Genomic DNA, 144,179 nt, shown 5'->3' on the forward strand with positions numbered 1-144,179 from the left:
GAATGTGGACCGATAAATACGAAAGAATTTCGTGAAATCTCCAACCACCACGCACCCCCTCCCCCTTCACCAACCTCCATAGAGCCCCAATCACACACGTTTGTAGGAGAACCAATGCCTTTAAGCCGTTTTGGGATTTTCGAACTTAAGCCACCATATAAATGCCAACAAGAGCTGCTGAATGCCGAAGGGCGATAAAGGGTTGAAAAGAGAAATGGAAGCGATAAAAAACATCTCTACCAATGGCAGCTGGATGAGACGTCGAGGTGCAAGATGTCAGAGTGAAGACAAGGGAAAACTGAAAGGAATTTCACAGCATGATGAGGTGAAAGGAGATTCCAAAACTAATCCGCCATTTACCTTCGACATATACACGGTTCCTTTAAAATTCTTTCTCTACAGACTACATTCTTTCCTTCTTTTCTTACATTCTACTCGCATTACATTTATTCGGAGCTTTTCTTATCACCGATACTGGCCCAGAACATCTGAGGGGCCTCTCAAGTAGTCATTATCCCGACAACAGAGGATCCCAAGGCGCCTCTCTACAAATCACCCCAAAAATGAAGCTCTATATTTCTGAATAGTGACATGCAAAAAACTGATTATACCGACTATATTGTTAGCAATATCACGCGTCAATTACCAGTTTAAAATAAAATCTTTACGTTCACATTAAATAGAAAATAAATAGGTATAAGCAGTGTCCTCCCTTTGCTTTCATCATAACATCTTTCTTGTTCATAATGAGTATTTATGAACCATCCAACCAAGACTCAATAGATATATCCAATATGTAAATTACCCGATTCGTCTTACTCAATGGGTAAGTGTAAGCTTTGTTGTCAATGTGAACGCTGTGACTTAATTAATATGTCATCTACTTTAATTTTTTTTACTTCGCGTATCTTCAGGGCTATATTATAAAACTGACTGACTACGGGCAAAACAAAATAATTTTTACACACTTTCAACCTAATTTTTCATGTATTTTTAGGATTAACCTTTTGATTTTTATGTACCACGATTAATTAGCCTTTCAGAAGAAAGCGTACTTCCGTTTAAACAGTCACCATATCTCTAAAGATAATTAACCTTTTAGTTCATTTTATGATAGCCAGTCTTCTCGTTTTATCATATTTTTCTCGAGATATAACAAAAAACCCTACGCATCCTACTACAACTCCTAGAAATGACATCGCTGCAGCAAACACATCAGCTGAAGAAAATCTAATTACCACCTTTACACATGGAACGTTAACTTAATTACATCACAAACTCTTCCTTTTCATTACCTCTAACGTATCAGATAGATACTACCCACGCAAAATTAATATAATATATATATATATATATATATATATATATAGATAATAATATATTGCGTGTGTGTGTGTGTGTGTGTGCGCGCGCGCGCTTGTATTTATGTATAGTTGTATATTTATAATTATATGCAAATAAAGGATTACCGTATCAAATGAAATAAAACTAAATTCCAGGAAAAAAGAAGTAGAGGAAAAAAAGACATGAAGACCTTCACACTCATCAAAGCCCAAGAACACGAACAATGGCTAAAGAAAGAACAAAGACGTATAAAAAGGAAGCTGGGTGTCGTTGCATTTTAGCCTAATGTAGTCAGGGAGATGCTCAGGCAACAACAATAAAAGTCTCCTGCAAATGGACACTTCCCTCTATTACCCTAAAATTTCTAAATCCTGCACCCACACATTTCTTCGTGTCTCTCTCTCTTATTCACAATGTAGGTGTCTCATAATTTCGTAATGATCTCCCCCTCTTTCTTCATACTTGGATGTATCTTGAAGTTTCCTAGACCTCTCTCTTTCTCTTTCTCTTCCCTCACTTTAGATTTCTCTACGTTTCGTTTAGATTTCTCTTCTCTCTCCTTCTATTCATACTATAGATATCTTCCATATTCACTTACAGATCTCTCTCTCTCTCTCTCTCTCTCTCTCTCTCTCTCTCTCTCTCTCTCTCTCTCTCAATTCACTTCTGCAGCAAGCATATCACCGAGCCAAAATAAAAGGTTAATATAACAAAAATTCTCAAAAATACTAATTTCCACTAAACAGTCGCCTGCCTACAGCAGAGACGCTAAATTACACATACATGAAAATAAGCAAGTTCCAATATACATACATATCTATATCCCTGGCAGTACATCTTACTATAACTGTTACTTGAATGGTGACAATACACAGCGGGTTTGCCTTTCACGTCTGGCTTCAGTTCTATTACCCCTCCCCACTCTCAAAACAGGAATAGCCCGCATGCCTCACAATGTTATCAAGAGTGACAAAAGTTGCAACAACAAGTGTTCTATGCAATTTACTAAATTAGAAAGGTCAAGGGATAGTCATTTCCTCCACTATAAGTTACGCCTCCCTCCCTCTATACACACTAAAATATATATGAATGTATGTATATAAATATATATATATATATATATATATATATATATATATATATAGATATATATATACATAGATTATGTATATAATATATAATGTAGACAGATACAGATATTACTACAATCCTGTAGTTTTCAATATCTATATCAAACTTATTTCTCTCTCTCTCTCTCTCTCTCTCTCTCATGACAGCCTGAAACCGCAACCCCACCGACGTCGGCTGCTGCCCAACTACGGCATGCCTTGGCGCCATTCCATAAATTGGATCAACACCGATGAAAAGACAGAGATAAACATTCTAACTTATCTAAAGCAATATCATTGTCAAAACAATGATATTAAAAAAAAATCTAAATCTTAAATTCAAGAGTATAGGACAGCGAGAATACCTTTAAAAAAACAAATATATATAGAATATATAATATATATATAGATATAATGTTTTCAAAAACCATTAAATACCGAAAAACCAAAACTGGAGAGAGAGAGAGAGAGGATTTTGAGACCAGAAAGACCGACGACGAGAGGGGGGGGGAGAGAGAGAGAGACGAGAGAGAGAGAGAGAGAGAGAGACTTTGTAAAGTATAAGCAATGCTTCTCATTAACAGTTACCGGATGCGGTACATAAATATACCATTAGCATATCGCCCTAAGGTGAAAAGCGAGGCAAGTTTAAGAGATTCTGAAAATGCCAGGTTTCTCGGAATTGTGTGTTTACCATGGCCACCGCCCCTCTCTCTTTCTCACTTCCTTTTCCGCCCTCTAAATGCTGCATTATATACGTATACTTGAACCCACTAAACAGGGCTTACGGCAATACATACTAATATGTATATAAGAAAATCCACATCAACATATATGATTAAACATTGTATTTAGAGACAATACAAATCTGCAGTAAAACACGGAAGCTTTCGACCTTATGCCCTATTAATGGTAATGCTAAAAAATATAAGAACATTTTTTTAAGGAAACAAAATGTGATAGGGATTTTGTAAGAAGTCTAATGGTAGTGTCAAAACGGTTATCGGTTATGAAGTGGTGCTAATTTTTAAAATAACAAGCAAAATCGTCTACCTCGTTACTAAGTGACAAATGTCACTGAAATAACGAGCACAAAGGCTGAGGGTCATTAACCATATTCAAATCACCGGATCGCCAAAAACGACCAACAAATAAATGAAGACAGCAATTAAGATCTCAACGTTTGGCCAGCAGATACTAAGGAACAACCATAACATGACAACCAGTTCTTAATTGATCATTGTTTTTGTAACATCACCTGACTTTGTAAAAATCTCTATCCCTTTTTATTTTCGTTTTTAAAAACCGTTCTCTTATTCTTTCATCAGCTCGCTGAAGCTGCCTACGGTCGAAAATTTCTGATTTTACTTTAGACATGTTTCCAAATAGAGTATTTAATCGAGCATTATTGCGGATTTGCTTGTAAACTCTCCAATCACAGTTGAGTTGTGTTTGTGAATAAATATATATTTTTCTAAAAAAATATAACTTGTGTAATTAAATTTTTGAAACGAAATCACTGCACGGGATAAATTAGAGAGAGAGAGAGAGAGAGAGAGAGAGAGAGAGAGAGAGAGAGAGAGACATTCTGCAAACTGTACCAAGTTTTTCATTAGCGAATAATGCTCTAAATGACAAGCAGCTATAGGATGTGAGGTCATCATACATTACTAAATGACGTCATAGGAGTGTCAAGTATACCTCATTTCCAACTAGGAGTGTATCAGGCCTTGATCTGAATCATTAATCTTCACTACAAGAATCCATATCTTTACGCATAAATTCTATAAATATATATATGACCAAAACGTCTAAGACAAACAACCGTCATGTGGCATTACAAATTCCTGGTCTTGAATTGTATCCAAGTTCCTCCTGAAATTTCCATGTACGGCATCAACTGAAAAGTCAGCCCTGCCAGTAGGATTAGCGAGATAAATGATCATGAAATCACCGAAACACTGCTTTGCAATGAGCAAAACCAGAGCCTGTGATGAACTACTGTCCCTGACGAATGGTCATCCTGAGGGTGATGTGGGGTGCCTACAAATAAATTTATGGGAGGTAACCCTCATGAACATGTTTTGTAAAGTTACCCTAAAACAGCGAGCTGAAAAGTGAAAGCATAAGCGATTTTCAGACAAGGAAGAAAATCACTGAACCAGTCGCCACAATGAAGTTTTTCTGTGCGTAATGATCACCTTCTGATCACTTCACGGTAAAGTAAGTTCAAAACCAACAGAGGTCTCAGAGAAATCCGGCTGTGGTTTAATAACCAATCCCATTCTCAGCATCTGGCACTAGTGATCACCTAAATTCAAAGTAGGGGAACCAGAATGTTGTGTAACTGGTTTTGTCTGACCAATCCAAGTATACATTAATCAATCAGTACTGAGCTAACTCACGAGCACGGCATAAACGAAAATTCAAAGCAGAGTACGCCACATTCAACTTAAACGTAGTGAGCTTACATGCACTAATAAAACAAACTAAAGCATAAAAAAGCAAGATGCAAAATAAAAGCCATTAACCACCTTTAACAGAGCCAGGCTAGGCTTCCATCGCTGGCGTTCCACAAAATATATTACGACCGGTGAAAGAAAAGTTACTTGAACTACGATTCATATGAGATGTTTGTCATTCCTTATGAGGAGAATTTCTTCACACATCATCCAGAATCGGTTAAAAATGTATTCGTTCTTGCTTCCTTTTGTTTTGCATGTTAGTCAGTAGGACGGTATCAACACTAAAATACTTAGCTTCAAAATTAATATTTGGCGAACTGTTAAGGATTTAGTTGAACTACGGTTAAATCAACTGAAGTTCGGATTGCGTTACCTCAATTTAAAAGGAGGGGGGAAATGACTAGTAGACAACCAGTAGTGGTAATTAATACCTAAAAAATATTCTAATTTGATCATAAACAATTTAAATGGAGCAAACAGGAGCTAAGATATCTTTGCAGATAAAAGAACCAATCCACGACCATTTGGTCTATATTACTTCAATAAAATGAGGCAGAAAGATAGAGACAGGCAAGGGGGAAGCTTAAACCAAAACACTTTACTGCTGCTGTTATCAGAAATGCGCAAAATTAGTACATTAGTTCAGATGCAGGATGAACCAGCAAATCAGAAAAGACGTTTCGGTTACTGATATTAAATAATAATAATAATAATAATAATAATAATAATAATAATAATAATAATAATAATAATAATAATAATAATAAAATAAAATAAATAAAAACTCCCTTAAGAAGAGGCCGAATATGGGAAAATGAAAGGAACTTTATTTTCGGTTAAATAAACAGGAAAAGGAAGATAGAAATGAGGAGAGGAAAATTGAAACCTTCGAAAGAGCCACGAGAATAAGTAATATCGCTGCAAAGGGAGGAGGAGGTGGAGGAGGAGGAGGAGGTGGTGGTGGTGGTGAAATGAGGGAGGAGGAGTGGAATACGAAAGACGTGTTTGGCAGATGAAGATAGGAAAGGGAAAGGAAATTGTGGAGTGGTAAAGGTACATCGGCCTGCTCCACCCTACACTTGGCACCCTCTCTACACCGCACTATGGCACTGGCCCTCTTTTTTTTTTCCACCCTTTGACTAGACTTGGTTTGTCAACCCCATCCCCCACCACCCCTCTTTTGGCTGTGGGAAAGTCGACCATGTGAAGCCGGGTTCAACGCAATCTTGCTTAACAGTCCCCCGGGAGACACTGAGGACTTCTTATAAATTATGACACATCCTACAGGGCTATTGATTGGTAATAAAAAAAACCCTTAATGCTCAACAAATGACAATTAAACCGTATATCTGCAAAATTAAAAAATCCTTCTCTTGGGTATTAAATCCTAATATTCTAGAAATATGCTTAAAACTCCTTAAGCTTTACGAGGAGATCTTTACCTTTAAAGTAAGTCGGTTCTCTGTAGTCTTAAATAATAATAATAATAATAATAATAATAATAAAATAATAATAATAATAATAATAATAATAATAATAATAATAATAATAATAATAATAATAATAATAATAATAATAATAATAATAATAATAATTTAGTTCAAGCAATTTACAAAATAAATAATAAACAAATGATAATTATAGTACTTAAACTTCAAGATAAATGACATACTCATAATACTTACGATAAATGACATACTGATTTACTTAAAATAAATGACATTCTCATAATACTTAACACTACAACAAACAAACTACAAAAAGATGTACCTCGAGAACTGGGTATGAAAACAAACAAGAATTGGTCAATACAACCGAAGCGATATTGTATTAAGAGACATTAAAAACACCATGCAAAAGTGCACTACTGAAAAAATACTCTCATGGGTTCCCTCTAATTCCTTATGAGTTCTGAATTACTAGAGCTTTTTGTTTCCTTCAATCCAACATTCTCTCTTTCAAGAGGCAGCCAAGTCAACTGCCGAACCGTCAGCCTTTCTACACCTAAAAATCTTTTAGTATTCATTCCCGCTGTAACCTGTAGTAATCGATACTAAGTAGGATTAACCTGCTGCAGAAAAACGTAAACAGAAGGCTTAGCCAAGAAGGATGCGACAGACCTTTCTGTCTCTTATAGAAAGAAAGGCTGTGAGTCTAGAAAAACAATCGATTGTAATTCATTCCAAAACTTGGCACCAGAAGTAAGGAAGCAGCCACTAAACCAAGTGATTTCCAAGAATATAAACATCATTCGGAAACTGCTCTACTTAAACCAAATTCAGTGTAAAGCTTTGGAACTGACCCTGGTTCATTTTCCCCAATTCTCATAACTTTCCATTCTTACACTAGATGCAGGTCCATAACTTTTGTTCGTTGCTATCCCCTACTTCTTGGACCCTTCCTCCTCGCATTCTTTGAGCCTGGGCTAAATAATGGCAGTGGATTGCCGGTCCAGTCGGCCTCCACTCTAGAAAAATACGTTACCTACAAATTCCGCATTAACACTAGGATTTCATACTTATTCAACTATCCACAAAACGAAAGTCTGTCCCGACTAAATAACGTATAATATCTTTTACCATATGCAAAAGCAATAAACATAATGTATAAGCCTCAATGAATTCAACGTTTTCTATGCAAAATTATTTAGCTCAGAGAAATGAAAAAAATATCAGTGTTTTCATTTCCATTACTTTACAGCTCACTAAAAACTTTATCTGTACTATTGAGCTCCCGCAAAATATCTACAATAATAATAATAATAATAATAATAATAATAATAATAATAATAATAATAATAATAATAATAACGTCCAAAGAAGCCAAAATTTATAGAAGATGTAATATATACGGATGATACATACGATGTAATGAGTCGTCTAAAACAATCACTTTGTACTGATCCCAGAATTGATTTCTAAATCTGCGGTTATTCTTTAAAATAAATAAAATATTATACATAAGGCAATTTTTGAAAACTGTTCCATCATTTACAACCATTTCTCAAACTTACACAAACTATGGTTATCGAAATTAGACCAAAACAAGAAAACAACCTAAAACTACTAACTTTAAATAATACAATGTTTCTTAACTCCACAGTTTGCCATCAAGGCAAGAAAGTAGTTCTAGCAATAAAAGCAAACTGATGAACAACAGACCTCCTAAATAAGCACCATGAATAAGGAAATATAATTTTGACTACTTTATAAAATACAAAAGTAACTTCAGCGCAATCGAGTTTTCTACACAGCGTATAATGCTGTACGAAACTACCAGCCGCCCTTGGTGGTCTGTGCTGTTGCGGTGCCTGACGCACGATCATGGATAACCTGAACCTTAAATAAACTAAAATAAAATAAAAACTACTGAGGGTAGAGGCCTGCAATTTGGTATGTTTGATGACTGGGGGATGAATAATCAACATACCAATTTGCAGCCCTCTAGCCTCAGTAGTTTTTAAGATCTGAGGGCGGACAGACAAAGCTATCTCAATATTTTTTTTTACAGAAAACTAATCAACATAATGGTTACGAATATCACTACTAAGTCATTCCCCCTTTTCTACAGTAATAATTCTGACGATTAAAAATACGAGTCAATGTAAAGGTCTAAACTGGACAAACAAATAAACAAATCTGAGAAGACTGAGTACACAGAATCGAGAGTCAGTTGGTTTTCCTGATCTCTTTCTTCACAGTTAATTGAATAGGCCCAAACAAACCACTGGATTATCTCAGGCCTACAATGGCCTGCCTGTTCACTCAGCCTTACATGGAAATAAAACAAAGCTAATATAATAATAATAATAATAATAATATAATAATAATAATAATAATAATAATAATAATAATAATAATAATAATAATAGAAGAAGAAGAAGACGAAGAAGAAGAAGACGAAAAAGAAGAAGAAGAAGAAGAATTAAATGTTATCATATTCGTTACTGTTCCAATAACGTCAAAATTGACGGTAATATAAGAGATGGTCCAAACGTCAATCCCTGACTTTAAGAGACGTTTTGCATCGACCAGCATCTCAGACCAAAGTCCTTTCATTCTACATATTTATATGAGGGCTAGTGGTGAGGCTGGCTGGCTCTGGGCTGGAAGACGATGCGTATCAACTAGTTCAATACCCGTGGAATATAGTTATCATGGACAGTAAAAATAAATGCATATATACAAATTGCGTTATTATTATTAGTAGTAGTAGTGGCATTAGTAAAAACCATGAAATTTTTATCAAGAATCATACTACTGTATAGTACTGATCTTCATGCCTAATTAATATCCTAAATAAACAACACACACAAAACAAACCTAAATTGTCTTTAATAAAACAATGCCTCAATGTGAAAAATCTTAAAGTATACAAAAGAGAATAACTATAGACAAAATCGAATAACTGAACATGAATAAGCAGTAAATATATGAATATATGCCCTTACTGAAAAAAAAAAAAAAAAAAAAACACTTCAACCTCCCCCGCTACCCTCAGGGTTCACTGAAGAAACACTCCAACCAAACGGCAGGTTAAGGGTCAAAGGTCATTATAAAGAGCATCCCATGCAAACCACAACAGGTCACATGAGACCCTTAACCACAACTACCGGTACTTCTGCTATTACTCCTATTACTACCCAGCTAGGACTACTACTACTATTGATATACACTAGACCTGCAAGTAAGTCCTTCGTTCAGCCATACACAAGTTAGCAGATGATCAAAAACATTGTAAAAACAACTTTCATTAAAAATAGAAAAACAAAAAGTTTCGCTGGAAAACGACACCATATCATGTAAAACTTTAGTTTCAGCACTACTATTATTACTACTCTACCTTCTACCATTGGTCTCAGAGTTAAATGAAATTTCAAAGATTTCTTTATTCATGTGGTTAAGTGAGACCTCCAAAGAAATTATTACCATCAGCACTTCTATTGATACTACTACTAATATTATTACTACTACTACTACTGCTGCTGCTGCTGCACCTCCTCCATCGACGACTTACTACCACCACTATCACCACCAACCGTGCTGGGGGAGGGGGGGAGGGCGTCTTTCCGTCCGTCCTTCCGCATTCTCGCTGCCAACTCGAGACGAGACGGCCGGTTGGTTGGTTGGCTGGTTCGTCTCGGGACGGGACGGGACGATGGGAATTCCCAGCAAAACTCGCAAATCCCATTTTGAGCTCCACGCTTTCGGAAGGGGTTTGCGAAGAGATACGACCAACTTCTCTTCGCATCGTTCGCTCCGAAAAGTGAATGAAGATAAAACTAGTTCGGTTCTATCTTCGGAAGTCTCTCTCTCTCTTCTCTCTCTCCTTACCTTTCATGAAGACTGAACAAGTTTACTATATTAAATTAAGTGATTTTTACTACAGATACAGCAGGATCCCATAAGGAAAGTCTCTCTCATTATCCATTATTCTCGAGAAGATAAAAGGGATGAAGGGAGAACTTTCCATCTCTTCATTAAAAATGTTAGGAGGTTCTTCTGAATACAATATTATACTCTTCGACTTAAGCGATATTGTTTTACTTCAGGAGAGCATGTTAAAATAAATCAGAGAGAAGCACCTGGCTCTCAAGTGCCCATAAAGGATGATTCACCAACCCATCAATTGGAAATTTTATAAAAAATAACGCAAGTCTAAAACTGACTGCAGACACACACACACACACACACACACACACACACACATATATATATATATATATATATATATTATATATATATATATATATATATATATATATATATATATATATAGTATACTACTACTGACAGAGTTTCATACTAATCGTGGAATCCATGCTTACATCCTATATCAATACGAGTAGTTCTCGGTAGCATCAACCAAAAACTGAATTTCACCAATACTACACTTAAAATACATCCGAAATTGACACACGACCATTGCAGAAAAACATTAATTCTAATAAATAATCCATTTACGACACGCCCTACAGCACCTTTTGCAACTAACCTTTTATAAATTTGACAAATTTGTGTCTTTCTCACTTTTATTACAAGTGAAAACACTGGTCGAGAATTAATCTCATAAAGTATACTATGTAATGAAATGTCAAGTATGCATTCACCTGCTGAGAATGGAAAGCCATTAACTCTTTTCTGGTATATAAGGTATTACTTTCACTTCTCAACGGGATAATTAGTAGCTGTGCATAAAAAAGCTTTACTTTTGGAAAACAAGTTATCACAAAAAGATGATGAAACAGAATAAAACTCTTGCTGTAGGAGATTTTTTTTCAAATTTTACTCATAGATAATGTTGCTGCTTCTGCACTGAAGAAAACTATTTATTTCGAAAGAACCCGTGAATTCTTAATTCCCGTTCCGCAAGCCTGGGTAACCTTTCAGCTACGTCAGTTAGAGAGGAAGAGACAGAGTCATTGACAGACAGCTTGACGCCATCTACATAAAAGTAACTCAATATAGGAGTCCATGTTTTCAAATTTCTACTTATGGCATGACTGAGTTCAGCACAGTGATTTCATTTTCAACTAAGTTATTCAATATTTCAGATTTAACTGCATCATGTTCCTGAACGACAAATATAAACATGTTCATAGTTCTCACAAGATATATTCAAATATAAATAATACCATCTATTAACAGTTCACTAAACAGCCTTTGAAATTAACGCCGTTCAGGAGTGGCCATCCTCTAAAGGTCCATGAACATGTAGTGAGAGAATCTACATAGTACATGAGTAAGTTCACAAGTTAAACAAGTCAAAATAAACAACTCGCATAAAAAGACAAGGAATGTTATACTTTGCAATTATGTGGAGAGCATAAAACAGCTGCTGGGAGCACAAGAGCCTCTGACAGCACATGTACTTACCAAACACTCGTAGCTGGTGCTATGTATATGGACCCAAATTCCTTACAATGCAAACTAATCCTACCATACGAGAGAGAGAGAGAGAGAGAGAGAGAGAGAGACGAGAGGGGGACAAGGAGGAGAGAGAGAGAGAGAGAAGGGGGGGAGAGGTTGACAATAAAGTTGCTCTGGTAACACTTTAATTAACAGTTGTTAATTAATAGCCCAGCAACATGGTAAACGGCTCAGCACTTACACATTCCTTTCGAGGCGGCTTTTGGAGCCAATTCAACAAAGAAGCGTAACTTGAGAGATGTTGTCTGTGTAAACATATCAAGATACGACATCTCAAAATTCCACTACTGATCCAGGTGCTAGAGAACAAGTCAAGTTAAATAAATATACACGATATTTCTTATCAGTGCAATAAGCTTCCTGAATCGACAGTCTATAGTAACAGAAAAACATTGGGATCAAGACTTTAAGTTAGAAGGAATATTTAAAAAAAAACGATTGTAGTAAAATAACTTGAAAAGAAAACCAAGTATGAAATTTATTTTAAAACATACTTCAATTCCATTCATGTAAAATATAATCTGGTCATCGCCTTCACAGGCCATTTTACACACACACACACACAAACACCTATATTCATATATCTATCTATCTATCTATCTATATATATTATATTATATATTATATATAATATTTTAATTATTAAATATATATATATATATAGATATATATATATATAATATATATATATAATATATATATATATATATATATATAGGCTATATGTGTGTTTGTGCGACAGTAGGAAGAAGTTAGCTATAACTCTGGTTGTTCGATCTGCGAAATGCAAGTTGGACCTGGTCAGTACCTGGATGGGTGACTACCAAGGAAAGCCAACAGCCGACAAGTTACATGCCCCTTGACCATTACTTGGACAACCCATCCTATAAATATTTCTGAGAACAAGAAGAGTGACACGTCTTCTGGAGCCACTTCCTCTAAGGGGTAAACGGCATATGGCGAGAAAAATAAATCACATAAATCACAAGCACTAGACAGCAAGAGAAAACCCAAACTGTCAACCCATACTATGGGCGAACATTCACAATTTTATATTTGGCTTGACAACCGATGACAAGTCTAATTTTTCTAAAGAGAGGGCATCCTAAAATCGAAGTCTAACTGACCCATTTCCAAGGCTAGTTTAGTAGCAAATCCTGTAGATGTGCTACATGTCGCAAGTTCAGCCAAGTCAAGCATCGAAGGGTCTAATTAGTTTAACTTATAAACGTCAGACGGCGTCAGCGCATACGCCTTTTGAACACAACTGAGACAGGGTGGCGGGATACCAATATCACCCCAAGAGACTAGCTGAAAACCGGGAAATTAACACCTCATGGAACCATTACCTCTCAGTAGAAGAAGCGTATATATATATATTATTATTATTAATAGGTGTTAGTTTTTCCAGACCTCTGAGTCTCAAGTAGACTCTTCTCGGGCTGGTTCTCAGGGATCAATCCTGAGAAAAAAAAAAAAAAAAAAATTAGACTTTATTTGAGAAACCGTCTTGATTTAAAAAACCTTTATGATTTTATTAATTGAAAAATCCCTGCTTTCCGCAAGAATATTTTTCATTTCCGAACTCCGCAGATAAATAGATCTTTGCTGGGTCCAATTTGGGCACTCAACAAGCAAATGCTGTACTGTCATGGGTGTTTGACATCTGTTACATTTCACTGGGTCAGCATGTGGTGTTGACATCAAGTGACCATGTGAGAATCTTGTGTGTCCTATACGTAGCCTTGCTAGGATCACCTCTTTTGCTCTTTCCTCCTGTGAGGATGTCCTCCATGCATAGACTTCAGTTTTTATATTTTTAAGTTTATTTGTTGTTGGCACCGAGGCCCATTCTTCTTTCCAATCCTGGTAAATTAATGTTTTAACTGATTTTACCCAGTCTGACACTGGGGCATATGAAATTGTCGGAGGGATAGTGCAGGCTAATTTGGCAGCAGAGTCTGCATATTCATTTCCTTTTATTCCCACGTGTGCTGGGATCCAACATATTTCCATTGATATTCCTGATTGGAGGAGTGTTGATGAATTTTTATTTGAATTTCCTGTACTATTTGGTTTCCTGGTTTATACTGTCTTATTGCATCTATAGCGCTACGTGAGTCACTGAAAATAACAAAGACACTTGCTTTTGCCTCAGATATCATATCTAGAGCCATCTGTATGGCTGTGACTTCAGCAGTAAATACTGATGATATTGAAGGTAGGCTTTTTTTACTTAACATATTTTTCGAATATGCAGATGCTCCTACTCCAACATTATTTTTGGAGCCGTCTGTATATATCATAAATTTGTCGCCTTTTCTTCTAATGTGCTCCAAAGCATGTTGGCGGTACATTTCCGTACTTGTCATTTGTTTTTTGAGTAGGTAAGACAGGGAGGTACATATCTTTACTCTATTTAAAATCCATGGTGGTGGCAATTCCATTGGTGGGTGAAAAATTGGATTCATATTATGTATGTTCATTATGTATCTAGCTCTTTTTGGGAAAGAGCTAGTACTATTAACTGCTGTTACTTGATTACAGTTTTGGAAGCAGTAAGTTGCAGGAGACGATCCTGCTTGCATTGAAAGACCTCTTTGTATTGTTATTAAATTACGGTGATGTTTAAGCAAAACACCTGCCTCCACCAAAAGTGAGTTTGTTGGGGACGACCGGAAAGCTCCTGTGCACAATCGCACGCCTTCATGGTGCACTGCATCGAGAGATTTTAATGCAGATTCTGAGGCGGATGAATATATTGGACAGCAGTAATCTATTATGGATAAGACTGTTGCCTTATATATCATTAATAAAATGTCTCGCTTTGCTCCCCAATTAGTGTGTGATAACTTTTTTAATATGGCAAGGGCTTTGATGCCCTTGGCTTTAATGTATTTGATGTGCTCTTTCCATTTAAATGTTGATCAAATATTACTCCTAGATACTTGATTTTTGTACAAAATTGTATTTCAGTGCTATAAAGATGCAGTTTGATTGTTTGGTTCTTCATCCACCTTTTGTCTTTGTAGAAGACGATTGCTTTTGTTTTATCAGTTGAAAATTTAAATCCAACTGAATTTGCCCAACTACATATATTTGAAATGGCAGTACTGAGAACTCTCTGAGCATGTCTCAGATTACTACTCGTATAGTAAATGACAAAGTCATCAACATATAAACTGTTTTTTACACCACTTGGTAAATTTATAGTAATGTCATTGATTGCTAAAGCAAACAATGTACAGCTCAAGACACTACCTTGAGGGATTCCTTCTTTCCAGTTTATAGGTTATGAGTAGGAATTTTCTACTCTTACTGAAAAGTTCTGTTTGTTAAGAAGTTCTTAATAAATATTGGTAAGTGGCCTCTTAGTCCCTTGGAGAGGAGTTTTTGCATGATGTTATGTTTCCATGTTGTATCGTATGCTTTTTCTATATAAAAAAAATATAGCTACTGTTAATTTCTTTTGTTCAAAGCCTTTTTTGATATGATCTTCTAAATGTGTTAAGGGATCTAGGGTTGATCTGCCAGCTATTGAACCAGATTGTGTTGGTGTTAAAATGGATTCTTTGGTTATTACATACGTTAATCGTGCATTAACCATTTTTTCTAAGATTTTGCATAGGCAACTTGTTAGAGATATCGGTCTATAATTGGATGGGATTACTTGCATTCTTTCCTGGTTTGTTTATTGGAATAATTATGGCATGTTTCCATTTATCAGGAAAGACACGTTTTAGCCAGATACTATTGTAAAATTTTAATAAATATGATTTAGCTATAGGAGCTAATTTTTCTATCATTTCAAATGATATTTTATCATATCCTGGTGCAGAGGGATGACAAGAGTTGATGGCATTATCTAGTTCATCCATGTTAAAAATATAGTTATATTCCAGGTCTTCAAGAGTTTCAAAATTGAGTATTATATTTTCTTTTGTTTTCTGATACTTTGAAAATGTGTATCTAGGCTGGAGTAAGCACTGATGTTTTCAAAATGTTTCCCAATTATGTTTGATATTTCATAAGTATCATGGTATATTTTTCCATTTAAATGTATTGCACTTCTTGGAGGTCTTATATGTTTTCCATTGATTTTCCTTATCTTTTGCCAGACATCCCTTGTGGATGTGTTTGAAGATATGTTTGAGACATATTCCTTCCATGATGCGATTTTTTCAGCTATTACCGTTTTTCTAAATTTGGCTGTATATTTGTATATAGTGGTTTAATGTGGTTAATTGTTATGTTTGTTATATAAACTATTTTGTTTAATATGTTTATACTATAGGGCATTTTGTTGAGTGATTAAGGCGAGTTTTGAGTCTGTTTAGATTGCGACTCAATATATGTTTTATTTTACTTAATGTTGTTAATGTTGGATTCCACCATGGGACAGGGGATTTTGTGGAATGTGTTTTGGTTTTTGGAATACTTTTATCTGCAGCATTTATTATGAAGTTTGAGAAGGATTCACATGTAGTATTGTGATCTTCATTATGTGGGAATGGTGGTATGTTTCGTGTGTATAGGAAATATTTATCCCAGTTAGCTTTTTGGATATTATATCTTGTAGGTGGCAATATTTTGACATTACTTAAGTAGTTCAGAATGATTGGGAAATGGTCACTTGTGTATGAATCGTCTAGGACGTTCCATTCAAATTTCTCCGCTACATCATTTGAACATAATGAAATGTCAATTGAAGAAAAGGTTAGGTGTGTATTTGAAAAATATGTTGGAACTTCACTTTCATTGAGACAATACAGATTGTGTTTCATTATAGTATTCTCTATGTTGATTCCGGATGTGTCAGTGGGGTTATTAATATCCCATAATGGATTATGTGCATTAAAATCTCCTACTATAAGTAGTGGTTCCTGTATACTTTTGCTAATAAGTTCAGAAAAAATCACTGAAATTTGCATTGAAATTTGGTTGGTTATATAAATTACAATAGTAATTTTACTTTTATCAGGCATATACAGTTTAATTGATGTTATTTGATATGGCATAGATGGTATGTCAACAGGTTCATATGTAATGCTATTATGAACGTATATGGCTGTGCCTAATTTTCCACCGTCAGTTGGTGAATAACAGGCAATTTTATAGTGTTGATATTTGTAGGGTTACTTCCTATATGTTGTAGACATATGCACATTGGGCTGTGGTCTCGTATGATTCTTTGTAATTCACCCAGACGTAGTCGGGTTAAGAGACCATTTATATTCCATTGAATGATTTTATATTCCATTATTGGGAGGAATTGGTGTTAAATTCTGTAAATTGATTGCTGATTTTACTTTATCTCGTAGTTTATATGCATTTGAATTTATTTGTGGTTTTTTAATCGTTGTATTTGTATGTTGATTATTAGATTCTGCAGTTGTTTGTTTTTCATAGTTGAATATTAATAAGTCTATTTTTGATTTTTATAATTTCCTTTTTGTATTTTAAGGATTCAGAACATAATTCGTTCTCATGTTGGTGTGTTAAAGGGCACCTCCTTAATTTGGTAAAATTGTCAATACAATTTCGTACTGTGTCCTCTGTCTTGGTAGTTAGTTGGTTATATGTACTTACAAAGCATTCATTACAACCACAAGATGAAGCATGTTTGGTAATGTTAATTATTGGTTCAGAAGTTTTTGGTCTAGCTTTAGAAATGTCTGGTTTTGTAATTCTATTGTTCCTTTTCTGTAGTGATAAGGACTGTTGGTTTGAGGGGTTATTTGTTTTGTTGTTGTTAATGGGATATTTCGGTCTTGTGGATGGTTGGGGGTGATAGTTATATTTTGGTTTGGTTTAATGGTATGATTTCATTAGTATTATTTGATGGAAATTGTAAAGAGTGATCTTTACTGTCCAGATGTTGGCTGTTTGATTGAGATTGAGGGTAATTGTGTATTTCCACTTGTGATGAGGTTAGTTTAATATCTTTTTTAAAATGTTCTCCTGGTGTAGTTGGAGTCTCTCTGGATTGATTGTAATTTTCAATATTTACTTTTTTTCCCTTAGGTGGGGTTCTTTCTAGAATTATTTTCTTTTTGCCAGTTCGATTATCATCATTATTTAATTCTTCTTCTATTGGAAGTTCTTTTCCATGGATAAACTGAATCATCTATGTTGGTGGTGGTATTGGTTGTTGTAATATCACTTTTATTTTGGGTTTCAGTATTATTGGTATGAAATCCAGTTTCCATGTTTATACTATCTTGTTTGTCATTGTGCTGTTTGATGTCTTGATTTTTAGTCACATTTGAAAAGGTGGGGGTTTGGATGGATTGTTAACGCCTCTTACTTTTAGCTCAAGTCTGGCTTCCATGACTGACATTCCTGTCCTATTTATTAACAACAACTGAAGTTCTGTGTTATATGGTAAAATGAACACTCCTTAGATTTTGCGTGATGGGCTAGTCCACAATTAATACATTTTGATTGTTTACAGTTCCAATTAGTGGTATGGTCATCTGATGCACAGACTGCACATATAGCTTTATTACGGCATCTTTTGTATGTGTGTCCATACCTTGAGCACTGTGTACATTGTAATGGTTTAGGAACAAAAGGACGAACTTCTCTATTTTGTCCAAGAATTTTTATTTTAAATGGTAAGTCTTGGCCTGTAAATTTTATTTTGGCAATGTTGATATTTTTACTTTTATCTTTCCTACTTGAAATAGAGTATATTTCTAAATCGTGGATATTGTTATATCTCAATTTTAGGGAGTCTAGCAATAGTTGTTTTGAAGGAAGCTCCTGCTCGCTATTGGGTAGGATGACTGTACCCTGTACATAATTCAATGTTTCATGGCTTGTAATTATTACCTTTATTATTTATTTCTGTTATACTTAAAAAGGCAGTGGACTGCTTTTTATTGGTTACTTGGATAAGCCATTCATTGTCCTTGATGTGTCTGCATTCCATGTCTTGTGTTGGATATATGTTAAGTAATTTGTTTTCTAGCATCGCTGCTGAGATTTTGTTGTCAGCTTTGAGGACTAGAAATCTTGACCAATTATCTGGTCCAAAGAGGTCATCAAAATGTACCAATGTGGGATTAAGTCGGTAATTTTTGTTTCTTTTTGGTCCTTGTTTTATGTATGTTGCTTGTCTATTATGATTTTTATATTTTTCTGTATTGCTGAGAGGATTATTTGTCTCTAATTCAGAATTATTGTTCATCATATATGGTTCCATTGTTACGATATTGGAGTTTACCAATTTATTTTTGTTTGTTTCTTTTGTATTTATGCACTCTATTTGGTTTTCTGGCTCTGCTGCTTTTACTTGGAACAGGGTGTTCCTTTGTATCTTTTATAGTACTTTCACTACTTGTGGCAGTACCTAGGAAATTCGGGAGTGACGTGCCAATGGTCATCAACTGTGCCGTAGTTTTTCCATCATGGGGCCCAGGGGTACTCAAATCATTTATTTCACAGTTCATAAATTTTGAGTTTAAAAAAAAAAAAAAAAAAAAAAAAAAAAAAAAAAAAAAAAAAAAATTCTTGAAAAGATATCATGGCCCCTTCGCGAAGTTAAATTTTCTGCCAAAGGCACAAGTGAGAAAGGACTCCCAAAATATCCCGCATCCCTACCCTACCCCAAAAGGGGATGGCATAACATGATTAGTATGGCCCAAGTGTAAGCAGAACCCGCTTGCTAGGACTAAGAGTATTATGTTAATACAATTATCCCCATCCTAATCACATTATGGGCAAACTGGATAGAATGCCGAGAGTTCTATTCCTAGAACCAGGCCCCCCCCTGGAATCCGTGGTCCAGCTCCACAGAATAGTTCCGCCTGAAAAACAGGTCCGAACATTGTCGGGTAGATGATGGATCTACCACAGTTCTCACTATTTAGCTTCGGATTTAACTCCACGTTAAGCCATGATATGTTTTCTCATTTATTTGCTTTCAAAAATTTTGGCAAAAAATGGAAAGGTCCACATAAGTTTACTCGAAAATATATAATGTCATATGGGACTCTTGGGTTCGAACCTGGGAAGAGATTCCTGAGGTTCGAGAGCCCCCTCACCACGTCAAGGTGGTCCCAAAATGAGGGGGCGTATATATATAAACTATATACAGATATAGATGGATAGATAGTTGCTAAACGTTATTCAACTTGGAGGTGATGGTTTCAAGAGGTGTACAACGTATGTAGGCTATGCATGTATATAGAATCTACTGACCACTTTTTACCACATGGTATATATTTGTAAAAACCTGTGTGTGTATGCAATCCTGATACACACTTGCTGTAATTTAGCTCTAGCATTTACGGCAATAACAGCCCAAGAAGTGTAACACAGATATAAAATTCAATCGGAAAGATGACAAGCCTCGTGACAAAGCAATACAGTCTAAAGTACTCATAGTAAGCTCCAAGGCGTTAAATATTAAAACTATAAACATTAAATCTGTAGTTGAAAAAAGATCAAAGATGTACTTTGACCTAAATTTTCTACTTCTTTATTCTTGCAACGGAAAAAAAAAGATTGAATAAAGACGCTATGAAATTTAAAGCTAAATTTTCATTTATTACGACTTCACCGTGATATTGATATTCGATACGTCATATTTTATTATGGCCCCTCTCCCTTCTCTATCTATTGTCTGCCATATTTCTGACATACACGGAGGGGGCAAGGGGGGTTAACCTTTCTCCTGAATTAATACAGTATAGAGAGAGAGAGAGAGAGAGAGAGAGAGAGAGAGAGAGAGAGAACGTACACATGTTAATAACAAAATCAGGAGAATTTTTCAGGATATTTGCCAAAAAAATGCGAGGAAATAATCTGCTATGATTACTAATGTTGTTTATATACTGCTCGACGAAGCAAAGGATTTTCTTGAAACAAGAACCAAGAACGTGCGAGCGTATCGTAAGTATTCAACATCAAAGCCCACACTGCGGCATACACGGACATATAACTAGTTTGGTATTTGCTTGTTTTTAATCAATACGATGCCGGCATAATATCTGCTTAATTCTTAGAGTGCGAGCTATGCAGGATAAAAAAAAAACTAATGAGGCAGCAGAAAATCACTAGCATGAAAGAGAGAGAGAGAGAGAGAGAGAGAGAGAGAGAGAGAGAGAGAGAGAGAGGGGCACGCCATCTCATTTGAACTTCCAATTAGAAATACTTGTGCTTTTTCATTTTATAAAAAGACAAACGTATACTGTGTGGGAGAAATCTTTTCGTATGCCCTCGAATTTAAAGACATGTCTCACTGACCTTTTGTCCTTGAATTATGAGACCATCTCTCCTTGTCTCTCTGTCTTCTGGTATTTTGCTTTTAGTTTGTTCCCATACACGCTCTCTCTCTCTCTCTCTCTCTCTCTCTCTCTCTCTCTCTCTCTCTCTCTCTCTCATGAAGAACCTGTTTAGTCCTTCTGTATGCCGAAAGAGATGAAGATTCCTGAAGAATTAAAATATTTCTCGTGATAAGAACTTAATCTCACTTAGTCACGCCCTAGGATTGTAGACCCGGGACTAAATATTTAAACAATTACTCTCAAAGTTTCATACATTTTCGAGATTTCCAGCACTAATACGCTGACTTAGAGGAATACAAAGCTTCAACCAAAATTACATTGACAATAATACCACGGGTGTCTAAAATGATCTCGAAATTAAATGTGGATAAGAACAATTCACAAAGCTTAGTTCGAGAGATGAATTTCACCTCCATTAGGACAACATGCTTTCAGCAATCCTCATTTTCAGTTGTTATAACGTTTTGTACATTGTGACATCAATTCTAACAGAGCAATGATTATATAATGATCTTATTACAGCAGAAATTAATTTACGTAATACAAACATGAAATCTATGAAGATTATTTTTGAAAAATGGCTCATTCCTTCCAGAAACATTGAGCTCACGCGTAAGTCAGGCTTAATATGAACGTACTACGTACATACAACCGAGATGCCGTATAATGGAAACACAAACAACGATATTCGTAGATAACAATAGATAAATATCACCGTGACTTTCGATTAAAAACAACACCCAAAGACCTCAAACGAAAGCTGTTTGCATTCTATCCAAATTAGCATAAGATGAGATGACTCCCTTAATAACACAAAAGCCTCTGAGACTTGCCATCTGCCTCCGAAGAAGTCCCCTCCCCCACTAGTAAGTGAACTCAACCTGCCTAATCCTCCCCCTAACCCCATCCTTCAGCAAAATACAACGACCGACTACACCATCCCCCGTCGCGTAGGGTCCTTGCAACACACGGGAACACGGAAACGTATGCAAGATGCAATTTAAGGGAAGAGGGGGAGGGGAAGAAGAGAGGGAGGGGGAAACTGGATGAGAGATAGAGAGCGAAGTGAGGGGAAGGTACATGATGGCTGAGGGGAATGCGTCGGTAAAGGGGGAAAGAGTTCCGGTTTAGAAGGATGATGGATTGATGATGGTAGCAGTGGCTCCTCCTGGCCTAAAGGGAGAACGCTCTTAAAAACACGACACTTATGCGAACAAGTTCAAAATCTATTTCTCTCTGTCTTTGTCTTTCTCTAGACGAGGTTCTCTTATAAGAATTCACAAATTAATTAATTAATTTACACGCATGCATATATATATATATATATATATATATATATATATATATATATATATATATATATACTGTTCACCACATATGATTTCATCCCACAGATGCACATTTTGAAGTCCATGCAAATGTCACAAAGATATATATCAAACGTCATACACTAAGCGAATAAGCCTATTTCCCTATCGGGCCGCTGCCATCGCCACGGCGCCGCCACCTCCCCCCCCAAAAAAAAAAAATAATAATAATAAAATAAAATAAAATTCACACAATGTACCGAAATACCTTTCAACGCATTTCAAGTCCAAACTTAAAATGCAAGTGATTTAACCTAGCAGTATTCAACAAAGCAATTTAATTACAATCTTTTTACAAAAGTTCCCATGGCTATCAACGGAAGTTCAAGAAGAATTAAGACTCTGTATAATCAACCATTATCATATTAATCCTCAACAGTTATTATTAAAAGAAGAAAAATAATGAAAAGAGCCAACCGGAGTGTTTACATTTCAAGAGGCAGCACAAACGCTTCTTAAATACCCTAACTCAACCTAAAAACCTAAACATTCCTAATGAAAAACGAAAGAAATAAGACAAAAACTTAGTCTATAAATGATTGCAAGAGGCGATGAAACAGGCAACCCAGTAACCTCATATCGAGCAATCCACGTGAGTTTAACAACTAGGTCTACCCTTCTTTTAGTCCCCGAAGGTGAGTAGTGCGTCACTGCACCTCACTCGGTAGGCCGTTAGCTGCAACCCCTTCCATTCTTTTTACGGTACCTCCATTCATATTTTCTTTCTTCCATCTTACTTTCCACCCTCTGCTAACAATTGTTTCTAGTACAACTACGAAGCTTTCCTCCTATAACCTTCAATGGTCTTTTACTCTCAATTCCTCTTTCAGCGCCTAAGTTTTATATTCCGTTCCTACTCTTACCTTAAATAGGAAGTCATCTTTAAGCCTATAATTGTTTTTCGTAAGAAAGGCATACAAGACTCATGCTACTATACCTCTGTATTTCCTGAGCATAAGAAAATAGCATTACTTTATTCCTGCCCAAAAGAATATTCACAGAATACATGGTATCAAATGTTCATTCATCATCACCCGTGAATGTTTGGAGTTGGTCTATGCATTTCCCGGTCTGTACAGCATAAAAAACGGCAAAATCTGCCAAATTACAATTGTGCAAAGATTTTCAAGACGACGAAGTTTCTAATAAGTGTAAAAAAGGGGGCGGGGTAATGCGCCCAAATAATGCAGCTTCTCCTTTTTTTCAAATTTCACGACGGTGAAAGACGGAATTAATTTTCACCAGAATTATAAATCAGCGCATGGAATCAGAACGACACTTACTTTAATGTAAGTCAGCATTCATTCTGCAATAATAACGTTACACTACAGTATATGTATACTATTATATATATATATATATATATATATATATATATATATATATATATATATATATACATGGTCTACTGAGAATTATTGACCACTGCGAGTCTCAACTGCACAAATAAATACACCTGAATCTAACCATAAGGCAATTCATACATATACATATATGTATATACATGTATGTACCAATATATATATATTAATATAATAATATATATATATATATATATATATATATGAGATTTATTTTACATTAAAAAAATCCCGCATGCATAAACAAAATGACTTAACTAACACCGATTGCACAATATAAACCGCACAATCTTCCTATGTGCCACTCTCAACCTTCTCCGTTTCTCTAAGGAACTAGTTTCTTTGCATCAGGTTAAGAGTTGATATGACCATACTTATAATGTAATTATTTGATAATAATCCACTCAGTAACGTTCTTCCATAATCAATCCATTACATTCAAGGCATCAAAACTGCATCACTTGCTTTTTGTAAGTATTTGATTAAATATACACACACCTTCATTTTACTAATGTACACGTTATCTGATACAAGCTCACAACAAAATTCTAAACAGTTCATATAACATTTTTATTGTTAGTAATACTTGTAATTATTTAAAACTAGAAAATGCAACTTCCCGTACTCGTTTCTACCAATGACACCGGCCACCCCTCTCAGAAATCCTAAAACGTTATCATCTTTTCCAGAATTTGTGGTCCGTGTAATCCAACTCTCTCTCTCTCTATACACATAAAATCTATTGGTCTACGTTTCCCCTTACTTCATTATCCATTCAGAGAGAGAGAGAGAGAGAGAGAGAGAGAGAGAGAGAGAGAGAGAGAGAGAGAGAACCGCTTCCTCACGTGACTACCCTACCAACACCTCATATTTATTGGCTTCTTTCCATTCTCATGAAACCATGGTGAACGGCACGATACAATCAGACCAACATAGCATACCACCACATAAGCTGTTTTGCTGTACTTTTCTTTCTTATCGTCTACATTTTTCCTCTGCTGCAACACTAATGTTGACTGATAAGCCTAAGATAAGAAGGCCTACTTACAGTAAAATCTTAAAATTTCAGTTACTTATGACTTCCTCCATAATAATGTTTGTTGAATATCAATAAAGCAGGCATAGGCCTACAACCTTGTTTGCTTGATAAACACTATGAATAGTAAAACTTAGGCCTAATGGTTCAAAGAACTTTGAGTGTGATATAAGCGGCGATTACAGATCGTTCTGCAAAAATACATATCCCAAACTTCGTCAGCGTGATTGTTCAATACGACATAATTGTAACACCAAAAAATATTGCCATTAAATTAACGAACTTGATTTTATTAAAAGTAAATAGGGCAACTTAACTTTTTATCAAGTATGCTAGCTTTATGACTTCTGAAGTTCAGCCTAGGCCTACATGTTCAATAAAAGGACAACTTGATAAGAACTTGGGATACAACCGTACGCCTGTTGATTGCATGCAAGGTCACAGGCCTTGCAAAACAACAGGGTAATCACAGTTGAAGTTTTCCCTAAGAGTTCATCAAATTAACAATGACAATTCGTCTGGCGCAATCCTACGAAAACCACCCTAAACCTTATTAGTACTATACGCCTGTAGAAATGTTTCCATTCATATTTCCCTCGTTGAATTAAAGAGAATAGGTGTAGCTATGTTTTAAGTGGGCGTGCAATTCTACTCCTTAGACTTATGCTCATAAACGAGAACTACAGGGTTCATAACTGCCACAAACAGCTAAGGTTTTGATGTCATTTCCAGCGTTGCTGTTCAATGACCGAACACGATTGCAGACGGAGTGCCAATGAAACATAACGAAACGCTGTGTGAACTCACCACAAATATGAAGCCATCCCTCCACACGACAAGGATATTCCACTCTTCGACGGAACATACTCAGCTCCCGAAATGCCACAGATCACGTCATAAAACAATCACATCATCACTGCAATAAGTATGCGCGAAAAGCACTTTTGGAAACACAAGCCAACGCCACCGACAATTCACAATCCCGAGACTCGCGTATTCTCTTTCCACTACGATGTCTAGACGACAACTGGCGAGTCAATGCTGGACGCGCCTTGGAAATGTTTTGGTCTCTCACATGGGTGACGCCGTGTTCCGATTGGCTAATGGCCCAAGTACGCCCGATCCTGATTGGCTCATGCAAACGTTTAGCGATGCGCGCGAGTTTAGCATCGACCTTGTGTCCTTTGCGAAAAGTTATAGGCCAGTATGATTTATTATAATATTCATTAGATTAAGCACCTCTATATCGCTACATGATGAATATTTAAGGCAGACACTGCCGGGATACGCTGCCTTTGTACAAAAATTAACCGCACGTTGCATTTATCAACCGGCAAAACGTGTTCACCTGTTAGAATTTAAAGTAACTTACCGGTATGCTCTCTTAGCGCACCTGGTCACAGGAATTTCAAACGTTCAGGTATTCACGACTGCCGTTCTGTAGTGCATGTGTTAAGAAATTTCAGTATTACTGAGAAAGACTAAGTCTTCAAGCTATTAAATGACATAAGGATGTCTGGAGGTTAATTATATCATCAGAAATTAATGTTTCTGCTTGAAGACCAAACCATGAAATCTTTCCAGACTTTCGTTAAGAGTAAGAGCCCGTATGTGTTGCCATACGAGCAGCTCAGCAACAACAGTCTTGCAACTTGATTATATCAAAGCCAGAAACATAAGTAACTTTTATTATTTCTAAGGATTAGCTTTTCAGCCCAATCCGCTCCGATCTTTGAATGATCAAATTGCTAGATCGCACGGTTGGAATAACAATTACATCTCGATGGAACGTTATGTTCAAGGTCTTGGGAAGTAAAATCAGCGATCCATAAAATTACAGCGGGATTCACCTTAACAATCGACCACCGATTCACTTGCTCTCAGTCGTTGTTTCTTAAGCCTGTCTTCTATCCTATAGATTAATTAGTCTTAAAAAGCTAGCAAATGAAGAATATTAATTTGTGGGTATTTTCTATGCATTGCCATTTTGGTTTCTTCTGTATGGATGGTTATACATATCGAATAATAATAATAATAATAATAATAATAATAATATAATAATAATAATAATAATAATAATAATAATAATAATAATAATAATAATAACAATTTCTTTTGGTAACGTAAGTCTCGGACAATTTATATTTTCCCAATTCTCCTCATACCATTTACTCCAACAGTCTCCGTGATTGGCTCGAACTTTCCTCTTGATCTATTATACACCTGTTACCTGATTAAGACTACTTCAAATATTTAGCCTCAAAAACCCCAAACAAAGAGAGCCTTTGCACCGAGGATCGAGATTTTAATGTTACACAGATGGTAAAGGGGAATTACATAAATCTAAGGGCTTTCTTTGCTCAGTTTCAACTACCGACTACAACCACTTGTTGACGGGAATAAATTATGAATCGTAAAACGCAACACTAATAAAAATAAAGGTAAATTACAGTTAAGAAGATATAACACAATGAAGTTATGTGTTAAGAGGGAAACAGGCTACATATATTCATACCTGGTATACAATCTATGACCGTAAAAAACCCCACTGTATATACGTACATCTGTCGACCTAAGCAGGAAATTATGTACCTTTTATTTTGACGAATATGGCTAATATTCTTTAAACCTTGGATAAAATCCAAAGCTACAGAGAACAAAAGACTTGCTAATTACAGGAGGGATAAGACCTGCTAGCGCTGTCCCCCTTTAAAGGGAAAAGTATGATACATATGCACACGTGTATATACGTATATATGTGTGTGTTAGCTTGGCATATTTTTCCTATTATCTCATTTTAATTAAAGCCACTGGCATTATTTTATTTAGACTGTGAATCACTTTGTACTTCTTTTTCTCTTCAGGCAAGCTCAAGAACAAGGAAAAATTATTCATGTTTCTTACGAAACTTAGCCACGGTCCGGTAGTAGCCTATGTTACTGGTACCTATAGTGCTGCAAGAAGTACGATTATGGCTAACTTGAACCTTGAATTAAATAAAAACCACTGAGGCCAGAGGGTTGCAATCTAGTATGTCTGATGATTAGAGGGTGGATGATCAACATACCAATTTGCAGCCCTTTAGCCTCAGTAAATTTTAAAGTCCGAGGGTAGACGAAGAAACAAAGCCGGCACAATAGTTTTCCTTTACAGAAAACTAAAGCTTTCTGTCGATTTATAATCCAGTCCTGATAAAGCCGCCGAAAGAGGTGGGGAAACGGCCCGTCGACCAGAAAAAGAAAAAGTAAATGGCAAGAATCCTGAATTAATTTTCTTTGTTCCTGAGAAGCTTGCCAGAAGAGAAAAATAATTATAGGCTGATTCGAAGTCTTGATATGAAGATAGTTTCTGCGAACAATGCCATTGACTACAATAGAAATTGCATAAGAGAAAAAGTATGCCCAAATGTCATATACATGAAATCTGTAAAGATCAAAAAGAGATGAACAGGATTTATTAAAGGAAAAACCACGAGGAAATAACAGTCAGGAGATCCGTATAAAGAACGTTAGCATATATAGTATATATATATATAGATATATATATAATATATATATATATATATATATATTTATATACATATATATATGTGTGTGTGTGTACAATATCAAGTATAATATGTGTACAGTGCATCTTAGCATACATAAAAGTATGCAGTTTTTAATAATTATTCAATTAGGCCTAAAAGTTCGAGTCATCAAAGAAGCATGTAAATGGAATTAGTTCTTTTCCTCTTTTTACAAATATGCACATGAGCATCAGATATTTCTGCTGGTAATACGACAAAATATCTCGAGAGGTCGGTTTTTGAGAGAGAGAGAGAGAGAGAGAGAGAGAGAGAGAGAGAGAGAGAGAGAGAGAGAGAGAGAGAGAGAGAGAGCGTGCCTGTTTATCTGTAACGTGTCTTAGAGAAATAACTGGCCAAACTTGATCGTTCTTAGAGTGAATAATAAAAATTCATCTTCATTAGTTTGGCTCTTTTTTATATTTCTATATTGAATGCAATATATCCTGTCGATTAAAGCATATCAATTGTAAATAAAAACAATAATCACCCAACTCTAGACACTGAAAAATAATATAAAACAACCCTCAAGTGATTTTATAGACCAGCGGATTGTATTTATTTAAATTTATTTTCTTAATAATTTTTTTTCGTGTGTGTGTGTGTTAATTTCGAAATTATCTTAATTTCGAAATTATCTCTTCGCAGCTGCCCAGATCATTCAAGATCAAAATTCTGTGATATGAGTGTGTGATTACATTATTACTAGAGACGTTAAACAGTAAAACATTAAACTAAAACTGATTCTGAACCAGTGCGTAAAAGCAAACGCCTGAGACAGATGTACAGCATAAGGAAATGGAACATTAAAATTCTTTTGGCATCACGCACGCTGGATGAGGTCAGATTTTTGGTGCGATATTCCCGAAGTGTGACGTGAGAGGAAAGATAACGTGGCCCAGCCTTGAGAACGTTATATCTCCATATGTATGAAATGGATGTATCTCCCAAGACACCTAATACCAGTTATTCTAAGACTGGAGAAATTATTGCTGATTTCAGCAGTAGAAGTCACAGCTTTATAGTCGGAGACAGCCATTTTGGGGAGGTTATTCATTTCTCTATATCTATTTATTTCTTTGCCTGTTTGTATTCATTTTTATTTTAACTATACTCCTCTCCCCTTCGTTTATATACGGGTTTGGTTGCTTACCAAACAAGTTCATTGAACTTTTGGATTCTGGTATTTGAATCTAAATATACCTTGAATTATAATAATTGGTATCAAAAGTCTAGTTTTATATATTAATAGATCGCGATCCCCCAGACACGGGAAACGCGAGATTTCATGCTCACGCAGAGCAAGGTTCTTATGAAAAAAAAAAATCACAAATAATTCGCCCACAAACGAATAAATGCATCAACAGGGAACTTTCGACTTCCTAACGTACTACAGTATTACCGATATTTGTGGAAAATAAATGTAGTATCAAAACACAAGCATAAAAGATATTTTATGTTTTCCCACAGGAAACAGCTCGGAAAATTCATTGTTGCTAGGATGGTCCTGCTTCTACTCTCTCCTCAAATTTTAGTTTGGATGAATAAATTTGCTTCTGAATTGGGAAGCTTATTCAAAAGGAGTCTTATTCAACAGAATAAAAAACATGTTTTATGGTGCAGGGGGTTGGCCCACCTGCGAACATCCTCTAAAGAGACTTCCCAGCTGAAGATCCTTAAAACACTGGTTTCAAAGAAGGACAAAATAGGTCGGAATCCGACTCCATTTAGGCTAATTCTAGTGAAGTATAAAAAAAAGACCTCCGTAAGACAGCCATTGTAAAAGAATGGATGGCGGTCACACTCCAAATAAAAGTTTGTATGGCGAAATCCAAAGGGCGAAGGGAAAAATGGAAGGCTTCGTGAAGTACGATCTGAGCCAATGCAAAACAAACAAAAAGGAAAAAACTACCCAAAAACGTTAGTCTCTGGCACGATCTAGAAAGATCATTTCAATCTTGACTTTTGTTTTTTTTCCGTGGTCTCTGGATACAGAAGGTAAGAGATGGTCCTCTGTGGCGCTGGTTTTTTATTTTAAAGTATTACGTAGCCGTAGCCCTGAATGCACTGATGATGAAATAGATATGATTAGGAACAACGCAAGAAACTGAAATATCCTGAATCTGTATTAGACAATGCATTAAAGGTGGCAAAAAGGCATTTTACGATAATTAACAAGAAACTCATAAAAAAACCCTGCTTGCACTACCTTATTATGATAATTTCAAAGATATTCCCTATCTATTTAAGACTTTTGGAGTCAATGTAGCATTTAAGAACAATAAAACAATGAAACGCGCACTTATAAAGAACTCCCCTAATAAGGCTAAAGGATGTTAGTGAAAACAATCTTACAATCAACTGGGCAAAGGAAAAAAGGATAGTTTATTCTAATAATGCACTGAATAGAAACATCACTGAGTCAAGTTTTATAATAGAAAGTTTTAGCAAGAACATGAACATCAGTCAGGGCATGTATAAATTTGATTTATTCATTCCGAAAGAAATATGCAAGTAGTATATATTTTAAGGAAGGCAGTTGATGGATGAAGAAAATGGAAGCAAAGCGCCCGCACGATAATCAGATTAGCAAAAGTTGACCTGACGCTAATGAGGGTAGGAGTCCACAGACGAGTACCTGTCAGGTGGCTATTTGGTTTCCATCATTTTGTATGTTCATATGTACTGTCTTGCTGGTATACTATATACTGTGAATTTCTACCACTTTGTATCAGTCCTCTGAAGAAAGGTCAGGATTTGCAACCTTATTTAGTTTCCCTGTAAGAGAGAGAGAGAGAGAGAGAGAGAGAGAGAGAGGAGAGAGAGAGAGAGAGAGAGAGAGAGAGAGAGAGAGAGTTTCCTAGTGAAGGTACAACTTGGCTGAAACATTATTATGATAAAATATGCGATTGTATTTCCTATGAATTGTCTTAGTTTTCGGACTTCTCTTGCAACCGTTGTACGTTTTCCGAGTTACATCTCTCTTATATTTTGCTTCTCCTGCCTCTCTCTCTCTCTCTCTCTATACACCATTCTTGTGTCACATGAGTGTGTGCTTATTCAGAATAGCAATAAGTAATAGTTATAAGACTGACACTGATTACACAGATGACACTAACAGGTCTTGAACAGCAATCCGCAATGCCAAAAGTTCAGGCAATGCTTTAATGTCTCGATTTTATGAGCTGAAAGTGGATTTTATTACAAGCACATGGCTGAGGTGCTCTATTTCGTTTACTGATAACCAGCCATATGCAGCTCCTGGTGGTTCGAACAAGGACTAATATGATTTTTACTTATGATACAAGTCTTGAGAGGCGATTCGACCATACCAAATCGCCTAGGGGTTTAGGTAGCGTTACCAGTTCGTCGTCATCTGGCCATAAAATAAAAATAGTTTCTCCCATGATAATATCTAATTCAGTTACTACATGTACCTGTCAGATGGCTAATATGTTTGGCAAGGTTACAAAAAGCATTTTTGGACTTACCGGAAAACAAATACATACATAATTTGACTTGACTGTTAGAAAATTATCATTATTTGACAATTACACCTGTAAACTTTCACTGTAGCGAGAAGTTGTCGAAATAAAACAAACGCTTCGACAAATCCTTTACGCTACGAATCATTCTTTATAAAAGAAAATATTTCAAGAATAAATCACTATAATTCTGAACAAAATTGCTCCGTTTATCATGTTATTTTCAGCAGGCATACTCGCGCCAATAAGTTTAGTACCATGTCTGTTTTCGCGATATTACAGTTAAGGCACCATTGCCCAAGACACTATTCCTTATACCTTATCATTACTTAAAAATTACACTATCAATACTAAAGAAAATAGCAGTTCATAGGATACGTTTCCAGACCGGTTTTCTAAATTATTATGTTGTGTTACATATTTTATGCACAATATAGTTACAAAACACGCTCGTTTATATTTCGAAGTTAATATGAAAGAATATCAGACTTCTCTAAAATACTTCAAATGAACACTAACAAAATGACAGCAATTTGTTAAGACAACACAACTGACTACTAAAATAATAAAACTAACATAAACAATAAGTTGTAAGTGGTCTTTTTGTCACTTAGTTCTCACACGGAAAATCATTATACGTACTAAATAACAGTCAGAAACATCTTTATTCTTCCACTGTGTAAAATGAGTCCACTGACTACAACTAACACGATACGGACCAAGGAAATAATGTAACTTTATAAATCTTTAAAAGGTACATTTCACATTTTAGCGACACCACCAGAGATTCATCACTCATTTCACTAATCATTTCCGTCTTTAAATAAGAGAATAATTATCGAATTGAATTAAATATAGAATTTAGGCCAAAGGCCAAGCACTGGGACCCTTGAGGTCATCCAGCGCTGAAACGGAAATTGAGAGAAAAAGGTTTGAAACGTGTAACACGTAAGATGGAAGGAAGAGAATATGAAAGGAGGTCCAGTAAAAAGAAGGACATGGGCTGCTGCTAGGGGCCGAAGGCACCGTATGAGCTGCGCTGACCCATCTGCATCAGCCACTGCCAGAACTGGTGGTTTGGCTGACTAACTCCTGCATATGAGAGAGAGAGAGAGAGAGAGAGAGAGAGAGAGAGAGAGAGAGAGAGAAACCCAGTGCTACCATATATAGCTGCAAAGGTGAGGAACAACGCCAGTGAAGGAAGCTAGCAGAAATGGACAGGAAAGGTGGAAAAGGAGCGTAGGAAGGAAAAAAAGTTAAGACTGAAAGTATCTTTTGGTTTTCCGCCCTACAGTCATGGGGCCCTACGAAAAAAAGTTGCCTAAACTATTCAATTGTGGAAGACCTTGAAATAATCTATTAATGAGAAAATAATAAGTGCAAGTTGCTTCTTTCTAATGAACACCATATTCTTTGGAAGTTTGAATTTCAAGTCAATAGCCCCTGTGAGCTTTTTCCACATGAATAGGGTTCATCTGAATAAAACTAAGTGGACCATAAATGCCAAGAGGCATACGAGGCCGATGAAGTTATTAAGTATGTTACCTTAAAGCTCCGGACTTAACCAAAACATCTGAAATTACGGTGGATGCCGGTGATCTGGGGACTGGAGCCACGTGACTGCAAAAAGGCAATTATGAGACTCAGCAACGCGTAACTTACTTCCCGAAGAAGTTAAATAAGCATCAGCATAATTACCCCACGGCAGAGAATTACTGACCTTAATTTTTGCTATGAAGCATTTTCCCCTTTAAATTAAGGCAGTAAGTCCTTGATAAGGTCTATGCAGATCATATAAAATATCTTGAGTTCCAGTCAGAGCGTGCGATTAATTCGAGTGGTAATATTAATAGATGTTGCACCTTAAAATAAATGACGTTACCTCTATTTTTATTATCAACTGGCTTCTGTCATATATAACTATAATATAGTTAAAATCTAGAATATAGTTAAAATACAGGTTTTGGATTAATGAAGTCAATACAAGACTGGCTACATATGGTTCTAAGTTAACTGACTCAAGATTAACCTCTAATGTTGGTTTTAGAGCCTTTAAATTTGCAGTAACGAGATTATACAATAAGCTCCCACTTGATATGAGGAGGACTGAAAATGTCAAAGTATGCGGCATGACTCTTGACTCCGAATGTCGCTGCACTATTCCGCGGAGTGGGATTGGAAAAGGTGCCAATTATAAAGGCAACAGGTTTCAAAATTGCAACATCGTCAAAATGAAGACTGATAGACCTGTACATGCAATATTTGGTGAACAAAATATGTGCCATTTGCAAGTATCTGAGAAAACTACCATTGCACTCGTATGGAAAAACCTTGCAACTCAGCAAATAAATGAAACAGTCACTAAAAGAATTTATGATAGCAAAATTATTATATAAGTAAAGACACGCCATTCTTACCTTGATATCAGCGTCTGGAGGAAGTCTTCCTTTCAAGGGCTTTTGTCAGAGTTTGATTCCAAATAGTAAATTCAGCAGTCTTTGCAACTCTGCTGCTCGTTTTCAGTTGCAAACTCTCCTCTTCCCGAATTCTGTTTACCTGAAATCAAAACTTTTCGTTGGGAGACCTTCATGATTATAACTACAACACTATCATTATTTTGTTTTGAAAACGTACACTCAAATGGGACTCTTCGTACTCATATTTTATTTGTGTAGTCTAGAAATTAATTTGAAATATGGCCAGGCATGGGGTCTTAAAATTTGTCACAAACGAAATCACCTAAAAAATTACACGTATGACTTTAACTCAAAGAATGAATGAACACAAAAATTTAGTCCTGTGTATCTTTACGTGTAAAAGATGAGTGAACGCCTACAAAACGACTAATTAACACTACTACTAATTTGCAAAGGCCTTAGTCCCTAAAAGATTAGGGAAGGTTTGGTTTTTATAATTGGCATTACATGCGCATTCATAATACATCGACATATAAAAGCAAAATTGGTTAAACTCAATTGATAGTCAAATAAAAGAAGCCCATTTTTTTAGATTTCTTAAAAAACGGATCAGACTTCAGAAAACTTTATGCAGCCTGTGTTTGTGCTTCAGTGACCGCAAAGACCCTCAAGACGACAATTTCTCGCAAAGTTTTTCTAACAATTGGCTCTTATGCGAGTATAAACCATTTGGAAAATTATTCCATTTTTACCTCATTCACCCTGAGTACATTCGATCTGACATACCATGGTTACATACCACTTATTACCCCTTATCTCATCGCGTGGTACTCTAAACTTAGAACAAAATTGTTGTCCAAACATAATGTACTAATTGCTATACCCTTACATAAAGAATATAAATATTCATTGCTAAATATATTTAAGCCTAGGTCTGTAAAACTTTTCCATGCAAGAATATTTTTGTCCTTGACTTCCTTACATGTACACAGCTTACCGTCTGTCTTACACCACCACCTAACTAAACGTCTAATTCTATAATCCCATCACACTGATTTCACTCCTTCTTCTTAAGCACCTTTGCCAGCAGGCACTTCCTCCTAAGTCGAGAAGCACCATTCTTGAATTTTCATATATGTTTTGTCATAAGAAGATTTTTTTTTACAATATTTGAGAAATTCGGAGGCAACAATACGTAAAATTTCAAAAAAATCTTTTTAATGACTACTGACCATTTCAAGGCCTGCGGTACATAGGTTTCCTTAAATATCTTTTTAAATATCAACTGTATCTTCCTGAAATTTTGGCCAAACATGTTTAATAATGGCACTTTACTCTTGAACATTTCCAATTTTCTTTGCGATTATGACGTATAGTGTTTTACATTTTTAAATTACTTTATGGATTATTGTTTTATGTATCCAAATTAATTTATGCAATAAAGTTTGTTTCATTATTTTGGGAGATTATTATGACCTCTTGGTTTATTTAGAGTATATATATATATACTGGAAAATATACCCGCTGATAATTAGATGGGGGGTAGTTACAAGCTGTTCAGGTGTGTTTATACTGTCGTCCGGCTTCCACCCGCCCATCCTGAACTCAATGCCATCGAGCAGGTATGGGCGCATATGAAGCTATATGTACGTTCATCGTTACGGCATTTCACCAGGGCAGACCTAAAGGCCAGATTGGAGGAAGCGAGGCTTGCTGTCACTAAACAGGTGTGGGAAGGAGCTGTCCAACGAAGTCAAGCTTTCGAGAACGAATACTGGCTTACTGACAACGTTCGGGATTGCATAGATCCAATCGTTGTCAACGTCGCCAGTAATGACGAGGACGATCTGTTTTTAGGCAGTGATGGGGAGTGAGCTGAAATATCCTTATACGTGTGTATATATAGTCCTGTAATTGATATATTTATCCATCAGTTTTTTTTATTTTGTTTGTTTATGCTGTTTTCATGGTTACAGCAAACATTTACTTCAAAATCTGTAAAATTTCTGTATATATTGTACATACTTTATTGGATATATATAATAAAATAATGTATATAGTGATCTTACTTTTAAATAAACTATGATCTGTTTTTTTCCTTCCATATTTATATCTCCAATAATAATCTAAAGTTGCCACTACCACACCATTCTCATGGAAATAGATAAGAAAGGTACATGATAAATAAAAATATACAAATGGCTTTATGAAAAGTCATCAGTAATAAATGGTGGTTCGTAACAAAAAAAAAAAAAAAAAAAAAAATAACATGGTAGTAGTACACTATTCCATTCATAAGTTTCAGACAGAGTAAGAAAGAGAGGAGTGGGCTTCTTTCCTAATTTGGCTAAGCCAACGATAGATGTTCGTATATTTACAACTAATACTGAGGAAATTGAAAATTTTCTACGTAAAGTGCCTTAATTATTAATTAAGGGTACTTAATTATATTGCCATATATTAGCGGAAGGTGTAAAACATGTTGTGCCAAATTTTCAGGAAGATACAGTTGATATTTAAGAAAACCTATGCATCGCAGGGCTTGAAATGGCCAGTAGCCGATCCGCCAACTGTACATCTCCCGCTTGCTTTATAAACCTGTGTAACATGCATGTCAATTTATTTCTATTTTTATTATTAGTAATATAAAATAGTTCAACGAAGGTAAGACTTTGCGGAGCAAAGGCAAGATGGAAACTATTAAGCGGCGTCCACACGATGTAACTTTGTTTGATGTGACATCGGAACCGGAGAAACTGAGCTCCCACTGCTTCTGACTTCACATCGAACAAAGTTCATTCGTGTGGACGCAGCCTTAAAGACTCGAAAGAAAAAGGTAATTTCATTCACCACAACTAAACGAAAAAGGAACATATTATGGTCTTCAAAATTTGCAAAACCATTGAGAATTAGTTGTAAGCCTAACTTTGTGTGTGTGTGTATATATATATATATATATATATATATATATATATATATATATATATATATATATATATATATAGTATATATATAAATATATATATATATATATATATATATATATATATATATAATATATATCCCTCATTCAAACTACTCTGAGCAAAAACGCTCACAGAAAGTTTGTTATTTATAAAAGAAAACAAAACTCCACGTCCCTGTTAGTCAAGACTCACAGATGTGTTAGATCCGTCCGTAACTGCAAATAACTTCTGGGTTATCAGTACTAGTTTGAAAGGCTTTGCCAGCACGATTTTAAGATATAGAAGTTTTTATTAACCACGAAAATAAAATACATAATAAAAACTGTTGCTTTTTTACATATTGTTTAAAACTGCATTCTTTTTTATCCAGAAGTGTATGTTCGTCTTAAGACTACATCGGCCGGTTTAGGTTGAAAGTCAATACACGATAGTTTGGTAACTTGTATTAAAAAAAAAAAAAAAAAAAAAAAAAAAAAACGTGTGGGGGTGTGTGTGTGTGTGTGGGGACTGTACAATTCATTCCACAAAAGCCTTCTCTGCAGTTACAAGCGCACGTCTTTACAGCATAAAATAATTCTAGTGTGTTCATTTGTCAATTCGTACAGTTAACTGCAATGCATAAAGATATTTTCTCGAATCATGGCTGCACTTAGTTGAATATAATAAAATTCCAATTCTGAACAATAGTTGGCAGCTTTGCGAGTTTTGCTTTTCTTTACAATGTCACATAGACATCACATACACTATATATATATATATATATATAGATATATATATATATATAAAACTATATATAAAAATATTATATATAGTAACAAACACTTTCAATTTAAGTCTGTGGGGTTTTCTGCACCGTAATATACAAGCACTTCCATTGTAAGACCGCTTTTCTTCCTGATATGAATATCCGCCTGAGTCCCAGGTTAGACATCCCCACTCACCAGATAACACCAGGTAAACCATCTCCACACCCACCCTAACAAATTTAACACCTAGACAATAACTGAGACGCCCCATACACGATCTACACTTTAACAAAATAAATAAAATAAAACAGGTTTCTAACAATTCACTTCAAAACTATAAAATTATTGAAAAGAAAGTATTTGTCCTCAAAAGTGGACCGCACGTGAGGGCATGGCAAGTGACATTACATGAGCTATTGTGCACTGTGTGTATAGTGAGTATATATATATATATATGATATATATATATATATTATAGATATATATCTATTATATATATGAAAACAAATGCTTAGAAATAAATGGGAATCACGAAATATGCAGTCTGTGAAAACTGAGGCAACTGCCATACTCAGGTATAGCTACAGATGTTTAGGTATGACATCAATGACACAGATTTCATACAAACATTTCTAACTTCTTTAATTGGCTGAAAACTTTGTGCTTTGGTGAAAGGCTTTGTAAGAAATTTTATACACGCGGTCCCTTTCCGAAGATATTTTCCCAAGGATCATTGTCATAATATTTCCTACCGTATGTCAACAGTTAAGTCTAAAAATTTGACATAAAAAATATAAATTTATTAACGCGGAGAATAAAAAATGCGGTCATTTCGAGAAACAGACTTGCATGTGTTCACAAGAGGTCACACACACACATATGTGTGTGTATGTGTGACTGGAAAAAATGTTCTGTTACATGAGAATTCCATCTAATAAAAGGAGCCCATAAAAACGCCAAAATATAGAAAGTCTCTGTTCTATATTTTGCCGTTTTTATGGGCACATACGTATATAACGTATTATAATATATTAGTTATGTTTGTGTATGGTGCTTTTACGTTGCATGGAACCAGTGGTTATTCAGCAACGGGACCAATGGGTTTACGTGACTTCCGAACCACGTCGAGAGTGAACTTCTATCACCAGAAATACACATGTCTCACTCCTCAATGGAATGGCCGAGAATCGAACCCGCGACCACCGAGGTGTATAATATATTAGTGTATTTTAATATACATGCAAAGACATACACATTTATACAACCTCTTGCAACTAAAATGTGACAATTTACAATTATTTTTGTAACAGTAAACATCTTGATAAACTTTTGATGTCAGCTTTATTTAAAGAAATATTTACGTAAATTCTGCAACCATTCAGCCAAGGAACCTTTTCATTGGGAACAAAGGCTTACTTTTAATTAAAATTCTTAAGACATCGTTTTTTATTAGAAAAAATAGCAATTGCTTCAACTTCAATACAGATTTCAATGAAAGTATAATTTTGATATAGTTAGGCTTATGCTTTGACATGCAGAGAAAACGTAATATAAACGTGTAAAAGAAAATCTCATTATATGGGAAACTTAAATAAGCTTGCAATGGCGAAAATTAAGTTTTTGCTGCTGCTTGGCTGGTTATCTACACGTCACGAAACTACACAGGTATGCGATCTACAATTCAAAAAAGGCTTGTTGTGACGTTTGTTATAACAATAACTACCTAATTTCCTAAGTAACAAGCTATATTGCTACCTAATGTCCAAAGTAATGCAAGTTGTGGAGTTTGTAACAATCTAACTCACTACCTATTAGTTAACTAGATAGATTGCTGCTTGGTTAAAAAACAAACCAGTTCTGGCTTCTATATTTATCTTAAATATTTCATTCGGTAGTTGGTTTTAAATTCTTCATTTTAACTAGTTCTCTAAGATAGTTTGTATACTATAGTATAATGTAAATATTAGACTAAAATGAAAATAAACGAATTTTTATATTTCAATTTTATTTTTCTTTCTGTGATATATATAAGCTATAATAAAAAATAAAAACATGTTTTATTCAGACAAAACTGGTGAATAATTGATTTTGTACGTTGTAGATATTTTGACCGTAGATAAGCCAAAATTGAATTTTTACGTTGTAGAAAACAAGCCACAGCAGCACCAATTACGTTCATATACCAACTTTCCTTGTAAATAAATTATCTTTGTAGTATAATACTTCTATATACATAAAGCGTTGTGATAACTTTGTGCGCAAACCTTTCCAGGCCGATCTAAGCCCGTATCCCGCGGCGATTTTTATCAACGAAACCTTTGGATTTGTTCACCAATCCATTTTAAATCTAGCATCTTGTAAATCAAACGTTTTTGCTTAGGTCCAGTAAACATAATTTCCGCCATCTTCTGATTATCGTAACCTAAATGTCTTTTCGTGTTATGTCTAGATGCAATTTAAATAAACCAACGAGATAAGTCTTCGTGTGTGACGGTTAAATTTATGGCACTTTAAGTAACTACGGTTGCTGTAAATTATAACCAAAGAATTGTACTTTATGCAATTTTCAGTACTGCAATACGACTATTTTATTATGTAATAGATGGGTACATACTTTTCTAAACAACACTTCCTTTTAAGAGTTAAAGCCATATTGGCAAGAATCATCGATACATTCTATGATCGGAGATGTCAATGTAACCGGCTCCTGGTAATAACTAAAATTTCACCTTGCAGAAATTGAATGCATTCAGTGTTGAGCATAGTTACCTCAGTTTTGGTAAAAGTCGCCCACATAAACAATAATGTTTGGAACCTCACAAATGTTAATACTAATGCAAAACTAAAAACACTAAAACTATTTTTCACGACCCAATAGCTTCAACATATACTTTCAGTTTTCAAACTACGACTTGCTATTAATTTCTCCTTATGCGGTACATTTATCAATTCGCTAGGAAGATTGAAAGAATGCCATTCCTGGCTGGAATACTGTTTTGGAATTATGATAATTTGGCGTTCAGTGGGGACCTTTCTCTTGCATTCTTCTATGATACTATGAAACTTTAGGCTGGGCTAGCCTGAAAACATAGCTTGAAGTTTAATGTTTCATACACCTGTCCAAGTATTTCAAGGCATTAATCAGCCATTTCTGCTTGAAGCCAGTCAAAATAAATTTTTATGAAAGCATTAATTTTTTTAAACATTACCAATTAAGATTAAGAAGCTTTGGTACTCATTTCTAACCAAGGTCTGCATTCTCCATGGGTAGTCAATAAAATGAAAGTCAGGTCATAATATGGATCTCCATTTTGCAGATAGTGCATACTATAATACTTATAATTCATCAAGATAAATGCATGAATACCAAGTATATATCAAGGTTATGGCAGTCTAGTTAAGTAGTTATCATTCTACAAACCTCACAATTCCAAATTGCTCATTCATTAACAATCATGGATATCAAGGTTTTCTCAATACCACCAGTCTTAAAAATGATATGGAAATGTGTCTATAACTCTTCAATTTTGTATTATCTACCCACATCAAGCAATAGAAAGGATTTCCTACTTGCCCTTAGTCAAGCATGACTTGAGCATAGCCTGGCCATACAATTTATTAAGCTTTCTTTTGCACACATTTTTACAATTGCTGTAGTACACCACAGAATCAAACATCTGAACCTGTTCAAAAGCTATTGCAAACATTCATAAATTCCAATACTACAACTCTTCAAACAATAAGAGACTATGACTGGAGCACTTTCCCTAGCCATGGATTTTTTCTTGTCAAGTTTAAGAAGGTTTTTGTCAAATCTAAAATGAAATTTAAATGATGTGATAGTATTCACCTGTTTCGTGTTTGCAATATGTTCTAGTTACTCTGTCTCACACATATTACTCAACCTTTGTAAACCAGTAATGCTTAAGAATCAAAACAATTTTTAAAACTAGCAACAAAAAGATACTGTACTTATGTTTATGAACTCATTCATGAGATCTTCATGAAAGATTTCATGAAGATCTAAGCAAGTGCAATATGCAGAACTGTTGGATAAAAATGCATCAAAGAGTCGGAGTTCTGAGTATTTTCAAGGTTACATACTTTATAGCTGTTTAAATCCGATGATTTTATAATCCACTAGACATGTCTTGACATGACTGATTTGGATTTTGTTTGCAGACTAATTCTTTGGATCTCTCAAAGGAAGTAAATTACCAGTACTTTCACAAAATATCCCATTAGTTACACAACGACCCCATCTACTTGCAACCAAGGTATGAAACAATGCAAACACTGTTCCAATTATCATTATGCACAGCACAGCTGACCCTTGAAGATTTTAGGATCACTGATTTGATTTTTCACAGAATTTTCATCTGTAATTTACCATACATACATAAAATATATATAGTACGTATACTGTACACATTTATCTTATCATTAAAGTACAGTACAATACTGTATACAAAAATTAATTACAAGTAAAAATTAAGTCATATTCTCACAATACAAATCAAATGCAATATTTTTTGTACTCAGAAAATTTAAACAATGCATTTAGGGCTGGTAATGTAGAGGAAACTAGAACTCACATGATAAATATTTGAGATATTTTTTCACTTACAAACAAGAATAATTGCACAACTTTACTGAATATCCATGTTGACATTTTTTGCAAGATATGGAAGCAAGCATCTTTGTTTCAACTCCCAGCTTTACCTCCATGTTTGTCTCATGCAATGATCACTAGTTTTCTTGGCCCTCATATCTTTAGTGAAATAACAGTAAAATTAGAATATAATCAAGACCCTATGTAACACTCCTAATGCTGCTAAAAGTGTTCCAAAGGGACAAAACAAATTGAAGGCCCTGCAAAATAAAACTGAATTGTAGATTTTCCAAGTAGATGTCACAATGGCAGTTGCCCGCTATTAAGACATCAACAAGTCAACTCCGAGGTATGCACTTAACAGGGAAACACGTATCCATGCAGCTACTGCTGCAACTACGTACACCCAATTACTCTAGGAAGTGCATAAAAACTTCATCACATGTGAAACACCTCTCTATCTCTCCTGTGAAAAAAGCTACTTTTCTGTGGGTGCAAAACTGGAAGAAAAGCATTGCAGTAGACTTCAATTTGATTTTAGGAAGGTAACACTATCCTTATATGAACCCATACAGCAAAATATAGAAAAACATCTAGCTCTACGGACTTCAGAGCCAGTATAAGATGGATTAACAATTTCAAGAGGAGGTTTGGACTCCAAATGTGGAGATAATAGAAGCAGCTTACACTGACTGTGAGGCAGCTTAGCAGTTTCTGAACTCCATCAAGAAACTTATACAGGAGCAAGAATATTTATTGGAGCAAGTACTTAATACCCACAAAAAATTCTGTTCTGGAAAAAATGCCAAATTCATTAGCCAAGAAGAGTTGAACACCAGATTTCAAGTCATGAAAAGAAAGACTGATGCAGCAGTTTAGTACTATTATTGTTAGTTTTATGATTAGGTACAATCAGTTTTATAAAGCTACTAATCCCTGAGCCTTGAAAAGTCTTCCAGAAGTCCCAAGATGCCTCACCATTGAATGACTGCTTTTTAAGGTCTTACTGAGCAATGGCCCTGGCCACCTAGAATCCCATGAGTTACAAACTAAAGGCAGGAAAGTCATCTACTTGCCCTCCAAAACAATGCCCCAAATCCAGCCTCCATATCTGTAAGGTAATAAGGAATGAATTAATGACCTAATGCCCTTTATACTTGGTAACCATGGAGACAATTGTTCATTCTATGGAAGACAATCCCACTAGAAGACAATGACTGAAACTTGATACATTTGTTGGAGCTATAAATATTGAAAAAGCCATGAAAGCTATCATGCCTGGAACAATACACTCATGCTGGAAGAATTTTGGCAAGAAAGTATTGGTGAACTTACCAGATTTACCACGGGGCCTATCACAGAAGTAATGAAAAAAAGTGCAACTTTGACATAGACTGGTTTTGGAAGAGTTAGAAAATATGAACCTAGGAGCATTCAAGATTTAGTCAATGACAGCAGTGAATGGACTTAATTCATTTGTTAAGTTATGTAAAGTAAGCTTGTGTTGTGGCACTGTATGAGTAGTTACACCAAATAAATCAATTTCTAGAGAAACGCAAATGAAACAATGTCAAACAGACCTTCAAGACCAGCCACTCCTATTCCTGTTCCTATAATGAATGTAGCTACTGATGAATATGATACAGATCCTGATGATACACTTCCATTTATGGAATAAACCATAATAATCCTGCGCAGTTAACTCACATTTGTTTGTGTGTGTATGTGTCTTCACATTTGCATCATTGTTCAATGGGAGTCATCATGAGAAAGACTTAAATGGAAGAGGATACAAATCAACATACCCTTGTAAGTGCATAAGGTGAGTAGCATTGTTATAATGACGAAAGTGCTTTATTAATAGAATGGTTTTCTTTATGTACTCAATAGCTTACAGTATATACTATATGAAAAAATAAACTACTATCAATGTATGATGTAGCATCATAGTACAGGTACACTATGTGAATTCTTCCCTCTCTCTCTCTGACCCTATATCGATATTACATACAGTATTGTGCACTAAAAAGGGTGTACTTTATTGTACTGTTCTACACTGTATATAATTTGATAAATAACCAACTGGCTACATTAGATACAGTTATTAGTAAATCTATGGCTTAGAATACACTATAGTATTAGAATCTAGGGAACAGCTGTATTACATACAAATTACCCTTAATGACCTGGACAGCAATTATGTATGTACCTGGTGAAGACGTAAAAAATATCCTAAAATTCAAGCACAATCTACTTCAATATTGAAACATTTTTTAATTGCCGGATTCCCTGTTGCATACAGTAATATCATTATTGTTATTAATTCATTTAATCAAACCAAAGTATAAAACATCTAAGATTACACAGATTACAGTTCACATAGCAAAGGTCTAATAACAGAATTACATTTCTGGGCTCAGTTCGTGTCGCTGCGGTCCCTTCGAATTTCGGGATCACAGAAGCAGCGGAGGCACTATGCGGGATCTCAGAACCCGTAAAGCCCTGGAAAGAAGAAGTAGAAGGATCGGCCTGTGGGTCGGCTCTCTCAGATGGGGGATTTTGATGTAGGAGAATTTTAAATGGCAAGAAGTTCGTGGTAGTGGTCTCACTCGCCCCAGATACCATACCGACACCCTTCTTTTATTTTGGGTGAGCGAGTCAGTTATACTGACATCTTCTTGAATTTATTTTTCTCTGGTATTTGTTAGCTCATTTACCTTAGAAATAATGAACTTAAGGATTATTTCACTGGGCGACACGAACCCATCGCCCAGAAATAGATTTTTCCTACGTCAAAATCCTTTTTCTCACATTGCACAATGGGTCCTACCAATTAAGATTTTATACTACCTGTACAACCACCTCAAGATAACAAACCCCAACTTAAACTTTTGTACTTATCTGCTACATTATTGTGATGAGATTTTACTATGTCATCATTTTAGATGGTAGTACAAATAATTTTAGTTAAATGTCTCAAATTAAATGTTAATTTGTAGAGCACAAACTATGTGGAATTGCTGTAGGATGTCTAGAAAATATTAAGGTGCCGTCTATAATATAGTATTGACTTTGTTATTTAACATACTTTTTATGGTATAGGATGTCTAGGAAATATTCAAGTGCAGTCTATAATATAGTATTGGCTTTGCTATTCAACATATTACTTTTCAACTTAGCAGAAATCCAGATCTGCAAAGCATCTATATTTTAAGTTGAGGTGTTACTATTATCATTATTATTGTTGATATGTGCAATATAAGAAGACCTCTTTCCAAATTAAATTAATAAGACCCACTATGAGCTGTTTGCATTTTGTTTGGAAGGTCGAATCATCATAATAAGTTTTTAAACCACCACCTGATCTTTAGTTCAACTAGACATACTGTACAGCATATTTTTTATAGAGCACTCTTTCTTAAGTGATTGTGTACCTGGTATGCCTTCCTTCTTTCCCTTGTATAGTACATGCTGTATTTTACATTTCTGTTTCTCCCTACTCCATAGGTTTCCTTTGACACTGATACTAAAATGTTAAGATGCTTTAACAACCTCATTACTCTTATGAGCAATACAAAACAATTCTGCAACAAAACAACACAACCACCAAGTGAATCTATACTCATAAAGTTATTCTGACAAGAGAAGCACACTCAAATATATTACCTTTCAGTAACAAATACAGTAACATAGATGCTAAGATGGCAACACTGGCACTCTTAATTTCTAAAATCACAAGCATTTACCTATAAGAATAATGTTCACTGGCCGTTCAAAATTTTAACAAAATGAAATTTCCAAAAGAATGTTAGCTATAAAAGTACAGGCAGACCTCAGAACTAAAATTTTTAACTTACAGAGCTGGCCTGTAGGGGATGATCCTAAGAAAAAAATTGATGATACCTTTCCTGTGATAAATAGATTAACCAGACCACTTAATAACATTCTTAACTCCCACAAGACTGGCCCAAAATGTTATTTTTTCATGAAATATATCAACTTTATTTATCATAACATATTATAACTCCTCAGAAATATATTTGGATAAAGTCTGAAAAAAGGGATTTTGACGGAGGAAAAATCTATTTCTGGGTGATTGGCTCGTGTCGCCCTATGAAAGTATCCTTAATATCATTCTTTCTAGGTAAAATTAGCCTAAAATTACCAGAGAAAAACAAAATTAAGAAAAATGTCAGTAAAACTGACTCGCTCACTCTTAAAAAGAAGTGTCGGTATGATATAGGGGCGAGTGTGGAACACTACCACGAGACAAACACCAATTAGAGATTCCCTATCAGAATCCCCCCAAGAGAGAGCTGATACCAACGGGCGATGCAGCCTCTACTACTACTACTAGAGGACGCCACGGACAGCAGCGCCCCTAGCGGTCATCCTTAATTAAAACAGTGAAATACATCTTGTCCTGCAAGGGGGGGAAAAGAAACCATAAAAAAGGGGGGGGGGGGGTTTCATAGGGCGACACGAGCCAATCACCCAGAAATAGATTTTTCCTCCGTCAAAATCCCTTTTCTGGGCTCAGCTCGTGTCGGCCTATGAAAGAGTACCAGAGAAACAGACAAGATGGGAAAAAGGGAACAATGAAAAACAGTTAAAAAATGATGGATATAAATATAACTAAATCAATTACGCATACAAAATTAAGCACTTAAACTAACTTATAATAAACAGCAAATAATAGAACGTTAGTAATCTTAAGGTACTTAAATGGTAATTACAGTAAATTACAGAGATGCATGTAAAATAAGGAAAAAAGGAGATTTACTTAACAAAATTACAAAATGTACAAACTCATGTGTCCTACCCTAGCAGAAAAATAAGGGTAGGTACACTGAATATCCATCATTAATACAAATATTCCAAAAATATATACAAACACTTGTGACTGAAGTTCATCACAAATACAAAATGGTGAATATATACAAACATATTGTGTCCTACTCCCTAGCATAAAAATAAGGGTAGGGTACACTGAAGTACATTATCAGTACAAGTGTGGATGTCCCTAGCAAAAAAATAAGGGACAATCCACTATATGATACAACGGCTAAGGCTATGATGTTTGAGTAGCCTGACGATAGGGTGAGGCATGTTGGCTGATGTAGGTAGAAAGGAGACCTGGATCTATACTACAACTACTAAACAGTATCAGGGAAACTATGTTTCCCGCTGCTACTGCTGAAAACTTTAAAGATTCCAAGGACTTTAAATAATGCCGTTTAAAGACTGTCGGGGATTTCCATCCAGTATACTTTCTAAGATCCTCAAAGTTCATATTTGAAAATAATTAATTGAGGTGGCTACTCCCCTGATATCATGTGCTTTTGGGAATGACTCAGGGTTGGCTTGTTTAATGAAGTAAAGGATTTGCTGTCTAATGCCTTTAACTGATAAAGTACCACCTTTTTCTCTCATGAAGAGAGCACCTGAGGATCTAGAAGAAGTACGAGATAGAAAGGCTCTAAGAGTTGATACTGGGCAGAGAGAAGGATCCTGTGGAAGTGGGATAACCTTCCAAGAGCCCACCTTGCAAGAGGATCTTCATTTTTTGGCTAAAAAGCTACGATCCGGAGCAAGTAGAACTTCTCCTGATGGGAGGAATTCCACATGACCCGCATCCCTGGATAGAGCCGACAGTTCTGAAATTCTAGCTCCTGAGGCTAGGCTTAATAAGAATAATGTCTTCCTCAGGAGCATTATGAATGTACAAGATGAGTTGTCAGTATCTGAAGCTAGTTTGAGGACATCATTTAAGACCATGAAACTGTAGTAGGCCTCTGAGAAGGTCCTAAGTCTAGCACAGGCTTTAGGGATAGATGTGAAATAAGATTCAGTCAAATCTATCTGAAAACCTACTTGAAAGATTTTCTTCAAAGCCGATTTATGCGTGGTAATCGTGCTAGCTGCTAAACCTTTTTCAAACAAGGATCTGAAAAAGGATATAGCCAAATTAACTGTCATGGTTGTAGTGTTCGATTCTCTCAAGAAAGATGCTAATTTTTTAACAGCTGAGTCATATTGTCTAATGGTTGACTCTCTCTTATCTGATTCTAGGAAGAGAATATTCTGTGGATCAATGTCAGCATCTTTATTAGCCGCAAACTTCATGAAGTCCATAAAGTTAGGGTCTGGAGAGTTCCTGAGGAAGCGAACACAGTCCTCATTTGTACCGATTGTGATAGTTTGGGATTGGGGATCCGTTGAGGTCGGAGACCCAATTCCAAAAGAAGAGGATACCAGTTGCTCTTGGGCCAGTCCGGTGCAATCAGAGCTACTATCCCTTTGAAAGACCTTAGTTTGTCTAGGACTTTCAAGAGAAGATTCACTGGAGGAAAAACATAAATTCTCCTCCACTGATTCCAATCCAACGACAGGGCGTCCGTGGCATAAGCCAGAGGGTCCAGGTTGGGGGCCACATAGCAAGGGAGCTTGTGGTTCGCTTGTGAGGCGAAGAGATCCACTTGGAGACCTGGGACTCTCCGGCTTACCCACTGGAATGGACCGACGTCCAGAGACCACTCTGATTCCAGAGGAACTGACCGGGACAGGGCGTCTGCTATCACATTTCTTACTCCTGCCAGGTGAGTGGCAGACAGATGCCATTTGTGTTTGTTTGCTAATGCAAAGATGGCTATCATGACATGGTTCACATGCTTGGATTTGGACCCTCCCCTGTTGATGCAATGAACTACCACTGCACTGTCCAAAACTAGCCTTAGATGAGACTTCTTCGGGGGAAGCAGTCTCTTCAGAGTAAGAAATACTGCCATTGCTTCCAACACGTTTATGTGGAGCTGGCGAAATTGAACTGACCAAGTCCCCTGAACCTGTTTGAACTGAGAGTATCCCCCCCACCCGGACAGGGATGCATCCGTGTGAATGGTTAACACTGGGAGGGGATATTGAAGGGGTATTTTCTTGGCTAAGTTCTTTACTTTTGACCAAGGCCGTAGTTGGTTGCGGAGGATCTGAGGAATTACTGACAACTTGTCTCGATATTTGGAGTTTGCTTTTGACCGCCAAATTCGATTTATATCTTTCAGCCTTGCTTTCAGAAGGATATCTGTTACCGAAGCAAACTGAAGAGACCCTAGGATTCTCTCCTGGTTTCTTCTTGACGTTTGTTTGCATTTGAGAAATTGCCTGACAGATTTTGCTATTTCCTTCCGTTTGACCACTGGAATTGATAGATTGTGGGAAGACAAATCCCATTGGATTCCTAGCCACTGAAAACGAGATTCCGGAGTAAGTCTGGATTTCGTTTTGTTTATCTGGAACCCCAGATGTTCCAGAAAGTGAACTACCTTTTTGGTAGCTTTGAGACATTCCTCGACTGTTGGTGCCCAGATCAACCAATCGTCGAGGTATGCCGCTACCATGATTCCCTGAGCTCTCAATTGTTGTACAACCACTTCTGCTATCTTTGTGAATACCCTGGGGGCTACATTCAGACCGAAGGGCATCACTTTGAATGAGAATGTCTGATTTCCTAGCCTGAATCCTAGGAATGGGCGGAAGTGCCTGCTATAGGGATATGATAGTATGCGTCTGTAAGATCGATGGAGCATGTGACGGCTCCACGCGGAAGTAAGGTCCTTACTTGCGAGAGGGTAAGCATCTTGAACTTGTCGCAGTGAATGAAAGAGTTTAGCTTTGACAAGTCTAAGATTACCCTTCTTTTTGTTGAGCCTTTCTTTGGCACGCTGAATAAGCGACTTGAAATTTTCAGATGTTTGACTCTCGCAATAGCTCCTTTCTGAAGGAGTTCTTCCGCGTAATCTATCAATTCCTTTGACGGTATCTGATGAAATGATTTGATTGGAGGAGGATCTTTGATCCAACTCCAGCCTAATCCTTTGGACACTATGCTCTGTGCCCAATTGCTGAACCCCCACCTGTGGCGGAAGAGGAACAGCCTCCCTCCTACCTGGGGAGCCTCATTGCTGATGGGCGGGTTGGCCACCACGCCCTCCTCTGAACTGTCTACTCCTCGTACCCCTTCCTGCGCCACGCTGACGAAAGTAACCTCTCGCCCTACCTCTCGGTTGAGAGTAGCCTTGAGCCTCATATGCAGGGTTGAAGGCCGGTGAGATAGCGTAGGAAAGTGATGGTTTGAGATTGCTGGGGCACCAGGAGGATAGGTTGGTTCTGCTTAGAGGTGGAAGGTTGTCCCTGTTGGGTAACTGGGACTGCCTGCACAAATTGCTGCTGTTGCTGGAGTTTTTTTATATGGCTGGAACCTCTTACCAGCCTTCTTTGGTTTCTTGCCAGCAGTGGGAACGGATTCCTGTTTCCTCTTTGAGGAAATACCCCACCTAGCTCTAAGGCTCTGGTTGAGTCTAGCAGCTTCGTGGTGTACCTCGTTCACCGCGGACTCTGGGAAGAGATCCGCTCCCCACATGCTTGCAGCCAAGAGTCTATTAGGCTCATGCCTGATGGTGCACTCTTGTAAGACATGCTTCCAGCAGTTCCTCCTAGCCTGGAAGAAGTCAAAAGCGTCCGTTAGAACCGTCTGAAACTGAGATTTCGCTAGAATCTTGAACAGCGGTTCCGTAGCGTACGAAAGGGCAGCCATTTCTGTGATGATGAGGGAATTGAGGGACCTGCCAAACCTAGTTCGCGCATCGAACTCTGCCTGGATTAGGGAATCCGGCAGCCTAGGTAGTTTCTCACCGAACTGGTCCATGGCGCAGTCCGGTTTGAGTTTACCCAGCGTGAACGTAGCTGGCAAGTTCTCCCATAATTCTCCGAAGGCCGGGAAGAGCGGAGAAGTAGACTCCGCCTCCCTCAACTGTGGAATGGGCTCATCCTTGAGGACTGCCTGAAGAGACTTCTCCACTAATTTCGTGGCGAACGGAAGAGAAACCTCCTCTTCCGTCGCAAAAATAGTGAAGGGACTCTTGTAGGCCTGGAGTTTGGTGTTCGTACACTCCCAGTCCTCAAGGCAGTGAACCCATTCCCGCTGGGCGTGATCTCTACTATAAAGGACTGACTCCTTCGAGATCTTGTCTTCCCTCGTCAGAGCCGTTGGCGTCAGCCTAGCATATCCGATGAAAGGCTGCGTCAAACCCGGAGGGTAAAACTCGAAGTCCTCAATCCTTCGAGTTCCACACTCCGAGATAGAGATCATTCCGTCTTTAAATGGAGCGTAGGCAGCTACTCTCCATGGGTTCTCCATAGAGAAAGCTGGCAAGGAGTCATATGACGGGAGTTGAAGAATCCCCGTGCTAGATGCTGGGGAGACTGGGGAAGGAGCCTGAGCTAGCCCAGCTACTCGGTCCTCATTTTCTCTCATTCTATTAGAGAGATCCTGGATTGACTGTCCAGATTGAGACAGACTGTTTGATAATTGCGCAAACATCTGCTCGAACCGTGTCCCAGTGCGGAGATTTGTGAGCCTACTAGCACGCCCACCTGTTCCATCACCCCTGCTGAGAAAGTAGAGGGATCAAAGGTGCTGGTGCTTGCTACTCCTACCGGCGTAGCCGGAGTGGAAGCAGTGGAGGCGGGAGAAGGCAGTGACTCGGCGGGAGCGCGAGCCTTCTCCTTCGAAGCCTTGCTTCTGGAGCTCTTTGATTGAGAAGAGCTCGGCTTTGCCTTCACCGCATCGGCATATGAAGTCGACGACTTCTTAGCCGCAGAAGACGAAGACGACTTCCTAGAAGTCGACTTAGCTAGAGTCTTCGGTTCTCTCTTTCCCTTCTCCTTAGGAGGTACAGAGAGAGCGGGAGGGCGAATAGGGATGTCAGATCCCGTAAAGCCTTGGAAAGAAGCAGAAGAAGAGGGGACAGGAGAAGATCCAGGAGCGCCCAAGGAAAGACCTTGGGCGCCCGACATACCTACCTCAACCAACAAATCCTCCCCACCTACCGCCATAGGCTCAAGGTTAAGGTCCAGGGCCGCGACGTCCGGGACCGACTCCTGGGAGGCTACGACCCCAAATGATTGCTGGAGGTCTTGCTGGATGGAGGCTATCAGCGGGGCAGCGGACAAGGGGTCAACGTAACCCGTCGACTTGCCCGCGGGGAAGATCTGGACGGCCAGCTTCCTGTCCAAAATGTAGGGCTGGCCCTTGGCGGCGTTCTTCCCGAAGCCGCCCACCCACGCTTTCAGGGTGGCGAGGGCGACTTCCCTCACACCGGTAGCCTGAAAGAAGGTGAGATTAGCTGCCAATAGTGGAATGGGATTAACAAACTTACGACTAGAAGTTGTTAGTAAAATGATAAGTAAGTCTATAATGGACTACCCCATCTCCCAGCTGACCGACCAGGTCGTAGCAGATGGCGCAGGCTTCAGGGTGCCAGACGATCGTCTCGTTGAACGACGTGGCACAGGGGGCGTGAGACCTGCATTCATCGTGTCCACAGGGGTCGAACAGCGTCGCGTTACAAGCTGGGACCTGGCAGTTGGTAGCCTGTAAGTGAAAAAGTACATGAGTACCAAGTAAACACTTACAGCCTAACATATGCTCGCTGGTGCCGGAGCGATAAAGTTAGATTAAACCAGAGCCCCGCCAAAATACGTGTGGTAACCAGGTTGGAATATAGGCTATGGCTCCGCCGATGGCGGAAGCACAAAAAGCAACCAACTAGGAGTGGTGGTAATGGAAACCACGACGGAAAATGGCGGGGATGGTTGATAAAAATAATAATAATAACACACAATTCATTGTAAAATATCGTATAATTAGGGTATATCCTTAAAATAACAATAATAAACAACCTCTCTCCGCCCGTCTACTAGAAGAGTGCGTAGGTAAGGGGTAAGCTCCCTTCCGGTAGCGGGGGAGAGATATAAGGATATAGTAGGCAAGCAACCGACCACTCATAGTACCCACCCCGCCCGCTAGCGGAGCCAGTAACCTATAACCAAAGGTGCCCCGGCTGCGACGGAAGGCTCCTTTCGTATCGTAAGGGAGGTGGCTGAGCAACTGGGGAGGGGGGAGAGGAAGGTCTCGGCGAAACACGGCGGGAGCGAGAAAGGAGGGAGGGATGGCCTACTCCTCCCCGCCTCACCAACTACCCGCATGGAGACCCGATACCTCATAGTGGTCGCCCTATACCCCCCCGCTGGGAGGAACCCCTGGACACCTCCGAAAGGATGAGAGAAGGCGATAGAGGTTGTCATAACAACCAAGGGGTCCCCCAGCTCCTCCCTATATCAGAAAGGGAGGGAAGGGGCAGGGTAAGGTGCTATGGAACACGTGACCGCAAGTGGCCTAGGCCGCGAGCAACACAACCGTGGTAGGGCCACGTGAACCAAGCTGTACCAATACACGGAACAAGCACCTAGGCTAGCCTAACACCCTAAATAAAAAATATACACTGAAAGGTGGAAGAGACACTTTTAGTAAAAGAGAAAGAAGCCCAGGAGGAGGCAGACTGTTCCAAGAAACAGCAGCCTACTCGGAGCCAGCGATAGCCGATGTAGAGCAAGAGCCGGGATGCTGGGCCGGAAAATAATAATAGCCCTAAATACCAAGCTAAGAGAATGGTAGGAGGGCTGAACTGGCTAAAACTCGATGTAAAACAATGAACGTGATAAAGTAAGCCCATAAGTATAGAAGTCCCAGTATGGAGGACCGGGAATTCTTACGGGGCGGCATGGCCGCCACGAGACAACCGGGGAACCGTATATGACCTATTAAGAGGAAAATACTGGTACCCGGAAGATAAAACTGTGGTAAAATATTACTTATGAGTTACTTAACTTAGCCGTGGCAATTGCAGAGCGTTCCATCGTAGATAGTACGGATAAAATCCAATAAAGCACGAGCACAAGAAAATGGCGACTTGTCGCTAGCGCTAAAAATTAAGGATGACCGCTAGGGGCGCTGCTGTCCGTGGCGTCCTCTAGTAGTAGTAGTAGAGGCTGCATCGCCCGTTGGTATCAGCTCTCTCTTGGGGGGATTCTGATAGGGAAGCTCTAATTGGTGTTTGTCTCGTGGTAGTGTTCCACACTCGCCCCTATATCATACCGACACTTCTTTTTAAGAGTGAGCGAGTCAGTTTTACTGACATTTTCTTAATTTTGTTTTTCTCTGGTAATTTTAGGCTAATTTTACCTAGAAAGAATGATATTAAGGATACTTTCATAGGCCGACACGAGCTGAGCCCAGAAATTTTCTTTACTTGATATGTATTGCTGGTTGAAAGTTGGAACTAAAGATGTTTGATTGTAAATGTTTATCTGTGCTCTCTGCATTCACCCAATAACCATGGGTCAGATAAGCACCTGGATCCTTGTTCTTATGTTGTAGAAGATCCTTCAAACATCCAGTCAAAGGTTCTAGTTAGCCTGATGTCTCACCAATTTGCCTAAATGCCACACATCCCATAGCCTTACCACATTGACATTGTAGGCACCATAAAGCAATCACCATTATCATCATGCAAAAGGTTGGAGAGAGAGAGAGAGAGAGAGAGAGAGAGAGAGAGAGAGAGAGAGAGAGAGAGAGAGAGAGAGAGAGAGAAATATGTATAGGTCCATGTCAATAAGCATACAGATGACTATCACTATCATCAATGCATACTTGAGCCTGAAAAATAAGTTTTTCCTAAGCATCATAGGGCTGGCCCCCAAGAGTTCATTTCTTCGTGAATTTATAGAATCCTATCTAATATATTACAACTCTTTAGAAGTTGAACAATTGGATGATTCAAATTTAAGACAATATCTTTCAGGGTTTGTTTACCAAACTTGATATTTGCTGATAGTTGAAAACTGGACAGTCACATTTCATGCTAATTGTAAGGATTGATCTGCAATCTCAGCACATACACATGCAAATATTCTAGACAATTTAGTATACCATTTTATGTAAAGAACTGCAATAAAAGCACCTGGATTATGAGACCTCAGGGGAATGAATCTTTACAAAGAGAGTCTATTTCATAACACTACACAACCTTTTCATGATCTGAGACTTGGATATGGTGAAATTTACCCCAATTGACAAACTGATATAGATTTTGTATGTGAAGGTGACAAACACTCTGGAAGCAACGATACCAAACATGCCTCATTTATCATAAAAATGTTATAAGAGGGAGTGAAATGATTTCTTCTAACAATAAACTTATCTACAACTAATTTAAATCCTACAGCCATGCAATTACTGTATTTTAAAATACATGATGAAATCATAAAACTATGGCATACTGGTATATTTTGTGCCAATATATGTACCAATTAGTACTTCAACATTCACTGAGAACTTGATACAGAGAAGGGATCTGGTCTCCTCATCCTAGCAATCATTATTCTCAAGTCCCATGTAAATTAGCACTACATCCTCAGCAAACATATACTACCCATAACACTTCCCCACAAAGAGAGAACATATTTTTTAAGCACATAAGAGAATGGTAAGAAAACTGCTTGGTGTACATTAAAAAATGTAAAGTAAATATTTCATAACTACAGTGAAAACCTCACATTGGCCTTCTGCATACCTCTGTGTGTGTGATTAGTGAGTCAGATACATTTCTACTCTTCTCACATGCAATATCCCACTGGCTGGGAGAATCATTATTAACACTACCAAACATTGCAACCTAAGCAACCCAAGCTATAGAATGGATTCAGCTGCTGGTATTAGGAGGATGATAATCCCAATAAATCAATCAATCAGTCTACCAGTTTATCATGACCAGCAATGGAAAGAGTACAATCACAGAAAACATACAGCTGTTGTTGGAAAGATGACCCCTGTGATATGCAACAAATGTAACTAATGGCTTCACAATAGGTGCTCATTACAAAACATTCAATGAGTAAGAATTTTTATCCCTAAAATGTTTATGAGAGCAAATAAAGGCGACAGAGGAGGTGAGAATTCTCTTGTGATAGGTCTTAAAACGCAGAGCATTTCTGGTACCTAGGGTACACATTGTATTGTGAAACAGGATCTCAAAGAGCACTAAGAATGAATAGCTGCAGCATGGATGCAATGGAGAGAGATAACTAAACTAATGGTAACTAAAAATGTTGCAATAATAAAAGGAGCAGACTTACAATGGATACATAAAGTCTGTACTCTATGAAGCAGAATCATGCACACTGACAAGTAAAATACAAGAAATTCTGATACGGTGTGACCACAGAATGTAAGATTCATGGCTTGAGCAAGGTGAGAAGATAACATTAGGAAAGTGGTGGATATGGATGTAACAGGGCTAGAAAACTTGTAGGAAATCACAGAGAGAAAGGGAAAGATGAAAACCTAGACCTCATGGAATTCAAGCATAAAGAGCACAAGACAGATAAAACCTGAGAGAACTCATTTTCATCTAACATCACAATGAGGAGGGCTGACTTAAAAAACTCATGATGATGATGATAGTGTTATGGATGACCTAGTAGAGGGTTTACAGGTTCTATCTTGGTTATGTCTAAACGCAATGGTAATAACCTGCATTACCTAACTCACTTAAAATGCCAAGTTTTTGAGAATCACCTGATTTGTTTTACAAATTATAAGCTCATGAGTTTGCGAATTGCTTTTCTGCAATTCAATTATGAGTGCCTGTTGCAAAGAAGAAAAATTAGTCCTCTTTCTAAAAGAAAAAATATATAAACTTATTCTTTTCCTTTTTATTGTCCTCCATTTATAAAATCAAAAATCCAATTTCAAATGATAGACTGACCAGGCAAAAAGCATCATTCCTTTTGCTCCATCAGTCACTCAAGAGATTAAAGTCCATGCATACACTGAAAGAAATACAAAAGAACTTCTAATACATTTACAAGTACACACCATGATTCTCTTTCCTATTTCATTGTCAATTATTCCAAAATGACTCTGTGAATAAAAGTTTATCACATCTGGGATGCTGTGGAAATTACACAAACCTTCTATTTCTAAGAATTCTACACAACTCTTCTGTTTCTAAGAATTCCATCATTAGTGAAGTACATCAGAAGACAGCCAATAATATATGTACAGCTCTTGGATTTGATTAAAAATACTTACCTACTTTCCAAGGCTCTAACAGCAATTAAATTAAAACATCTCCATGCAAAAAATTAAAAGAAACTGTGGAAAAAATACTAAATTAATTATCCCACTAACATGCAGGAACTTCACAAAAAATAAATATTTAAATTAAAATATTACAATAAAGAAACTTGTATTACAAACCCAAAATACTTAAAAATAGGTAAAGGAAATGTACTATATTTAACATACCTATTAATATTGGAGCTTATTTTTTCCATAATTTTGTTCTAATCTTAAGTTACTATCTGACAAAATTGTGTTTCTAAATTCTCCAGCAGTATGCCTGAAAATATAATGTAACAATTGTTAGAGATAAATGGTAATATAAATAATTTATTACTTTTAAATAATTTGCATTTTTTCTCAGTCTACCAACCAAAGCCTTTCTACAGAAGTATTCTTCAGTATGAGCTGGAGTAGTCACTGAACTCAGTAATAAGATTATTGACTGGTGGCTATAGGGGAGGGAGGAGTGAATGGGGGAACACCCTTCATTCACCTTCCATCATCATTCATTTCCCCTTTGGCCATAGAGACCAAGTGGGATGTGTGAGGTTGGTTTGATTTATATAAGGCTCTGTTTTGTACCTAGGAAAAAACACAAATTCATTCAGAAAAAACTGCTCTTACAGATATATAAAGCATTGGCTTTAATACAGGAAACTTACTTCTTTGGTGGGAGATCATCTTGGCAACTGCTTGGAGCTGAATCCACCTGGAAATGTGCATGAAAGCAGAGGATGTATCCTCCTATCAGGTATGGTAAATGGGTCATCAAAGCTATTGGGCCCTGGGATAGAGTAACAACTACTAACAGGAGGATATTCGAGTAAGGAAAATTTTTCAGAGAACCAAGACATATCCCTTAAGTGGATTTCATGAAGGAAAGTTAATTCTGGCTATTTCCAAGCAATGGTTTAAAAATATGCTCTACTATACCACCTGGCCCAACAGAGGTTAACTTCTCAGGCTTATCTAAGACTGTACTGCATATATCAAAAAGTAGTTATCAGTATCTTGTTCAACTCCAGCAGGTACTCTAACCAAGATGCTGCTCTTAAAAAAAGAGGAATGACGGAAAGTTGGAAAGTTAGTCCAGTCACTCCACATTGAAACCTTCAGACTTCCACTAGGGTCAAGTATACAGTACTGTATTCAGACAAGATACTTTTCTATTTGATCTGAGCTTGGTGCCTACACAACCTGCTGAGCAGCCACTGCAAGTCCTAGGGAGAAAGTATGCCAGACATCTAGCCTCATTACCTAAAATACCAAAATTTCATCTGAGAAGTGAGGGACAGCCTCATGTCCCCGAGTTCATGAGCTCTCATACAAGTAAGGAAACTAATTTTCTCCTCAAAGATGTCACATGTGCCTCTTTATCACCTAACAAAGCCAAAGAGAAGCTGTCCACAGCTGAGTACCACAAACCTGGCATAACAAAAGTCTCAATCAGATTATGTATAGTTAATGAAATCTCATATGGGCTCTGAGTTTTTGTCACAAACTCAGGAACAAAGGAAAACAAGAGGTCATCCCATTAAGTGCCAAACAAGATGAGACAGTCCATGTGTAAGTGATTACATAATAAAAATATGGAATGTTATTCCATATATATAAAAAACTAAAACTAAAGAGGTCAACCAGATTGCTTGCAGGAATGTGATCAGACCAGAGACGCTAAGATGACAGATACATACAAGTAGGCTAAGTTGACATGCCGTCACCTGTAGTCATTCATTTGTTTTGAAACATTAGTTCAAGCTCCCTGCTTGAGACAACTACCGTGACCTATAATTCAAACGGCCTACGTGATCTGTAGTGTGTCTCATTTGTATGTATGTTCATATGTTCGAGCTACTGTCTGCTTCCTTTATGACTTGTAACCGAGATGGTAGACTGAGTGGAATTAGCCATCATCGTTGGCAGAAGCGATCAAGCCATCGTCATTAGAAGACCTGTACAAATCCCCTCTGAACTTCATCATGTAATCTCAGAGAATACTATAAGTATTTTTTTATACTTCTTGTTTTCTACTAGAACCTCACATCATTGCCGAATCATCATGAGTTTAACACATCGTTGTCATAACCAAAGAAGATAATACCGACTTCGTAAGTGATCTACAAACCCCAAGACACTCCAGTGAGTATGGAAGTGCATAACAAACCGACTTAGCGAAAGATTATCGCAAGTCTAACATTACCTCTTAGGGCGCCTTATTATACAAGGCAACAGCCCTAATATTGGTGGCAGATTACCAAAAGAACTCTACAACGTCTTCCGAAGAAAAACCAGAATAATGAATAATGTATCATCAGAAGTCAATGACGACGAAAGCAAGAGATTCTTCAAGCAACTTAGTATCATCGTTTAGTGAGCGACTTCAGAAAACAACAAGAACTCTTCAACGTCTTCCGAAGAATAACGAATAATGTATCATCAGAAGTCAACGACGACGAAAGCAACAGATTCTTCAAGCAACTTATTATCATCGTTTAGTGAGCAATTTCAGTAGTGAATAACTTCAAGAAACAAACCCGACGTGTCTTTTTCCTACGGCAACGCAAGCTTCGTCTCTCATTAGAATCATTCAAGAAAACATCATTATTGAGCATTTCCGGCACTTCAAGAAACAAACCGAACGTGTCTGCAGCATCGGATCTTCAAGGGCTCGAATCATCCAAACAACGAGCACGGGGGAAACTGAAGCCAAACCAGGTCATCCGCTAAACAGAGGAGGGCCAAGGCCGTGTGTCGTTATCGGAACACCGTGACTTCCCATAAAATCAAGCTAAGTACAACCTTTTTATTCATTTGGAGTAACTTTGAGTGTTTCCTTTGCAGGTCGAATTTCGTTATTCCTGTGGCTGAAGTTACGAGACATTCTTAATCTTACTTTTTTACAGAAATTATCTACATCATAGAGATTTCGCTACTGCGAGTTTTTATCTTTAAGTTTCTGTTTCCAGAAGTTCTACTGAAATATCATAATCATATACTGTCTTAATTTTATCATTTTGGGTGATTATTAATCCTTTACGTAACAAATCATATTAAACAGTGAATATGCGTTTACGCAGTGGACGTCTGTATTTATACAGATGCATGGATAGGGTCGTTAGGCACCGTAGTGATTAGAAAACACACAAAAACAAGTGAGACCCGTACAAATCTGGATAAATTAGAGTTAACACTATTTTGGGTCATGACAATAAATGCTCCTCTGCAATGTCCCAATCACAGTTTCAGCCTTTGGTTATGCGTAAAATATCAAACCTCAGTGACTCAACTTAACTTTAAAAATACGGCTGGATTGCAAGGAATAACATGTCTATAAAAAACTTTCATTAGGCTAAATGCGCTGACCAGGATCCCTCACTATTTCAAATTTTAGTAACAACAGCAAGTACAAACAGTTAATATTGAATGCAGTAGAGATAACTTGTCTTAATAGTAATCGCTCAGTTCCTAATAGTTTGTCATTCATACGTTCGTTGCTTTATACGTAACCAACAACAGAATGCTAAAAACACACAATACGTTGCCAATGGTAAACAGTAGCCCTAAATATCAGAATCAAACAAATCGTGCTTAAGCAGACTTGGTTACTGTGTCATCTAGTCAGACGGTCAGGGTCAGTTAAATCTGCCGAGTGTTCAAAGCAAAGCACATTCCACATAAGCGACTTCAGCGGAGAGGAAAAATGATGTTGGATCATTTATACCATACCTTTTTTTTTCATGCCAATACCTTTTTGAATTAAAAAGGAATTTCCCTATGAATCACACGACCGTATCAAGTAATCAGAGCAGGTTCTCGTTTTTTTTAATACATAAGTTATTATAAGTAGTGGTGGATTAAGCCCGACTGTATGCGCCGTAAAAATTAGAATATCTTGTTTTTATGCCTTTAGTCCACGTAATATCCTGTATTTACGGTCTCACCGTCTGTTTTTCGAACTTCCCTAATGAGAAGTCCAGATAAGCGAGTGCTTACAGATACCTCTATAGTTATAAAAAACATTGATCTGTATCTAGAGTAATTGTAAGATATCCATCTAGGGGTATACAAAACATTATCTTACCTCCTGCAAAATAAGGCGTGTTTATCAAAGGAAAATTCTATAAACCTTCAAACATATTAAAATCCGTTTTGAACAACAACAAAAAAAAAACAGTTAATCAAATAATAACTTATATAGAGGAACCATACATTTGTCTCACAAATCGTAACATTGTTCAAATGACCCAACAGAATTCTCCCACAACCGCAGTCGCAGTTTGCACGCAAAATCTCGAGAAGCATGCACCCTCGAATGTCTTAGTGCGTGTAAAAAGACTTTGCTGGGATCTGAAATTTTAATCCTTCCCGACACTCTGAAATATAACGATTTCCGCGAACAAAGCCCTATATACACTTGACTCACAGCAACAAGTTAATCTAGTAATCCACAAAACCTATACATATAAATATCGCATTTTTTATTATTGCTAATTTTTAATCACGCCCAACCAGTCGTAGATGAATCTCTCTTATACTCTATCTAAAGTAATATCCGTAAAGTCATTCAAGCAGAGGTGATTCAGCAGAAATTTTTTTTTATCTTTTATCTGAATACCAGGAAGTTTCTCCACTAGCGAGTGATCTCTGGGAGAAAAACGGATGTCATTGAAAACAAAATACGGTCTAAGGACAAACATAAAGCTATATACGTACCTTCGTATAGAACCCCAATGAAATTTCAAAATAGAGATAAATGACGAAGTTGAAAAATGTTAGTAATAGGAGTCATTAGGAAATCAAATAAGCCCATATAATTTTTCCCTCAAACGTCATGCCATAAAAGATCGGACTTGGCGTATCTGCGTAGATTTCTGTCACTTAAACAAGGAAACGACTCCCGATAGTTTCCAGTGCCATGTACCGACGACATCTTATCTCTGTTAGGTTAGAATAAATTTTTCACCAGCTTGGACTTACTTAAAGGCTTTTACCAGATACCATTACCTAAGTGATTGTACCTCATACACCGTTTTCAGCACACTCAGGGGACATTATCAATTTTTACGTATGCCTCCGGATTACGTTGCGCCCCAATTACAATACATATAGTGTTTGGAGACTTTTAGGGGATACCCAACATGCCTATTGGTTGGTCTTGTAATCTTTTCTAAATACCTTAGAAGTACATTCACATAAACTAGAGCTAGTGCTACAGAGACAAAGACAAATAATCTCAGAGTAAAATATCTAAATGTGAGTTTTAAAAAACCGAACATGTTTATCTAGGTTTTATGTGTCTAGTCAAGGTCTTAAAGTAGTCCATAGTAAGGTGTCGGCTATTCATAACTTCCGGTACCTATTAACGTAAGGGGGATACAACACTTTTGCGCTGTAGTGGGTATTACAATCGTATGTAAATATGTAACTCTTCAATCATGACAGCTCCTTTAACAGATCTTACGAAGAAGGGCGTAGATTTATTATGGTCTGAAAAGCATCAACAGGCGTTCAATATCTTAAAAGCGGAATAATGCAGCTCACCTAACTTAAAAATCCCTGATTTAAATAAGGAATTTTTTTTTTATAGCAACAGACGCCTCAGACCAAGGGGTAAGAGGGGTACTACTTCAGCAATATGATAAAGCTTTTTATTCACGTAAACTAAAGCCCTCTGAAAGTAAAATACGCAGTAATAGGCAAGGAAGGGCTAGGTATCGTTAACTCACTAGTACATTTTAAGTTCATAATCTACGACTATCCTATTAACCCTTAAACGCCGAAGCGGTAAAAATTAAAAACTCCCCCGAATGCCGGAGCCGGTGTTGAGTGAGCGGAAAAAATAATTTTTTAAAAAAATCACAGCGTGCTTAGTTTTGAAGATTAAGTTCATTTTTGGCTCCTTTTTTTGTCATTGCCTGAAGTTTAGTATGCAATCATCAGAAATGAAAAATAACATCATTATCATATGTAAATAATGCGATATATGGTAGCGAAAAAAAAAATTCATACATAATTGTATTAAAATCACGCTGTGCAAAAAAACGGTAAAAGCTAACGATTTATTTTTTTTCGTTGTATTGTACACTAAATTGCAATCATTTTGATATATAATACATTGTAAAACAATAAAAGCAACACCGGAAAAATATTATCACAAAATGATGTACGAATTCGTAATGCGCGGACGTAAAAAAATAATGTAATTTTCAAAAATTCACCGTAAATTTAAATATTGTTCTAGAGACTACCAATTTGTTTCAAAATGAATAAAAATGATTGAATATTACGATACTGTAAGAGTTTTAGATTAGAATTGCAGATTTTGACCATTTCGGACGAGTTAAAGTTGACCGAATGTCGAAATTTTTATATATTTTTTTATATGCACATATTTCGGAGATGAGAAAAGCTACAACATTCAATTATTTTTTATTGTATTCTTCACATATTTGTGCACATTTTGATATATAAAACTTTATAAAACGGCTAATATGAAAAGGAGCAAATATTAGGATAATGCGATGTACACATTCGGAGATTTTCGGCCGCGAAGCGCGCGCGGAGGGAAGAAAAATATTTTTTCAAAAATTTACCATAAATCACAATATTGTTCTAGAGACTTTGAATTTGTTTCAAAATGAAGATAAATGACTGGATATTACTAGGCCGTAAGAGTTTTAGCTTACAATTACGTTTTTTGACCATTTCGGTTGCGTCAAAGTTAACCGTACGTAGTTTTTTTCCCAATCATCGTGATTTATAGGCCATATTTCAGAAATGAGAAAAGCTACAACATTCAATTATTTTTTATTGTATTCTTCATGAATTTGCGCACATTTTGATATATGAAACTCTACAAAACGGCTAATATGAAGAGGAGCAAATATTAGGATAATGCGATGTACACATTTAGGAGATTTTCGGCCGCGAAGCGGCGCGCGGAGGGAAAAATATTTTTTTCAAAAATTCACCATAAATCACAATATTGTTCTTTTAGAGACTTCGAATTGTTTTCAAAATGAAGATAAATGACTGGATATTTACTAGGCCGTAGAGTTTTAGCTTACAATTACGTTTTTCGACCATTCGGTTGCGGTCAAAGTTGACCGTTCGTAGTTTTTTTCCCAATCATCGTGATTTATATGCCCATATTTCAGAAATGAGAAAAAGCTACAACATTCAATTATTTTTTATTGTATTCTTCATGATTTGCGCACATTTTTGATATATGAAAAACTCTATAAAACGGCTAATATGAAAAGGAGCAAATACTAGGATAACGCGATGTACACATTTCGGAGATTTTCGGCCGCGAAGCAGCGCGCGGAGGGAAGAAAAATATATTTTTTTTAAATTCGCCATAAATCACAATATTGTTCTAGAGACTTCGAATTTGTTTCAAAATGAAGATAAATGACTGAATATTACTAGGCCGTAAGAGTTTTAGCTTACAATTACGTTTTTCGACCATTTCGGTTGCGTCAAAGTTGACCGTACGTAGTTTTTTTTCCCAATCATCGTGATTTATATGCCCATATTTCAGAAATGAGAAAAGCTACAACATTCAATTATTTTTTATTGTATTCTTCATGAATTTGCGCACATTCATTGATATATGAAACTCTATAAAACGGCTAATATGAAAAGGAGCAAATATTAGGATAATGCGATGTACGCATTTCGGAGATTTTCGGCCGCGAAGCGGCGCGCGGAGGGAAGAAAAATATTTTTTTCAAAAATTCACCATAAATCACAATATTGTTCTAGAGACTTCAAATTTGTTTCAAAATGAAGATAAATGACTGGATATTACTAGGCCGTAAGAGTTTTAGCTTACAATTACGTTTTTTGACCATTTCGGTTGCGTCAAAGTTGACCGTAACTAGTTTTTTTCCCAATCATCGTGATTTATATGCACATATTTCAGAAATGAGAAAAGCTAAAACATTCAATTATTTTTTATTGTATTCTTCATGAATTTGCGCACATTTTGATATATGAAACTCTATAAAACGGCTAATATGGAAAGGAGCAAATATTAGGATAACGCGATGTACACATTTCGGAGTTTTTCGGCCGCGAAGCGGCGCGCGGAGGGAAGAAATATATTTTTTTCAAAAATTCACCATAAATCACAATATTGTTCTAGAGACTTCAAATTTGTTTCAAAATGAGATAAATGACTGAAAGATTACTAGACTTATGTATTTTGCTTACCCAAAAATACCAACATAAAAAAAAAATAAGAAATATATATATATATATATATATATATATATATAAAAAAAAAAATATGATATATATATATATATATATATATATATATATATATATATAGATATAATGTATGTGTTCCTTTATTTATTACATTTTCCAATTCTGGTACGAATACATAAATAAAAGGAATGCAGGTGACACTTTTCTTTTTGCATACAATGAAATATCGTATTCATGCATAGATATGGGGATATAACAACTTGAAATAATAAATGAAAAAATAAATATAAAACAAATGCAGAATACTCACTCCTAATCCTGACTCTTCGTTCTATTCTTGTTTTCTCCCTCCTCCATTGAAGAGTCTTGCATTTTTTTCCTCTCGACATGACGAGGTACAGGTGGATGGAGGGAGACGCGCGGCCCTTACGGCTGCTGGGATAGGGCGCGGTCCCGTGAGCCCTCCCCTGACCGCCGCTGAGTCGCACTCCAATAGAAGACCGCACTGTGGTATTTGCGGTCACACTCCCCGAACCTGCATAGAGCTATCTTGCAGGTGCGACAGAAGGAAACCGGGTAGTTTTTTTCTCTCCTTCTGCACCAAATTCATATGGGCACACCCCCTGGCAACCGTTTCTGCCTGCGCCCTTCTAGGAGATCCAGTGTGTGATCCCCTGGTATCAGCCGACACGGAGGGTCCACTACCTGATGAGAAGGGGTGGTGCGGGCAGGGGCGGCAGCAGGGGCGGCGGCAGCAGGGGCGGCGGCAGCAGGGGCGGCGGCAGCAGGGGCGCCAGCAGCAGGGGCGTCGGCAGCAGTGGCGGCGGCAGCAGGGCGTTAGCACCTCTATGACCGAAGTAAGCACCCCTTAGGTCTGCCCTTTCCTGTATGGGGAGATCTACAGCTCGGGGCAGGGGGCCAGTGATGGAAGGCCACTCATCGGGATCAAAGTTGATGAGGGCATTCCCGGCTACCTCTAGGAACTGTATGTGGGACAACCTCGGAAGATTGTCACCGCGGTACCCACAGTACAGTATGTAGGCATTTTGGAGGGCCAACTGAAGGATGTATTTGAGGAGCTTTTGTGTCCACCTCCTGGTTCTCCTGGTCGAAGGGATAATACTGGATGAGCTGATCAAAGCGATCAACTCTCCCATGTGCCTGTTGTAGTGCCCAATGACGGTAGGGCGCTCTAAACGAAACTCCTCATACACAACTCGGCCCTGTCGACGTGTCTTCCTTCCACTGCACGATTCTCCTCCCTTTGGACAAGGTTCATGGCTCGTCGAAATCATGGGGACGAGTCGGACACCCTTCCAACAGATGACAAAGACAGCTCCCTTCCGCCGCCACTGTGTCTCTCCTCTTGCCAGATGTTGCGGATGGCTAGCAAACCTCTTGAGGGAATTTGGGGCCCCACGCACCAACTGAAGGGTACCACTGACGTGTACACCTGCTTCATAGTTCCTGGGCAAGGGATACCGAGTTATAATAATTATCCATAAACAGGTGGTATCCCTGGTTACGGAAACGATCCACAAGCCCGAAGACAGTGTCACGTAACGTGGAGAAGACCCCGGAATACACCGAAAAGTCCACGACGTAGCCAGTGTTGGCCTCGGTAATAATAAAAAAAAATTTCACGCCATATTTCTTCGGCTTCTTGGTTTGGGTTATACACTTTGATGCTTAGACGTCCTTTGTAAGGCATCATCCCCTCATCCAATGAAAGGTTCTTTCCAGGAATCACGAGAGTTACACAGCGTTCACGGATATATCCAACACCTGGGCGCACTAAAATGACAATTTGTCGAAAATTGCATTTTTTCCTAACTATACAAACCTGAGGTCCTTTAACAATAGGAAGGTAACTAGCGGCAGCTGGGACGGTCGTAAGCTTCGAACAAGGGGAGAACGGTAGTTAACTGCTTGTCCGATCGTGCACAGTGAAGAATCACTTTTGCTTTAGGCCCATGCAAAAAGTTGCAGAGTGAGGGGTGGCATGAGGTGGGACTATATGTAAAGGACCTCAGGTTGTATAGTTAGGAAAAATGCAATTTTCGACAAATTGTCATTTGTTCCGATACGTAATACAAACCCTCGGTCCCTTTAACAATAGGAAGACTCACTTCTTGGTGGGAGGAATCCGAGTCTTTTTGGTGAACAGACTGGTGTTCGTCCAACCCTGGAGTGCCTCCCTGGTCGTAGAGCAAGGGAGGGATCCAAACCTCTGTCCGATTGATCGGGGTGTGCACCGCAGGATCAATGGTCAGACCTCTGGGCCAAGTACTAAGAGAGAGGCAAGCGTATCTCTTCGTACCAGCAAGCAAGAACTTGTTCCTGTTTGCAAGAGACAATCATAAAATGATGGGTTTGTCTCAAAATTGGCATCCACTTCCTCCCCCTTGTTGGAGGAAGTGGTGGATATTTACTCCTATCCCTACTGAAAGAAAGGGATAGGATGGTGCTCTATGAGTAGCTCACCTGCATCTCGTCCTTACCCAGCAGGTGGGTGACGACCGTGTTTCCTACCCAGAGGTAGAGGGAAGAAAAAGATGGGAAGAGGAGCCAGTCACACTCTCATTCCTCATCCATTCTTACGGTCACACCAGGACTCGATGCTGTTCAGCCTGCGAGGGTCTGGGTTAACTACACAACGTGTTGAGCAACCACCACGGTTCCCAAGGAAAAAGATCCAAGGAACAAAATGTGGGCAATATCCCGAAGGTAGAAGGAGGTGCATGCGGTCCGGTTGGACCAGGCGCCTGCCTTCATTTTACCTGCGCCACGGAGAAGTTCTTGCGGAAACGCGAGAGAATGATGAAGAGGCGTCCACACTCATCCTGGGTCGAGTTTCTTCAGACAGCTCCGTCGCGCCTTCACAGGACAAAGCAGCATAGCCTTCGTATCGGAGGCGGTGAAGTCCATTAGGGAGGGTATTGTGAAGGACTCGAACCAATCGTCAGTTACCGAAGGGTTCTGAGTCTTCGCTACGAAGATCGGTACGAAAATCGAGCGTCACAAAATCCCCATCCCTTTGTGCTTGACTTCTCAAGAGAAGTCATGCAGTTACCTAAGACGAAAAGAAGGGGATAGTCGTATGACCTATCCCTCTTCTCGACTTTGGTTATGTACAGTACTCATACTGACAAGCTATTAAGACGAAGTAATGATTGCTCTGGAACAACCGAACTAAGTCCACAGCATATTTCGTAACTGACTCGGGCGCTCTGACAGCTGCCGACTGACTGGTTCGGAATCAGTAGTAGAGGCAAGTTGTCCAAGCATCCGGGTAAGTCACGTGACCTTCGCATTTTAAAGAGTTATGCTGAGAGACCAAACAAATAAAATATTTGTTAGTCACCGATGCCGGACGGCGCGGCGATGATTCTCTTAATGCATAAGCTCAAAAGGCGAAAGTCAATTGCCTTTAAAAGACCGAGGTCCCTGATGGCAAGAAAATCTCATAGACGTTGAGTCTCAGCTTAAGGAGAAACAACACTATGTGACGTTGAAGACGAAGGTAGGCAATGAATGCAACCTACGTCTTCCAGCTGAATCGAGAGAAGGAATCTCAAGATTCTAAACCTGTGCTTACAAATGACTGAAAACGCTAACCACCAATTTCATTGCTGTCCGGTGTGCAGTGAAAGCGGGCGTTCTTCAGTAATGAAACACAGGGGAGAGCCGCCTGAAGAACTGCTTCTCATGGGCTGAACGTTTGGAAGTAGAGTGGCAGGTGTGGGAGTAGCGATGTCTTTCAATACATCTGCTAATCCGGGGTGAACAATGAACAATTGCACACCTCCGAATACAAGATATTTTGAGGACAAACTCAGATTCCGCAAAAATCATTCGCATTATCGAGATACGATGCAGCAAGAGACTATTACAGAATTCTGTTACCGTGCGGTAAACAGAAAGATGAGAGTCGAATAGATATCTCTGTTTAAAATTCTCGCAATACCGAAGACGATGAATACTAGCGTCACAGCAGTAGATGGTCATTCATGTATGCGAGAATCCCCGTTAATCAGAGACTTAAGTCCGTGAATGTTGGGCAGAGATACGGTTGGTATTCAATCAAAGCAGGTGAGAAAGACTAACCAACCGTCTATCTCGAAGCGGCAGCTGGTACTGAAATGCCTCGGGCAATTCAATAATTGCAGTAGCTGTCGCTGACTCGTCATCCTGAGTTTGCCAAGTAATCCTTTCCACGAAGGAATGCGTTCGGCTAGAACCACCGAGCATAAGTATGCTCGAGCATTATTTATGCGAAACGAATTTCCGGTAAATATAAAAGCTTAAATGGTGTTGTTGTGACAACACCATAAGTATATAAAATTGAAACTGGAAACTCCTGGGAGGTTGCAGGCAACCCCGAGTTGCAGTTCAATTAGAATACTTTTCGTCTAAGTCGCAATCCGTAGAATAAAACCAGGATATGCGCCTACCCCTCGGACTATTCAACTGCTTAGCAGAATCATGTCGCGAGGTTAATATACGTAGTAATATTTGTAAGGATTCTTGAACAAACGATCTCCATCCTAAATTCTTTCCTTCAAGAAAACAAAATAACGGAATTTGGAGATCGACCACCTTCGGTCTCTATCAAAGAGAGTGAAGAAGTCTTCCTCGAAGGAAAGCTTCAATGGTGAACAGAATACTAAGACGATAGTTCAAGCCAAACTGGATATTCCGTCCGTTCTTCTCTATTCAGGTTGGTCGCCTACTGTGAGATAGTCTTCTTTCAGCAGCAGTCTTCTTCCTAATGCTAGAAATTCCAGGAATTCGAGCATAGGCGAGGTTCCCGATTATCGTGTAACATATCGGTGGGATTCTCGTCTCGCTCACTTTGGACCGTGGTCTCGCCTAAGTGTTTGGAGATCGTAAGAAACTCGAACACTGAATGCGCTAGAAATTCCAGTAGAATTCTATGCAGTCTGCGAAACCCCCACCGAATTCGTCAAACGATATCGGCTGGTCGTCCTCTCGATTCCCGTAGAAATCGAGAATGGGGCAGGATCCCTCCTCAACGACCGGGGCTTACGTCAGGTAGGACCCGAAGGTCCCCTGGTAGCGCAGTCCCCAACGTGGGATCCTACAGAGAAATCTCTGTAGGATCCCTCCCCTTTCCTCGTAGCCGTAAGGAGAGAGGGAATGGTGGGGGAGGAATTGGATACTCGCTCGCCTTCCCAGTGGAACTAGCAGTTGGAGAAGAGTAGGAGCAGCCATCGCCTTGCGGCGATGGCCTCTCAGAGTCTGGGAAAACGTCATCGTCAGGAGAAAACGTTTTCCCCGAGGAGGTTACGAACTCTCACTGTAGGTAAGGGTCTGCCGCCACTGTGAAACGTCGTCTGGGTGGGGCTGATCGACACCTGACAGGAGAGAGCCGATACCGTCCTCACCGGACTTTCCCCCGCCCATTCCAGTCCTCTGTCCGAAGGTCGAAACCTCTCAGGAGGACCGAAGGAGTATTTAAATACGGTGTCCGAAGACACGTAGAAACGCCGCTGTCGCAGTAGAGGAGGTGGAAGTAGCTTGATCGACCGGCCAGAACTGAGAGAGCCTTCTTGTCCGGAGACGAGAGACTCTGGTTCAAGACAGAATCAGCAAGCTCCGATCGCGGCAAACCCACCGTCGGTTTGGGTTCCCTCTCGGGCCCCAAAACGACTCGAGCAGAGACATGGGCTCTGCTGGTGGGAGCGGCGATCCTTCCCCAGGTCGTTGTGCTGACGAATCAGTGCAATAACCTGGGCAAAGTTACTCTGAATCTCGGAAGTTACAGCGTCTTGAGGAGTAGGACCGTCCAGTCCCTCCAACAGGAGCAGCTCCCAAGACCCTCCTCCTTCAGAAGAAGGACCAACAACAGATCCTTGACGGTTGCCTCCAATCACTTGCGCGTACGTCCTGGCTGGTCCTAAGACCATACCTGGCACGTGCGGCGTCGTGACGGGATCGTGAGCGGCGCATCTCTCACGATCACTCCTATATACCTCGCTCTTCCTGGCGTATGCCGAGGAAGTTGAAGGTATCGGAGAGACAGAACTGACGCTACCCCCCCCCCCCCCCCTGACGGTCGCCTCCAATCACTTGCGCGTACGTCCTGGTTGGTCCTAAGACCATACGTGGCATGTGCGGCGTCGTGACGGGATCGTGAGCGGCGCACCTCTCACGATCACTCCTAACTACCTCGCTCTTCCCAGTGTAGCCCGAGGAAGTTGAAGGTAGTGGAGAGACAGACCTGACGCTCCAACCCCCCGCTCGCTGGCATGGACCAGAGTACGTGGGGGCAGCAGCCGATCACCAACGCCCGCTGGTGGGGATCGCTCTGCAGGCCTGGCCGTGCCGCTCACTGTGGCGAGTGCGGCTCGACTGAGCACGTCGACCTCGTCCCCGTGCGTCAGACGAGCTGCGCTGGTTACCGTATCCGCCCGGTCCCTGTGGGAGCGGCGGTCAGTGACCTGCAGAGCTCACTTTCGCGGATGAGACGGTGAGCGTCCTCGCGGCACGTCAAACCGCTGGTACCAGCCGAGGCTGGTACCGTCGGTCGAGGGGACCTGGGGGACCTCTTCCCAGCCTCAACCCGTGGTCGGTCAGAGGACCGTCACGTCCACCCAGTGCTGGTCGCTACGAGAGCGGCCGCTGGCCTGGCGAGAGTCACCTGAGCGGCTCTCGACAGTCTTCTGCTCCGTGCCTCGGTCATGACGCTGAGCGAACTCAGGCGTCTTAACTTTGGCTGCACGGTCACCCGAAGGAGACCGTACACTCGGAACTTCTCGCGGACGAGTACTGCAAAGACCAGGCGAGGGTGTACCAGCGGTAGCCAGCACATCCTTGGTCCCCGTCTTCTTCTTCTTCTCAGAAGAGGAGACGGGCCCCGTTCCCGAAGGAACAGGAGGACCAGCAGAAGAACCCCCCCCCGTCACACCGGAGTGAGACGAGCCCTTCGAAGTTCCCGAAGGAGTCTTCTTAGGGGGAAAACCCCGGTTACCAGCTGGTCGCTGCGAGAGCGCCGCTGGCCTGGCGAGAGTCACCTGAGCGGATTCTCGCCAGCCTTCTGCTCCGTGCCGCGGTCTTGGCGCCGAGCGAACTCTGACGCCGAAACTTTGGCTGCACGGTCTCCCGAGGGAGAGCGTACACTCGGATCTCCCGCGAACGAGAGACCGAGCCGGAACCTGGCGTAGCGGCATCGCCGCTAGCACCAGGCGAGGAAGTACCAGTGCTAACCGATACTCCTCTGGTCCCCGTCTATCTCTTCCTTACGGAAGGGGAGACGGGCCCCGCTCCCGAAGGAGCAGGAGGACCAGCAGAAGGAACCCCCGTCCCACCGAGGTGGGACGGGCCCTTAGAAGTTCCCGAAGGAGACTTCTTGGGGGGGAGGCAGCCTTCTTCTTCTTCAGCTTATGGGCCTTAGAAGTTGAAGGGGAAGAGGCAGCAGCAGACGAAGACGAAGATGACACCTTCCTCTTCTTCGTCAGCTCACGCAGGACAGTCGTCAGGTCCTCCATCCAGGCCGGAGTCGGGCCTATTGCCGAAGCAACACGGCCCGACTGCACCTGTCCGGAAGGACCTGGGACTGGGGAAGACACCCATGGGCAGGACCAGCATGGACAGGCGCAGGAACCAGGAGCGACAGGAACAGCAACCAGCTCAGGAGCGGCAGGAACAGCGGCAGCGGTAAACACAGAAGGGACAGCCAAGCCAGTAGCGAGAAACCACATCAGCGGCAGGTACGGCAGGCCCAGCCATCGCCTCGTAGAATCATCGGCAGCCAGCGGAAACCTGGGTACTGGCGGCCGGTCCAGGGGCGAGCTGCTAGGAACAGTGGAAGTCTGGGGCAGGCAACAACAAGAAGACAACTAACAAGGCCGGTCGGCGGATAACCCCTCCTCGGTACGGCGGCGACCGGCCCTAGTAGCGGCAGACGGCGTCACCGACACAGCATGGGGAGTGTAGACCAGCGGGGGGAAGCAGCATAAGCGGCCGTGAAGGTTGTAGTGGAGACCGCTCCAAGGTCACCGCCCCAGACCTCGTAGACGCGCGAGATCGTGGATGCTAGGACGCCCTGCAGCCAGTAGTGGACATACCTGTCCAAGGTCGTCTCCCTACGGATGTAGCACCTGCGGTAGCACAGACAGATTAGTAAGAGGGGTTCCCTCACGCACGGGGGGGAGACATGCCCCACCGACCGAACGGAAGGAAGACCCCAAATACAAAATACGAGGAAGCTGAGCGGGGGGGCAGGAAAGAAGACGAAGAATCGGATACCAAGGGAGTCGCGGGAGAGCTTTCCGACGACTTCCTGGCAGACCTTCGCTTCCCCCCTACCCCCGCACAGCAGTGAAAAGTAATATGAAAATGAAACAGAATACTGCACTTGCGATTCACTTCATAGAACTTAAAGATCAATTCCCGGGTAAGAGCGGAAACTTGATCCATAATAATATGATGCTATCATAAATATATATGAAAATGAACAATACTGCACTTGCGATTTTCACTTTACAGCAATAAATCGTAAGGATTAATTCCCGGGTAAGCGGAAATTGATCCTAAATTAAATTTGATGCAATTAATAAATGAAAATGAAAAGAAACTGCATTGCGAATCCATTTCATTGCATTCTATTCATACAAAATAAGAGGCTCGTGCGAGCGCAATCAAGCTCTCGGCAACGAACGCACAGGGCAAAAATATAATGAAAAAGAGTACTTACATCTTTCAATTACACACTTTCGCCCAAAATACATGACTCGGCGCGAGTGCGCCCGCCCTCGGCACCGAGACATAATTCAAGTCAATTTCATGAAAAGAGCGGAAATCGCCGCCTCTACGGCGATATATAGCTCCATGTTGATTCATAATTAAGTAATGAAAATGAAAACAGTGTACTTACAGTTCATTTTCAAGATCAAACAAACCATTAGTAGAAAACACAATATAAACAAGCATACGACGATGAAACGGGCAGAGAGCGATGACGACGTCCTTCACACCCGCGGCCGAAAGCAAAAGTGATTCTTCACCTCTCGGGCGCGCGCACGATCGGACAAGCAGTTAACTACCGTTCTCCCTTGTTCGAAGCTTACGACCGTCCCAGCTGCCGCTAGTTACCTTCCTATTGTTAAAGGACAGAGGGTTTGTATTACGTATCGGAACAAATGAGGCGATCAGAGTTATTCCGGGGTATGGCCCTTCGGTTGAAGGCGTTGAAATATCTGTCCAACGCCAGGAAAGTATCCCGCCCGGGGCATAACGCCCGGGCACATTGGGCGTACCTAAGAAAAAATTACGCCTCAATCCAAAAAAAAATGTGGAGCCCCAAAAAATGCGCCATGTCAGGGAGGTTGCAACCCCGCCAATAATACGACGATGTCGTGCGCAATTCATCACGGCAGTACCTGGCGTAGTCCGCCGTCTCTGCTACCAGATACTCCAGCAATTCCCGCGTAAGGAAAAGCTGAACGAAACCCAGAGGAGTCAGGGGAACAGGCACGGTGAGGCCAGGATTTGCCGCGAATGGATGCATGGTAGGTGGTGTGGGGTCCTCTGTCCACCCATCCTCGCTTCCGGACGACCGAGATTCACCTTGGCTTGCTTGACTATCAGATCTTCTACGTGACCCGTGCGCAGCGCACGAGGCACAGGTACGACTTACAAACACGAGACCCCCTCCACTGGCCCATCTTCCCTCACTCAAGCCTTCGCTTTCTGTATCATTCAGTCATCGGCACGAAAACTTGAACATAAACTCATCCATCATCCCCCATCCTCAGATTCCCTTTGCATACGCACTAAAAACTACCAGAATTCTAATTTCACTTTCGGGATGTGGACCCTCGATCAACGGACATTGAGGGCCAAATATTAGGCCGTCAGCATTTACTACATCGGGAGTTTATGTCCTCCATCACTTGACGGGAACCATACCGCCATCAAAATGAGGACTTGCAACCGATTGCTCTCGATCGAGTCTCTTGATAAACTATTTCGTCAATGTTCCCCTTGGTTTGGAGCCTCCCAAATTCCTTACGAATGGCCCCTTTAACGGACGGCCCCAGAATGCTTCCTTGGGGTTTACCAATGGGCAAATGAGGGACACTTGGAGAAAGCACTCTTTCATCGGGGGGGGGGGGGGGGGGGGGGTGGGGGGGGTGGGGGGGGGGGGGGACACGTGGTCGCACAGAACGGTGTTGAGGAGCAAGGTCCAGGTTGGGTGCTTGTTCCTTCCCCAGCATCCAGGTCCAAAACTCTCCTAACACGTTCCCTTCCGACGGGTAAAATGCGCTTTTCGCGTTTCATACAACGTCCAGACATCTCTACGAACGTCTGTAGCAACACAAATGTTCAAAGTCTCGCACAAGCTCAGAAAATGACAATTTGTCTAAAATTGCATTTTTCCTAACTATACAAACCTGAGGTCCTTTTACATAGGAAGATACTAGCGGCAGCTGGATAGGTCGTAAGCTTTCGAACAAGGGTCGGTAGTTAACTGCTTGTCCGACAGGCGCGCGCGCGCGACTGGGAGGTAAACAAATCACGTTTGCTTTGGCCCAAAAAACTGCAGAGTGAGGGGTGGCATGAGGTGGGGCTATGTGTAAAAGGACCTCAGGTTTGTATAGTTAGGAAAAATGCAATTTTAGACAAATTGTCATTTTGTTCCGACACGGCATACAAACCTTCGGTCCTTTTACAATAGGAAGACTCACTTCTTGGTGGTGGGTGGAATCTGAGTCTTTTGTGAACAGACTGGTGTTCGCCCTACCTTGGAAGCTTCCCTGGTCGTAAGAGCGAGGGAGGGATCCAAGCCTCTGTCCCGATTGATCGGGGTGTGCACCGCAGGATCAATGGTCAGACCTCTGGACCGAGTACTAAGAGAGGGGCATGCGCATCTCTTAGTACCAGCAATGCGCAAGAACTTGTTCCTGTACAGGAGCAAATATAAAGTCATGGGTTTGACTCTTGTAGGCATCCACTTCCCCCCCTTGTAGAAGGAAGTGGTGGATATTCTGCTCCTATCCCTAGTGAAAGGGATAGGATGGGGCTCTGTCATATAGCTCACCTGCATCTCGTCCTCATCCAGCGTAGTGACGACCATGGCCCTCTGCCCACAGGTAGAGGGGAAGGAAAAGATGGGAAGAGAGAGCCAGTCACTCACTCACTCACACATCCATCCACACAGTCACACCAGGACTCGATGCTGTTCAGCCTGCGAGGGTCTGGGTTAGCTACACAACTTGTTGAGCAGCCACCACTGGGTCCCAAGGAAAAGGTGTGTCCAAGGACCTGTGGGCCAATATCCCGAAGGTGGAGAAGGACGTAAAGGTAGTCTGGTTAGACCAGACCCCTGCCTTCAGGACCTGCGCCACGGAGAAGTTCTTGCGAAACGCCAACGAGGGGCCAATACTTCTGACTTCGTGAGCTCTCGGACGGGACGTACGGATGTCGTCACTACCATCAGCCTCATACGCCCTCCTGATGACCTCACCAGCCAGCCAGAATGAAAGAGTGTTCTTGGATACTTCTTTCTTGGTGACACCCCGGTGCTACGAAGAGGCGTCGACACTCAGGCCTGAGGTGACGAGTTCTCTTCAGATAGCGCCGTAGCGCCCTCACAGGACAAAGCAGCATCTCATCCGCATCATTATCGGTGAAGTCCAATAGGGAGGGAATCGTGAATGACTCGAACCTGTCATCAGGGAATGACGGTTTCTGAGTCTTCGAAACAGAAGTTCGGGACGAAATCGAGCGTCACGGATCCCCATCCCCTGGAGTGTCGTACATCATAGGAAAGACCATGAAGTTCCCCTACTCTCTTCGCCGATGCCAGGGCCAGCAAGAAGAGAGGTCTTGAGGGTCAGATCCCTGTCTGACGACTCTCGGAGTGGCTCGAACGGTGTTCGAGTCAGACTCCTAAGGACGAGAGTCACGTCCCACGCAGGGGGCCTGAGTTCCCTGGGTGGGCAAGACCTCTCGAAGCTCCTCATCAGCAAGGAGATCTCGAACGAGTTCGAGATGTCCAACCCCCTCAGTTTCAGGACGAGCGCCAAGGCGGCTCTGTATCCTTTAACTGTGGGGACTGATAGGAGCTTCTCTCGGCGAAGAAAACGAGGAAATCCCGCTACCTGCTGAAGAGTGGCTCTGAGAGGAGATAGCCCACCCCGTCTACGACACCAACCACAGAAGACGGCCCACTTCCCCCTGGTACACAGATGCAGAGGACTGACGGACGTTCCCAGCCATCTCTGTTGCTGCGCTACGAGAAAAGCCTCTCGTTCGCAAGAGATGGTGGATAACAGCCAGCCGTGAAGACGTAGGGGACTGGACTGCTCGGTGGTACCGCTCGACGTGTGGCTGGGCGAGAAGGTTGTGCCAAGGGGGAATCTCTCTCGGTTCTCCTGCGAGAAGAGCCAGCAGGTCCGGATACCAAATGGCCTGTGGCCATTTGGGAGCCACCAGGATCATCCTGAGATTCGGGGTGACCAGCGCTCGACTGATCACCTTGCGAATCAGGCTGAACGGGGGAAAGGGAAATATGACGAAGAGGTTGTCCCACGGGTGTTGTGAAGAGCGTCCTCTGCAGCTGCCCATGGGTCCGGGCACGGCCGAGAAGAACACTGGAGCTTCCTGTTGTGCCGGGTGGCGAACCGATCCACGACTGGTCGCCCCCACAGGTCGAAGAGCCTTTCCGCCACGTCCTGGTGTAGAGACCATTCGGTCCCTATCACCTGATCCCAGACGGCTGAGCGTGTATGCTACTACATTCCTCTCCCTGGAATGTAGCGTGCCGGACAGCTCTATTGAGTGTGCCTGAGCCCATCGTGCACCTGCCGTGTCAACTGGTACAACGGGAGAGACACTAGGCCCCCTGTTGTTGACGTAAGCCACCACCGTGGTGTTTGTCGCACATCCAAACACCACTGAGTGTCCCATCAAGCGGTCCTGAAAACTCTTGGAGAGCGAGGAACGCTGCCTTGAGTTCCAGTACATTGATGTGAAGGTGCTTGTCGTTCTCGTCCCACACTCTGAAGTCAGCAACTCCTCCAGGTGTGCGCCCCATCCCTCGGTCGATGCGTCTGAGAACAGCTGCATGTCCGGGGGGGGAGTGCGCAGAGGCACTCCTCTTAAGAGGTTCCTGTGTCGAGCGCCACCAGGCTAGGTCCTGCCTCACCTCCTGTGTCAGTGACACTGAAAGCTTGGGGGATCGTCGCCTGTGACCAACTCTCCTTTAGTCTCCATTGAAGAGACCGCAGGTTGAAGACGCCCGTGAGGGACTAACTTCTCGAGTGACGACAGGTGTCCGATCACGACTTGCCATCGCTGAGCTACCTGTTCCTGCCGAGACAGGAACTCGGTTGGCTGCCTCTCTGAATCTGCTGATCCGCGAGTCCCGCGGGGAAGACTCGCCCTGCTACCGTGTCGATCAGCATACCCAGGTACTTCATCCTCTGCTTGGGCTCGAGATCGGACTTCTCGAAGTTCACACGATCCCCAGATCGCGACAGAACTCGAGCAGCCGATCCCTGTCCTGTAGCAACTGCGAGCGGGAGCTCGCCAGGACTAACCAATCGTCGAGATACCTCATCAGACGTATCCCGTGCGAATGGGCCCAAGCAGACACCAGAGGAACACTCGCAGTGAACACCTGTGGGGCGGTTGAGAGACCGAAGCACAGTGCCCTGAAACTGGTACACCGTCCCGTCGAGGATGAAGCGGAGGTACTTTCTGGAGGACTGATGAATGGGTATTTGGAAATACGCATCCTTCAAGTCCACTGAAAAGCCATGAAATCGTTCTCCCTGATGGAGTCGAGCACTGAGCGTGCCGTCTCCATCGTGAACCGGGTCTGGCGGGCGAACAAACCGGTTCAGGGGAGAGAGAGATCTATCACCGGGCGCCAGCCTCCCGTAGACTTTTCCACCAGGAAGTCGAGTCGACTGTAAAAGCCCGGTGACTGATCCGTGACGATCTCTACAGCTTCTCTTGCTCAGCATCGGGGTCTTGATCTCCTGTCTGAGTGCTACGTCCTTCGGTGGGACCTGGGGGACGTACGACTGCACCCCCGTTGGACCGGGTTGGAGGTGAGGGTGGCCGAGATTCGAAGGGTAATAGATATCCCTCCCGAAGGACATCTACAATCCAGGTCTCGGCGCCGTAGCGCTGCCAAGTTGCCCAATGGCTGGCAGGCACCCCCCCACTTCCGGCAGCAGGTGAGGGGGAAACGCCGTCCCTAGCGTTTCCCCCCTTTCTTCGCACTTCTTCCCAGAGCCTCCACGGGATGAGGAGGGCTGGGAGGAGGGGGGCTGGTTACGGCCCCCCCTTGCCAGAAGTTGAAGAAGACAGAGTCATTCCTCGGGGCTTCGACGCAGCAACCGTCTTAGCAGCCGAGGAAGCGCTAGCCGAGCTCTTTAGACTTGGCCGCAGTCCGAGGCTGCCCAGAAGCCTTCGAGACTGCCTGGTGAACCAGACGGTCACTGTCTTAGTGCGCCGTCTGTCCACCGCAGCGTCCCACCATCTCTCCTGGAAGAGAGACGTGGAACTCCGTAGAGGTCCGTTTCGAAGCCCAACGCCGCCTCACGCCCGGCGCCGCCCAATGGAAACCCGAGTAAGGACAGCGTCCCTTCGTCGGAGAACCAGGTTGGCCCACAGGTTCACCGTCTGGTGGGCAAGGAAGGAGATGGCTCTTACCCCAGACTGGCAAAGTCTCCTGAAGGCCGAGTCCTCTTCGGGAGAAAGTTCACCGGAGTTGGCTGCGACCCTAGATACTGTGAGGGACCACAGATCTAGCCAGGAGACGGCTGGAAAGCTGCCATGGCGGTAGATTCCAGGCCGAGTGCCTCTTGCTGCGAGAACCCACGGTTCTCGGACAGGAGCTGTTGCAGAGACACACCCGGTAGTCAGCCTAGCTAACTCCGGGTTCACCTGTTTGGGCGGCATCGGGTCTTCAGATGGCACGTAAAACCGCCGCTGTCGTAGCAGAGGAGGTGGAAGCAGCTTGCTCGACCTGCCAGACTTGAGCGAACCGTCTTGTCCGGAGACAAGCGATTCAACCTGGTCTAGCACTGAGTCCGCAAGCTCGGAACGCGGCAAACCCACCGTCGGTCTGGGTTCCCTCTTCGGGCCCCAGAACGACTCGAGCCGGGACGTGGGCTCGGATGGTGGGAAGCGGCGATCCTTCCCCCGAGGTCGTTGTGCTGACGAATCAGCGCAATAACCTCGGGCAAAGTTCCTTCTGGATCTCGGGTGTGATAGCATCCTGTGGAGTCGGACCGTCCAGTCCCTCGAACAGGAGTACCTCCCGAGACCCTCCTCCCTCAAGGAGAGGAGGAGCAGCGACAGCCCCCTCTAGGGTCTCCTCCAACCACCTGTGCGTACGACCTGGCTGGTCCGAGAACCGAGCCTGGTACGTACGACGACGTGGAGGGTTTTTTTTTTTTTTTTTTCTTTTTTTTTTTTTGGGATCCTGAGGGCGCACCCCTCACGATCACTCCCTGCAGCGGTGGACATGAAGTCCGGTCGTGGCAACACGGCAAACCCAGGTGGCGGCATCACACTCCCCGAGTTACGGCGACTGGCCCCTGCACCGATGTTGTGGGTGTCACAGAGACCGCGTGCTGTGTACACCAGGTGAGGAGGTGACGCGTAGCCAGGTGTTGTCAGGGTCGGGTGGTGGTGGTTGTGACCGTATCGTGCGTAACCGCCACGGAGCCAGCGAGATGATAGAGCAGCCCCTGGACACTCGGCACGCCCTGCAGTCCCAACGACGCCCACACCTGTCCGAGGTCATCCTTCACGGCAACCGCACCTGAGGAGGCAAAAGTCGGGTGATTAGGAGGATCCTCTACCCGCTCGCGCGAAGACGAGCGGATAGAGGACCCAGAGTACAACTCTACGTCGGGGTATCTAGCGCCCTCCTCCACACTCGACACATCGGGAGAGGAGAAGGGACCTAGCACACCGCCCCCGAAGGGAAGGCGCGAGACGTGGAAGTTGAGCGGGCTGCAGGAAAGAAGACGAAGTGTCCGTCACCAAAGGAGTCGCGGGAGAGCTTTCCGACGACTCCTTTGGCAGGCCTTCGCTTCTTCCTGCCCTCATACAATGTCCACTGCGCCTCCGACCAGTTCATACAAACATCACAGGGCTCGGCCCGGGTGCATTCGCGCCCCCGGCACCGAGCACACAAAACATGAGGGTCTATCTCTGGGAAAGATCTGAATTTCCCACATTTGCGCCCTTCGGTACCCGGGCAAAGTCTCCTTGGGGTAGCGAGGCGCGGAGATTCCATCATTCAGCGTAATTAATATGAAAAGAGAGAATACTGTACTTACAATCTTTCATACACAATTACAAACAAACAAGAAAGCAAACGACGAGCAGCGGGCAGAGAGCGAACACACACGTCCATCCACTGTGAGGCCGAAAGCAAAAGTGGTTTGTTTACCTCCCAGTCGCGCGCGCGCGCCTGTCGGACAAGCAGTTAACTACCGAACCCCTTGTCGAAAGCTTACGACCTATCCAGCTGCCGCTAGTATCTTCCTATTGTAAAAGGACCGAAGGTTTGTATGCCGTGTCGGAACAAACGCGGTTCTGACAAAAGATTGCTCTCGAACGATGCGTCGCTGATGCTGGCTGGGGCGAGAAGAAGGCATTTCTCGCTTGCGCACTTGGGTCACGCTTCAAAACAAAATAACACCTTGATCCGTGAACTCCAGCATCCCCCAAGGCGCGTGATTCAAAAGTTTTTGGCTGGTAGGCCTATAAGTATTTTTCCGCGAATTTAAAAAAAAACTTTTTTGAGTCGACGTATGGTACGTCCATTCGGCAATCGGGGGAGATTTTGACTCAACGTTTAATACGTCCATTCGGCATTTAAGGGTTAAAGTCCTTACTGACCATAAGTCACTTACCGAGTTTTTCAAAGGCTTTAATCACAGTCCCAAAGGAACTCATTGGCATATGATCATTCAGGTCTTTGGAGCAAAGTTAAGGTATTTACCTGGGAAAGCAATTATCATAGCTGACGCATTATCCCGCAATCCCGCACCATACTGCAAAGAACCATTAATTGGACTAAAAGATATAGAAACATCCGTGCCTATTGTTAAAACCGTATCTAAACAAGAAAATTCATTAACCCAAGAGATTGCGAGCATTGAATATCTGGGTTGGAACGCCAAACTGTTACAAACTGAACAAAGCAAGAGTCAACAGCACTAAGCAAAACAATAAACACTTCGAACGGAAACAGGGTCAGCAGCTACGCAAAACAATAAACACTTCGAACGGAAACCCTAAAGCAAAAGTATATTTAAAGTATGTGTATCAGAATTATGTAATCAAATGTAATATTATATGTAGGTCTGTGACGAGGAAAACCCGAAGAACACAGCAGGTGACTAACGACCAGGTAGTAGTAATATTTCTTTCATACCAATCGTCCTAAACTGGTCATCCAGGGTTCTCTATTATGTCACAGAAAGCCAAATCACTGTTTTACTGGCCTACAATGCTTACAGATATAAAAAGCACATAACTAATTGTAACATGTGTCATGAAAACAAAGGATACACTAAGACACCTGTCAGTTTAGGGGCCTATCCTGTGCCAAATCAATCCTTGAAAGAATATACATAGAATTATTAACAGAATTACGAGTCTGACAGAGGAAATAAACACTTCTTAGTGTTAATAGTTCCTTGACACGTTATATAGAATTAATAGCACTAAAAACAAACACCGCAATTGAGTGCGCTAGGAATATTTATGAGTGCTAAATCAGTAAACATGGAATTCAACACATAATAATAATCTGACTCGGGTGGTGTAAATCAATAATAATCTCCTTAACTCGTAGTGTGAATTCCTTTCCATTAAGAAAACCAATAATATATTTTATCACCCAGAGTCAATCGGTTTGGTAGAATAAGTGATAAATATGAAAGTGTCAATGTCGTACGAGTTACAACTTGTGATATTGGATCCGAAGTGGATTATAGAGGTTCTCGCGGTTTTAAATACCTTTATCATTCATATCCTGTATCTATAGAAATGATACCGCAAGTAGCCTTATACGGTACGCCGCTAGGACACTTTTCCACATATTCAAGCCAACCATTAATTTATCAAATATAAAAAATAAAATAAAATAAATAAATAAAATAAAATAAATATGGATAAAAGTGGAGCCAATATAGTACACTCCGTAAGAAGTCGGAAGGGTTACAAATTATAATAAAAAAAGGAATCACGATAAAATCAATAAGCAAAACGTAACCATAGGTTAATTAAATATCCAAATATATATGCGTAAAGATTTGAACTCTAACTTAACGCTTTAGTAATGACAAATAAGCTAAAAGTTCAAACACATATCAAAACCTACTGACATATTGTCTGTCCCAGTGATTTATATTCGTAGTCAATGAAAAAAAAAAAATAAATAAAATAAATAAATAAAATAAAAAATAAAATAAAAGATTTTAAAGTCAGGAAGTGAAAATGTATATCTATGCGAATAATCTTATACAGGGCAAATAGTATATATAAAATTTGTATGGAAACCCTTTTCATTAGTTTGAATAAGGAATAGCTAATTTAACATAATTACATTTATTTACAATCATGCAGATTTCCAACATGAAACTAATATATTGTTCAATTTTGGTACTTTTTTTCAGACATTCTTCTCGTGTGAGTGGAGTATTAAAACAAAAAAAATATCATTTGAAGGTACTAAAGTCGTATTTATTACAGCAAGTAACGTAACTCATAAGCTGGCTGAGAGCAATCTCCTGCCAGGTGCACGACGTCATCAGTCTAGAAGGTGCCTGGCGCGTTTGCCGACTCATCATTGTTCTTTTTAACCTCAATAAACCGCTTGCGAAGCAGGTTGACTGGAGAGAGGAATGCTTAGCTCATGAACTTCACATGTGGTTCATGGGTCATGATGACATACATAGCCATAACCTATTCTTATCCTTGTGGAATTGCCATCGTTTTAAAATTTATGAACAAAATAATCAAATAGAATTTCTATAACATCAAAATGAATTAATTTTTTCTGAACCTCATAGACAATTAGAGTCAATAATTCAGCTTATGACATTGGTAAACGGACATTTAGAAGTATCAAGTCATGGATATGAAATATTTACTTGCAACATTAGTCTATTACAATTCAGTAAATCACATTTCATGGGAAATGTCACATTTTTCTTGAAAAAAACAAAGTTTATATAGAAATTAGTTACATAGTGGGTTCTTTCGTTGCATCTCCTGCATATTAATAGTTTTAAAAATTAATCTGAGAGGATGCGCGCGAGAAATTTGAATATGAAACTTTTGTTAGTGGCACAAAGGATCGGATTTTATCACAACTTAATTTCAGTAAGCATAGAGAAATACAGAATCATGATTAATATTCTCTTTGACTGTTATGTTGCCTGGCAATCTTACAAATAGCTCCGTTTCACACTTCTTTGTCTAGTAACTTACTACCAGTAATATCGAATTTTGTTTGGGATTCGTATTGATATCTGTTTATTTTTTATAATCATGGATATTTTTACAGTCATCAGAGACCTGGATAGGTTCACTCATTGTTAATGCCATGGATAAAAAAAGTTTGTACATCTGACTCTTTTGAATTCCATAAAATATCAGCGAATTCATGTGGGTTAAGTCTGGTTCTAAATGGCTTTTCTCCCGCCCGTATTTGATGTTGTCTGAATTTACTTTGCCCTTGTGACAAGTATAATTTCACTTGCAGGCTGATTAATGGAACCTGGTTACAGTATCCTGCAGTACGAGAGTTTCACATCGCGACTTCAAAAAATCGTTCGTCGCTGCGGACAACTGCAGTCAAGTAACAACCGCCTACAATGTGAAAGGAATAAGCACCATCATAAGTGAACAAGTTTATTTCTTGGACTTCTTCGACCGACACCTGTATCCCGTCGTTAATCTCGTTTTAATGCGGAATGCTCCGGCGGCTGTCGGATATCGACTACAAAAGGGACATACTTCCGACAATTACGACCAGAAGGATATTCAACTCTACATGCTGGCGAAGGACTCGTGCTGGGGATGATTTTATTCATCGCGAAAGTATTCGTGTGGCTTAGGATGCAGAGAACAAGTATGAGGCCGAAATAGAACGTTGGACCCCGCCAGGCAATTTTCCCCTTGTTTTAACCATTTGGAATTGGCCATTTCATTTGGCTATAGGTGGTTGTCTGGAACTGTGTAATGGACGAAAAGTTGTTCGAACGCTAGTTAAATGTGTAGTAGTATAACCTCGGTCATGTATCTTATATATAAAGTATCATGTATCCTATACATAAATGATCATAACTAACAGAGTCGATAATCTGATGCGCTGTACGCACTAGGAATCTATATATAAATGATCATAAATAACAGAGTCAAAATATATCTTTGTGTGTAGCCACTAGGAATCTATTTTAAAGTGCACAGATATTAATCATAATTATATTGAATCATATACATATGTATAAATGAATCCATATACATATGTATAAATAAATCAGGTAGCCTATAAATCAATCTGTTACCTTTTATCTTACCAATAACTGCAGATATATAACAGTTAGCATAAAAATCAACGAATCAATCAGCATAAACATTAATCATTTTTATCAATTCATATATGAAATTTTTATCAGTTAAAATATGATTTTTATCATGTTAATCTTTATTCTATGCGATTATCAGAGTACATTAGTATTTTCTGTAGCAAATGTATCTTAATGAGATGAAGTGAAAAACTGTATCAGTATATATTACGTGATCACTATTATTTACGAATACCATCATATGCACATTATGTTTTATATCTTATTACTTGAATCTGTATTTGTGTACACAATGAATTTTTTTTACTTATAAGTATTTTCTATATATCTATATATATTCACATAGTGTCTGTATCACACTCCTATAAGTCAAATGCAAGTCAAGCTTGAGTAATATTTAGTGGCTGGTTTTGGTAGCTGACCAAGCTTTTATGTAAGTGATTACATAATAAAAATATGGAATGTTATTCCATATACGTATATAAAAAAGTAAAACTAAAGAGGTCAACCAGATTGCTTGCAGGAATGAGATCAGACCAGAGACACTAAGATGACAGATACATACAAGTAGGCTAAGTTGACCTGCCGTCACCTGTAGTCATTCATTTGTTTTAAAACATTAGTCCAAGCTCCCTGCTTGAGACAACTACCGCGACCTATAATTCAAACGGCCTACGTGATCTGTAGTGTGTCTCATTTGTATGTATGTTCATAAGTTCGAGCTACTGTCTGCTTCCTTTATGACTTGTAACCGAGATGGTAGACAGAGTGGAATTAGCCATCATCGTTGGCAGAAGCGATCAAGCCATCGTCATTAGAAGACCTGTACAAATACCCTCTGAACTTCATCATGTAATCTCAGAGAATATAAGTATTTTTTTATACTTGGTACATATTCAAGTTAGAAAGAAAGTTACCGAAAAATCTCTTTTGTAGCCAGACAAGAAAAGTTTGTCTTACAAGACATGCTGGTTAAACTCCATGTATGAAGCTGCATGGTGGTACCTATGAATGTGAGACTAACACAGGAAGATGGACAACATGGAAAATCTCTCTCAGCGCTGGATGTAGTACGTATATGCAGTCCTCCTCTCAACCTGAAGGTGAGAGGAGGATGCATATACGTACTACATCCAGGATGTCCCAGGTGTATTGAGCGTGTCGAGATCACTCCAAACTTACCACCTCATCAAGTTTATCCACCTGAACATTTCTACTGCTGGAAATGTACCTGGCTGGTAACTCAACAGCTTAGCAGACTGCCCACTCGTGCATCTGCAATGCCAACTGACACCGAGTCTAAGACTGTTTCTTGGATTCGGTGTCAGTTGAAATGGAAATGTAGCTGGTTGATAACTCAACAGTTTGGCAGACTGCCCACTCGTGCATATACAATGCAAACTGACAAGTCAAAGAAACAGTCTTGAGTCCAAGGTGTAAGTTTGCATCACAGATACACGGGTGGGCAGTCTGCCAAGCTGTAAAGTTATCAGCCAGGTACATTCCCAGCAGTAGAAAAGTTAAGGTGGATAAGTTCAGTCATCAGGGTGATGTAATGATAGCTAGGAGAATATCAGTTAGGAATAGCATAAATATAAGAGAGACAAAGAAATGAGAGAGAACCATTAATAGACAAACGATAGACAAAGAAAGGAGAGAGAGAGTGAATAATAGAGCAACGAGAGAGAGAGAGAGAAAGAGAGAGAGAGAGTAACGATCGGGAAGTCGTAGGTATTAGTCAAAACATGGTTGCTGGTATAACCTCACCACAACCATTAAAAAACTGCTCACCGTCTCACCTGTGACCTAACCTTTCAACTCTTGCTGGAACTTGAAGATTTCCGGTGACAACAATAGTCCTACCCACGAGAAGGATTAAGTTAATTAATCACACCCAAGGGACATCGTTAGATATTCTTCAACCAACAACAGCGGCTACCAGGCAGGACAGAGTCAAATTATCCACCTACTATGGGTTGGACACTTCCTTTGAAGAACCTTCGAGAAAGCAAGCTAGGAGGGAGAGAGCAGAGAGAATAGCAGAGAGCTTTAGCGGAGTGAGGTCGAGAGCCTCACCCACTGTGGGTTAAGAAGAATGAAGAAAGGATCACACTTCAATTTGTCAGCATATACTTAACTTGTATTTTTTATGTATTTCTTTACTAGTGTATTAATGAAGCAAGAAAAACTGCTCTGTCTTCCTAAGCCTCCTGAGACTCTAACAACTAACAACAAACAAAGCAAGAAAAGATAAGGAACTTTGAGAAAATATAAAACTAATTCAAATAAGGAGCAACAAACATTACAAAGATAGCAATAAACAACTTCTTTACATTGATAATGGGCACAATAAATAAAATAAATCAAATAAATAAGAAAGCTCCTTAAGTGAAAGCTCCTTACAGTGAGGTGGTGAGGATGGAGTGATCTCTATACCCTCAGCACACCTGGGACAACCTGCAGCAGTACGTACTCCTTTCAGCCTCCTTCACGAGGTGGTCCACCCCTCTGGTCCACAGCTTTCATCACTCCCCATATCTCATAATGACCCTTGTGGTTCCTTATTAGTTGCATGCTAAATGGCACTCTGAACTGCTAACTGTAGGTTAATGAAAGAAACATTCACTACAATATATGAACCTTTATGCATATGTAATATACTCTTTATATTTCGTCTTCATTTATATACCTCCCTATGTATTTAATGTATCTCATTCTCACATGTCATGTACGATATGTAATGATTGAATCTCACACGTCTGGCAGTCATGTTTCGCCAGTACGGCACAACTCTGTTTTCTTGCTTGCAGATTATTTTGCACCTCTGTGATTTTGTGTACTTCATTAGACATTAAGAACCTACTTTTAGTATTTCGGTGTTTCCTTCATCCCCAACCTTTAGTGATAAGGATAACACATCGAACACACACATGGCGCAGTAAACTGAAGCGTCAGTGAAGTTTTTATTTCAAGAGGATTTTTCTGCAAGTACGTCTTCCGCCGCCATTAATCACCGACGCTATCTTCTGTTTGCCGCCTTCGCCCAGCATCTTATCTGGATTTATTGTGCTGCAAGTGTATACGTAGTGATCAGTGGTTAATGAGTGAAGTGTTGTGCTAAGTGTCTTGCCGTTTAAGTGCCTTATTTTGTGCATTTTACTTAATTTTTGGTGACATGCAAAACCCTCTCTGCTGCCCTCATTGAGTGTGGATACCCATACATTCGGTACCCTTCATTGCTTCCGGGTTACTGACTAACCGTCCGTCTCCATGCATAGCAGACACGCACAAACGTATGCAAACACTCACTCACTGATCTAATAACTCTTATTCAAACCGTAATTTTATAAGGAGGAATTAATACGTGTCATTCATTGCACATTACATGTAATGGATGAGTTAGAAGATTTTGTAGGCCAACCAAAAGCCACCACTGACCAAGGACTCCTAAATGCCAGTAACACCGTGGGAGAGGAGATTGCCAGGACGACACCACCCTCCTCCCCCTATCCACCACTCCTTCGCCCTCACTACCAGCCTGTCCCCTCCACCCAACCGACTGCCACAGATTTCCTCCAGCTTATCAAGTTTTTAGAAGAATCTCGCCGGTATGAAGGAGAAAAGACAATGTGAAGATGAAGAAAGAAGAGAACAAAGATGACGTGATGAAGAAGACAGAAGAGCGCAAGAGGAATTACGCAGAAGAGAGGAAAACATGCACAGAGATGAGGAAAATGCAAGATTTACTGCCCTTATCCAGGTGCACTCATCTGCCCAACCCTTCCACTCAGAAAACCCCATAACAGATACAGAGATGGGTACCTCTTCCTCCAGTCAACCTTCTCTTCCCCCACCACAAAAAGCGACTGAGCAAACGCCGCCCCCACTTAAGGCTGATGCAACATTCCAAATGTTTAGGGAATGGAGACGCCGGTGGGATGATTATGCCATTATGGTGGATCTTTTCAAGCTTCCTAGGGAGAAACACATGATCCAGTTGCGGATGTGCCTAGCCCTTGAAACTCAACGCATGTTGGAACACACCTTGCAGATCTCACCTTCCACAGACAAGTCTGTAGACGAAGTGTTGGATACCCTGCAGTCTCACATAAAGGGTCTAAGCAACGAAGTTCTTCGCCGTAGGGAATTGCTTAGTTGCAAGCAGATGGAAGGAGAATCTTTTGTTGACTTCTACGTAAGGCTTCGACGCATCGCAGAGGAAGTCAACTTGTGCCCGGGGAACGCAGCTGCATGTGAGGAGACCCAGTTGAAAATGATATTGTTATTGTACAATAAAGTTTCATACATACTTACCTGGCAGATATATACTTAGCTATAGACTCCGTCGTCCCCGACAGAAATTCGAATTTCGCGGCACACGCTGCAGGTAGGTCAGGTGATCTACCGCCCTGCCGCTGGGTGGCAGGAATAGGAACCATTCCCGTATTCTAATAAGATTTTCTCTCTTCCACCTGTCTCCTGCGGGGAGGCTGGGTGGGCCATTTATTGTATATATCTGCCAGGTAAGTATGTATGAAACTTTATTGTATCATGACAACTTCCCTGACAGAATATATACTTAGCTGATTGGCACCCTTTGGTGGAGGGTAAGAGACAGGTAAACAACATATGTTGTAGGTATTTATAGACCTTGGTTCCTACCTGATTAGGTGGAAGACTTCATTGCTACTGCCTAGGAGTCTGCTTCGCCTCAAGAGCCTCAGCGAGATATTGATCTGTGGCCAAGAGTTCTTGTGGGTCTGTCGATGGGGTCTTATTCACTTACTCGGCAGAGCCTAACTGGCATTTGTCAATGGGTGCTAATCCACTTACATGACAATACACCTATGCCTAGTGGCATAATTAAGGAGCACAACACCGATCCCGATCACCTGATCCAAACACGAGGGTTAGCGCTTAGATTGAAAAGAGTTATCCCCAAACTCCTTTCAAACAACCCAAGCAAAAAAAAAAAAAAAAAAAAAAAAAAGACTTTAATTAAAATTTAACTCACTAGTTAAGGATCAGTATCAGCTCCCTATCCCAGCAACGTGTCCGCAGACACGTATCAACCAAAAGAGAAGGATCTCTCGTAGGTTAACTTGACATCCTTCGGGTAATGGAAAGTCAACACCGAGTTGCATCTCCTGTATGTGACAGCTAATATGTCCTTTATGACATATTGTTATGGAAAGAACAAGAATTCACAAAAGCTCGCACTTCATGCGCTTTTAATTCTCAGCTGTCTGAAGGAATCATCAAGTCACTCATGAAGTGCTTTAGAGATCACACTTGTTTCAAAGAAGACCAGGGTGTTCTTTGAAATGGATCTCTTCTGGATGAAGCCTGGAGCCTGGCTGGCGCCTCACCCCTGACTCCTGGCTGGCTCTTTTTGGCGCCTGGAGCCTGGCTGGTGCTTCTGGCGCCTCACGCCTGGATGGTGCTTCGCGCCTGGCTCCTGGCTGGCGCTTTTTGGCGCCTGGCTCTCAGCTGGCTCCTCCCCACTTGCTGGAGCTTCGAACTTGGCTGGAGTCTCTAGGCTGGCTGGCGATGTTCACATCGGACACTCTCACTTGTCCGATCTGTTCACCTCTGGCGCAAATTTGGAGGTCTGTTCCTTCTCCGCATCAGACAATAAACTCGTTCATTCGAGCTGTCTGCCTCTGGCGTTTTTCGCCTGTTTGGCATTTGGCGCCTAGCTGGCGCTCGTTGCCCGAGGCTCCTGAACCAACTACAACAGTTTATCAGGAGAATAGAGAAGGGTGGAAGGAATCCTTCTACCTGGAGCCTCTGTCCTAGGAAGAGGGGAGGCGCTTGTAGCCACTTACATCCAGTAGACGATAGGATATCTAAACGGGACTAGAGAGAAGAGTCTTCCTCCTCCGAGGATCCTTCCTGAGTACTTCCGTTGCTAACGAGATCTATTCCTACATGTTGAGGAGGTTTCTCGTTGCAGAATCTTCCATCTCCTTGCCCTAAGGAGAGGAAGGAGCCTGGAAGTCGAAGGAGACTCCGAGCCGAAAGTGGGCAAACCCAGGTTTCTTAACTCTTATCGTGTCCCTGTGAGTACCTTTTGGGGAGCGCTTCGAGCCCTCAACGCACCCCAAAGACTCTGTAGGCAAACGTTAAACAATTTCTTCTTCTGAAGATAAAGCTTACGTACCATGCCTGGGCAAAGAAAACCCTCTATCTCTTCCAATATCAATTGGGAAAGTCCCTTGACTTCAAAGTTCTGAGCCATGATTAGAAGGGTTTTAGTTCTTCGCCAGACATAATATGCTGGCAAGAACCCATCGTCGAGTCTCCATTGAATTTGATACGAGATTCCAATATACAAAAATTTACTTGTCCTCTTGGCAGTTGGTAGGGCCAAGAGAAACATTGAATTTCCTCATAAAATTCCTAAAAGAAGCTTGATGAGGAGAAGTTCCATCTTGCCAGAACAACGGAATCTGCGGGCCACGGAAAAATCCCAACTCGAAGCACATGATATCCTAGTCTTAGTCTTATTGATGTACCATATAAGATCCCGAAGATCTTAGTCCTCTGCTATCTCTAAGTCCCTTTGTAGAGACAGTATAGCCTGGTACTGTATTCTTTGATAGCAGATATATACAAAGGTGATTCTTCTCTCAGAAAGGGAAGAAAAACCGCCATGCAGGTCCCAGATCGAACTCCCCCTCCAGTTAGACGGGGAACAAACTCAGGAACGAACCGTGACATTACCGAGCCTTCTGTACGAGAGGCTACTGAACCCTTAGGTTAACACCCGCTATATTGAGAAATTATCAAGTCCAATAAGTTTGCTTGCAATTCTTTAGACTATGTGCCAGAACTTCTGTACCTCTGTCTTGGTACCCGGCACCCTTTTGTATGTCTGCTTTTCTAGAGACTCCAGCAAGGTAGTGACCTGTAAAGCTGTAGAGTTCTAGAGGATCTGTCAACTGGGACGTGACCAAAATGCAACTAGATCCTACATTACAGACATCGAATTCGGGTAATGAATTCCTAGAGATGCCAGCAAGGACGTGACCTGTGTGGCTGTTGCTCTCTATTGAACTGTCAAGGGGAGCGTGACCACAATGTGACAGATCATATAGGTGTTGTTTAGACACTGAATGCTGTATATGCTTCACTAGAGTTGCCAGCAAGGACGTGACCTATGTAGCTGGTGCGCTCTATATGATTTGTCAACTGGGACATGACCACAATGTGACAAAACCATTTTACCCTACTATGAGGGCGAAGCCAGAAACATTACCATTATTTCCATTTTTAGTAGGAAAAAACTTTACAAGCGTAATATAGTCCATTCATGGAAACAAAATTCTACCCAAAGAAAATGGTTCCCATCAGACTCATCCATCTTCTCACTGAGCAAGTTCTCTAATAAGCTATGCTTTCATAAGCATAAGAGCATTATATAATATAGTGCTCTGCCACGTTAGAATCCTCTAATAATGTTACCTTACGGTAAACAGCAATGAAAGGTTGCAATATCTTTCTTATTGAAAGCTTCTTAGCAAAATGCAGACAATGTTTATTCATGTTTGCTTATATATCCCCTCAATCCGAGGCTAAGTCCGTGATTGTAGGGGAGAGATACGGTTAGCTATTCAACCCGTAGAAGAGAGAGATGTAACCGACCGCTCATGACCGAGAACTAGATGGTACTGTGTTGGTCTAAGCGATAGCAGTCTCCGTTAGCCGTCTGGCCTTATTCTTCCTGAGTTGCCAGCTACTCCATTCAATGAAGGAATACGTATTATAAAATTATTATCGAGCCTCAGTAAGCTCTCACTAATGCATATTTAAGCGAAACAAAACTTCGTTAAATCCAGAAGCTGAGTCGGTGTTGTCTTAACAATCCTTTAAGCGTAGTCCTTCCTAGGAAACTCCTGGGAGGATACAGGGAATTCAGTTGCACACCATAGAGGTAACTACGGTATGTGCATATGACTTGACCGTACCGTATTCTTATACAGCAGATTCTCTACTACCTTCTTTCCTTGCCGAGGCAGAGAGAGAAAGGAAAATTTACTATCTTCGTTCTTTTCGTTAATAGAACGAATTAGTATTAGCCGAAGGATATCCCAAGTGAGAAACGAGGATCGAAGAGAATCTCTCAAGCTTCCTATTCTCTTGGACATAAGACTTAAAGGACGTATTCCACGCGTCTATTACTTGGAAGAGCCTCTAATCAATGAATGAGAGCTACTCCGAATATCGTCCAAGAGAGCGTATATGCTTACTCGATAAGATGCATTAAGATCTTTGTAAATGAGAACTAACCCATTAAGATACAAAGAGTAAATATATCTCCCTAAGGAAGGAAGTTAATCCAGGAACTCTTTAAATCTTCGTGATTTCCTCAGAAATCGCGAGAGACAGGATTCCTGTTCAGATCTAGGGTTTACGGAAGTAAGATTGATATTCCCTTTCCGCCATCATTCCCGAACGCAGATGAGATTCTTATTAAGAAAACTCCCTAAGCTCTTGCCTCTTCATAACGAGGGAAGAGTATGAATGAAGGAGAGAGTCCGCATTGAGAGGAACTGCCTGTCACAGCAGTCTTCTGAATATTGGAGAAGGGCTTCTCTCAGTATAAGAATCATTCTGACAAAAGCGGCGGTCGCCTGTGCGACATCTTGCGCCTTTGCCAGGAGAAGGCTGATCCTGCTAAAAACTCAAAAGAGGAGCCTCGCAACTGACCTCTCCCTCATAAGGCGATTCGGAATATCCTGGTGCCTGGCGCCTAGTTGGCGTCTTGTGGATAGTTCCATGCGCCTGGAATGTTCCGTGCGCTTGAAAGGCAACTCGCGCCTGGAACGTTCCACTTGTGTGGAAGGTTCCGTGCGCCTTGATAGTTCCGAGCGCCTACTAGGCTCCTTGCTCTTGGAAGGTGCCTCTTGCACGTAACGTTCCATGGAAGGATCCTTCTGTTTGCCACTTTACTAGAAGGCTCCTCGCTCTTAGCCGCCTGTTTTCTCTTTGAAAGTGCCTTGCGCCGAGAAAGTTCCTGTTAAGCTCCTCTCTCCTGGAAAGTTCCTCCTGCCTGGAAAAGGCTTCTGTCCTGCCTGGCGCTTCTCGCCAAGATGGTTCTTCTAGTTCTGAAGAAAACCACTCATATATAGGAGCTAGTTGCTTGGGAGAAGGCGGAACCCTCTCAGGAAGCTCGGACACAACTCCACGCTTCATGGAAGAATGCGGAACAGGAGATCAGAACTCTAGTTCTCGCTTGGAGGGAGGAACGCGGCTCGAGCCTGGTTGCTGGAACGCAGCTCGCGCTTGGCTGTAGGGACGCAGCTTGCGCTTGTCTGTTGGAACGCGGCTCGCTGCTGGCTGTTGGAACGTGGCTCGCGCTTGACTGCTGGAACGCGGCTTCCTGGCTGGCTCTTCGCTTCTAGCCCGGTTGGCGCTCAGTGTTCTCTTAGTTTTCAGAGAACGCGCTAGATCGTCCGAACTCCAAACACGTCCATTCTTTTCGGATGTAAGATGAAGAATCGGAAGAAGAGACGCACTTTTTAAGGATGCTTTTCCAATGGCTATCTTTGGCAGTCTGGGACGTTACTACAGATCCTGCCGAGGGGACGCCTGATCGGTGGGGATTCTCCATAACCTCCATAAGCCTTTCGACATTCCTTCTCCTCTGGGCCTGGGAGCTTGGAAGAGGTCTAGGCCTGGGAGCGAGACAGAGCCGATCAGACTCACCCTCCACTGCACTGAGAACACTATATTCACTTCTTACCTTTTAAGAGCTCGCATTTTGAGCTACATCCATTATCTTCAAATTTGCAAATATGAATTTGTAGTCTCTGTGGAGTAAGAAGGTGATGAGGATGCAAAACTACTAGTACTGTTAACCCTCAAACGCCGAAGCGGTAAAAAAAAAAAAATGTATCCCGTGTGCCGGAGGTGTTTCAGAGTGAGCGCGGAAGTGGAAAAAATATTTTTTATTCAAAAAATCACAGTGCGCTTAGTTTTCAAGATTAAGAGTTCATTTTTGGCTCCCTTTTTGTCATTGGCTGAAGTTTAGTATGCAACCATCAGAAATGAAAAAAATTATCATTATAATATATAAATAATGCGATATATGATAGCGCAAAAACAAAATTTCATATATAATTGTATTCAAATCGCGCTGTGCGCAAAAAGGTTAAAGGTAACAAATTACTTTTTTTCGTTGTAATTTACACTAAATTGCGATCATTTTGGTATATAACACATTGTAAAACGATAAAAGCAACACAGAGAAAATATTATCACAAAATAATGCATGAATTCATAACGCACGGACGTAAACAAATATCTTTTCAAAAATTCACCATAAATCTAAATATTGTCCTAGAGACTTCCAATTTCTTTCAAAATGAAGACAAATGATTGAATATTACTATACTGTAAGAGTATTAGCTTACAAATGCAGTTTTCAACCATATCTGACGAGTTAAAGTTGACTGAATGTCGAATTTTTTTATATATTTTTTTTTATATGCAATTATTTCGGAAATAAGAAAGGCTACAACCTTCAAATATTTTTTGTTTTATTCTACATGAAATTGCGCATATTTTCATATATAAAACTCTATGAAATGCCTAATATGAAACGGAGCAAATATTCCGAGAATGGGACGTACACATTTCGGAGATTTGTGGCGGAGAATCCGCGCGCGAAGGGAAGGAAAGTTTTTTTTTTTAAATTCACCATAAATCTAAATATTGTGCTAGAGACTTCGAATTTGTTTCAAGATGAAGATAAATGACTGAATATTACTGACTTGTGAGTTTTAGCTCCAATTGCGTTTTTTTTCGACCAGTTTCGGTAGAGTCAAAGTTGACCGAACGTGGTTTTTTTTCTATTTATCGTGATTTATATGCAAATATTTCGAAAATGAGAAAAGCTACAATCTTCCATTATTTTTTGTTGTATTCTACATGAAATTGCGCACATTTTCATATATAAAACGTTATGTAAGGGCTAATTTAAAATGGTGCAAACATTACCACAATCGCACGTATGATTTTTTCGGAAGAGTTATCGCGCGGACGTAAAGAAAATGTTATTTTTTTCATAAATTCACCATAAATTGACATATTGTGCTAGAGACTTCCAATTTGTTGCCAAATGAAGTTAAATGCTTGAATATTACTAGAATATAAGCGTTTTAGCTTACAATTGCGTTTTTCGACCATTTCGGTAGAGTTAAAGTTGACCGAAGGTTGAAAATGTCACTTATCATTTTTTATATGAAAATATTTCAAAATTGATAAAAGCTACAACCATGGGTTGTTTTTAGTTGTATTGTGCATGAAAGTGCGCACATTTTCATATATAAAACTTTATGTAACGGCTAATTTAAAATGGTGCAAACATTACCACAATCGCATGTATGATTTTTTTCGGAAGAGTTTTTTCATAAATTCACCATAAATCGAAATATTGTGCTAGAGACTTCCAATTAGTTGGAAAATTAAGTTAAATGATTGAATATTACAAAAATATGAGAGTTTTAGCTTACAATTGCTTTTTTTTCGAGCATTTCGGTAGAGTCAAAGTTGACTGAAGGTTGAAAATTTGGCACTTATCGTTATTTATATCAAAATATCTCAAAACTGACCAAAGCTACAATCATGAGTATTTTTTTGTTGTATTCTCCATAAAAATGCGCACATTTTCATATATAATACTCCATGTAACGGCTAATTTAAAATGGTACAAGAATTATGTCAAAGTGACAAAATAATTTCCGAGATGTCACTGATACTTTTTAGTGCAGCAAGAAAGAAATTCGCGCTTGCGCGCCTGCGTAACGATTGTAAACAAAACAAAACAAAACCTTGATCCGTGAACTTCCCAGCATTCCCCCAAGGCGCGTGATTCAAGAGTTTTCGGCTGGTAGGACTAAAAGTATTTTTCCGCGAATTTTTAAAAAAACTTTTGTATGTCGACGTAAAATACGTCCAGTCGGCACCCGAGAGACAAAAAATGTCAACATAAAATACGTCCAGTCGGCGTTTAAGGGTTAATATCTAACTGTTCGTTAGCACGAGAGCTATTAAAGCTTCTAAAGGAAGCGTATCTAGTTATATGCTTTTCTGACTTCCGAAAGTAGGAAGTTAGAGTTTAATATTTCCTCCATCAAGTTCTAACAATTATTCCACGTATTAATGAATAAATAATAATAGTTCCCTTTATTGCAAACTATGTGAGTGTCTACCGAAAAATTCGGTAGTTTCACGTAAAATATTCTTCGAAATTTCGAAGCCAAATTCATTAAAAAGTTAATAAAAGCGTATGCCAAACCAAAGACCCACTACTTCCCTGCAAAAGACAGCCCAGAAGATCGATGGCGATGAAAAACGAAAATCAAGTCAGGAGGTACCGAAAACAGATTTTCTCTGTCGCCCGTATTGTAAACACTACAATACGGGCGACAGAGAAAATCTGATTAGAATACGGGAATGGTTCCTATTCCTGCCACCCAGCAGCAGGGCGGTAGATCACCTGACCTACCTGCAGCGTGTGCCGCGAAATTCGAATTTCTGTCGGGGACGACGGAGTCTATAGCTAAGTACAGTGGTACCTCGAGATACGAAATTAATCCGTTCCGAGGCGGCCTTCGTATAATGAGTTTTTCGTATCTTGGAACACATTTTACATGTAAAATGGCTAATCTGTTCCAAGCCCTCCAAAAACACCCCCATTAAATTTCATAATAAAGTTAAATTGACCTATAAACAATGAAATACTACAACAATTTGGACCATTCAATACCTAAATTAAGAATAAAAATCCAAAACCTGTAAATAAAGTGAATATTAGTGTACAAGAAATATTATTACTGTAACGTAAAATGTGGAAGCTTACCTTTCGAGTGAGGCTATCTCCAATAGTGGCAGCAGAGGAGGAGGAGGACAAACGGCAGATAATGTACGTACGTACGTACACTCAACTTTACGAAAACACATAAAAAATTAAAGGAAAACAATAAAACTAAAATTTACGAAACACCTTAACAAAACTGTAACACTTAACTTACAAAAATCTAGAAATTACGTAAAAACATTTTTTTTTTTTTATAACTTCTTTTTTTACTTTTACGTAGGCTTTTTTTTTTTTTTTTTTTTTTTTTTTTTTTTTAACAGAATTTCAACTTCATCACCACTTTCAACGTTCTGTTTTTCATCACTTGGTTCTTCCTTTTTGCTTTCAACTTTCTGTTTTTTATCACTTGGTTCTTCCTTTTTGCTTACTCCTGCTAATGCTGAAGGCCTCTTTAAAAAATAACGATCTAAGGAAGATTGCTTCTGCCTACTTTTCACAACGTTCCTGAAATGACTCAGGCAAACGTCATCAAACTGCGCAAGCATACGACCTGTGTGAGCCTTTTCGGGGTGTCTTTTTTCTATAAACAATTGCACTTTATGAATAGCGCCTAGAATATCCTTAATTTCTGCCGTTGTCATAGGCTCCTCCTCCTCTTCCTCGCCGCTGCTAGAGAACTCCTCTTGAACGACGTTATGTTGCATGGCCTCCAACTCCTACAGGTCATCCGTCGTAAGCTCCTCTTGGTGCTCCTCGAGAAGGTCGTTGATGTCGTCCTCGTCGACGACCATCCCCATGGACTTGCCGAGTGCAACGATCTCGTCAAGATCTGGTTCCAAAACAGTTTCGGTATCGTCAACTGTTTCTGACTCTGCAGCACCAGCTTCGCCCACGTCGAATCCCTCGAAGTCTCGGGCGGATACGGCATCAGGCCAGAGTTTCCTAGACGAGGAATTCAAGGTTTGCCTCGAAACCTCCTGCCAAGCTTGGTCAATGAGTCGGATGCAAATGACGATGTCGAAATGCTCCTTCCAAAATTGACGCAAGGTGAGGTTTGTGGTATCGGTGATGTCGAAACATCTCTTGAAAAGATGTTTCGTGTACAGCTTCTTAAAGTTCGCTATCACTTGCTGGTCCATGGGCTGGAGGAGAGGGGTGGTGTTGGGCGGAAGAAAAAGAATCTTAACGAAGGAATACTCCGCTAGGATATCTTCCTCAAGGCACAGGAGGGGTGGGAGGGGCATTCGTCCAACACCAGCAGACATTTCAGGGGGAGGCGCTTCTCTTCCAAAACTCTTCACAGTCGGGCCGAAACACAGATTTACCCACTCGGTGAACAAAAGCCTCGTTACCCAGGCTTTTGCATTAGCCCTCCACATCACTGGAAGCTCCTCCTTAAACACTTTGTGGGCCTTGAAGGCTCGAGGAGTCTCGGAGTGATACACCAGTAGGGGCTTCACCTTGCAATCCCCACTGGCGTTCGAACAAAGTGCGAGCGTAAGCCTCACTTTCATAGGCTTATGCCCGGGTAGCTTCTTCTCTTCCTCCGCGATGTATGTCCGATGAGGCATTTTTTTCCAAAAAAGGCCAGTCTCATCACAGTTGAAGACTTGCTGAGAACTGTAGCCTTCCTTCTTGTCGAATGTCTTTTTAAAGGCTTCGGCCGCTTTCGTGTCCGAGCTGCCTGGCAGCCTCCCCATGACGCACCACCGAATGGATGCCAGTCAGTTTACGGAATTTCTCGAACCAGCCATGCGAAGCCTTGAACTCTGGGGTTGGCGTTGAAGTCCCTTCCCCTCCGTCGTCTTCCGCCTGCGCAATCAAATCGCCAAAAATAGCACTGGCCTTGTGAGCGATTGCCGTCTCCGTTACTGTATCGCCAGCGATTTCTTTGTCTTTTATCCAGATGAGGAGCAGCCGTTCCATCTTGTCGTGCACATGGCTCCTCTTGCTGGACAAAATAGTGCTGCCCTTCGACGGTGTAGTTGCTTTGATGGCATCCTTCTGTTTAAGGATGGTGCCTATTGTCGACGGATTACGGCCGTATTCCTTTGCGATCACACTCAATCGCATACCAGCTTCGTACTTCTTTATGATCCCCATCTTTGTCTCCAAAGAGAGCATGCGCTTCTTTTGATGAATTTCAACTTTCTTGGGACCCATGACTACGTTAATTTACGTAAAGTTACACAATACAGTCTTCGCACAACACGATAATATGTACTGCAATAAAATCACTAACGAATTTACGTTACTAAACGAAATCGTTGGAGCGAACGAATGCCGATTGCGTACGGTAAAGTTTCGGGTGCGGAGTGGCCGAGCTAAAGCACGCCAACACGTACGTATAGAAGATGCATGATGGGAGGGACGCTGTCCAATTAGAGAGAAGGATCTCATGGCTTGGCTAGCATCAGGAACCAATGGGAGAGCAGGAGGATGGTGGCTAGTCTACTATAACTAAGATGGCGGCGTGCGGCGGGAGGTTCAAAATTGTTATGGGGCGAATCTCGGACTTTCAGAAACCTTTTGTATCTTGGAAACTTTTCGTATGTAGAGCAGTAAAATTTTTCGTCTTTACTTTCGTAACTTGGATTTTTCGTAAGTTGAGCTTTTCGTATCTCGAAGTACTACTGTATATATCTGTCAGGGAAGTTGAATGTATGAAAATGATAATTTTAATGGGCATCCAAGATGCAGAGTTAGTGCAGAAAATAATCTCCTTGGACGCCACCTCCTCATTACAAGATGTCCCTACGACTTGCCGGTCATATGAAGCAGCTAAGAACGCAACTTCTGCCATACGTACCCCACCTAACCTGCCTACAAAAAGGGTAAGGAGAAAAGGACAAGTGAAACCTTACCTTCAAAACCGACTTTGGCACCAGCTGCTTTATGCCAGTCCTGTGCTCGACAGCACGGCCCTAATGAGTGCCCTGCTACTGACAGCACCTGCAAAAGCTGTGCGTGCCTTGGTCATTGGTCCAGGACAATTAAATGGCGAGCCAGCAAAGCCCAGTGCCGCCTTTGCCACCGCACTGGACACTTTGATAAGTGTTGCAGAGAGAAGAGGAACCAACAGGATGGATCTCCAAGCAACACTACCACCCACTCCAGCAAGACCCAAGATGGACGTCAGAACAGCTGCCATCATCTAGGATACATTTCTTCCACAGCACCGAGGACACCCCAACCCATCTGTGTTTTTCTGTCATATGGCGACATAAACTCTCGCCTACAGATGTTACCAGACACAGGTGCTGATGTCTCCGTTATTGGCCAGCGACACCTAGAGAGTTTAGGCATCCCCAGGAGCAGCCTTCAACCTCCTCCACCGACTACAACGTTTATACTGCGGATGGGTCCAAAATGGCGCCTGCTCTTGGTATGTTCCAGGCTACTCTCACCTTAGGCAAGCAGTCTTGTTCTGCTAGGATTCATGTCCATGAGAATGTCCAGACTCCACTTCTGTCCTATGCACATTGTCAAGAGTTGGCCATAATATCTCCAGATTTTCCCAACCCCATTGTTGAAGTTAGACATGTCAATAGATGCAAGGAGCTACCTATTTCAGCCACCACGTCGCCTTCGGCTGCAAAGGAATATTTCCTCCGGGAATTTGCAGATGTGTTGGTTTCCAAAGAAGACTTGAAGTCAGCGCCTCTCAAGCACATGGTTGGCTCTCCCATGAGAATTCATCTCAAGGATGGTGATGTGCCCTTCGCCATTCACACCCCAAGACAGATTCCCCTCCCCTTCAGGGACCAGGTCAAGGAGGAGCTCGACTCTATGGTATCCCAGGGAATAATCAAGCCTGCCGGAGATGACCCTTCAAAATGGTGTCACCCTCTCGTCATCATCGCCAAGAACATCACAGGAGTACGCATCACCGTTGACCTCTCCAAGCTGAATAGCCAAGTTTCCCGCCCAGCCCACCCTTCAACGCTATTTGTAGTGTGGACCCGAAGGCTCGGATTTTTACTACAGCTGATGCCCTCTGTGGGTACTAGCAAATGGAACTTGCCGAAGAAGATCAGTATTTGACTACCTTCATTATGCCGTATGGTCGGTTCAAACACTGCAGAGGACCGATGGGCTTTGCAGCTACTGGAGATGCATTCTGTCTGCGAGGCAACACGGCCCTTCAAGGAATCAAGAACTGCGTGAAAGTTGTCGATGACATCCTTCTCCATGATGAGGATTACCAGTCACACCTCTACCGTATCCACGAGATGCTCACCAGGTACCGCAAGTTTGGGATTACCCTCAACAAAGACAAGTTTGGGGTTGCCGCACCTACTGTCAAGTTCTGTGGATACACGCTCTCAGGAGAGGGCATTTCGGCTGATCAAGAAAAAGTCAGTGCCATCAGGGATTTCCTGACTCCAACTAACCTGACCGACCTCAGATCATTCATTGGCCTGGTCAACCAATTGGCAGAGTTCACCTCTGACATTGCTGCTACAGCCCAGCCTCTACGCCCTCTGATGAGCCCCAAGAGAACATTTGTTTGGACCCCTGATCATGATGAGGCTTTTCAACGCGTCAAGTTAGCACTCCTCCGTCCACCTGTTGTCGCTGTCTTCGACCCAGACCTGCCTGTTGTCCTCCAGACAGATGCCTCATGCCTTAATGGTATTGGATATGCCCTTCTGCAGGACCATGGTAGTGGACGCCTGCGTTTAGTTCAGTGTGGCTCTCGATTCCTAACCGACGCAGAGACACGATATACCACTATTGAGCTTGAGATGCTGGCTGTGGTTTGGGCAATGTCAAAATGTAGGTTGTATCTTGCCAGCCTACAGAATTTTACTCTGATGACGGATCACCGGCCCCTCATACCTATCTTGAATCATTACTCGCTGGATGCCATCGAGAATCCTCACCTCCAGCGTCTGAAGGAGAAAATTTCGCCCTATTTGTTCACAGCTGTGTGGCGTGCTGGCAAGTCTCTGAACATTCCTGATGCTTTGTCTCGAGCCCCAGTTAGCCACCCCACACCAGAGGACGAAATTGCAGGTGCCCCTTCCACCACCCATCTACAAACAGTCATGGCTGTGTATGCTGTCACCTCTTCAGGAAAGTCTCCAGTTCAAGATGCCGACAGGACTCTTCAGGATCTACGAGGCGCAGCAAGAGCAGACCCTGCCTACACTCGCCTACTCGACTGTGTCACCTCAGGATTCCCCTCCAACATATATGATCTGCATAACTCCTTACTCCCATACTGGAAGATACGGGACGAGCTCTACGCTGATTATGACCTCGTCTTGTATAGAGCAAGAGTTATAGTTCCTGCCACCCTCTGCCGCTGCACATTGTCCCGCCTACATGACAGTCATAGGGGCGTGGAAGCTACGAAGCGCCGGGCAAGACAGGCTGTTTTCTGGCCTGGTATCAACTCAGACATTGCCAACACAATTGGAGCTTGTGAGTCATGCCAGTTATTGCAGCCAACTCAGCAGCAGGAACCATTAATGAACGACGACAATCCCACAAGGCCCTTTGAATCTGTTTCAGCAGACTTCTTTACCATCGCAGGAAAAGCCTTCCTCGTCATAGTTGACAGACTTTCAGGATGGCCTGTTGTTGTCCCATGCAAAGGTGATACTACCACCTCTAATACAATCAGGATCTTCTGCCGCTTAGAGCTTCGGAATACTCCCAATTTCACAGGACGCTCCTCCGCCCAGATCCTGTATGGCCGACCTCTTAGGTCATGCATCCCTACACACCCAGAGTCCTTTTCAGAGGAGTGGCAGGTCAAGACCAAGCACTGTGACCGCTGTGCTGCCACCTGTGCTGAGCAGGTCAAGACCCAGTTCGATCAGCATGCCCACCCCCTACCCAGGTTGACTATTGGACAGCATGTATGGATCCAAGACCCAACATCTCGTCGCTGGGACAAGGTCGGGGTAGTCCCTAGTGGTCGTGTCTGGTGGTGAAACCGTCGTTTCCTTCGCCCAGTGCCACCTCCTAGTGTTGACCCATCCCCTCTTTCCCCTGTGGCCCCTTGTTTGGACCAGGAAAAGCAGTCCTTAGTTGATATTCCCCCAATGTCCCCACGTCGTTCTCAAAGGCTCGCAGAGAAAGAGTCTGCTCGAGAGAGTACTACGAGCGTGAGGGGGGAGGGAGGTGTAGGTAAATGAAAGAAACATTCATTACAATATATGAACCTTTATGCATATGTAATGTATTCTTTATATTTTGTCTTCATTTATATACCTCCCTATGTATTTAATGTGTATCTCATTCTCATGTAATGTACGATATGTAATGACTGAATCTCGCACGTCCGGCAGTTATGTTTCGCCAGTACGGCACAACTATGTTTCCTTGCTTGCAGATTATTTTGCACCTCTGTGATTTTGTGTACTTCATTAGACATTAAGAACCTACTTTTAGTATTTCGGTGTTTCCTTCATCCCCAACCTTTAGTGATAAGGATAACACATCGAACACACACACACTAACCTTCAGGTAAGTGCTGAGAGAGATTCTCCCTGTATCAGCAGCAGCCATCTTGTTTGTTTACAATATGCGGTCGCTCGTGGTTCGTGCTGGCTGCTTCCCGTCCAGATGGGAAGCTAAAATTTCGAGCTAAAAGCTCCCGGTTTTCCATTTTCGGCAGCAATGGCTTGCTGGTGGAGAAAAAAAGGCCTAGTGTGAGGCCACCTTAATGAGTGTGAGGGCGGTGCTGAGTCTTCTCTGCATACCTCAACAATAGCACAAAAAAAGAAAGTCTCATCATGTTTTAGAAGGAACAGCAAGACACTGGTTCACAGGCAACCTCAGAAAACCCTGGTTCAGACCCTTGTATGACAAACAACCCACTCACAGGGGAGCAAAACCTGCTATCAACCCTCAATAAACAACGGCACTTACTCAAAACCCAACAAGACCTCTTGTGAATGGACTACAATAAGATCTCTTACCTCTCCTCAGGAGGAAAGAGGAGCAGTCAAGGTGAAGACGATGATGAGCTACAAAAGGAGGGGGAGGAAAGGCAAAAGGATATACTCTTGCATTTCTTAATCATATTCATAGACAAACCTTACACTAATAACAAGGGCACAGAACGACCACACACCCATTCATGTTGTCGTGAAAATGTGTGCACCATTTTTCCTCAACTTGAGTCTGCCTTGGAGCCAACACAAAATTACATGTAACCCATTTGGTGGTAAAAATGCAATGGTTCTCAGCTGAAATGTAGTGTTTTGAGAATTTTTATTGAGTCATCTCCGCAAGGCTATTGAGAACTTTTCATCATATTTTGTTCAATTAAATTTGGCATTTACTTAAAGGGATGACAATACCAGTAAAGAATTATGTAGTACAAAAAATTACTAACTGGTCAGGGAACAACTAACTTGCGAGGGTTCACGTCGCCCTTCCTGGCAAGAGGCACAAAGCAGAGCAGACGTGCATAAGTGAACTCCACATTTCCGCTCCAAGATTTCACCCTCCACCATGAGGTGGCTGTGAGTTGTACCATTTTGTTATTCATTGTTGCTAGAATTCATTTGGTAATTGCCTCAGAAGTGTTCTCAATCTCAGTGACAAGATGAAGTGTCATATAGAATTAGCAGTTGATTTTCAATTTGTTCTTCGTGACCTCATGCTCACACATTGACTGTATCCATGTATTAGGGCGGGGAAGAGCCCCATAGTGATAAATTCATTATTTTTAATGTGTAGGCATGAGAGTAGGATTTATTTTCTTACAATAAAGCTGTAAGAACTCGACTGAACCTCATTCCACTGTCCTTGTATATGGGCTGAGTGCTAACCCTTCAGGTAGGCCTATACGCCGTCGACACCTGGCAAGTCTGGTGATTTGTGTCGCTAAATAATTCTCAACAAACATCCTTAACACTTTCATTGTTTGCACATTTTGTTTTCCTCCACTGAAAAAAAAAGGCAGCACGCATAGAGAAGAAAAATATTTTCCAATCCAAGACAGGCAGAAAATGAACATACACTTCCACACCCAAAAACTGCTGGCTTATGGTAAGTTAGTGGGTAACTCCCCAAATTCACCTGCCTATCACCAATTAACCAATGTTACCATTTTTCAAAGATCATTTCTGGCTCTCACTGAAGAGCACACTTAGCAGAGGTTTGTATCTCCATACGAACAACTGCCAACAGTATCACTTAAACCACAAAATATTTACACGTAGCCTAGCCTATATCTCTCGTGTCTGGTAATGTTCCATCAGAAACAAACGATACTCTGTTCATTGGAGAATTTCGACAGACCGTATACTAGGCCTATCCCACACTCATCCTATTCAAAAAGGGTTTAAACCTGAAATTAAAGTGCCATAAACTGAAGCATCTACACTTTTAAAAGACCATTGGCCAACATAAAGCCTATGAACTGAAAAGTAAACTAAACAAACGACATTACTCTTAAGGAACTAGTACTTGTATTCTAGGCTAATGACTTCACAATAATTCATATTACTAGTAAGTGACAAGATGAGTCAGACTGAAACATAACTTCCCTATTGGGATAATCACCTGAGAAATAATTAATTAGAATGCTTCCCTAGAGCAAAAGATGGGCCTTCTCATCACTTGCCTATAACATAGCTAGCTAGGCATATAGATTAGATTAGATTAGATTATAAAATTTTTGGCACATAGCCAAGCGCCGGAGCCGAGGGGCCATTCAGCGCATATATCTTTAAGAATAAAAGTCACTGTCGTACAAACAAACATACACACAACCGATAAACATACAAATCATTCATTCATAAAAACCAAACAAGAAACCTAAAACAAACAAGAGAAAAATTAAAATTCATAAAAAAGACCAATATTTTTTTAAAATGTCATAATTTGCTCTGCCTGAGCACCTTCACCTAAAATATCGCCAAGAGACTTATTTGCCAGCAAACAAGCTCTGCGTTTGTTTTCAAAATGAGGGCACTCCACCAAAATATGCACCACAGTCAAATCCACATGACAAGTGGAACAGCGAGGAACCTGCCTATCCGCTCCACTCATCATTAGATACCCGTGAGTATATTTAGTGTGGCCAATGCGTAATCTAGCTAAAACTATCTCAGACCTTCTATCCATCCGGCTATGAGGCCAAGGATGAACAGAAGGCCTAATCGATTTCAATTTAAGATTATTATCTAAAGTAGACCAGTGGGCCTGTCACTGGTCTCTACAATAAAATCGAATGGTACATTTAAAATCAGATGCAGGGACGCCCATGTTGGAAATGTGCCTAAGCCTAGTTGCAGCCTTAGCAGCAGCGTCGGCTCGCTCATTCCCAACAATTCCAACATGGGACGGAGCCCAACAAAACCTAACACAAAATCCTCTTCTATTAATTAAAAGATAAAACCAATCTTGTACTTCTTGCACTAAAGGGTGGCAAGAGACTAGGCTTTTTAGAGAAGATAAAACACTCAAAGTCGGTAAAAATGGTAAAAACCTTGTTAGTACAAGAACTATAAAAAATATATTTAAGAGCAGTCAAAACTGCCAGCAGTTCAGCTGTAGAAACAGAAGAATTAGAAGGAAGCTTCTTTTTAATGATATTACCACTAGTCACTACAGAGCAACCAACACCATCAGAACCCTTTGAGCCATCAGTAAATACATGATGAGAATCACCATGTTCGGAAGCATGGTCCAAGAAACTTGCCCTCAACTGATCACCAGAACTGTTGCTCCTGCTGTCCCTAATTGGGCAGATTTCTAAATGTGGCCTATTCCAAGGAGGAAACTTTGAGGGCAAAAATTTCAGCTACTGCAGGGGGAAGTAATCCCACCTCCCTGGCAGAGCTTGCTAGTCGGACCTCAAGCGGCTTTGGCAACCTCAGTCTATTTGGGGCTCTGTCAGTTGGTTCTCTAACGTACTTATAGTTAGGGTTTAGCTTTGACGTAAGTATTCTTGATATGACTCTCAAGCCTAATTCCTCCCTACGGATAAATAGTGGGGTAAAACCCGACTCAACATATAGGCTTTCTATTGGTGAAGTTCTATAGGCTCCCGTACAAATACGTAAAGCCATATTATGGACAACATCTAATTTCTGCAGTGTTGTCTTGCACGCACAACCATAAACTTGGCAACCATAATCAATTTTGCTTAGGCATAAAACCTGGTACATCCTCAAAAGTGTGATTCGATCTGCCCCCCAGTTAAAATTAGATACAACTTTAAGAATATTAAGTCGAAGCTTCACGTTACATACAACTTCATTAACATGTTGAGTAAAAGTTAATTTTTTATCAAATGTAACACCTAGATACTTAATGCTATCTTCATAAGGTAAAATCGAATCGTTTAAAAACAACGTAGGGATCTCTTCCACTCTTCTCAATCGAGAAAATCGTATAGCTTTGGTTTTTTTCTGGTGAAAATTTGAACCCTTTAGTACTGGCCCATGATGTTGAAGCATTAATAGCAGTCTGGATCATTTGACAAGCTTCAACAGCTGTGGACTTACTACAGATTATTATATAATCATCAGCAAAGGCCAGACCATGCACCCCGACAGGAACTTGTTCTAGTAGACCGTTGACAGCTACATTAAAGAGTGTTGGACTAAGAACGCTTCCCTGAGGTAACCCTTCTTCCTGAGGGTAAGCAGAGGAAATGTAAGAGCCCACTCTTACTTTCAGGTAACGTTCTGACAAAAAATCTTTCAGACAATAGAATAAATTACCCACAACACCCCACTCGACAAGTTGCAAAAGGATACCCCCTCGCCAGGTAGTGTTGTAGGCTTTTTCTAGGTCAAAGAACACTGCAACAGTCTGGTTTTGCACAGCAAAAGCATTCTGTATCTCCCGAGTAAGGAACATCAAAGGGTCAGAAGTACTTCTATTTTTCCTAAAGCCAAACTGCCGATTAGATAAAAGATTCTTTGAATCCAAATACCACACAAGTCGAGCATTGACCATCCTCTCATAAATCTTGCTAACACAACTAGTTAGAGCAATTGGCCTGTAGTTTTTAGGAAGGAAGGAATCTTTAAAAGGTTTTAAAACAGGTACAATAATCGATATCTTCCAAGACTCTGGTGCAAATTCCTGAAAGCCAAAACTGTTTAAATGTCTAAAAGAAATTGTTTTGTACTTCTAGGCAAATTAAAAATCATTGAGTAGAGTATATCATCTTCCCCAGGTTAGATGTTGGGGAAGATAACGAGATAGCATGATCTAATTCTTTTCATGGTGAAAGGAAGATTATACGACTCTGAATTTAAACTAACAGCAGGAACAACCGTGGTACCGTCCCTAATACTCTGAATGCAGGAGAGTAATGTAGGGCACTAGATATATTAGAGAAATGCCTACCAAAGGTTTCTGCAACTTCTCCAGAATCAGATATGAGGAAGCCATCAATTTTCAATATAGGCAAGGGAGGTGGAAAAAATTTCCCTTGCAGCTTTCGGATTCTGTTCCAGACAAACGACATAGGGGAATCATATTTTAATTCACTTATATATCTGATAAACGATTCCCTCTTTGCTTGCTTAAATGTTTTCTTTTGCTTAGCAAGAGCTCTTTTATAGATAATTTTATTTACCAAGCAAGGATATCTACGATATCTCTTGTAGCAAGTTCTTGTTATCTTTCGGCTCAAGGCGCATGCATCACTCCACCAAGGTACTAGAGGACGACGAGGTTTACCAGACGTTCGAGAATAGACAGCATTGGCACCACACAGCAATATACTGATTAAAAACTCATAAGCGGATGCTTGGGCTCTGAAAATCTTTTTATATCTTGATCAACTTCAGTAGATTTTTTGAATAATCCCCAGTCAGCCTCCCCTACCTTCCATTTCGGTAAACAGGAGATGGAATATTTTCATAAACTTTAAGTGAATGGGCCAATGATCACTGCCATGATCATTCTGGTCTACTACCCACTGGTAATCTAACCTCAAAGACAAAGAGCAGATAGTGAGGTCAATGGCTGAGTCAGTATTATGAAAAACATCATGTCTTGTAGGGGAACCATCATTCATTAAAGTGATGTCATTTAAGTCAAGCAGCTGTTCTATTATTAAACCCACCGATCGCAGTTTGGCTCTCCCCAGAGGGTGTGCTTGGCATTAAAATCCCCCATCAAAATGAAGGGTTTAGGAAGCTGGTCTATCAATGTCTGTAGATCGGTTAATTCTAGCTGACGAGGATTACCCTGCACATCCTGCAATCTACTTTCTAATGATGGATCCAGGTATAAAGAACAAATAGTGATCCATTTATAATTGAAAATTTGAACTGCACAAGCCTGCAACACAGTGTTCAATTGAACAACCCTATGATTAACAGACTTGCGGACTAGGATGCCTGTGCCTCTCTGAGCACGTACACCTATCAGGGGTGGAGACCTATGGAATGAGTAATTAAAACCTAAGTTGGGAGTGTGCTCTCCCAACTTTGTCTCCTGAAGACACATTGCAGATAGATCATGATCCCTAAACAGAACCCGAACTTGCTCTCTATTTGGTATAAAGCCACGGATGTTCCACTGCATGAGAGCCATTATTTAGAGGAAGGGATCTTAAAATTCCCTACTAATTTAGGAATCTGTGTCCTGGTGAGAGAGATCTTATCAGTTTTACCAGTACTATTTGACCTAGATCTAGGTGTTACAGATCTTTTAGAAGATGGGCTTTCACTTGCCCTTTCAGTTTTACTTTTGTTTTTTCTATGATTGCTGAGTGACCGTGAATGAGGCGAAGAGGGAGAAAGGGCCCTCTTCTGACGAATAAGCAGGGCCTCCATCTCCCCACCGTCATCTCCACGGTGCACTGTAATGTCAAGATCAGGTGAGGGCTCAATGTCAGGCAATGTCCCCGACAGAGAGAAGTCGTCAACATATTGAGACCTGGCTTGAACCCTTGAACCAACAGGGTCCCCTGGCTTGACCAGAGTCTCTGCAACATGGGAAACCCCAACAGGGGGGGCATGGGAAAACACCTGGGGGGGCACCGGGAGCCCCACCAGAAGGGGCACCAGAAGAAGCAGTATTCAATTGTTGTGCCTTCAAGGCATCCGAATAAGTTTTCCTGCCCAACAGCTTTTTGGCCTGTCCCACACTGATGTGTTCGTCAAGAGATTTTAGTAATGCATCTTGTTCTTTCTTGAATGCACTACATTTCTTATCACGGGCTCGATGTTCACCCTTACAGTTTACGCAAATTATTGGTCCAGAACAGTCCTCGTGCTCAGCTGACAACAGCGATTCACAGAGTTTATTTCTGGTACAAACAAAATTAGAGGAGTGTCCAAAACCAAAACATTTAAAGCACTGGAGCACTCTCGGTCTATAAGGAACGAATTTCATGATTTCACTGTCAAGAATAATTTCAGATGGCATAAAAGAATTTATAAATGTTAAAATAAGCATTGATGAACGGGACACTTTAAAAACCTTCCAAACTGCATCTGGACACATTTCCAAAATTTCCTCCTCATCCATTTCATGTAAATCTTCATTAAAGATAACACCCTTCGCATAACTAAAATTATAGTGAGGTTTTACCTCTTTTACATACCCTCAGGATTAAGCTTCAAATTTAGGAGCATTACTAACTGAACATTGGTCTTGGTATGAACTAAAAAACTATTACGCCCAAAGCGAGTTACTTCTGGGCTCCCAACATTGCCGATCTTCTGGCTTACCAACCTTTTCACCTTGAAGAGGTTGCCTCTCTCACCATGCGTCGAGATAATTAACCACTTAGCTGGGTCTGGAGATCTGGAGATTTTACTTATTCTATTAGGATCTTTTATTTCATTTGGTGGTTTATAAATGTCAAGATACCTAGGGACCTCTTCTGCCTCTACAAGTCCAACACTCATAGAATCTGACCTAAATTCTCTAAAGGCTCTGTGAGCTTCCGATTCATTGTTGAAAATTATCCAGAATTCAAAAAAACCATAATTATTGCCAAGTTTATTTCGTAATTCTTTGATGTTCCCAAATTTACAAAATTCATTAAATATTGTGTCATAATTCCAGTCTAAAGGGACTGGTTTCACATGCAGAATGTTTGTAACAAGGAGCTCATTTGAAAAAGGCTCCAAAGTTACAATGGAGGAATTACCAGGTTTTTCCTTGTCCTTATCCTTGCCTAAGTCGTCAACCGAAGATCTAATTAATGTCGCCATAAGACGAAGGATTTATGATTCGTCCAGGTAGCCCCCCACCCACCATGGAGCCACATTTAGAGGACAGTGTTATCCCATACAGGGCTGCCCTAGGGGTACCACCCAGATATACACCCCACCCTCAGTGCTTAAGGCGTCATGATGTCCGTCGAGATCAGACCCAGCACTAAGAGCAGGGTTTGACATATAAACTTTCCCCTCGCTCGACGCCAACTGTTAGGTACTAGCCTAGAGTTCTACTGGTGAGGTTGGCATGCCAAACCATCCTCACCCTCCACCAAATCCAATGAGTAAGTCCAAATCATGTCCAAAACCAATCCAAAAGTCATCAACATAAAATCTGTAGCCTTTATAGGGGGAGGAAGCAGAGGATGAAAAGTTTTAGTAAAAGGAAAAGAGCTGACTTATTTAGTTGGATCAGCAGCTGGGCACCAAGGCCCAGCGAGAAAGTAGTTCCCACCAGGCATCAGGGCCCAGCTGCTGAACCCTAAGCCCCCCATCCTCGGCAAGGCTTCAGCATCTGGGAGGAGCTAGGTATATACAGGACAACAATGTGTGAGGTAAAATGCTATCTTGTGGCAAACTAGCCTATGCATGAGCCAGCCCACTTTGTCCACCAGTCTGCAACTTTCTCAAACCATACCACAGCCCTAGGCTTAAGTTAGCATCAAAGCAAATCCTGCAAAGGTCTGCATGCCTAACATATTCACCTTCTTAAATGACAGGTATATAGGTAGGTAGCCTAACCAAACTGACCAGCAACCCAATCAAGCCTAACCTTTCCAAGAAAGTGGTTAGGCTAACTCAGCAATTACTAGGTTTGTTCCTTCAGTGAAGATCTGCTGCACAACAGAAATACAATTGGGTTCAATGTTCTTTTAAAACATAGGCCTGGCATGAGTACTATGGGTTCCACCCTGATTTCATAAGTTGTACAGGTTAGGCTCCTATAGGCTACTAGGCCTAGGTATATGTAGTAGGTTGTTAGGTTGGTTTAGATAAGAATTGGGCCTAGTTTTGAAGGGGAAAACGTGCTTAGTACCTATCACCAAAATACAGGAGCTTCTAGCTCAATGAAGGGTAAGATTAGTCAAATGGCTACGAATAACCAATGGCCAAACTTAATATTTTTTGTAGCCTAGGTATTGCGTAGCAGTCTAATGTAAAAAAAATATATATAGTACTATACTCATTCCCAGAAATGGCTGGCTAAAAACAATATCTTGGCTGCCATTACCTAACTGCACAATACCCATACCTATAAAATACCAAAGATTTATCTTAAAAATCTACAAAATCTATTGAGGAATTTTCTCATTTCTGTAAAGTTAGCCTGGTTAAAAAGTTGGGCCTACTATCTAGTAGTTTAGAAATAGTAGGTAGGCCAAACTAGTTTTCCAAAGCCGAGTAAAGGTGTTTAGTTTCAGCAAAAATGTCGTTGTTCAATGATTGTGCAAACACATAGTATTATATAGATCACTGGATTGACATTTTCTTACAGCACAGTACTAAAGGGTGAAAGGTTAGATGGGATGGAACGGTCACTCAACTTAAATAGTATATAGTAGTACTGCAACTCCACCGTGATGCCAATTCCGCACAAATGACTTCCATGATCGCCTATTCATTTACCTAACCATAGGTAAAATTAATGTATATGAAATGATATATGTTTTCCTTTGCCTTTTAAAGATAATTTTCTGAAAACATATGTTAACCGGAACACCTACTAAATGTTTATTAATACATAGCTAGGTCTCTCTACATATTCTCTACAGCATTCCTTGATAATGAGATTGTTATATTATATCTAAAAATTAACAATTGCAGTTACAATATCACTTTGTAACGAACTTACCTATTTAGTTAATCAAAATCTCTTTTTACATGTACTGAAAAAATTAAATAATTTAAGTTTCCTTAATTAGATGGAAATTATAGCTGTCACCTTGCTATCGTCTGCATTCTACTATGTACAGTTGGGGACACAGTTCGCCTGGTACACCGTCTTGAGAGACTTCGAAAAATTTACATGGTATCAATGTTTACTGAGGGAGAGGGTGGGGGGAGAACTCCTTCTATGCTAGCAAGAGTTCCACCAATAAGCTCTAGAAGTTCGTTTGGGGGCGGACTTATTAGGTATAGTGGGAGAAAGACACACACACACACACGGAGTAAAAAAAAAAAAAAAAAAAAAAAGATCTGAGCAGTTTATATCGTTGTAATGAAGATTGTGTCTCACTTGTAATATAAGTTTGTTTTATTAAGGTTCATTTAAACTTCGGCCAAGACGTTATCTTACCACATTGTCTATATATCGGTCATATTCATACACAATACTTAAAATGTATCAAACATTTCAAAGTTATATTGGTATTGCCGAAAATCACGATTGGACTCTCTACAGTCAGTTCCATTAAAAAAACAGAATAAAAAACTGTATTCCTGATATGCTTCATCAAAATCGAAGGTGTGGCAAAAAATTATCACCACCATCCTTTGCCACACAGGATTAGATGGTTTGATTTATGACAAACCTCCTAGGCCACCCTTAACCCCGCCCCCCTCCCCGCACAGTTCATACAAATGGAAGACAAGCAGTGCAAAAGGCCAGCAAAGGCCTCTAATAAGGCACTAAGTAGTACAGAAACAAATATCGATACAATAAGCTATGAAGGCGCGCAAATTTAAAATCTTAAGAACGTCACATGACGTAAACAACATATGTGGGACGACTTCTGCAACACGTCATATGACGAGGTTGACCTTTTAAGGGTTAACTGTTGTTTTTCTAAAAATTATGTATGCATGATATATTATAGACGATATATTTCGTGACCCTCAGGCGATAGGTGAAGTCATTTTGGGCTTTCCTTATAGTGGATGACATAAAGAGAGCATCATCTACTGAACTGGACAGTTCCTTTTAAAATATCCTACAGAGCATAGACCCTTATACCAGTAAACGACAACGACGGCAAAAAATATGCCACATTTTACTCTTGTTCATATATTAGATTTAACCAAGATACTACATTGAAAATATCAGAGTAGGATATAAAGCATAACATTTTCAAATAATGGAACTATTTTAATAGACTCCAAGAAGCTAATAAGCGAAAAATAACTGGCGAAAGTATCACTATCATATCTGTATCGGCCGCACCACAGAGAACAAAGTATACAGGTGTAAGGCAATTGTGTTACCGACCTTCACTGTATGAAAAAACAGTGCTCGGCGAGTCATTCAGTTCTAAATAATTCAATGCGTTAACAAGAAACGGTGATTAGGAAGACATAAAAAAAACATGTGGGGCCAGAGAGTAAGTAGGAAAGTTTACTGCAATACGCTCAATATTTGTATGGAGGCATTATGCCATTTTTTTTACAGATACTTCGAATATTATATCAAGAATATCATGGTATATAAAAACTGTTGTGAATTATGTTTATTAAAACATATAATGAAATAAAAACTAGTGAGAACAAAAATGAGACCATTTTATGTCCTGTCACAAAAAAACTATAAACATTTATATATGCAATCTAATACCTTGACCATCCACCCTCTCTCACAGTCACTTCCCTAATCTGTCGGACATCGAATGAACCAAGGGTTGAAAAATTTGCTGCGGTCTCTGTCTACAAATTTCCCCACTGAGAGTTGATGTGAGCCATGGTTTGCTGTGTTGTTCTCTCATGTTACATTTTTCCCATGTGTTCACCCATCTGGGCCCCACACATGTTCAATCACGTTCATATCTGCTCCTTTGCTCGGCCATTCAAGAAGAAGCAGGTTATCCTGTCTGGCAAACCACTTTTGAACAACGCAAGCAGTGTGAATGGGACTCCGGTCGTGCCATAAACAGGATGGGCCCTGATGGGAAGGGAAAACTCCTTTCTCGTAACGAAGGCAAGAAGGAGGTTTGCAGCAGCCTCATATACTAGCTGTAAATCGTCCCTCGATACAGAACACATCACCCATACCATCCAGACACACCCAGCCCCATACGTGCAGGTGACATGGCCGGATCGGAACCACCTCAACGATGTTACGGGATTCATATCTGAATGAGAGAAAAAAATGGGGTGTATAATATAAATCATATATATGACCTTTGGAGATTTAAATTTCTCAGTGGTGAACAACACTGAAAGAATTTCGTTGTCTAATTATCTATTTAATTATATTTGAGGAAAGAGAGCAAATGCTGCCACTGTCCCTTACCTAATATTTATCTCAGAAATAGCACTCTTATTTATGTTTACTCCCTTTATATATTTTGACAGTCCACTTCCGTGGAACAAAATCTGAAGATTAATAATTAATATAAAGAAGTATGCAATTGATGTTTGATGCAAGTAAAGATTTTGCTTATCATAACGAGTTCTATTTGTTCGCAACAATGCAGCTTCCATGCGATGTGGACGAGAAGCACTTCTCGTCAGTAAAGATGACCTGGGCCTCAAAAGTCCAAATAAAAAAACCTTATCAGCATGACGTTCTGCAAAATCAAGCCTTCCCGCCTTATGTCTCTCCATCAAGAGCTCCTTCGTCGCGGTATTCTGTGATGAATCCTTGCAGTGTGGGAAGTCTGCGTCGTACTGTCATCGATAGGGATGGGCAAGTACCGGTACAAGTACCGGTTTTTCCGGTACAGGCTTCATGGGTACATTACTGGTAAAAATCTCAGTACCGGTAATTACGTTATTGCGTTAATTAAAGAAATAGTAAAAATGCCTCTCACTATGTGCTGATTGCTGAAACCACTATAATACTCACCACACATACAGTACAGTGAACAAATAAACACCAGTTCTTTTAAAACTAATAGTATCTGTATGACACTATTTCTAATTGTGCCTGATACGGCAAATGCAACTAGATTCCATCCTTTACTTCTTTTTTGCTTACTGTTTTTATCAATCGACCTACGTTCTGCATTAGAATAAAGAGTACTACACTAATTTCAACGAGTTGCCTGGTGGAAGACTACTGGTATATCTTATGAGGAACAGAGTCGAATATTAATTAATTATTATATATCTATCTCTCAATATATATATATATATATATATATATATATATATAATATATAGATATATATATATATTTAGATATGTGTGTAAGGCTAAACATAGAATATTTATACAGTAGTTATGAATCCTTTTAAACTAAAAAATTATCATAATATGCAGTGTATGCATAACTTTTAATATAAACTATCTCTGAATTACCATTATCACTAATGAAAATAATTGGTGGAAATCGCGGAGAACGCATTAGTAACCACAACACACATTAACACGGACTCGACACCATCTTACCATTTACCTAACTTGCATTGCGGGAATACCATTTTAGCAACAGTCCAACATACCACTCACGATCGCCTGCTAGTAAAATACATTTTACCAGTTAAAGTAACGGTAATACCGGTAACAGTAAATTTTTACCGGTTTTACCGGTAACGAAATTAGCGGTACTGCCCATCCCTAGTCATCGAAGACACTTCTAATCCAAGGTATTCACGAATGGCCTCGGCGTGGTTAATGGTTGCTCTCGAGCCGCCCTGATAATGGGCGTGTTTCCGTGGACCCCCTGGCCTAGCTAAAGACCATATTATCTTAAATGTTTAACTTATAATTTATGATAACATCGGAATCAATTCTAGATTCTTCGAATTTTGTACTGGATGGGATTGATCATAATTTAGTTAAACATGGCAGTATACTTTTGGTTTCAAAAGCATATCAAAATAGAACGTGATTACATATTTCCATAATATTCTCAATTTGGGTTGTTAGTTATTAAAACTGTAAAATCATTCCTGAGCCATCACTGAAACGACATTTAATTATAAATAAACTATATCTACCATAAGACGTCACAATGACTGTGACAGGGTGGGCACAAATAAAATGCTCTTATAGGCTTAATTTTTACCGAGACAAATCAATCGACCTATCTAACTCTGTTCAGGTTGGAGGTCGGCAAGGGCCAACCACCCACGGTGTGGAATTATGGGAGGTGCACCTGAAAAAATATTTACTGTGCTGTTGGAATGGCTGTGGATATCTGTAGTCTAACCAAAATATAAGAGCGAGACGAAATACATAAGAAAGAAAACTTTCAAATTAAATAAGCAAGATTAAATAAAAACCATGAACAATGTAACATATCCACCAATCATTCAGCATAAACAACTTACGCAAGTCGTTCAAGTTCCCACTCTCCTCCCACCCTTCTACTTGTACCGTGGTGGGGGGACACCCACCAATATCACGTGCAAAATGGTCGTATCGAGAAGCTATGTCGCATTTAAAGTGACAATTCGTCCTCGCAGCGCAGATTTGTGTTCCTTCGATTCATGTGAGTAGTTTATTTGAAGTCTGACCATTTAAAAATCCTGCTGACGACCTCACCTCTATTGGGATTCAGACTCTGTTTCGAGTCGAGTAAAACAATACCATTATTATATCATTATATCGTTCCTTGAATTGTAGGATTAGCCAATAGGAATCATAATCACCATGGTATGAAATGAAGATACTGCTGTTAATATAATATGCTCACGTAATTTATTGTCCTGTTAATAATTACATTGAGAAACTGAATACATCGTTGAGAACTGCTCGTAAAATGAGCTCCGTAAACGTGTTCGAGAATTCTCTGACCTATTTCTCAGTAACAAGATTCGTATAAGTACGAGAATTTTGACTAATTAGTTTTTGACTACATCAGTACCGTAATTATAAGAGTATCATGAATCACAATCATAAAGAATAGACACTTGTCCTGTACGAAGAGGCAAAAGGCTCGATTAGCCAGAAATGGATGTGAACACAACAGTATACTCCCCCCCCCCTTCTCTCTCTCTCTGTGAATGTTACTTCAGTTTAAGTATATTTTGCACGATTTATTTTTATCATCTATCTATCTATCTAATCTAATAATAATAATTTGAAATGTTGTATATATCTAACGATTCACGCTGTTGTTACCTGCCAGCAAGGCTGGCATTACGGTATGGCACGGTTGTATTTATAGCCTATGTGTACGGTACGGAATTACGCAACGATAATTTTACCAAAGTACGGTACGGTCCAGTTCAGGTACGGAAAAATGTGCAAATTCCGTAACGTACTACCTTACCTTAGGCAATGGATATATTACTTTTGGTCTACGTTGAAAACAAGGGAACAATATTAATTAATTATTAATAATAATAACCAGTAATATAGCATTTTTTTACTATTATTCTTATCATCATCAATCATCATCAGCAGCAGCAGCAGCAGCAGTAGTAGTAGCTATTAATATTTTTGTCTTAAGATCAAAATTTTTTTTCTTTCTTTAGTGACTATTGACTTGGGTTATGAGTAAATAATTATAATTATTAGAGTGAGAGATATCTGCATGTATGTGGAGTAGTAGAACGATAGACACTGTGATTGATGGTAAATCTACTGTTATACTTGTGTTGGTTACCTCCTTGGCAATCTTCATTTGGACTCAGGGCATCAGCCATATGCTTGCATTAACAAAGGTGAAGAAGAGATGGCCGCCTAGGAACATAGCTGTCGGGATGGTAGCAGAAATCCGTTTGTCACGCAACTTTTTAACTTTTTTTTTTTTTTAAAGCAAGAGAGAGCCGCCAATTGGCTACAGATTGGTTTGAATAAGTAACTGGTTATAGTGCTCTATGTGTTACAAAATAAAAATTGAGCATTTTTACTGGACATCCATTAGAGTTAAAGCCTTGAATATACAGAAATATTTTAGCAAATCTCGTACTGATACCAGTCTTCATTACAGTGTTATTGACCAAAAACTTGACTGCACTGTCTGTGAAACCCACAGTAAGAAGCTTTACCATTACAAATAAAAACATTATCTTTTATTCAGGCTTGGAGTAATTGTCATTTATCTGAAATGTTTTTAATTACACGTTTTGAAGTTAACTGTAATTGCATTGTTTTTTATTTATAATTAATGGTAATTGTAATTGTAATTGTAACTGAAAAGTTCAAATAATAAAGTACCTTATTTGAGATTGTTATCCTAGAGCAGCCCTCTTACTTTTCGAGAATTCATCTTAACCAAATTCAATGGAGAGATGTTTTGAGTCGCTTCCCAATTCATTTATTATATTATTAAGGGAGAATCTTAACAAGCCAGCTACCAATTCTAAAAAAATTTTTATTCCATTTATTTCCTTTTTTTGTGCAAAAAGTTTTGTGAACATTTTTTCCAATATTTGAGTTTTGTATTTCAGTATCATTTCATAATCAGCATAATAATTTTCACCACAATAACATACTAAAAATTTACTTAGGCAAATCATAGGATGCTAACGATAATTTCTACAGGTCTAAAATATTTTAGATATGTTTGTTTTGTATTTGTACTAAAGGTATTATAAGTTACAACTTACAATTGTTGCAGAAAATTGACTGTAAAAAGGAACACCAAACTCAAGTAAAAAGTCTTTGCAACTATCTGCATTTTTTTAAGGAAATAGGTGTGCGAAATGTAATTGAGTAATACGTTTTATATATGTATTTGTAGCTGTGATTACAATTTTGAAATATTAAAATTGTATTGTATTTGATATTGTTCCCCATCTTGTAATTGAAGTTGTAACTGTAATTCGATAACAAGTCAGGTAATTATGATTCTAATTATTGTAATAGACATAAAGCAAACGTAATTAATCCCCTAACCTGCTTAATGCTTATATTACATAAGATATGCGACAGTAGCTACTTCATACGAAATGGATGAGCATAAAAATATTGGGAACAAAAATGAAATTTTTTTTATGCATACATGGGAGAAAACTGATTAGAAATTCAGTGATTTTTCCACTGCACTTCGGCTTCTCTCGGGGCACCTGTGAATTGTTCAATAATTAATAAATCGACTTTATCTTTCTCGGGATCTATGGGATTCATGTCTGCACCCTTATTTGGCCAGTCAACCAATTCAAATCCTCTCGACCTAGAAACCATTCCTGGACTATTCTGGCCGTATGGATGGGGCAGCCGTCATGAATGAAAATGACAGGACTAGGTGGAAAGATGAACAATTTTAACGTATTTTTCACTGGTGAAACCCTTCAGTCTTGGTGATATCACATATACCATGTAAGGAAATCCAGGCCCACACGTTTACGGTTACAAGCCACTCCTGGCAACAAATAAATGTTTCCTCTGTGGTATCTGAAGGAAAACAATCTGAATTTTTTTACAATTTACGCGTTGCTTTCCGTAACTGGGAAAATAATGATATATCGTTTGGGGAAATGTGATGCTAAGTAACAACCCCTGCATTAAGATAATGTTTATTCATCTATGATGATTAATACTTATTACAAGTTTGCCTCCTCCAACCTCTTATACACTAAAACAGCTCGAAAGCAGATCAATGGAATTCACGTTAAGAGAGGAACACCACCACCTTTAGTGTTTCAAACAGACAATTAACAATTTATCATTATGAAGACATACAGAATTTTAAACGTTATCAATGACAGTAATGACCTGAGATGTTGCAATGCCAGTAACAGCCAATCAATCACTCAGTCCCAGTGATCGTGTGATTTAATATATCACTTTGTTCAGTGATAACGATATCACTGCTACAGCACCCCTATTACACGCTAACAAGTTTGTCACCCAATCATGGCTAGACTGAGGTGTTGTATAAATTTTGATAGGTTATCTGTCCTCTGCTAGTAGTATTCGTTATAGTCTCCAAATGAACAGCAACATATGGTTCTCCTGGCGCAGATCGTCGCTCTACGAGAAAGTGGGCTTTCAATACGTGCTGTTGCACAGCGTCTTGATGTCTCCCCTACAACAGTAAATAAATGGAAAAGGAGGCACGCTTAGACTGGGAAATTGACCGACTTTGGATAGCATTTATTTATTTCATTTATTTATTAATTTTTTAAACAATAAACCTTACAAACCCGTAAAATCATGAAACCTAAATTACAGTTGCCTTGGTCCTGTTGAACTCTAATAGTGATTCTTTCTCTTTACTTCCCAGAATACCAAATAGCCCTCCCATAAGTAAACAGGCTATAATTAATCTTGATTATCTAGGTATCTGAATGTTAATTACGTATTTCAGTTCGAAGACTTCCACCACGAATGACCACCCGTTAGGATAACGACGACATTCGACGAGCAGCAGAAGATCCTTTTACCAATACTATTGCTATTCGTGAACGTCTGGCATTAAATGTCTCGGCTATGACGGTGCGAAGACGTCTGGATGAGGCAGGAATACCTCATAGAATTCCTGCCAAGAAGGAATTTCTCACCGAACGGCATCGTGCTGATAGTCTTGCCTTTGTTCAACAGTTTGTGGGGGAGGATATGGAATTTCGGTCTCGAGTCGTATGCAGTGACGAAAGGTCTTTTACTAGCAGAAGTCACGGCAGGATACATAAGTGAAGACCGAGTAATATAAGGTGAGTTTCTATAATCATTAATAACAGTCAGATTATAATAATTATAAGCAAGGGTAATATTATAATCAAAATATAATAATTTTGTCAATAACCATGTATTTTCCGCTAATTGAATTATATTGCCACGAGAAGTGTGAAAATAAAAAATCTTCATTGAAAACCCCCCATTAGTTCTACTATGGCCAGCTTTCAGGCATTAAGCAAATGCATTATTAATGTTATGAATAATGACGTAGGCAAACTTATAATAGCTATAGAGTACAGCCTGTTTACTGAATTAAAGAATATCATATCATAACGGACCGTTGCAGATCAAACTTAATACTATTATAAGTATTAATCCTTGCAGATGAATAAACATTCTTAACTTATTGCAAGGGTTCTTACTTAGCATTTTATTTTCCCAAACGATATAGCATTATTTTCCGTATTACGAAAAGCAAACCGTAAATTGTTAAAAATTAGATTTTTTCCCTTCAGATACTACAGAAGAAACATTTACGAGGTGACCAGGAATGGGCACGTCACAGTAAACGTTTGGGGCTGGATCTTCTTACATTGTATGGATGATATCACCAGGATTGAGTGGAGGTTCACTGGTGAAAAATACATTGAAATTCTTCAGGATTTCTAACTTCTTTCACTTCAACAGCGGAATTATTCCTCCCCACCTGCTCCTGTCATTTTCATTCACGACCGCTGCCCCATCCATACGGCCAGAATAGTCCGGAAACTTGTTCAAGGTCGAGAGGATCTGCAATTGCTTGATGGCCAAGTAAGGGATACAGACATGAACCTCATGAAAATATTTAGGCTAATTTGGTAAAATGTTGGAAGCCTGAGAGGGAGAGGACCACTGGGAACACAATGGAAGGTCTTCCACAACCAACCACAGATCGTCAGAAACCACGAATCTTCTATGCCTAACAGATTGCAAGAGGTGATCTACAAGGATGGTGGCTGACTTCTCACTAATATAAAAATAAATGTAAAAATTGAGTATGTATATTTGTATTACCCCATGGCTTCCGCTGAACTTCCATGTCGTATGATGTAAACAAAAATCGTAAACAGAATGAATATCGTTTAGCTCCAGGTCATGATTATTATAATTTATTTATTAGAAAGGTGAATTTGATATTTCAATGGAGTTCAAAATCTAAAGGGAATTTCGCTATCCTGGATTTTTTTCTTTAAAAATTATCTAAAAGAGAACCCTAGGACAATATCATTAAACTACATTTCTCCAAATAGCTCTTTCCACAATGGACAGATAAATGACTGAAGGGGCTGTTTAACAGTAGAGACGTCTGTCTCTTACCTCACACGAATGATATAAGAGCGAAAGGAATTTCTGTCCGTATGACATTAAAACATGTATCAGAATTAATATATTAGAAAATATAAGCCAAGTAGATATGTTTATCCATATCATGTAATAATTATTGTAATGAACGGCGTTTAGGGAATAACCTCTACAGTATATTCAAGAGGGAATAAAAACCTAACCATAAATACATGAAACCTCTGAATATCAACAATTGTTTATCATTGGCAAACGAATTAAGTTTACCATATGGGAATGGTTAAAAGTTTGCACCAAGTTTGGGAGTCCTTCACTTTCCATTACACGTTGTGGAATTTTCTCTGTCCCTAGTAGTTTCATTTTGATTCCTCAGTAACGTATAGTAACTCTCTCTCTCTCTCTCTCTCTCTCTCTCTCTCTCTCTCTCTCTCTCTCTCTCTCTCTCTCTCTCTTTTTCATTCTATATGTATTTACAAGAGAGAGTGAGTTTAACCCAATCATTCTTCTTGTAAATGTTGTTGTATTCAGAAAATCTACAGTACTATAATATTAGGATAAATACTAAAAACACGCAGGCATTAAAGATAAACAAGAAAATATTTCAAGTGGCGCTTTTCGTTAGCCATACTCTCTATCCACGAGCATATCTAGTACTTCGTCCACTCATCGGGGTCGCAACAGGCCCACCTTACCCCTAAGCCCCAACCCATTTCAGTTGTAGCAAAACCAGCCTGAGGACATCGGTACAGCAAAAGCAAGAAGCTTGTCAGTTTTGAATTACATTTTAGAATCCAAAACCTGTAAGACGGCTTAACAACAAGAACTCAATCCCGACACCACTCCCCCGACCCCCCACCGAAAAAATATATATGCATATATTAGTTTAGTCAAGATTATTTGAGGGTGTTAATGGCATATCAAAAACTGCATACTTAGCACAGTGGTATTTCTAGATGACATGTCACTTTAAATTAGCTAATATGGGGAGAGAGAGAGAGAGAGAGAGAGAGAGAGAGAGAGAGAGAGAGAGAGAGAGAGAGAGAAAGGAGCTAAGGTGTCAGACACTTTCAACACGTTCACTGAGTTTTTGAGTATGTTCAATGAAGTGCTGCTGCGCTTCTCTTTATAGCTTCCTATTATATTATTGGTAGGAAACGCACTGCAACCGATACTATAAACTTGGCTTACGAGATAAGGTTAAAATATCCTGTTATGATGTTCCTGATTCTCTCCAATACCAATATAACTCTAAATTTTGATAAATTTTAAGTATTGCATAATGAATATGACCGATATATAATAACAGACACGGTGGAAAGATAACGTCTTAGACGAAAGTTAAATGGAATCTTAATAAACAAACTTATATTAAAAGTGAGACAGTAATCTTAGTTACAGTGATATAACCTGCTCAGATTTCTTTTTTTTTTTTCTTTTACCTTACCTAATGACTCCTCCCACTGAAAGAATTCCAGAGCTTATTGGTGGAACTCTTGCTAAGAGAGGAAGAGTCCTCCCCCCATCCCCCTCAGTAAACACTGTTACCATATAATTTTTCGAAGTCCCTCAAGAAGGTGTACCAGGGAAACCTGTGTCCAACTGTACTTACCCAACTCCAGATGCTCCAGGCTATCCTGTGCTGTCCGTCCAGTCCAAGGTCATGGAGATACCAACAACAACATAGACCACAACCCAAGAAAAACAACCCACAACACAACACCCAAGACCACAATCCCCACAACAACCATAACCACAACAACAATCCCACACACACCACCCAAGGACCCAACTCCACAACAACAACAATAACACAACCACGGACCACACAGCAAACCAACAAGGAACACAACCACAACTCAACAACAACCAAAGAACACAACCACAACAAAAGACCAAAGCACAAACAATTACCAACACAAAATAAACAACCAACACAAAAAAGCAACACACACCCACACACCACCAACAACACCCACTATAACCAACAGGAACTCACATACAACTCAACAAAAACCTCACAGCACAACAACTCCTAAGCAACCAATATCAAACCCAACAACAATCAGCAACAAACCAATAACACACTACTTAAATAACTTAACCAATCCCTCAACACTTTCCACAGACTGCTGCCAACACTACTGATTATCACAACTTCTGACTAAGACTGACTAAAAAGATTCACTCAAAACAAAACAGCAGAAACTCTGATCTCCAACAGCACCAGCAGACAACTCAGAACTCACCAACAACCAATCCAACTGTTAACCATCCAAAAACACCAATTACCCTCTCTCTCTCTCTCTCTCTCTCTCTCTCTCTCTCTCTCTCGCAGATGTCGTCAAATGGAACTCCATATTTCCTCCCTCGTTACATTGACAATGTCTCCTTACACTCACAAACACCCACACTAAATAGTCTTCCGCAACACCCACAGACACTCGGACGCAGGTCCCCTGGATCTTGTTGAGGGCCCTTCATACACTTAGTTACACCGCCATCCACTTCTCCCAGACTACTTCCAGTCAGACTACCATTACCATCCTCCCAAATCCCATTCACTATATTCATCTACCCTTCCAACTCTTGTCCGAATATCTCTCGTAACTCTGCCACCAAAATCACTTACCTCATTTACACTCCTGCCAAACTCCCGAAAAGACTCATTCATACTGCCAACTACATCCTTACCATCTGATTCCCTTCCTGGTGAAACTTCACTAAACCCTGACAATTCAAACCCACACGCTATACGTATAATTCCTCCCCTCAAAGTTGTCCGTATTACATGCCTTATCCACTATTTTTACCCTAACACTAACCCTTCTATCATGCAGATCACGTTTCTCCCTTTCATTCCCTTCTTACCTTCTTCTGCTTTCTTCCATACTCAACCAACACTAACTGCCAATCTTCCAGACCCATTTGCTCACTGAGACTCAGCTCACATTATTCACCCGCAACCACTCACACATCGCACTCTCCCAAAACATATTGTCGCATACTACAGGACCCGCCCAACTGAATCCCCTTTTCACTAAGTTTCCCGAATTCCCAGCCTGGCTCATCCTCTTTTGCCTACACACACTCGCCACATGACCTTCCAATCCACATTCAACACATTTTGCACGCTGTTCTTTACACATCCTAGAATAATGCCCATTCTTCCCACAAACCACGTTCATACAGGTACCCCGACATCCACTAGCTATGTGCCCTACCTGTCTACACCTATAACATTTAAGATCCCTGTCTTTCTTACACTTGCTCACTAAATGCCCCGTTTGCCCACACCCGAAGCACGCTCCTAACGCCCACCAACATTCATTCTTCCTGTGTCATGGCTTACCACATCTATGACACTGCTGCTCTCGCTCACAACTAACTGACCCTACTCTTCCAACAATCGCACTCCAATTTCTTTTAGGGCTAACTACACTCACGTTACTTGCCCTAACACTCCTATCTACCACTCGCTCTGCCATTCGCTTCGGCCCTTCCAAAACTGCCTCCCTATAGCTTTTAAATTCTGGTACAACCTCAGCTACTTCAGTCTTAACACTAACATTCCTACTCTCTTTCATGCACCTATCTAACTCGTAATCTTCTATTTCTAAAATGTCGTTCCATGTCAACCTTTCATTCGTCCATCGCATTTTCTCCTTACGTTTCAGATTTATAAACTCATATACGCCCTCTGGTACAGTCGCCAACAGCTTTCGCACTAACTCCTTACACTCATTTATCCCTTCGTCCCCAAACTTTTTCCTGGCTAATGTTTCTAACCTACAGACATACGTTGACAACGACTCACCAACATTCACTCTTGCCTCTTCAAAATCATGCTTTCCTTTATATCTAACCCACTTCCATACTCACGTCCATACTCTTGACTACGCTCTTCTTACCCTTCTTCTTTCTACCTACCTGTTTCCACCCACCGCTATCTAAATCACTCTCAGCCCTTTCCCCAATGTATTCCATCCTAGTCTCATCCTGTCTGTCACCCTTACTAACCTTCTTTCCCTTAATCTTCTTCTTTTCCTCAAACCCTTTCTTATTCCTGTCCTCAGGTTAATCCTTATCCTGTGTCTTTCCCTTACATATCACAACTAAATCACCTTCGTCACTCGTACTCTCATCCACTCGCTCTTTCACTTTCTTTACCACTCCTGGGCCCATCACAAGACCCTTGGCTTCCCTCGCCAACTGCAACTACTCCTTCAGCTTCTCTACCTCCTTCAACCCTTCCATCCTCACTTTCTCCACCAATCACACAACTCACTACCCCAATCGCCCTGCAGCTGCCGCACCAACAGTCCCTGTTCGGGCAACAAAAAATAATGTGGCGGGATCACAAGCTTTAAAACTGCCGCGTAAATCCCCCCCACATAAACCTAATCACTCCAACTGCCAAACCCACCCTGAGCCACACTTTCCTCTTTACACTACAGAATTCATGCAGGACAATTGACCTATACCAACAGAGAAAAATAAAACAAACCCAAAAAAACAATTCTCTCTCAAAACACGTGTACTATGGCGCACAAAAGTTCGTTCCCTCCGCTGATCCAGAGCGACACGAATCCGCGACTATGAAACCCCGAAACAGTTGAACAAGTAACTAATTAAGCACCCAACAGATGTTGCACCGTCAGGCCAAGGAAGGAGGATTGGAAGCAGGTATTTTTTTGAACAAAGAGTAAGTATCCATAATCTAATATCGTTAATTAAGGTGATGAGCGTGAAGTTTTTGTTGTTGACGATACTGTGTTTGAGCGTAAAATGTGCAATTAAGGAAATATGTGAAATAAATAAGATAAAAGCTCTTAGGAAGTCAGTAATCATGTTTTTTTTAATGTTTCCTATAGATTATTGTATCTTATCAACAGACACGACTGTTCACAAGATCGATACAAATCTTTCACCAACAGTGTTATTGGTGTTGATCTGTAATCTGCAAGACACCCCTTATAAAAGAACTAACATCTATAGCAGCAAATTAGCAAAATTTTCAGTTTTCACTTACGACTTACGTTATTTTGAGGTAGCAAACACAAAACTGATAATGTATATAATATATATATATATATATATATATATAATATATATATATATATATATGTGTGTGTGTGTGTGTGTGTGTGTGTGTGTGTTTGTGTGTGTGTCTGTGTGTGTGTATGAAGCTAAAAGGCCCATAAAATACTATTTTAAAGTTGAACCACAATATTTCGAGTACTTCCTTCTGTGCTCCTGATCACTAGTAAAATATGGACATAGATTAAACTATTCCCTGGTGATTTTTGGCCTCATTAACTCCTGTCTCGCAACTCGTCCTCTTAGTATTGACAAAACGATAAAACTAATCACCTCTGTGTAAACTAACAAGATGTTCTCTTTCAATGGTAATTTTTATAAACATAGGTTGTAGCATGGGCAGTCCCCTATTCCCCCTTCTAGCAAACTACACATGGGGATATTTCGAAACAGAAATTTTGTCCTATATCAAACCCGCAACATGGTCTGGCTTAGATACGTAGATGATATTTTACTTACCGGGATGATAGCTGGGGAGATTTCAATTCATTTTTCAATCAACTAAATTCGCTAGTTCCAACTATAAAATTTAAAACATAATGGGAAAAGGACGGGAAATAGCCATTCCTGGACGTACTAATCATAAGAGAGCAGAATAGATATGCATTAACTGAACCCACAGGAAACCAACCTTTCGTTGTTTCATATATTCATTTCCTAAGTTACCACGATGTATCCGTAAATACCATGGGTTGGTGCAACCTATTCCTCAGGGGCTTAGAATGATTTCAAATGGGTACGTAGATAAAGAATTCAACACGATCCGCCAACACCTAATGCAACTGCTTTACCTACCATACATTATTGAGAAAGGCGATAAAATTAAAGCGAATACAATATACTATAGAGGTCCCACTCCCATAGACAAATAGACTTTATCAATAAATTGAAAATTCCATAAGATGGAAGCATTCAAAAAGCCACAGAACACTTCAGGTCTAATAATCCTTTTATTTTCCATTATCCCAAATCCATCGGGAGTTCGCTCATTAACGTATACCTAAATAAAAGAGAAGAAGAAGCCGGGGTTTACAAGACACGTGTAGCAATTGTAATGAGATTTACGTTGGGGAAACCGGTAGATCCATCTCGCAAAGTTTAGCAGAACACAAAAGATCAGTGCGACATGCAACAGAGAACTCGGGGATTTTCCTACATATTAGGGACAAAGGCCATACTATGAACTGGAGTGGGGCGGAGCTGATTTTCAAAAGCAGCTGTCCGTACAAAGGAAAATGCTGGAATCTGTTATCATCAATCAAACCAACAATATGAACCTGTCAGGAGGACACTGGAAATCGGATGACATCGACAAACTAAACATTAGGCCGCTCCTATAGCAGTGTCCAAGAACATCCGACCACTGGACGAGTCGCCAGACGTGAGTTAATGAGGCCAGAAATCACCATGGAATAGTTTAATTTCCACCCTTCCTGGGTCACCAACAGAGATTTACTGCCACACTTCATATGTTTTTGTATATATACTCCTGTAAGACATCCTATGTCCATATTTTACCAGTGATCAGGAGCACAGAAGGAAGTGCTCGAAATATATGGTTACAACGTTAAAATAGTGTTTTACGGGCCGTTTATCTTCATATTATACTGTTGTATTACTGTAAAAGGACATTCATATATATATATATATATATATATATATATATATATATATATATATATATATATACGCATATGAATATATAGATATATATATTATTTGTTGGAGTTTCTCAGGAGTCTTTAAATGAGATGCAGTGCAAGCTTCTTCCCTTCATTCACACTAGAATGATACAGTCACAGATACAAGTTCAACAATGAAGACTACAAATCAATTTGAAGTTCTGTTAACAGCAACTGCTCTGGCTTTGGGTAGCTGACCAACTTTCGTCAGAGCTGTGCGGCAGCCCTTTCTTTTTCCAACTGGTGCTCTCCTTCGCTGCTGGGCTTCTAAAAGATTCTACAAAAGAGAATGTCCCACCTACAATAGGCGGGATATGCTTTTTGGCCCTCCTGTTGGTCATTCATATTGGTTGTAGATTATCTAACGCCGTCCTTTAGGTGTGATGGATTGACTTAATTCCTCCCCTTGTGGGTAGAACTTATGACGTCACCATAACTGTCGAGTTTCCGGCAAGAGTGTATAGGTCGGGTCATAGGTGAAGATTTTTATGGAACCGCTTTGATTAAAACTTTGTGCGTGTTGCGGCTGCTGATGGGGACTCTTCCTGTGACTAATTCTCTCTCTCTCTCTCTCTCTCTCTCTCACTCTCACTGTCTTGTTTCTCCCTCTCTTTTATATTAACGCTGTTCCTAACTGACATTCTCTTAGCTATCATTACATATGGCAGTCCCCGGGTTACGACGGGTTCAGCTTACGGCATTCTGAGGTTAAGGTGCTTTTCAATTATATCCATCAGAAATTATTTCCAAGGTTATGACGCCTACAAACGCTGATCTAGTAGAAGAAAAATGATGCCAAAAATGCAAAATAATCAATATTTGAAGGTTTTTTGATGAAAAATGCAATAACAATGCAGTTTACATAGTTTTTAACGTACCCAAAGCATTAAAAGTAAGGTTTTCTTAGGATTTTTTATGATGTTCTGGCTTATGACAATTTTCGGCTTACGACGCGTCTCAAGAACGGAACCCCGTCATAACCCAGGGACTGCCTGTAATACATTTTGCAGGATTGGGCCAATACCCATAGAGAAGGCAAGCGATTTGGGTGATAACACCCGATGCCTGTTTTTGGAAACTTACAATTTATGGGGGTAGTCTCTCGTTGGACGAGGGGTTTTCGCGCTCGGCCACCAATCTGGTGGTCCGAAGTTCGATTATCGGCTTGGCCATCGCGGAATCGGAGGAATTTATTTCTGGTGCTAGAAATTCATTTTTCGATATAATGTGGTTCTGACCCCACAGTAAGCTGTAAGTCCCGTTGCTAGCTGCCCAATTGGTTCCAACAACCAAAAAATAACTAAACCTTCGGGCCAGCCCTAGGAAATCTGCTTATCAGTTCAGTGGTCTGGTAAAACTAAGATATACTCAAGTTTTACAAATTATGGCTTTATGTAGCTAATTTTTTAAAATACTAACGCAAAATATAAGATGCAGATACTTTCACCAATGTAACAAATTCATATTCAATAAAAGCTAGAAAGAAAGAAGCACAGCAAAAATATCAATAATAGCACAGAGATAAAGACAAAAAAGTTTATAAGAGAGAGAGAGAGAGAGAGAGAGAGAGAGAGAGAGAGAGAGAGAGAGAAGAAGAGAGAGTATTGTTTGACAGTGGCGGTGTGAGGTTCTAGCAACGAAAATGCGCTGTGAATTGAATAGTCTTTACCTGTCCAATTGTTATTATTCTTAATGTAGAATGAATGGTCATGGAAACTACTAATCCACAAACAATATTATGGTTAGGACACTTTTTTTAAACTAACAGAATAGCATATACCAAAAAGGTTTAAGGATAACGCTGCCCATACCTGTGGTGAGAGGTAAACCTTGATAGAAAGTGACTTGGGACACGCACAAATTTGACAGTGACTTGTTCCCCACCTTACCATCTACAGCTACTGACTTAAGCCACTTGATACCCTGAAAATGTTGTAGAACAGAGCCTGACATCGACATCAGGAAACGTAACGTCATATTTACAGAATTCTTTACCATTATTCACTTCTTCAATTGTGATCATAGCATACTAGTGTTATTTGTATGGATGTTGTCAGTGTTACCACACTTGATCTTTGGCTGGCTAGCATATATAAACCTTAAAACAGCTATAAGACCTTTTTTTTTTTTTTTTTTCCTTTGCACGAGAAGGTTGCAAAGGCTGGAATATTGAAAAACAAAAACCATCAAAAAGTAGAAGAAATAGACCCTGATAAAATTAGTTGAGCTAAAAACTGCAGCCTAAGATCGGTCATATAATACGCAACCTAACTCACCAATGCCAAGGTAGCAGATATTGGTTCCAAACCCTCCCCAACACAAGAACTAGTCAGGAAGGGAGGGACCACTGCAGTAGAGTTTGACTTTCGTAAAGAGAGAAGTTAAATTCCTACAATAGCATATTCGCTTGGCAATAGCTTTTAAAATATGCAATCAAAATTGTCAGCGATAATTTATCGTTTACACATTATAGCATTAGCTATAACTCCATCGGCACTGCAAAACTACTTTGCTCTTTGAAACAGAATCTAAGTTGAGTTATTTTCTATTACAATGCATCGTGAAAACAATGAAGATGTTATTAAGAAAGATATTTTACGATTGCCCTGGTGATAAAACGAAACTAATAAGATGAGGCTTGTTCACCATGGTATTAAACCAGAAAAGAACTTGAAAGTCTCTCTCTTTCATAATTTTTTTTATCTCTGTCCTATTATTAATATTTTTTTTTATCTGCTTCTGTCTTTCTATCTTTCTACTAAATACGAACTTGTTACATTGGTGAAAATATCTTAATATTTCATATTGTGTTAGTATTTCAAGAAAATCACATACGGTATAGCAGTAATTCGCAAGTGAACTGAAAATTTTGCTAATTTGCTGCTGTAGATATTGGGTTTGATTGTAAAATATGCAGCTAAAGAAATATGCGAAATATATGAGAATAAAAGTGCTTAGGAAGTCAGTATTCAGAATTAGTATTTCCAATAGATTATCGTATCCTATCAACAGACGCGACTGTCCACAAGATCAATACAAAGCTTTCACCAACAGTGTTAACGGTGGTGTTCTGTAATCAGCAAGCCATCTCATGATATATATATATATATATATATATATATATATATATATCTATATATATATATATATATACTATATACATGAGGTGGCTTGCAGATTACAGAACACCACCGTTAACACTGTTGGTAAAGTTATGTATCGATCTTGTGAACAGTCTGTTGGGTGCTTAATTAGTTTACTTGTTCAACTGCTTCGTGGTTTCATAGTCGCGGATTCGTGTTCGCTCTGGATCAGGAGGGAACGAACTATTGTGTGCCATGGTACCAAAATACTTCTTCCTCTCACTATACTTTAGAGCGGTGTATTACATCATCATCACTAGCGAGAGAACACAGGATGATTATTTTTTTATAACAGGAATTAGATAGTTTGCTTGAGAACCTACCTCGTTGCCTTAAATAACAGTAAGTCTCGGAATAATCTGCAGCGATGTGGACAGTCGCATCCACCGTGTAATCGCTGTAATGAGTGTCACATTGCTAAAGAGGATGGAGAGAATTAGGGGGAACTGTAGAATCCTTGACTGGAAGTGGTACCCCTACGTATAACTCATTAATGATATATTTTCTGTTTATCTCTATCTTATGCTGGCAATTTAGATGTACAGTAAAAGTAGTTACTTTTATAAGTGTAATAACAAACAACAAGGGCGCATTCACAACAAATGCGCCACGTCGAGTCGACCAATTGCGGACCTCACCAGCCCGCCCTGGGACGCCTAGCAAGAAAGAGAAAAAGAGTAATTTTAAAAGTAGTTACTTTTATAAGTGTATAACAAACAACAAGGGTGCATTCACACAAAATGTGATGCATTAAGTGAACCAATTGCAGGCCTTCCCTGACCGTCCAGGGACTCCTGATGGGTATTGCCAATTCCCCAGACACCAGGCGTGACTTGCTCACCCATCCCAGGACACCGCTTGCACGTTCCCGGGATGGGCGGGTGAAGCCCTCCAGGTATCCAGGGACTGAAAGCCGAAGCCAATCAGGTGTCAAAGGACAGGCAGGCGAGGCCCGCCAGGTGTCCGGGACGGACGGGCGAGGCCAGACAAGTTTCCTAGGACAGCAGGCCTAGCCTGCCCGTCCCAGAACTTCTGGCAGGGATCGCCACCCATTCCAGGAACACCTTGCGGGCCTCACCCACCCGGAACCTGGATGCGAGATGGGCATCACCCACCTGTCCCGGGACACCTGGCAGACCTCGCCCACCCGTCCCGAGAAACCTGGCGGGCCGCGCCTGCCCGACCCGGGACACCTGGCGGGCCACGCCAGCCCGTCCAGGGACACCTGGCGGGCCGTGCCCGCCCGTCCCGGGACACCTGGCGGGCCTTGCCCACCCGTCCCGGGACACCTGGCGGGCGTCGCCCGCCCGTCCCGGGACACCTGGCGGGCCTCGCCCGCCCGTCCCGGGACACCTGGCGAACCTTGCCCACCCGTCACGGGACACCTGGCGGGCTTCGCCCGCCCGTCCCGGGACACCTAGCGGGCCTCGCCCGCCCGTCCCGGGACGCCTGGCGGGCCGCGCCAGCCCGTCCCGGGACGCCTGGAAGGCCGCGCCCGCCCGTCCCGGGACGCCTGGCGGGCCTCGCCCACCCGTCCCGGGACGCCTGGCGGGCCTCGCCCACCCGTCCTGAGAAACTTGGCGGGCCCGGCTGACCAGTCCCAAGACACCTGGGGGGCCTCACCTGCCCCTTCCCGGAACCCGTAGCAGGCTCGCCCACCCGTCAAAGGGCCCGCCCACTCATCCCGGGACACCAGGCCTTCCCGTCTCGGGACACCTGGCGGGCCTCGCCCACCCGTCCCGGGACACCTGGCGGGCCCTGCCGACCAATCCCAAGACACCTGCGGGGCCTCACCTGCCACTTCTTGGGACCTGTAGCGGGCCTCGCCCACCCGTCAAGGCCTGCCCACCCATCCCGGGACGCCTGGTGGGCCTCGCCCACCCGTCCCGGGACACCTGGCGGGCCTCACATGCCCCTTCCCGGAACCCGTAGCGGGCCTCGCCCACCCGTCAAGGCCTGCCCACCCATCCCGGGACGCCTAGTGGGCCTCGCCTGCCAATCCTGGGATCCTGGCAGCCCGCGCCCGCCCGTCCCCAAGAGCCCTGGCGGGCCTCGCCCTGCCCTCCCGAGATGCCTGGCGCCTCGCCCGCCGTCCCGGGACGCCTGGGCTTCTTTCCCGCCCGAGACGCCTGCGGGCGCCTGTCCCGGGACGCCTGGCGGGCCTTGCCGCCCGTCCTGGGACACCTGGCGGGCCCTGCCGCCAATCCCAAGACACCTGGGGGGGCTCACCTCCACTTCCTTCCGGGCCCGTAGCGGGCCTTGCCCGTCAAGGCCTGCCCACCCTCCCGGGCACCTGCGGGCCGGCATGCCCGCACGTCCCCGGGACGCCTGGCGTACATCCCTCCCCGGACGCCTGGCGGGCCTCTCCCGCCCCGTCCCCGGGAGGCCTGGCGGGCTGCCCCGCGCCTCCCCGGGACGCCTGGCGGGCATCTGCCCGCCCGGGAGGTGGCGGGCCTCTGCCCGCCCGCCCCGGAGGCCTGGCGGGCCTCTCCCGCCCGTCCCCTGGGAGGCCTGGCGGGCTCTGCCCGCCCGCCCCGGAGGCCTGGCGGGGCCTCTCCCGCCCGTTCCGGAGGCCCTGGCGGGCCTCTGCCCGCCCGTCCCGGAGCCTGGCGGGCCTCTTGCCCGCCCTGGGAGGCCTGGCGGACCTCCCGCCCGCCCCGGGAGGCCTCGGGCCTCGCCGCCCGTCCCGAGATCCTGGCGGGCCTCGCCCTGTCCCGGACGCCTGGCGGGCTTCCCCCGCCCTCCCCCGGGCAATGGCGGGCCTCCCCCGCCCGTCCCGGGAACGCCTGGCGGCCTTGCCCGCCCGTCCTGGGACACCAGGCGGCCCTGCCCGCCAATCCCAAGCACCTGGGGGGCTCACCTGCTTCCTGGGACCCGTAGCGGGCCTTGCCCACCCGTCAAGGCCTGCCCACCCATCCCAGGACACCTGGCGGGCCCATGCCCGCACGGTCCCCGGGACGCCTGGCGGGGCTCTACCATCCCGTCCCCGGGACGCCTGGCGGGCCTCTGCCCGCCCGCCCTCCCCGGGAGGCCTGGCGGGCCTCTGCCCGCCCGTCCCCGGGGACGCCTGGCGGGGCCTCTGCCCGCCCGTCCCCGGGAGGCCTGGCTGGCCTCTGCCCGCCCGTCCCCGGGAGGCTGGCGGGCCTCTGCCCGCCGTCCCCGGGAGGCCTGGCGGGCCTCTGCCCGCCGTCCCCGGGAGGCCTGGCGGGCCTCTGCCCGCCCGTCCCCGGGAGGCCTGGCGGGCCTCTGCCCGCCCGTCCCCGGGAGGCCTGGCGGGCCTCTGCCCGCCCGTCCCCGGGAGGCCTGGCGGGCCTCTGCCCGCCCGTCCCCCGGGAGGCCCCGGAGGCCTGGCGACCTCTTGCCCGCTCCCGACCCCGGGAGGCCTGGCGGGCCTCTGCCCGCCCGTCCCCGGGAGGCCTGGCGGGCCTCTGCCCGCCCGTCCCCGGGAGGCCTGGCGGGCCTCTGCCCGCCCGTCCCCGGGAGGCCTGGCGGGCCTCTGCCCGCCCGTCCCCGAGAGGCCTGGCGGGCCTCTGCCCGCCGCCCGTCCTCGGGAGGCCTGGCGGGCCTCTGCCCGCCCGTCCCCGGAGGCCTGGCGGGCCTCTACCCGCCCGTCCCCGGGAGGCCTGCGGGCCTCTGCCCACCCGTCCACGGAGGCCTGGCGGGCCTCTGCCCCCCCCCCGCCCGTCCCCGGGACGCCTGACTTGCCCGTCCCCGGGACTCCTGGCGGGCCTCTGCCCGCCCGTCCCCGGGACGCCTGGCGGGCCACCTGCCCGCCCGTCCCCGGGACGCCTGGTGGGGCTCGGCCCGCCCGTCCCCGGGGGCGCCTGGCGGGCCACAGACCGCCTGTCCCCGGGACGCCTGGCGGGCCACAGCCCGCCCGTCCCCGGGACGCCTGGTCGGGCCTGCTGCCCGCCCGTCCCCTGGACGCCTGATGAGCCGCTGCCCGCCCGTCCCCGGGACCCCTAGGGAGCCTCTGCCCGCCCGTCCCTGGGACGCCTGGCGGGCCTCTGCCCGCCCGTCCCTGGGACGCCTGGCGGGCCGCTGCCCGACCGTCCCCGGGACGCTTGGCTTGGCGCTCTGCCCGCCGGTCCCCAGGACGCCTGGCGGGCCTCTGCCCGCCCGCCCTCCCAGGAAGCCTGGCGGGCCGCTGCCCGCCCGTCCCCAGGAAGCCTGGCGGGCCTCTGCCCTCCCGTCCCAGGGAGGCCTGGCGGGCCGCTGCCCGCCCGTCCCCGGGGACGCCTGGCCGGCCACTGCTCGCCCTTCCCCGGGGATGCCTGGCGGGCGGAGGCCCGCAGGTCCCCGGGACGCCTGACGGGGGGAGGCCCGCCGGTCCCTGGGACGCCCTGGCGGGCGGAAGCCCGCCGGTCCCGGTCGGCTGGCGGGCGGAGGCCCGCCGGTCCCCGGGACGCCTGGCGGGCAGAGGCCCGTCCGGTCCCCGGGACGCCTGGCTGGCGGAGGCCCGCCGGTCCCCAGGGACGGCCTGGCGGGCCTCTGCCCGCCCGTCCCGGGACGCCTGGCGGGCCTCTGCCCGCCCGTCCCGGGACGCCTGGCGGGCCTCTGCCCGCCCGTCCGGGGAAGCCTGGCGGGCCTCTGCCCGCCCGTCCCGGGACGCCTGGCGGGCCTCGCCCACCCGTCCCGGGACACCTGGCGGGCCTCCCATGCCCCTTCCCAGAACCTGTAGCGGGCCTCGCCCACCCGTCAAGGCCTGCCCGCCCGTCCCAGGACGCCTGGCGGGCCTCGCCCTGCCGTTCCAGGAACGGGGGGCGAGGCCCGCCAGGTATCCTGGGACACCTGGCAGGCCTCGTCCACCCGTCCCCAGAGGCCGGTGGGCCGGGCTGACCAGTCCCAGGACACCTGGGGGTACCTCACCTGCCCCTTCCCGACCCGTAGGGCAGGCCTCTGCCCACCCGTCAAGGCCCGCCCACTCATCCCGGGACACCATACCTCCAGGGGCCTCGGGACACGTGCGGGCCCTCGCCCACACGCCGTCCCGGGACACCTGGCGTCCCTGCCGACAATCCCAAGACACCTGCGGGGCCTCACCTGCCACTTCTTGGGACCTGACTAGCGGGTCCTCGCCCACCTCAAGCCTGCCCATCCCGGGACGCCTGGGTGGGCCTCGCCCACCCGTCCCGGGACACTGGCGGACCTCCACATGCCCCTTCCCAGAACCCCTAGCGGGCCTCGCCCGCCTGTCAAGGCCTGCCCACCCATCCCGGGACGCCTAGTGGGTCCTCAGCCCGCCTATCCTGGGACGCCTGCAGCCCTCGCGACCCGTCCCGGGACGCCCTGGCGGGCCTCGCCTGCCCGTCCCGGGATGCCTGGCTGGGCCTCGCCCGCCCGCCGGGACTGACCTGGCGGGCCTGGCCCCCGCCCGTCCCTGGACGCCCTAGCGGGCCTCCCCCCCGCCCTCACGGGACGCCTGGCGGGCCTCGCCCGCCGTCCTGGGACACCATGGCGGGCCCTGCCCCGACCAAGCCAACAAGACATCCTGGGGGGGCTCACCCTGCCACTCCTGGGACGCCTAGCGGGCCTTGCCCACCTCCCGTCAAGGCCTGCCCACCCATCCCCGAGAAGCCTGGCGGCGCCCCTGCCCGCACGTCCCCAGAAGCCTGGCGGGCTCTGCCATCCCGTCCCCGGGACGCCTGGCGGGCCTCTGCCCGCCCGTCCCCGGGAGTCCTGGCGGGCCTCTGCCCGCCCGTCCCCGGGACGCCTGGCGGGCCTCTGCCCGCCCGTCCCCGGGAGGCCTGGCGGGCCTCTGCCCGCCCGTCCCCGGGAGGCCTGGCGGGCCTCTGCCCGCCCGTCCCCGGGGAGGCCTGGCGGGCCTCTGCCCGCCCGTCCCCGGGAGGCCTGGCGGGCCTCTGCCCGCCCGTCCCCGGGAGGCCTGGCGGGCCTCTGCCCGCCCGTCCCCGGAGGCCTGGCGGGTCCTCTGCCCGACCCGTGGGAGGCCTGGCGGGCCTCTGCCCGCCCGTCCCCGGGAGGCCTGGCGGGCCTCTGCCCAGCCCGTCCCCGGGAGGCCTGGCTGGCCTTCTGCCCGCCCTTCCCCGCCGGGGGTGGCGCCTCTGCCCGCCCGTCCCCGGGAGGCCTGGCGGGCCTCTGCCCGCCCGTCCCCGGGAGGCCTGGCGGGCCTCTGCCCGCCCGTCCCCCCCCGGGAGGCCTGGCGGGCCTCTGCCCGCCCCGTCCGCGGGAGGGCTGGCGGGCCTCTGCCCGCCCGTCCCAGGGACGCCTGGCGGCCTCTGCCCGCCCGTCTCCGGGACGCCTGACTCGCCCGTCCCCGGGACTCCTGGCGGGCCTCTGACGACGCCCGTCCCCAGGACGCCTGGCGGGCCAGTGCCCGCCCGTCCCCGGGATGCCTGGCGGGGCTCGGCACCCGCTTGTCCCCAGGGGCGCCTGGCGGGCCACAGCCCGCCCGTCCCCGGGACGCCTGGGGAGCCTCTGCCCGCCCGTCCCCGGGACGCCTGGCGGGCCTCTGCCCGCCCGTCCCCGGGACGCCTGGCGGGCCTCTGCCCGCCCGTCCCCAGGAAGCCTGGCGGGCCGCTGCCCGCGTCCCCAGGAAGCCTGGCGGGCCGCTGCCCGCCCGTCCCCGGGAGGCCTGGCGGCCTCTGCCCTCCCGTCCCCGGGAGGCCTGGCGGGCCGCTGCCTGCCCGTCTCTGGGACGCCTCGGCGGGCCGCTGCCCGCCCGTCCCCGGGGACGCCTGGCGGGCCTCTGCCCGCAGGTCCCCGGGACGCCTGGCTGGGGGAGGCCCGCCGGTCCCCGGTCCCCCCGGGACGCCGTGGCGCGGGGGAGGAGGCCCGCCGTCCCCGGGACGCCTGGCGCGGCGGAGGCCCGCCCGTCCCCGGGACGCCTGGCGGGCGAGGCCAGCCGTCCCGGGACGCCTGGCGGGCAGAGGCCCGCCGGTCCCTGGGACGCCTGGCGGGCGGAGGCCCGCCCGTCCCATGGGACGCCTGGCGGGCGGAGGCCCCGCCCGTGGGCCCCAAGACGCCGGGCGGACGCCTCTGCCCGCCGTTCCCCGGACGCCTGGCGGGCGGAGGCCCGCCCGGTCCCCGGGACGCCTGGCGGGCGGAGGCCCGCCCGTCCCCGGGACGACTGCGGGCGGAGGCCCGCCCGCCGGTCCCCGGGACGCCTGGCGGGCGGAGGCCCGCCGGTCCCCGGGACGCCTGCGGGCGAGGCCCGCAGGTCCCCGGGACGCCTGGCGGGCGGAGGCCGCCCGCCGGTCCCCCGACGGACGCCTGGCGGGCAGAGGCCCGCAGGTCCCCGGGACGCCTGGCGGGCGGAGGCCATGCCGGTGCCCGGTACGCCTGGCGGGCGGAGGCCCGCCGTCCCCGGGACGCCTGCGGGCGGAGGCCCGCCTGGTCAGGACGCCTGGCGGCGGAGGCCCGCCATTCCCCGGGACGCCTTGCTGGGCCTGCTGCCCGCCCTCCCCGGGAGGCCTGGCGGGCCTCTGCCCGCCCGTCCCCGGGAGGCCTGGCGGGCCTCTGCCCGCCCGACACCGGGAGGCCTTGGCGGCCTCTGCCTGCCCGTCCCGGGAGCCTTGCGGGCCCTCTGCCCGCTCCCCGGGAGCTGCCCGTGGGGCCCCGGGAGGTCCATGGCGGGCCTCTTCCTGCCCGTCCCCGGGAGGCTGGCGGGCCTCTGCCCGCCCATACCAGGACGCCTGGCGGGCCTCTGCCCGCCCGTCCCCGGGACGCCTGGACTCTGCCCCGTCCCCGGGACTCCTGGCGGGCCTCTGCCCGCCCGTCCCCGGGACCCAAACGACCTGGCGGGGCTCGGCCCCCCCGTCCCCATTAGGTTGCACCTGGGCGGGCCACAGGCCCGCCTGTCCCCCGGGACGCCTGGGGAGCCTCTGCCCCACCCGCCCCGTCCCCGGGTACGCCTGGCGGGCCTCTGTCACCCGCCGGTCCCCGGAACGCCTGGGGCGCCTCTGCCCGCCCGTCCCCAGGAAGCTGGCCGGCCCCGGGATGCCCGCTCCCGTCCCCAGGAAGCTGGCGGGGCCCGCTGCCCGCTCCCGTCCACCCCGGAGGCCTGGCGGGCCTCTGCCCTCCCTCCCCGTCCCCGGGAGGCCTGGCGGGCCGCTGCCGCCCCCGGTCTCCGGGAAGGCGGGCCGGGCGCCCTGCCCGCCCGTCCCCGGGGACGCCTGGCGGGCCTCTGCCCGCCAGTCCCCGGGGACGCCTGGCGGGCGGAGGCCCGCAGGTCCCCCGGGACGCCTGGCTGGGGAGGCCCGCCGGTCCCTGGGACTCTGGTGGCGGTGGGGGCCGGAGGCCCGCCGGTCCCCGGGACGCCTGGCGGGCGGAGGCCCTCCGGTCCCCGGGACGGCCTGGCGGGTGGAGGGCCTGCCGGTCCCCGTGACTCCTGGCGGGCGAGGCCTGCCGGTCCCCGTGACGCCTGGTGGGCGGAGGCCCGCCCGGTCCCCCCGGGACGCCTGGCGTGGGCAGAGGGGGAGGCAACCCGCCGGGTCCCCGGAACGCCTGGCGGGCGGAGGCCCGCCGGTCCCCCGGGACGCCTGGCTGGGCGGAGGCCGGCCCGCCCGTACCCCGGGAAACCGACCTTGGCGGGCGGATAGGCCCAGCCCGTTCCCCGTGGAACGCCTGGCGGGCGGGGCCAGGCCCGCCGGTCCCCGGGAACGCCTGGCCGGGCGGAGGCCCCGCCAGGTCCATGGGACGCCTGGTGGGTGGGAGGCCCGCCCCGTCCCCAAGACGCCCTGGTGGGTTCGGGAGGCCCGGCCCGCCCGTCCCCGGGGACGCCTGGCGGGCTGGAGGCCCCCGCCCCGGTCCCCGGGACGCCTGGCGGGCGGAGGACCCGTTCGGTTCCCCGGGACGCCTTGGCCGGGCGGAGGCTTGCCGGTCCCCGGGACGCCCTGGCAGGTCGGAGGCCCGCCGGTCCCCACCCCGGGACGCCCTGGACGGGCGGAGGCCCGCAGGTCCCTGGGGACGCCCTGGCGGGCGGAAGGCCC

The 144,179-nt window shown here is 42.4% G+C and overlaps 1 long non-coding RNA gene across 1 annotated transcript; it reads right to left on the reverse strand.

The window, feature by feature from the left end:
- Positions 1–43,458: 43,458 nt before the first annotated feature.
- LOC135204212 (uncharacterized) lies at positions 43,459–115,520 on the reverse strand. Its single transcript, XR_010312133.1, has 3 exons — positions 115,378–115,520; positions 57,904–57,997; positions 43,459–43,806 (listed from the first exon to the last, which is right to left on the reverse strand). It is a non-coding gene; the product is annotated as an uncharacterized LOC135204212 (long non-coding RNA).
- Between the last annotated feature and the right edge of the window lie 28,659 nt (positions 115,521–144,179).

Source organism: Macrobrachium nipponense, chromosome 24 (assembly GCF_015104395.2).
Source record: "Macrobrachium nipponense isolate FS-2020 chromosome 24, ASM1510439v2, whole genome shotgun sequence".
Classification (NCBI taxonomy): domain Eukaryota; kingdom Metazoa; phylum Arthropoda; class Malacostraca; order Decapoda; family Palaemonidae; genus Macrobrachium; species Macrobrachium nipponense.